The 144,179-nt window shown below is 35.9% G+C and overlaps 1 protein-coding gene, 1 non-coding gene and 2 pseudogenes across 6 annotated transcripts; 1 reads left to right on the forward strand and 3 right to left on the reverse strand.

Moving 5' to 3' along the window:
* Nucleotides 1-1,970: 1,970 nt before the first annotated feature.
* LOC118978757 (small nucleolar RNA SNORD115) lies at nucleotides 1,971-2,049 on the reverse strand. The gene has a single exon (XR_005064785.1). It is a non-coding gene; the product is annotated as a small nucleolar RNA SNORD115 (small nucleolar RNA).
* Nucleotides 2,050-5,428: 3,379 nt separating this feature from the next.
* Nucleotides 5,429-121,146, reverse strand: SENP6 (SUMO specific peptidase 6). Of its 5 annotated transcripts, none has more exons than XM_037034358.1 (24): nucleotides 120,534-121,146; nucleotides 86,570-86,663; nucleotides 84,563-84,623; nucleotides 73,643-73,788; nucleotides 72,555-72,659; nucleotides 66,021-66,041; nucleotides 55,322-55,392; nucleotides 54,732-54,874; nucleotides 49,869-50,160; nucleotides 43,864-44,090; nucleotides 40,521-40,691; nucleotides 34,319-34,352; nucleotides 33,740-33,922; nucleotides 32,457-32,683; nucleotides 30,780-30,889; nucleotides 30,551-30,667; nucleotides 21,830-21,952; nucleotides 20,495-20,587; nucleotides 16,469-16,899; nucleotides 12,729-12,835; nucleotides 10,719-10,807; nucleotides 7,920-7,988; nucleotides 7,670-7,820; nucleotides 5,429-5,950 (listed from the first exon to the last, which is right to left on the reverse strand). In XM_037034358.1, the coding sequence occupies exons 1-24, from the start codon at nucleotides 120,583-120,585 to the stop codon at nucleotides 5,741-5,743; spliced, it is 3,327 nt and encodes a 1,108-aa protein (XP_036890253.1). In that variant the 5' UTR covers nucleotides 120,586-121,146; the 3' UTR covers nucleotides 5,429-5,740. The 5 variants fall into 5 exon arrangements, with proteins under 5 accessions (XP_036890253.1, XP_036890252.1, XP_036890251.1 ...); XM_037034357.1 differs by having other exon boundaries at nucleotides 33,728-33,922; nucleotides 66,021-66,038; nucleotides 120,534-121,145; XM_037034356.1 differs by having other exon boundaries at nucleotides 33,728-33,922; nucleotides 120,534-121,145.
* On the reverse strand, nucleotides 59,419-59,518 carry LOC118978756 (uncharacterized; annotated as a pseudogene).
* On the forward strand, nucleotides 100,722-101,448 carry LOC118978739 (40S ribosomal protein S8-like; annotated as a pseudogene).
* Nucleotides 121,147-144,179: the final 23,033 nt, after the last annotated feature.

Here is a 144,179-nt window from a genome sequence, read left to right on the forward strand (position 1 = left end):
CTGGAGAAACAATTTCTTTGGACTTCAGTCTCTCCTTCTGTAAATAGGGAGTAATAACACATATCTCACATTGTCATTGTGAAGAATAAATTAATGCATACACTGAAAAAGCTTAGAACAGTGTTTGACATCTAGTACATAGTTGTAAGTGAAGCCAGGATCATTTAGCAAAAGTTATACATCTTCCTACCTCAGGGCCTTTGTACAAGCTACACACACAATTTTTCTCTTGTTCTCTCACACTTTGTTCAGTTTATGTCTACCAATAGTTTAAATGTCACATTTTCCAGGAAGATTTCCCCAACCTTCTCAGATTAGGCTGTATTTTCTGAATATACATTATGCTTTTCCTCATGGCAGTTATTTGATATTATTAATTTGTGAGGCTGATTAACAGATGTCTTTCCCATTATACCATAAGGAAGCTCCATGAGGGGAAAACATGGTATCTGTTTGGCTGTTTTGTTTATTTATTAAATTTATTGAGGTGGCATTGGTTAAAAAGATTATATAGGTTTGGCTGTTTCAAATATCCAATACTTAATGCAAAGTGGATACTCAAAACATTTATTCAATATTTAAGGATCAATTTCTTTTCATCTAATTTGTTTTGGATTAAATCTCCTCCTGTCAACATGTATGTAGCTAATTACGATAAAATGTGTTTAATAGGCTTAAACAACTTGTTTTCAGTGATTTAAAGGACTAAAAGTATTGGAAATATATTTAGGTTAATAGTGATTTTTTGTGCAGCTTTATTCAGAAGAAAAATAAACACTTCTAGGTATAAAGTTTGTTTATTGCAGTTTAATTCTAAAATAGAGGATGATGGTGTGGAAGTTGCAAGAGGTGTAAACTAACAGTTAAGCCTCCTGATAAGTCTTCAATTCACACTCATATTTTTGCACAATTTGTACTTGTGAAGAGTTTAGGGGGTTTGATGACAAAAACTTTAGTGTCATCCTGGCTGGTGTGGCTCAGTGGATTGAGCGCTGGCCTGTGAACCAAAGCATTGCAAGCTCAATTCCCAGTCAGGGCACATGCCTGGGTTGCAGGCCAGGTCCCAGGTAGGAGGGGTATGAGAAGCAACCACACATTGATGCTTCTCTCCCTCTCTTTCTCCCTCCCTCCCTTGCCCTCTCTCCAAAAATAAAATAAATAAAATCTTCAAAAAAAGTTTTGTGACATTAAATCTGTCTTTTTTTCTAGAAGAACCCACTTATATATATAAATTAGATTTGTAATTTTTTCATTACAATGGTTATAGAAAAATGTTTTACATAAAAATTTTCCCAACATACTAGTCACTTATTTTCAAGTTTCCAAATCACATACCCAACTATTAGTGAAATAAAATGTAAATAACCAACCTCAGATAAGTTTCAAAAGCATCTTTTCTTAAAGTTCAGTTCACAAACACACCCCAAGTAGTTTACTCTTCCTTCTGATCCAGAGCATTTATAAGGCAGTTTAGAGAAACAATGCAGAAGAGAAAGAAGGTATGTCCAAATTCTCTATCTAGCACGCTGTGTTCTGTTTTCTTCATTAAATTATTCTGCACATTAGCATATTCAATACTAAAAACTCCAAGAAACCTGCTTAACTTGGTTTAAAATTTTTAGAAACTTATTCGACCACAAAACTTATAAATATCCCTCGAGACTAGGGCTATCAAACACACTTTGAGAATTGCTAGTTTGGCTGCATTCAAGATTGACTAGTCCAGAATGCTATTAAAAAATTTTTAAAAACCTTGATTATAGTGGTTCCATAACTCCTTAGTAACTTTCAAGAGTTTAAAAATCATTCATTTATATAATTCACTTTACTTTAGAATTTATCTACTTGATGTGCTTTATAATTTGCACAATCTTCTTTCCTTTTGAAAAGCAAGATTGATTTGCCCATCTCTAACCTTTGAGTACCTTAATGATTTTCTTTGTAATAGCAACTTAATAACCTCTTCTATTATGTTTTTTTTTTTTCAATTGAGCATGATTTTTAAGTCATCCTCTCCTTCAGGACAATAGGAGTTCTCATCATTGACCTTCTATCATGTTCTTAATGAGAACTTGGGGGAACGGGAGTAAAGTGGTACCTAAAGCATTTGAAAGAAAATGCAAACAAGCTTTATTACCTTTGGGAGGTGAAATTTTATTTTATTTTAATTTTTTTTAATTATTATTTTTTAAATATAATTTGGGAGGTGAAATTTTAAAGCTGTCAGGAACATACACTGATCCTTTCAAATCAGTAGCCTGACACAAAAGATGCATGCCAGAATGTTGTGAGGAATTACTTGAAAATGCATGGCACCACTGGAGTTAAGACCTGAGTTATGTGTATTTTTAAAAGTTCGCAAGGTGATTTTGATTTATATTTCTAGATAAAAACCCTTGCTTTGGATAAGATATTCTTCACTGTAATAATTTAACAATAAGGACAATTTAGCTATTATTTGCAATAAAGATAATAAAGAACTGTAAGCTTTTCTTTTATTTCTTTTTTTTTTTCAGGCCATGGGCCTATGGTATTTTCCTGAGTGCACTGCATTGTGATTTCTTTAATAGTAGTTTAGGGTGCCCTACCATTATTCCTTGACATGGCTTGTCAGAATTAAGATAGTAGGACTACTTTCCCTCAAGGCACACATTTCTTCAACTTGATCAACCGATTCTTCATCTGCAGTTAAATTTAAGTTTCGAAAGAGCAGTTTTCACAACCCTTTTTCTTCTTCCTAAGAGTAGAAAAACAGCAAAGGTACCAAAAGTCCTGCTGGAGTATTTCAGCACATTCTTTAGTAGATTACATTTCCCATTACAGTCCAGTTTTGCCTGTGTGTTACGCTGTGTTACTGGCAAACTATACATTTACATTCATGTGGCCAGTCTGTAGTATGCCCCCACAATAACCTCCTCTCTCTCTTTTGTCCTCAAAATAATCTCTAGAGCAACCTTGTTATCTGTATCTCTTCTAAATATATGGCACTACACCACCTCGTTTCTTAAAGGTTCTGTTTCTTCTAAGTTATTTTTTCTACCATATTCCAATAGCTTTACTCCACCAACTCTTGATCATATATATTTATATATTAAAATATATTCTTTATTATTCTGTTCAGTGAATTGTCTGTGACTTTAAGTACAATCTGTGATATCTGGGAAATTAAAGCTTTTTTTTAGCATCTTAAAATCTTCAAATACCAGTTTTTTAAAGAAAACAAATACTGAATTTATTTTGGTGACTTAAAACAAGATATAATCTAAATAATAAAACCTCCTACATATAGCTAATATTTTAAGCACAGGTTACTATGCTTAAATGATTGAGATTTATGTGTGCTTGGAATAATAACATTAAGTTTCAGCTGTCTTAGCAATACCAAAGGGAAAGAACTAGTTAAATGTCTACTTTGCTCCTAAACTACCAAGAGGTAAGACACATACAAATTTTATGGCAAGTAATCTAAAACTCCTCTAAAAATGATTAACTGTTATTCTATCCAACAAGAAAACAAATACAACAGATCTATCTAATGAGGTAAGACACCAGATACTCATCATGCAGTTTCAGTGTCTAGCAACAAACCACTAAACTTTAAAATTCTGTTTCACAACTTCTAATAACATATTCTAAGGGGTTGATAGCCACTTTAAAGTATATATAAAACTATTACAGCACACAATCCTCAAGTAAATGTGCATATATACCAAAGATTCTCAAATGTAGCTTTGGAGTTCAACCTAGCAGTCTCCAAAGTTGTGTGTGTGTGTGTGTGTGTGTGTGTGTGTGTGTGTGTGTGTGTGTGTGTGTGTGTGTGTAAACAAAGTCATTAGCATAACTTTCCATTAACAGAATTTTACACGGAGTGGGAGAAATATCAAATATATGAATACTGTACCTCTTAGAAAGCTGATGGCATCAATCTGTATTTTTCATGTCAAAATGTGACTGACTTGAGATGGCCCAAAGAACAAGTTATATTTTTCTCTTACCGAGAATTAAGAACGCAAAATATAACCATTAGAAATTAAAACAAAAACAAATAAGCATTTTAGAATAGTTTTTTCAGTACCTTCAAATTCTGACAAAATACAATACATTAAAAACTTAAATATATCAATTTTGTTTACTGCTACCAAGCATTTTTAAAAACAATTTCCATTTTTTGTCCATATTCAGTAAATAACAAATTTGAACTCTTTATTTTTTCATGTCTGAGCTAATAGCTCTAGGACATTCCTAAAAAAAGAAATAATGTAACCAGAAATTTAAAAATGTTAAGATAGCTCAAAGTAACAAAATATAATTGACAGTACTAATGATGACCTTCTTTAAGCTTACACTTTAAAGGACTCTCTTCATGAGTGTGTCTCAATAGATTTTTTTGTTGTTAACAATGCCCCATTTACTCCAAATACACACAGCCTTTATTAAAAATAGCCTAAAATGTTGGTCACAATGCCAGAGATAGCCAGATTAAAAATAAAGTTAATGATAATAAAAATGGCCTTCCTTTTGTTATTTTTGTTGTTTGTGCATTTTAAAATTCATTCTTTGACAAAAAAGTTTTAAAATATATATATGTCAAGTCCCAGAGTTAATTAAAAAATGAATAACATTTCATCTGAAAATAATAGCTTCAGCTGGTAATGCAAGATTCCTCTGAGTTGTGAATCTGTCGTCAGAACTATCACATTTTTAAGAATTTAAAAGGGGAATTCAAGGTAGGAGATTTTTTTTCCTGCATTAAGCAACTGATTAAAGATAGTACTTTTTTACATGTAAAAATAATTTACACTAAAAATCTCATGCACAAAGTCTGATACTTTATCAAAATAACAAGAGTAAAATGAGCAATGAAAAAATAGCAAAAGCCATTATAAAAAATAGTAAATTCCTATTTAAATTACTGTGTTCACAGATTAAAAATGTTTATCAATTAACTATATCACAGATTGTAGAGTATTTTAAGCTATAGTATAGAAAGGTAACATGGGATATTTAAAATTGGAGCTGCACTTACCAAAATAGTTTTAACCTGAGTCTTAGACGTCTTCAGAAATGTAGCTGACAATAATATATGATATAATTATTCTTTAGTAGTATAATTCAAGGTTACTGTTCTTTGAGTTACTGTTTCTTCTTAAATATTTATGTAAAATTATAAATATTTATTCCATTTTGGAGCTTCTGGACACAAGGGAATATATGAATTTAAAAAGCTGTTATTTTTTCCTGCTATACAAGCACATAAAGCTGTCTTTCTTGTTCAAAATGCCTTAGAGTTCATCTTATTTTCATATTTCAAGTTATTTAGGACAAATGCAAAAGGTCAAAAAATTTATCATAGATACTTGAATATTCCCATGAAACATCACACCCACTGAAGACTTTAATACAAATTCACTAAAGAATAGCAAATTAATCATTTCTTCCTATAAATATTTTTATTTATTTTCTGTTTAGAAGTTGCAGTTTTAATTACTATTAACAGAAAATACATAACAAAAGCTTCCTAATAAGTGAAAAAAATAATTATAAATGCTGGAAAAATTGGCCTCATTAACATATTTACAGACTTAATACATACTCCATTGGAAATTAATTACATGACATTTATACAAGCATTAACATTTCCAAATCACTCTGAGTAGTGAGCACTTCAGTTCTTTACTGTCTATTCCCAAAGGTGACAGTCACTGAGTTTCAAGACAACACTGACAAGCATCAAAAATGGTCAATCTGAGATACTGCTGACACATTGTTCTGTTCCTTCACCTAAAGATGTCTCTGTTGAGTAAGTGTCCTTATGCTTCTTTTTCTCTTTGCTCTGATCTTCCTGCAGCTTTAGAATTATGTTTCGGATTTCTTCTCTTTTTGTTTTCATTCTTGGGGGAGGAAACCAGTTGGCCAAATTCACAGGTAATTCAAAATTAAGAATTGGATTCTGAAAATAGAAATGTTAAATGCACATTAGAAAACTATAAGAAATAATAGTTTAGGTTAAAAAACAAAAGCATTCCAGAGTTAAAAATGAAAAATCAGTAATTTGTTTAGTACATGTTTACTTATTATCTATCATATGCCAGGCATTTTGGCAGGACTGGACATATAAGATAGTTTCTGCCTACAGATCTTAAAGTCTAGATCAGGGGTTAACCACCCGTGGCTAGTGGGCCAAATTCTGCCTACTGCCTGTTTTTGTAAATGAAGCCTTGCTGGAACACAGCCATGTTAACTCATTTACATGTTGTCTGTAGATGCTTTCTTGCCACAACATGAGAACTGAGAAGGAACAGAGACTGTATAGCTGCAAAGCTTAAAATACTACTTAGTATCTGGCCCTTTATAAAAAAGTTTGTTGACCCCAGTCTAGACAGACAGATAACAGTCAAACAACAACTATGACAAGTACTATGAAAGGAGAAGCAGTGAATCCTACGAAAATACGTATCTGGGGGCTTAACACAATTCCAAAAAGTGATGTTTAAGCTAAGACCTAAAGTTAAGTACAAATTAGCCAAGTAAGAAATGACAGAAGCAGCCCTGGCTGGCGTAGCTCAGTGGTTTGAGCACAGGCCTTCGAACCAAAGGATCATGGTTCGATTCTCAGTCAGGGCACGTGCCTGGGTTGCAGGCCAGTTCCCACAGGGGACGCATGAGAGGCAACCATACATTGATATTTCTCTCCTTCCCTTCCCCTCTAAAGATAAATAAATGAAATCTTTAAAAAAAAAAGAAATGACAGAAGCAACAGGAAAGTATTCAGGGTAAAGAATTATGTATCAAGGTCTAGAGATGAGAAAGAACACAATACAATATAAGAAAATGACATTCAGGTGGTTGGTTTATAGACTGCTAGAGTGAGAATGGTAGAAAGTAAGGCTAAGAGCTCAGAGAGAAGTTGGATCATTCAGGCCACATGAATTTTTCTTTAACCCATGAGGAATAGGAAGACATTATAAAATTTAAAGAAACATGATTAGATGTGGGTTTTTGGAAAACAGCTGTGAAAAACAGAAGGTAGGAGGCAATAGTTTATAATAGTGATGCTAGTATACTGAACTTCAAAAGTGGCATCAGGAATAAAGAATTGAACATATCTTACATGAAATGGTAAAATTCACAGGACTTAGTGGTAAACTGGATGGTGAATAAAGAAAGGAGTTGAGATAATTGTAAAGAATATCCAGGAGAAGTATGTGTGGTATTGTACCTCTCAAGTCAAAGGAAGAGAGTGTTATAACAAAGAAATGGTCAGTGTTAAATGGTGCTGTGAGGTCAAAAACAATTTGAATATAAGAATGAGAATAAAGTCATATTATAGATTTGAGAAGTAGAATTTGTGGAAATAAAGACAGTGAATATGAACACATCTCCAGAAATATATCTGAGAGAGAACAAAAGAGAGTGGAAAGACCTAATGGAGGGAGGAGTTGATCGGTGATGAGAAATGAGGTCACAAGTGCTGGATTTTATGAAATATGCAACCTTTCTATGCCTCAAAACTTCTCCAATTTGGAAGTTTTTTGCTCTCTGGAATAACTTTTGAAATGATAGTTTTTCAAACCTTTCAAAATATTTACTTACTGTTTTTTATATTAACATAAGATCTAATACAGTATTTTTTAATTTATTATATCATATCCAATAAATTGAAACGTACCTCAAAAAAGCTCTCTACATACTGCAATACATATACACCACAATCACTAAAGTTATTTTGCTGGGGTACTTTTGGATTAGAGCCTTTCATAACATCTTTGGAAAAACTTCTTTTGCTTCCTTTTTTAACTTCCCATTCCACTTCTAAATACCTGTAATAATGAATATATCATAAGAATATACACATATACCTATATACAATCCTTTAGTTCCACCAGAATACAAAGTACAAGGTACAGCTTTGAACTTACTCTCTTAGAATCTTTACAACATTTGATCGAGACGGGCCTCTGAGTGAGTCCATCAGTAGGATACAAGGTCTGCAGGGTAGAAATGACCAAATGTTAACACTTTATAACGTTAAAAGTGCATAAAGAGATGTACATTAACAATAAAATATTCCTTTTGCATTCCTCAGTAAAACTTGATGGGGGGGAGGATACAAAATAAAACTACAGAAATACATAACCTAATAACAAAGATCCACAGTTATGTTAAATACCAAATAACAGAATATTAATCTAATTATATCTTAGTTATCAATATATTTCACTGAAGTTCCATAGCTGGTTTCTAAAAATACTTCAAAATTTAGCAGGATGGAGTTCTGGCCAAGATGAAGGGGTAGGTAGAAACCCTTCACTTCCCTGCACAACCAAAAGGAAGATAACAATCAATCTAAAAACAATAAACAAGCAGAAATGCCAGAAAAATCAAACTGCGTGGAACTCGGACAACCAAGGAATTAAAGATACAATCAACCAGACCAACCAGACCAGTAAGATGGGCAGACAGAGAACCTGTGGAGAAGTGGGCAGGGCTGCCTGAACAGAAAACTGAGACTCAGAGCTGACTATGGACTAAGGCAGGGGTTGCCACGGTGGAAGAAACTCCCAGTCTCACATGAGAGTTTGTTGGAAAGTTTGCTAGAGATGAGCAGATAGATGAGCTTCACTGTTCCCTCTCTGACCCCTCCCCCCCAGATAGCACCACAGTGCAGCAAGGAGGATTGCCCCACCCTGGCAAATACCGAAGGTCCTGACCCCTTACAACATAATGTGGGCCAAAACAAAGAAATATGGCTGAAATACAGCACAAAATTCCAGTGAAAGACCTAAGAGAAGAGGAGCTAGCCAATCTATCTGATCAGAGAGTTCAAAACCCTGGTAATCAAGATGCTCACAGAACTGACTGAGCTTGGTCGAAAAATGAAAGCTACTCAAAGTGAAATAAAGCAAAATAGTCAGGGAACCAACAATGACAGGAAGGAAACCAGGACTCAAATCAATGATTTGGAACAAAAGGAAGAAATAAAAACCCAACTGGAACAGAATGAAGAAACAAGAATTCAAAAAAATGAGGAGAAACTTTTGAACCTCTGGGACAACTTAAAACATTCCAATATCTGAATTATAGGGGTGCCAGAAGGAGAAGAACAGCAAGAAACTGAAAACATATTTGAACAAATAATGAAGGAAAACTTCCCCAATCTGGTGAAGGAAAGAGACTTCCAGGAAGCCCAGAGAGTTCCAAAGAAGTTGGAACCAAAGAAGAAAACATCAAGGCACATCATCATTAAGTTACCCAAGATTAAAGATAAAGAGACTCTTAAAAACAGCAAGAGGAAAGGAGAAAGTTACCTACAAAGGAATGCACATAAGACTATCAGTTAATTTCTCAAAAGAAACCTTACAAGCAAGAAAGGGCTGGAAAGAAGTATTTGAAGTCATGAAAGCCCAGGACCTACATCCAAGATTACTCTATTCAGCAAAGCTATCATTTACATTAGAAGGGAAGATAAAGTGCTTCCCAGATACGGTCAAGTTAAAGGAATTCATCATCACCAAGCCATCATTATATGTTAAAGGGACTTATCTAAGAAATTGAAGATCAAAAATATGAACAGTAAAACGACAACAAACTCACAATTATCAACAACTGAACTTCTAAAAGAAAAATACTAAGCAAACAACTAGAACAGGAATAGAGAAATGGACATCACATGTAGGGTTTTCAGCAGGTAAGGGGAGGAGAAGCACAGGGGAGAAAAGGTATAGGGAAGAAGAAGCATAATTGGTAGGCATAAAATAGACAGGGAGCAATAAAAAATGGTATAGGAAACAGAAGTCAAAGAACTTATATGTACAATCCATGGATGTGAACTAAGGGATATAAACTGAGGGTTGGTGGGTGCAGAATGGAGGGGGATAAAGGAGGAAAAATTGGGAAAACTGTAATAGCATAATCAATAAAATTTACTTAAAGAAATTTAGCAGGATGTCAAAAACAATTTTGAAAATCTGAATACATTATATTCCAAATTTCCAAAAGCAAGGCCATGCAAAAGTAGATGAAAATAATCTCATTGTAATGAAAACCTATTACAGATAACAAAACAGGTAATCATCCCATACATGAATTCACTTGGAATCCAGTGATTTCTGCAAGATTCCACTTTAAACACTCAATACAAATCAAACTGAACCTTCAAAATTTTGTTACAAACACAAGCAAGGAAGTCTAATATAGTGCAAAAGGACCTGGAATGTTTAAAGGTCTAGGGTCCTTCTGGCTAAAATTTTATCGGATTTGGAGCAGATCTCTTAACTGTTCTAGGTCTCTGTATTTTTCTTTATAAATGTTTTCTTTTCAAAAGCTATTAGTGGAGTTTCAGCCAACATTTTCTACAAAAAGAAAAAATGAAAGATGAAGTCTACAGATAGGCAGTAAATTCACTATCTAAGAAGTTTCTAGAGACAGATTATATTACTCATGAAAACCAATACAGGTGCACTCTCATTTGGGACAGAAATCTCTGTGTGTGCACACATAGAAAATGAGCAAAAGGAGGATTCAAATGATTACTTTCTCCCCAGTTTGATCCTCAGACATTGGGCATGACCCAGTTTTCCTCTCTGAACTTGACAGCCATTATAACTTTTACTTAAGTACTTGTTTAGATAAAAACTATGTAGTCATGTTGTATTCTATGAAGGTACATAAATAAGTATTATCATGTACTTTGCAAGATATATATAGTTAATTCTTACTGTTTACAGATAGTAGGCTTTAAATGCCACTGTCCTACTTCTGAATTGCAAGTGTCATCAGCAAGGAATCCATCATCACTGCTATCATCCTAATAAAAAGAGAGCTTATTATTAGTATTGAAAATATACAACCTGAATAACTAATGACCTAACAAAACAGCACTACTGAGGATAAAAATCTTTATAACAAATACGTAAAAAAGTTTCTAGCCAGGCAATCAAACACTAGGAAATTTGTTATGTCACTCATTTCCAGTTATCTGCCACCACAGTGACATTTTAATGAAAAGAAACTACAAATCAGAGATCTCTGAAAAATTGTTACATCATTTACTCCATCTAGAATAAATCTCTAAACTCTGATATATTATGACTGATTTTTCTCCAATCAAATACTACTGTTCTGATTTTAGTTATTTCTAACAAAAACTTAGTTGGCTAAGACAATTGTTTTGCAATAGGATGTGAATGAATTTTATTTATTATTCTTTTACATAATTTTTTAAAAGCATAAATATTTCCAGGGTATTTGTAAATACTGTTTTCTTTAAAAAAACCCACTTGAGAGAAGAGAGCTTAATGATATCGTGTCTTATTCTATAAATTATCTTGAATATAAAATAAACAAGGCTTCTTTTGTTCTATGAAAAAGCATCTGGCAACCTTATGAATGAAATAACTGCTATGACTAAAGAAGCATAAGTGCTCACTACACACCTTAAATGCAATCTGAATGTGCCTGTATGTGTTGGAGAGAAAAACTGTATTTCACAGTCATACATTGTTCACCTTTTAAACATCACAAAACATGGCTTTTGTTCACAAGAGGATTAAATAAGAAAAAGAAACAGTGCAGTACAAAGCTATCTTCACTACTAGATAAATTCATTTTGTCCTAACTAAGGAAACAGAGAATTAAAGAAACTGTATGCTGTAGAACTCTTAGAAACTTTTCTCTCAATAGAAAGTCCTCTTTAACTGATGTTATGTATTTTCAATAATATACTTTATTCTGTGTGTTGTAAAGTTTATTAGAGCAAGTGAGACATTAAGTAAATATTAGAGTCAACCTATGTTAGTCTTAACTGAATATTACCTGTTACTGCCAAATATATTAAATTAGACAAAAGAAGAAGAATCACTGGGAAAGAGAAAAAAGTAATATAATTCTGCTGTGCTCATGTACCAGATAATCAAAAATTTAATCATCTACCTTTTGAATTTCAAGTCAGACTAAAGGTTGGGTATGGCCCATAAATGATTTAAAAAAGGAAGAGAAAGGGGCAACTATCAGGTTGGCCAAAAAGTTCGTTTAGTTTTTTCTGTGACGTAGCTCTAGTAATGCTTGGTTGTGTTTTACTTCATTTGAAACCATGTTTTGTTAGATTGTATTGTGACTGCTGTCATATCAGTGTGCATTTTAAAAAAACATCAAAATTGGTGAATTTTTGTGCAGCCATTTTAATATTGAAGATGAAAGAAACTACGCAACATTTTCGGCATAGTATACTTTATTATTTCAAATGCAACTGATGCAAAAGATTTGTGTAGTGTATGGAGAAGGTGCTGACTGATGGAACGTGTCAAAAGTGGTTTGCGAAATTTCTTGGTACTATTGACATTTTAGCCAAGTAATTCTTTGCTGCCGGGCTGTCCTATGCACTGGAAGATGTTTAGCAGCACCCTGGCATCTAGCCACTGGAAGCCAATAGCAGGAGGCAGCTGACGTGCTCAAAATATCCCAATCAATAAAGCTATTCATGAAAATGAAAAATGTGTCTTTTATTTTATGGAAAAAACGAAAAAGACTTTTTGGCCAACCCAATAAAACCAAACAGCCCTAATACATTCATCCTAGTAACTTTCTAACTGAATACTTAATTTTTGTTTTGAGATTAAATCCATATCCCAATGCAGGAGTTAGTGGCTGAAGAAACTGCCTACAGGACTCCAAAGAAAAACATTTAATTAGATAAAAAATGAGAACTGTTTGCCAAAAGCCAGTTTCACCTGGTTATCCTGATCTTCTGAGAAGTCAATGAGTTCATCTTCAAGCATTTTACTAGTAGCTTCAGGTGATTCATCACTATAGTTTAGTCTGATTTTGCTCACACCATCTGTATTAATAAGAAACATTAGGTAATGAAAAAGGACACGCATATAACTTATAGTACACAGGCTATAAGATGACAGGCTACTAATCAATAAAGTGATACAGTGATCCTAGGATACAGTAATTTAGGATACAAAGTCTGTCTCAGCATGTAATATCTAAATATAAAATAAATTACTTTTTAAAAACTCTGGGTTGACATGTCGATTACAGAGTTGCTTCTACTATTCACACACTATAATTCATTAAAACTTAAAAACTAGGTAACAATCATGATTAAATATATATGTACATTTAAATACATATATCTATGTACATATGTATATAAAAATAAATCTTTTTGTGCTAGGTATGCCAAATATCTTTAATAACAAAAGCTACAATAGTCAGAAAATAACCTAAATGTCTAGTAATAATACAGCTAGCATACTATAGAACATAAAATGAAATACTGTACATTTTAAAAATAAAAACTCAAAATATGAAAATTATACAATACAGGTAAAAAGAAAACATGATTAAAATTAAGTAAAACACGCTTGTTTTTGGACAAATAATTTAAAAAATACAAAAAATGAAAATAACCTTCATGTTAGGATAGTAGTTATGGACAAGTTCCTCAACTCCATATTTTTCCTTCATGCATGGTTATATCCACAGACTATTCAATAAAACCACACAAGTCTAATGGTACACCTTAATGACTCATTAAGAAAGATTTGAAATAAGTACTTTTAAAGGTCCATTTCAAGAATCTAAATTCTTAAAAATCAAATATTTTGCTGAAATAAATTAATGACACAGAATGTTTCCAAGGAATGTAAATTTACATGAAAACTAAGTCAGGCACTTTAATACCAAATACACCAATATCATTTATTATAGAGCATACCACTTCCAAGTTTTAAAAACCATAATTTTAAGATAGGATAAAATGTATTTTGGCATAGGCTTTTAAAAGGGAATTAAAAAGACTACTATGAGTATGATGGAATGAGAAAACAGAAATAAAATGTGTTCCTAAAAAGACATATATAATAATCTAAATGTCATGAATGAAAACATGCTACTTAAAATAATAAAGTGCTATGGTAAATAGTTATGCAAAGAACAACTTTTTCAATTTATAGTTCTTAAAAAGTCTGTATGTTTGAAGCTAAAACAACTATATCTGTATAAAATTTCTTCAAATCCTCAAGAAATTCAGAATTAGTCAATTACATCAACTTATTTTAGCAGCAAGTTATGTCTATCTACAAAGCTATCATATAAACATGAAGCTTATATGAAATTAAACTATACGCACATTTTAAAAAATGGATAAAGTAATTTAAGCAGTGTTCTCAACTCCTTCAATTATTTCATTCAGTAAACAAGTGCCCTGATATAAATTTTGAGGTGCTAATTCCATTAGCTATTCTCTTAGATTGGTCTCTGTTCCTGACAGCTTCTAATAGTGAGATCACTTGAAGATGCTGAGTGTGTCTAGAGTTCAAACATACACATTTTTCATGTTCCATACAAAACAACTATTTCATGTACAGCCCAAGTGAAAAAACAAGAAATGCAAGTTAGTGATATAGTGATCCTACACATTATTATTTTCCTACATTTGACCTTAAAAAAAAAAAAACACACCACCCTAATTTCTGTGGTAAGATACAATTCCACTTATTTACTACAGCATGTTATCTGACATCAGTAGACAACACATTAATAACTATGTATTTGATGGTTAAAATTATATTAAAACTCAAAAATGCTTCAGTAAGTTCTGTCAACTATAGTCCTAGCCGAAACAGAAATCAATTACTGAGATACTAATCAAATCACAAAAATTTTTGCAAGCTTTTCATATCCTAAGTTTTAGTAAAGTCATCATTTTACATAATAGACTGCTTAACCATCCTCTCTGAGGTAGTAAAGTCACGTCTAGAGAATAGTCTTATTTAATGTACTAGGTGTATGATACCTTGGAAACATGTGATAAAAGCTATGGGACCTCATTCCTGAAAAATGAACAGACCCACTGTAGAGCACTACGTTCAAACTGTGGGACACTATCATTAACGGATTAATTCATACATTAAAGAGAATAAAAAATATCAGTGTATCACACACACAATAGAGGTAAATTAATTTCCTTTAACGAAGACATAGTTGATAGCATTACACATATACTAAAAACAAAACCCCAAATGCACAAACTGTAATAAAAATAGAATACCTAGAATAAACAAACATTAAAAAGCAAACTACATAAAACAGATTATTCCTGACTGGTCTCCACTAGCATTTGTGAGATTTTTTTCTTACTCAGCTTTAACAGGCTATTACTGCAACTTTACAGACTAGAACATTAATTTGTAGTAGAAGGCCACTAGGAATTTCTGGGGTTTGTGTATATTAAACTCTAGATTTTGTCCCATTACTTTGTTTTAAATTCATGTACTTTAATTCAGTTTTAATTTGAATTCATATTAAATTACATGAGATTACTGATCCAAGAGGAACTTAAAAAATAGTTCAATTGAGATATAATTCATGTAACACTCCCTCCTTTCTGCCTTTATCTCCCAAAGGACACAAAGATCATCACTCTAGTGCTATTACTAGCTTTATAATAGCTCATTAAAAAGCTAAGTATGTCAACTTAGTATGTCAAACTGCAGCTTAGTGTGTCAAAGTATATAAAATATAAAAAATATTTTTATAAGAGCTCAGCAACAGCTTTCTGACTTACTTAAAATAAGCTGGCAGAAATACCAAAAGTATGTTCAGCATTCACATCTTTCTAATTTACATACTTTCTTCTACGCCTTACTGACTTTTTTTTGTCCAAAGAAAATATATTAGGATCTAGTCACAGTTTAATAAGTTTGCGAGGTACATACTATAGCACATCATGGGTTTTATGGAGCAGACTATTTCACTTTGGGGTTGGAAAGAAAATAATACAACTGATTTCATACAAAGTATGAAAGTATTTATGTACTGGAACAGAAACCTCAGACTTCCATAAGAAGTGCTAGAAATATGGAAGTAATTTTAAAAATTATTAAAACTGAAGGGAAATAGAGAGAGGCTGGACCAGTGGCATCTTTCCCACTGAAAACAATGAAGGAGAATGAAGAATAAGAAAGTAACCTTTAATTTCAATGTCAACAACTATTTTGGAGGAGAAAACTTTAATTTCTGCTTCTGGCCACTTGATCTCCATTTGCCCATCTGTAAATTGAGAAGAATGAACTAATTCACCTCACAGATCTAAGACTGGTAATCATGAATACAGTGAATTTCCTATGAAATAAAAATAAATCCAAGATTCTATCAATAAAAAATATTTTAAAAGTTCACTCTCTGTAGAGGTGAAGGGAGGAGACTGCACAAGGAAATTTTATTTGGAGCAATGGCAATGTTCTAAATCTCTACTGTTGTGTTGATTACATGATTATATACATTTATCAAAGCTCACTAAACTATACTTATAATAAAATGACTAAATGTTACTGTAAGTAAATTATATTTCAATAAATCTGACTTTTAAAAAAAGTGTGCCCTAAAATCTTAATCCTGTTTATTAAAAATCCAATTTACTTTGAATTCCTTGATTCTTTCAAAACATTTAGAAACATACCTGTATGGTGCATAGAACTTAAATATTCATTCTGTAGGCCATTCTCACTTTTAGTCCTATCAACAACTTTCTGGCATGCAGATTCTCCTTTATTTGATTCTTCATTTTCACTTGCAGTATGATCTATTTTTTTCAGATTACATTTCACACTGCATATGTTTCTCCGATAACGAGGGTCACTTTCTTCCTGTTCAGCACTTGAATCAATTACAGCTATGCAATGCTTTTTGTTTAGCATCTTCTTAATTACAGGCTTGGCAGAAGAGTTTTGTGAACAACTGTCCATTTCACTGGCTGAAGGAGAAGAAATACAACTGTCCTCTACAGGTGAACATTTTTGCATGGCTGTATTTTCATGGTAATGAGGATTAGGTTCATACTTTGGTTTTTCCAAACCAGGGAAACAAACAACAGCCAAAAACCAGTGTGCACTGTAAAAAACAAATGAAACTACTGAATATATTATTAGAAAAAATTTATTATATTTGGCAATAAATATCAATTGAAATGTTTTTCTAAAGCTTTTGTGAAGAAATTTATTAAGGATGCCCAATTTCTTCAATTCTCAAATTAATCCACTGTTGGTATGATCATTGATTCATTAACAGAATACAATGTCCAGTCAAAAAAATAACCTAAGTTTTGTTAGAATTTTGTAGCCTGTATTCATTTTTTTCAAACAATACTTTAAACCTTTTCTTGTTTGTGGAATAAAAAAATTTTTTTTCAGGTAATTTAACAAAAGGTAAATTATATCACTGCAATTCAAAATCCCCATTGACCTTCCCTTTGCCTTATTTACCATACTTTGGGGACTATAAGACACACTCCCCAAATTTGGGGGGGAAATGGGGGTGCATCTTCTAGTCCGAATGTAGCTTTATATTTACATTGGTGAAATGTTATTTATGCTATTAAATATTTTACCACATTTTTTGCTTCAAAAATTTTTTCCCTATTTTCTTCCTCTAAAACCTGGGTTCGTCTTACAGTCTGAAAAATGTGGTATGTCAAAAGATAGAAAACTATCTAGTTTTAGGATTAAAATGTCTTCAGAAATATAATTAGACTATTAATTTTAAACATTTTCTTAATATTGTATACATATAACTTTTTAAAAGCTTTAACCATGTCTGTTTTTATCTAACTAATAAGGTAAGAATGGCTTAATGTTAAAAGTATCAAATAATCCTGTCTCATGCTATACTGAAATGTAAGTTCACAATAATGAAATACCATTATCTAATCTAATCATTATAACAGAACTTGAAGTACTAGTAGTGTTCCAGCTATCAAGTGAATGCTAATGATATAGCTGAATTCAGGTAGGATATAAGCAATGAGTAAGAAGCTATGCAGCTAATAACGCCTAATAGTCATTAATCTAATGAAGAATTTTATTACTAACTGCTAGGGCAGTGTTATGTGCTGTGATAAAATGAACAGGCTGTAGATGTCAGAAGCCTTATTAGATGAGCACAATATTTGTCATATAGTAAGATGTTCAGTAGCTATATTCTGAATGAAAAAAAATTAATATATTGACATGGATAAAATTTATACTACATTCTGATTTCTGCAAAATGTTAAATTATCTCAGGATTATCAACATAATCCTGAGAAACAACACTGTCTCTTCGCTGGACAGCATAAGCAGAAAGATCAGAGAGGCTGGCTTCATCCTCAATACTTAAAGGACAGATGGAGGAATGTTTCAAATTATTAACCCTCTGTATCCTATGGACACAGGTCAGGCTAGGGTAGTAGAAATAAGCAGCACACCAACTTCCTCACTTCAACTCTAAGATACAGCTGATTCTAGGTCACATCTCAATTTCAGAAGTGTTAAAATGTGTTTTAAATTTGATTAGAATACAATACATTGATTTTCAACCTACAGCTGTAACCAAAGGCTATCACAGTGTATAACATTTCTTAGTTATGACAATATGGACATAAACTATAAATTTTCTAATGTCTCACTTAAAAGCCAAGTGAAAGGAGAAAGTTCAATGAGATACAATGAGATCACTTTCAACCTCTAAGAGCCAGGGTTTTGCTTTTATGATCCTTTTAATAGCAACTACATTGAGCTTAAATCACCAGTGGGAGATAAGGCCAAACAGGTAATTTTCACTTAATCTGGAGATGGATTAGGTCCAAATATCAAATTTCTGCTCCTTGTCAGTTACTGTGAGAATTTTTAACAAGTAGCCTTTAACTTAAAAACATTACCACTAAAAAATTGAAAATAACACAGATTATAAATATATGGTAGTCTATGTAATATAATCAGTGTATACAAATACTTGTGGCTTTACCTCTTCAAAAAAACAAAAACAAAATGAGCCCTTATGATTTGGAAGCTATTCTCCCATCCACAAATAGTATAGTACTCTTTCAGAATACTTTTGACTCCACATCTTTATTCCTTCTCTACTTTTCACCAAGATTACTGAAAGTACAACCATAGTTTCCATCCATATCAGATGGGGTGTCTAAGAGGGATATACCTCTGCTGTTAAACTGTGTGTCTCTCAAATTATATTTCTATTTAGATTTTTAATATTCACTTCCAAAAAATGGCTTCCCATGTGTATTTTCCATTTCACATAGTAGGCAAACCTTATTTTGAGAAGAATGAAGAAACTAAAGGTTAGTTTTATTATAGCTTTGAAAAGTTGGGCTTTCTCTCCATAACCTGTGTTTTAACCTTGCCTACCTATCTTGGGCTGAGCTAATTAAAGAGCATAGATCTTATAATTAAAGCAGAATTTTAAATATAGCTCAATTATACTATACAGTGAATTTGTTTTTCATAGTGAGAAAAAAAATTCAGAAGCTAGCAGCTAGTCTGGCACAGCTGGGCTTATTAGACATAAACAATCTCACTCAATGCCAACTTCAGACAACATTATTCTGCAACCATAATAAAATAAGACAAAGCAAGGCCATTTCAAAATTTGTCTAAGCAGAGACAGACAAGGTCACAATACAACTTAAAAAATATCAAAATACCCTTTTCTGATAAATGAGTGGTTGCTACTTCTTTATCCAAGAAAACTACTACTTCCTTATATCTTCCCCTCATATCACCAAACCAAAGCCAAAATTCTGTTACAGGCTCTTTCAAACACACTCGCACTGAGCAGCATCATGGACGCCCACAGTATGTGTTTCCCTTTGATACAAGTAATGAGCCCAAAGTTATCCAACTACAGGTATACTCCTGGGGGTCTTTGGCTGAAGGGCATAGGAAAACAACAACAAAAAAGAAATATGAACATCAGTGGATTGAGCACGGGCCTGCGAACTGAAGGGTTGCAGTTCGATTCCCAAGCAAGGCACATGCCTGGGTTACAGGCCAGTTCCAGCAGGGGACGCACGAGAGGCAGCCATACATTGATATTTATCTTCCTCTCTCCTTCCCTTCCCCTCTAAAGATATATAAATAAATAGTTAAAAAAAAAGAAATATGAACACACTCAAGTCTAAATTGTATAATAATACTATGCTACACATCAATGCCTCTCTAGCCATGGGGGTGAAAAATAACACAATTTTTTAACCACCCCCTTTTAGTTACAAAATAGTTTTTTGAGTAATAAGCGTGACTTTCAACTTGAGACAATAACATCAATCTAGCCATCTTTTCTTTTTCTTGGTTAATAACTTAAGCGTCTTAAGCTAAAAATTCAGATTCTTCCATGGGAACTAATTATCTTCCTGTATAAAGCAGCTTTTTCCATAGAACATTTGCTAGACCACAAGCACCACTTTGTAAAAATGACATTATTGCACACAGACCAAGAAAACAAAATTAGAAAGATCTCTTGTCTATTGTTTGTGAAATTTAATACCTTACATGATTTACTGGAAAACTACATGCATTTTCATAAAATAAGCAGTATAAGTATAGATATAATAGCAAATTTCAAGAAGTTTAAAAATGAATGGATTCTTCACATCCTAAACACATTTTCTAAAAACTGCCACCACATTTACAGAAAGGGAATTTTTACTCACGCTTCATTAAGTGGTACAAAAATAAAATCCTTCTCAAAGATATCTACATGCCGGGTCCATGTTTTTACTCTCCCATGGCGCTTTTGCTGTATTCTGTAAGACAAGAGATACACTTCTGAAATGTTCCTAGTGCTTCAGCATATATGCAACAATTTATAAATTATGAATATTAATATGTTTATAAACCAAACAGTTATATAAGATGATTCAACAAGGAAGGAAAACAGACATCTGAGATAGAGCTATCAAGGCATGCAACTGCCCACTACTGAATATGGAAGAATGAAACTTAATTCCTGTTACTGCATACCAGGATAAACCAAGCTAGTATTGTTTATTATTGCAAAACTGGCATGAGCAACCATATTGAGAAGCAAATCAGACCATAACCTATGGTAAGTGAGGAGAAGAGAGCAGAAAAGTATTATCTTATAGTAGATGAAAAAGGACAGCTCTGACCATTGGTCAAAACCAATCAATGTCACACAGGCTGGTGTGGTTCAGTTGGTTGAAGCATCATGCCCTAAAACAAAAAGTCGTGGGTTCAACTCCCAGTCAGGGCACATGCCTAGGTTGTGGGTTTGGTCCCTGGTCGAGTCATGTATGAGAGGCAACAAATCGATGTTTCTGTTTCTCTCCCTCTCTCTCCATCCCCTCCCCTCTGAAGTCAATAGCCATGCCAATGTCATCAACTCTAAGATGCAAAATTAGGAATCACTGAACTAGTGGATGACACTATTTATATTATGCACAGCAGCCATCAAGTCAAGATATTTAACAGCACTCATGATAAAATGTACCACCCCTGTGTCTATCTTCTGACCAATTACCAGCAAGTACTAGAACTGGGTGTGAACAGTATATGGAGAGGAATTATAAGCAAAAGTACTCAGGTCTAATATGTAGAATATTATTTCCTTAACTTATTTGAGGAGAATCATCCAAGGAACTATTAACAGTATAGATTCACAGGTTCCTCTCTTAGATAGTATGGGTAGAATGTCTAAGTAAAACAGAGCAACCTGTATTTAATAAGTATCCAAGTTATTTTTTTTAAACCACCAGGCTTATTGGGGAAATAATGAGCTAAACATTATACCTAAAACTTCTATTAAATCCAAGTATTCTTAAGGCTTGAGAATATTATGGATATTAAAATTTTTTAAAGATTATGGATATTGATCCACATTTATATTGGATTCAACCCAATGTTATGATTTTCCTAACAGATAACAAATTGTGTTGCCTCAATACATATAAGTGATTTTTTAATACATGAAATTTGAGTGATTTGTTACACATATCTGTTAAATATTTTCCAAGGGCTTGACTTACGATAAATTAGTTGTTTCATGAAGATTTCTCCTCTCTCTCTGATTAAGGCGTTTATAGAAAAAAGAACTGAATATATGAATTCGGTCAGCGTCTTCTTTCTTCAGTTTTTCAAGCACCAAATATCTATTTCATAAAAAAAATAATTCCAATAAGAATAGTCAGGCAGTGATTAAATTATTTAGTCACCATCAATCACTATTTTGCACAACTGAAAGAACCAAAGTTTACTTCATATTCTAGACAATAACTTCAGAATAATTCTCAAGTAATGAAAAGTGTATTTCTGAGTAAAACTGTGATTTCAAAGATCTAATATTCTTAAACAAGGGCATTTTCACAAACATTCATAGCAACATTATTTATAATAGCCACGAAGTGGAAATGCCAGGAATGTTCATCAATTAATGAATCGAAAAATAAAATGTGATATACTGACACAATAAAACATATTCATCAACAAAAAGAAATGAAGTACTGATATATGCTGTAATAGAAGAACCTTGAAAACATTTTACTAAGTGAAAGAAGCCAGTCACAAGGAGCACAAGTTGTATAATTTCAAGTATATGAAATATTCAGAATATGCAAATCCATAAGACAAAAAAGACTGGTGATTGCCTAGAGCTGGCACTGAGGTTAGAGGAAAATGAAGGGTCACTGCTAAATGGGTACTGGGGTTCTTTGAGGGGATTAAATATTGTAATATTGACTGTGGTGATGACTGCACAACCATCTGGATATACTAAAACCACAGAACCATACGATTAAAATCAGTGAATGGCATGGCATGTGCATTATATCCCAATAGAGCTATTATTTTTATATGCTACTTACTTGATATTTCATTTATTTTTCAATTACAGTTGACATACAATGTTATATTAGTTTCAGGTGCACAACATACTGTGTTCTGCTTATCTTAAAAACCTCAGTTAATAAACCATGAAGACCCAGCCATATTTTATAAAAACAGTAAAGAATAGAAAGAACTTATATAGTAGGGAGGTTGTAACAATGGCCTCATTAAAGTGATCTTATATTTGTTCTAACTTTTGCTTGCCTTAGATAATTTTTCTTTAAGTTGACATCAAAACAAATAGCAATAGTTCCTTTACATCATAAAGGGAAATTATGATATATTAAATTTGCTTATGCTTCAAACTCCCTTAAAGGAGCTATGCAAACTCAAGCTCATGATTATATTTATTTTATTAAAATGAGGATAATCTGAAAACCTTATGAAATCTTACACAAAAACAGCCAATATCAAAGAGGGAAAACTTTGAGACATACCATTTCTAACACAGTATTTGAAAATTCCAAAGCTCAAGTTCAGATCAAAAAGACCTAACTGCAGAATTTCTTGCTTTAGGGCAAGTCTGTGTGCCCCCACAACCGAAATTATGAGACAGTGAATCAGCTCATGACATAGTTTAAAATCATTCACCTCTGCAATAATATATTCAAAACCAGAGTATGCAGTAAACTACATTTGAATCCAGGGGCTATAACATAATTGGTGAACCATGCAGCTTTCACCAGCCCAAACTACAATGGATACTTGTAAAACTGAATCAAATACACAAAGGGATAATTCAACTTCAAAAAGGAAAGTTATTTGTGATTTAAGAAAACTGACTCTCAACTTCATACATAAACAAAACCATACCTTCTAAACTAGTCTGTCTTTCTGATCTGATATATATCCACAAGTATTTCTGTGACTATATAGTTGTCATTCCAATGTACTTATGTTAGAACTATTAACTTTAGTTAGAAAGGCCACACCTCTTATTTTAGAATTAAAGTGAAAATTCAAGTTTCTTACAAAAATCTTGTAGAAAATTCTTGCATTTGGGTGCATTTTTTGTATAAATCATTTAAATACTGAATGTCATGGTGAAGCTGTTCACTTTGTATTTCATAAAGTGGACAATCTAACAATCAAATCATGACTTCTTTAATCATAAGATGAAGCTAGGTGGTTTTAAGGTTCCTCTAAAACTCTAGTGACTTTGAATGTAATTTTTCTTAAAGTAATTCTTTTCTTCTCTGCATTTTATTAACATCCTCTAGGTGCCCTTCTACTTCTTATAATATTGGTAAATTTTGTTTAAAAGTTTGTTTCTAACCTGTAGAGTTAGAAATAGAAAAGAATGAGTAGCTCTGGTAGCAGCCAAATAACTGATTTTTAAAAAGATTTTATTGTATTTATTTTTAGAGAGAAGGTTAGGGAGGGAGAAAAAAAGAGGTACATCAATGTGTGGTTGCGTCTCACATGCCCCACAATGGGGCCCTGCCTACAACCTAGGCATGTGCCCTGAGTGAAAATTGAACCAGCAGCCCTTTGTTTCACAGGCTGGTGCTGAATCCACTAAGCCACAATGGCTAGGGCCAAATAACTAATTTTAATAGTGAAGTTTGAACAAATTTTCTTTTAAAATTCACTTCTAAGAATGTCACGAGACAAATACAGATTTTTTTAATCATGAATTTTGTTAGATTTTCTTTTTTTATTTGGAATACTGACTTGCATCGGAAAAGATAGAACTTGCAGTTAATTAAGTTTATTGTACGAAATTTGTTTTAAACCGTAACTATAAAATGTTAAGGGATCTCCTGAAAATATAAAGAATTTCAAAGTATAAACAAATAACTATAAAATGTCTACTGCAATGTAAAAATTATCTACTATTTCAGTGTGCAATGGAATAAACTAAAACATAAACAAAATATGAGTTCAACTTAGTTTCTAGATCTACCTATAAGATTTCAAAAGACAAATTATTTTATTTTTTTAATGTTTTATTGATTATGCCATTACAGTTGTCCCATTTCCCCCCCCATTCCCCTCCACCCTGCACACCCAGTCCCCCCTCCCCCCCTTTATTTCATGTCCATGTGTCACAAGTTCTTTAGATTCTGTATTTCCCATAGTATTCCTGTCCTCCCCTGTCTATTTTCTACCTACCATCTATGCCACTTAGTCTCTTACCTTCTCCCCCCACCCTCTTCCTCCCACTCCCCTGTTGCTAACCCTCCATGTGATCTCCATTTCTATGGTTCTGCTGTTTCTGCTCTTGATCTAGCTGTCTTAGTTTGCTTTTGTTTTACGTGTGGTTGTTAATAACTGTGAGTTTGCTGTCCTTTCACTGTTCATATTTTTTATCTTCTTTTTCTTAGATAAGTCTCTTTAACATTTCACATAATAAGGGCTTGGTGATGATGACTCCTTCAACTTGACCTTATCTGAGAAGCACTTTTCTGCTCTTCCATTCTAAATGAAAGCTTTGCTGGATAGAGCAATCTTGGATGTAGGTCTTTGGATTTCATGACTTGGAATACTTCTTTCCGGCCCCTTCTTGCCTGTAAGGTCTCTTTTCAGAAATGAGCTGACAGTCTGATGGGAACTTCTTTGTAGGTTACTGTATCCTTATCTTTTGCTGCTTCTAGGATTCTCTCCTTCATTTTTATCTTGGCTAATGTAATTATGATGTGCCTTGGTGTATTCCTCTCTGGGTACAACTTCTTTGGGACTCTCTGAGCTTCCTGGATTTCCTGGAAGTCTATTCCCTTTGCCAGATTGGGGAAGTTCTCCTTTATTATTTGTTCAAATAAGTTTTCCACTTGTTGCTCTTCCTCTTCCCCTTCTGGTACCCCTATAATTCGGATGTTGGAACGTTTAAAGATGTCCTGCAGGTTCCTAAGCCTCTCCTCGTGTTTTTGAATTCTTGTTTCTTCATTCTTTTCTGTTTGGTCATTTTTTTCTTCTTTCTATTCCACTTGATTGATTTTAGTCCCAGTTTCCTTCCCATCACTGTTGATTCCCTGTGCATTTTGTTTCATTTCACTTAGTGAAGCCTTCATTTTTTCATCTAATTTGTGACTAAAATCCACCAGTTCTGTGAGCATCCTGATCACCAGTATTTTGAACTGTGCATCTGATAGGCTGGCTATCTCTTGGCCGCTTATAAGTGTTGGCACTGGGGCTTTAGAGCTGTTCTTCTGCTTGGGCCATAATGTTTTGGTCTGTTTGCACCTATTATGTATGAGGAGTGGAGCCTTAGGTGTTCACCAGGGTGGGGCAACCCAGGTCACTTGGTTGTGATGTTGTATGTGGGGTCAGGGTCGGAGAGGGGCAATGGCGTTTTTTTCCTGCTCTCTCTTGGATTTTGGTCCCCTCTGCTGCTTCCCACAAGCAAATCAGGCCCTTTTGGTGCTAGTTCCTGGGCTTGTGAACCCTCCAAAACTCTGTGGGTCTCTCCAATGAACTATCTGTGAGCCCAGGAGCCTCTCCCGGCATCTCGACCCCCGAAAGTTTTTCCAATTGGTGATTTTACGCTTTATTTCCTGTTGCTTGGGCCCTGAGTTACACATTCCATCTCACTGCTCACTCCTTTGCCTGGTTTATCTGAGCACGAATGTGTGACTGCGGTCAGCTAGCCGCCTTGTGCCCTCACTGGGTCTGCCCACTGCCACCCCACACCTGGTATCTGCCAACCACTGCCTGAGAGCCTGGGTCAGTCCAGCTGCTTTTTCCTGTGTGACTCCTCTCTGCCAGCTGCTGACTCCACCCCTCTTACTGGTCTGGATGAATGGTTCGTTGTTGTCTGACTTCGGTACAGTTCAATTTTCTCTGTCTTTTGGTTGAGTTCTGGTTTTTAAATATTTGTTGTTCATAAATTTGGTTGTGCGAGGAGGTACAGTGTTTCCACCTACACCTCCATCTTGGCCAGAAGTCAAGACAAAGTATTTTAACTAAAAAGACTTAAATAGGTTAAAAGCAAAGAAGTAAAGGAATACATACCATGCAAACATAAACCGAAAGAAAGTGAGAATAGCTATATTGATTTGGAACAAAATGGGCTTAAGAGCAAGGAAGATTTTCAAGAATAAAGAGGGACATTGCATTAATAAAGGGGTCATTTCTCTAAAAAGGCATAAAAGTGTATGTGCCTAATGACAGCCTCAAAATACATAGGATAAAAACTCACAGACCAAAAATTAGAAATAGACAAATTCATAGAGTTGGAGATCAACCTTCTCAATAATTGATAGAATAAGTATGTAGAAATCAGTTAAAGACAAAGATGAGTTGAATACACTGCCAAATAACTTGACCTAATTAACATTCACAGACTACTTCATCCAACAACAGCAGTGTTGTTCTTATTCACTTGAAACTTTTCAATAACTTGGTTCATTAAGTATATAGTAGGATTAAGAGATAACATTTTTAATTATAAAAAATACATAAAATTTGCAATCTTAACCATTTTTAAGTGTACAGTTCAGTAGTGTTAAGTATATTCCCAATCTCCAGACCTTTTTTAACTTGCAAACCTGAAACCCTACATCCATTAAATAATAATTCCCTGGCCCTGGTAACCATTATTTACTTTCATTTTCTATGAATTTGACTACTTCAATTACCTAAGTGTAACTTACACAGTATTTGTATTTTTGTACTGGCTTACTTCACTTTACACAATATTTTCCAGATTCAGTCATGTTGTAGCATGTGACAGATTTCCTTCTTTTTAAAGGAATAATAATATTGCACGGTATGTATATAACACATTTCATTTACCTACCCACCTATCAATGGACAGTTTGGGTTGCTTCTATATTGACTATTATGAGTAAGTGCTATTATGAACATGGGTGCGCAAATATCTCTTTGAAACCCTCCTTTCAATTCTTTTAGACATATACCCAGACATGGAGTTGTTATATCATACAGTGCTAGTTTATTTTTAATTTTTGAGAAACCACCATACCATTTTCAGTATTGGCTGTACCATTTTATACTCCTACCAGCAGTACAAAGGTTGCCATTTGTCCACATTCATTTTGGTTTTGACTTATATTTCTCTGATGATTAACAATGTTGAGGATCTTTTCATATCCTTGTTGGTGGTTTGTAAGAAGTAACATCTTTTGATTTAGGTATTAAGAACTTTGAACTTATCATTAAATGTCAGGTCTCAAATGGATCTACATCTGCAAAATTAGGCATTTAAAATCTAAAGTAGTTTCTCTTGCCCGGCAATTCTATGACACATTTATAACTTAATGCAACATAATCCATTACCATCAACTCCTCAAAAGGAAAAATAGTGTCTTTGAAAGGGGGTATAGTTAACACAAATAGGAATACAGTATCACTCTTTGATGTTAGGTAAATCCTGTTGGTTGATGGTGTTCACATTCTTTTATGTATCATTGTTGATTTTTTTTTAGTTGTTCTATCAATTGTTGAGAGAGGGGAATTAAAGTCTCCAGCTATATTTGTGAATTTTTCTGTTTCTTATCTTCTTACCCTTAGATCTATCCATTTTTGCTTCACATATTTTGTAGCACTGTTGTATGCCACATATCCAATAAGGACTTCTAAGTCTTCTGGATGGATTCACTGATGTATTACTATATAATGTCCCTCTTTATCCCTGGTAATTAATTGTCTTTGTTCTGAAGTTTATTTTATCTGATATTAATATAGTAACTCCCGCTTTCTTTTAATACTTGCATGCTGTATCTTTTTCCACCCTTTTCCTTTCAACTTACTTGTATTATTATCTACTAAGTGTGGTTTTTAATAGATAGGACAAAGTTGGGCTGTGTTGCTTAATCCACTCTGCCAACAAGTTTCATGAGTTCATAATTGTTCATAAATAATTTTTATGATGGATGGTTTCTAATCTTTGTCAGATAATTCTAATACCTATGCTATCTCAGTGTTGACTATCTATTGGTTGTCTTTTCTCATTCAGTTTGAAATCTCTGTGGTTCTTGGTAAAAAAAAAAAAATTTTAAATTAAAATCTGAACATTCTAAGTATTATAAGACTCTGAATCTCATTTAATTTTTGTGTTTAACCAGGCTTTTCCTGGCACACACTCCATTGTCTGAAGTGGGCACCACTTCATTACTGCCAGGTTGGGGGTGGAGGTTCAGGTTCTGTACAAGGCTATCATTAACCTGGAAGGGCTCCATGTTACTGATGGATAGGCATGGAAGACTTTCCACTAGGCCTCCACTAGTACCCTCCACCAGATGGAGATGGGGAAGAATATCTCATTATCCTCATGGACCAGGGTGAAGTCTGGCTCTACATTGGATGCCATTTAAGCTTAGGGTCACTGTAACCATAGTTACTTAGCATTTACTGCCTTGACCTCTGCTGTACTGATACCACTAAATGTATTCTCCTTTAAAGCTTTCACCTGCCTTCAATTTTATCATCAGTCTCTCTGGATTTTTTCTTCTTACCTCTCAAATACCTTCAGAATTTATTCATGGGAGCCACTTTCCTCCCTGTTTATCTAAATCTACTCTCCAGGTTCTGTCTTTATAGCTTTTTCTCTCATTTTATATCTCTACCTAATTTGATTGATTCTCATAATTAAACTACTACTTGCAAAGTAAAGCCTCCTAACTATATGTCTCCAAGCCAGAACTCAACTGACATCCAGATCCATATAGTCAACTGTTTATTGACACTGTCCCTTTTATTGTATCAGACACCTAAACAGAGTATCTCCTCTCCCCTACGAAAACCTACTCCACTTCTGCACTCCTTCCTTCAGTGTGTGGCAAAATCACTGTGTAGCAGGTCTCCTTAGTTAGAAAACTAGAGTTATTTGGCACCCATTTCTATCCTTCTTAACATTCATTCATTCAGGCCTGGGGTCCTGCTAAACAGCTCTACCTCTTAAAACATTTCATTATTTCCTCTTCATTCAAACTAAAATGATTAATTAGGCTTATATCACCTCAATTAAATTCTTAAATCATTTCCCATCTAGATGTCCACAATAAAAATACTTGTCAAAATGATCTTAAGGAAACCCAATTACAATATCACTTCTCTGATCAAAACTATCACTCTTTATAACAATGTTTTCTTTCCTGGAACAATAGACTGCAACCACTAATAAGCTATAAAATCATTCAGCAGCTTTCAACAATCAAGAATTTTTTTTAATTGTTTTGTTCTATGAAATACATTTGAATAAACAAAGCATTGGAGAGCACCAGGCACACGGATACTTGTTTTGTTTCATATGTACACCATTTTATATCACAAACCAATAAACACATACAAATTTATACATGTATAAACACACTGCACATACATGTATATGCATGTGTATACAGGGTCATGATGTAAACTCTTCCCGGAAAGCTTCTTGGTCTCTCATATTTCCCAACCTCAAAAAAGAATGAAGAATTCTTTTTCTACTGTGTCTTCTATCAATGCTTTAATCCCATTATTTGTGTTCCCCACAATACTATAAACTTCTAACACAGTACTTGGTACATAGCTGGTACTTGGTGAATGTTTATTGAAGTAAGTAAGTACAAATCAGAATTTTGTGCTTGCTCAAGAAATATCTGCCTAACCTAGGATAGTAGTTTTTAAAGGCTTAAAATCTGTAAAAATAACAATAAGCTATTATTTAAGAACACTTCCCATGTGCCAGAGATTTCTCCTAATGCTTAACATGTATTGTCTTATTTAAGCCTTATAACCCTTTCAGATATCTTTATTCTCCTCATTTTTAAAATGAAGAAGCACAGGTAAAGACATTAAATAACTTTCCACACTAAGTGGCAGTGATGAAATTCAAATCCCAAACTGTTTTGACTCTAGAAAACAAAGATATATATTATAGGATGTTAAAGATTCACTAAAAGGTTAGTAGAAAATTAACTTACTTCAAATAAAAGTCTATAATAACATCATTTAAAAATTCTCCTTCACTTAGACAGTGCAGGTCCTCATTAGTAACGGAGATACCTCCCTTAGCTGGAGGTGGTGGATATACTATCAATCTGTAACAAAAATGTTTTTAAAAAGCAGATTATCAAATATATATGTATATATAATTACAATGTAATAAAACAGAAAAGAAATTTAAAAGTGTTGCAAATGTAATTCTCTCACTTTTCTACAGGGCCCATGAAGATGGTGTGACTTTCTCCAGTTTCTTCTTCATCATCAAAAAACTGGAATTCTTGTTTGCTTTTAAGTTGTGTTTTAGATTCCAGGGGTACCTGGAAAAGGAAATTAAATAACCAATTCACAAAGTCAGGGTTTTCTACAAAAATAGTAAGCACGAAGCAAGAATGCTTTTTTAAAAAAATTATTTATTTTTTCATTATTGTTCAAGTACAGTTATCCTTATTTTCCCCTCACTACTGTCCGTACCCTGTCCACCCGCCATATTCCACATTCAATCCATTCCCCACTCCATGGTCTTTGTCCAAGGGTCCTTTATACGTGCTCCTTGACTTGACCCTTCCCTTTATTTCCCTGATTATCTCCCTTCCCACTCCCCTCTGATCACTGTCAGTTTGTCCTTTATTTCCATGTCTCAAGTATATTTTGCTCACTTGTTTGTTTTGTTAATGATTAGGTTCCACTTATAGGTGAGATCATATGGTATTTGCCTTTTATCACCTAGCTTATTTCAATTACAACATGATGGAAAAAGAATACTTTATTTTTTTAAGTTAAAATAATAAACAGGAAAAACTAGGGTCTAGTTTTTTTTTTTTTAAATCTGTACCTTCTGGTTCAATAATATTCTTCCAATTATTGTAACAATTATTTTTGGTATCGTCTCTCTCTAAAATCTCTACCACCCATAATAAATTAGATTATATTAAAAAATCCAAAGAATAGAAACAGTATTTTTTTCTTCTAGCAGTGGAGGCCAACCTAAGTTCAGTGGCTGGGCAATTCATACTGTATGAGCACAGAGGCTGAGGGAACCAACCTAAGTTAAATGAGCTTCGGTCCCAAATGAAGGAAGAGCTCTTTTTTCCTCTGAAATTATCTCCTACAGAGAATTCTGCAGAAGCAGGAGAATGACTCCCCTTCCTTCTTCTCATTTCCTCAACCTACTAACTATATGAAGAGCTCCTCTCTGATGAGGCCAGGTTGAAACACTTTAAGTGTTCCTAATAACTTAAGTCAGCAAAATTTAGCTGCTGTGGTAGGGGACAAATTTATAGAGTATTTAAGTTATATTTGTATTATTTAACATTATACTACATATTATAATAGTACTGTAGCCTCTGGTTCAGGTGGCTTCAGAGTTACCTACTATATTGCTTATTCTAAAATTAGCTACTTTGGTGACAGTCAGTAAGGGAAGTATTCTTCACATCCCAAGTTTTCAACCATGTATGCATATGTTACATATAAATACATCAGGGACCAAAAGTCCTTTGTTTGTACTGAAGCCAATGGCATCACTGGGAACTACCAGCAAATTTAAGAAAGAGGGTAATAAAAGACTGGAATGTAGTAGTGTATGTAAAGGTAAGCTGAAAATGAGAGAAAAAGAGATGAAAAGTGAAGACAAAATAGAGTGTGGAAAGAAACTAAAAATGTTTCTGAGACCTGTGTCAAGTACTATTTGTGTCTTAAGTCACCTATTCACTGTTATATTTTGACACAAGACAATTTACAAATTGCATATAAAAGCAACTAATTCTGAAATGGGAATAAAGAGAATCTAACTCTGAAATGAGTAGTACTACAATAAAACATATTTCCCTTTAAAGCTACACATTACTTAAGGTTGTATTTTAAAAAATTAAAAGACATAATTACATTTTTCATTTTGTTTTCTTTTTGCACACAACTTCCTTTGATGTTTTCTTCATAGGTTCTTGTACAGGCAACAAGCCTGCTATTGGCTTCTTCAAAGGGAATTTTTGCAAAAAAATTGGACAAATTATTCTTTTTACCAATTGCCGCAATGATACTTTCAAATGCCGCATTTGTTTGATGATCAAGGCCATTTTGAAAAATTAAAATTATATATTGTCCTTCCAAATCTGTAAAGAAATTAGTACAAATTCAGAAGAAAAAATAAGTAAATAGGAAGCTATTAGAAAAGTAGTAACAACTAGTTATTCCAATAACATCACCAGAAATCCTGGTATCAATGTTCAAAACAATGTTTGGCATACAGTGGATTTACAATAAATATGAAATAAAGACCAGTGGCAGTGTTACCTATCATCTAAATTATGAAGAGAAAGGAACCAGAACATATTACTCTAGCAGTAGCTGAAGAGCACATCCATTCATGGGTATAACTAATTTACTTCACCTAATAGTACCCTAAATATATTTCTAGTTTTAAACATATATCAATTACCATTTTTGTCAAACACAAATAAGAAATTTCCAAGTGAACTGATAGTATCTCTAGAGAATTTGACTGTAAACACTGCTATTAAGTAATGTAGCAACTCTAGCAGCTTTACTACAAGCTATCATCTATTCACCATTAAGCTGAAGCAGCAATTAGTGCTGAAAACAATTTATTTTATAACTGGTCATGCTATGCCATAAATGATAGAGGTGAATAGAAACAATCTGGAGAACCATATCATTTATTATAACAAGTGAAGAAAAATTCTACAAACTTGTAAACTTCCTATTCAAACTAAGTTTCAAGGATTCCCAATATATATGACTGATTAATACTTAGCACCTATCAGTGCATTAAAAATAATCACTTTATCTAACCCCTATGCTGTACACCTGAACCAATACAAAATAATACTGAAAGTAAACTAATTAAAAAAAATTTAATCATTGTAGTCAGATAATACAAATGTTAAAAAGTGCAGACTTTCTGAGTTTTAACTATTCTGAAAACTTGCTGAATGGGTAAACCTGTGTTTTATCATCAGACCTTCCACTTTATGGGCTTTCCTCAGCTGTAAAATGGGAAAAGTAGTATCTATCTTAGTAAGTCCCTATAAGGATTATAACATAATATAATATATATCTAAGAGATCTAGCAAAGTATACTCACATTTTGCTATTCAATGAATTATATGTATTACAATCCATTCTATATAACTTACTTGTAAACTTACTTATTCCTTTGCAATCATTCCAAACTTTATCCTCCATATTCATTTGTAGTTGCATGCTCAGTTTTTGGTAAACTGTTGGTACTGTCTGAAGAAACACTACTGGTAATTTTCGGACATTACAGCATTCACATTTAGTTAGATCAGAGGTATATAAAATAAACCCTACAGGATCATTTTCTGGTTCTGGAGGAAAACAAATAGAATTGGAAAACAAATCCATTCTTAAAATGGGAAAATCATAAATAAAGTATAAGAAAATACAAGTTCAAACTTAAACACATTTATTATGCTCTGTAAATAGTAATTTATAATGGGAAATGAAAAATCTTTATAACTATCTTAAAGAAGCTTCTACATTTTTCCCAAATGAAAAGAGGTTTCCAATGAAGTATACTTGCAAAATTAAAAAAAGGTTTATGATGTTACAGAATGAAATTACACTATGAAGACATGCCTTTTGCTAAGAAAATGTGATAACTAATCATCTTCATGAATTCTATGAATGTAATGTGATCTTTTATTCCTATAAAGTGCTTTAGTATAAACAAAGCTTAAGTAAGGAGACATATAATAGCTTACCTTCTAGCTGTATCTTGATAAAATCTAAACAAAACTAAAAAAAATAAGACAAATTAGTGCCAATCTAGATTTATGAAGACTTTTCTACAAACACCCCCTAAATGACATCCTATTTGGTACTCAGACTACAGAGGGCAGAACTGAATTTTCTGCCATGTGCTTAAATATAAAATATCTTCCTCACTCCTAAATTATCTCAGAAAGGTACAGAATGGTAGGATTCATCTTTATTTTTTTAAGACCTCACCTGAAGACATGCTTATTGATTTCAGAGGGGAAGAGAGGGAGTGAAAGAGGGAAAGAAACATTGATAGGTTGCTTCTCATATATGTCCCGAAAGGGGACCAAACCTGCAACACAGGCACATGCTCCGACCAGAAATCAAACCTGCAACCTTTCAGTTTATGGGAAGACGACCCTCCAACCAACTGAACCATATTGGCCAGAGATAGGCTTCATCTTTTTTATTCAAGTACTGAGAACATTCTTATACTGTTGGTTTATTTCTCTTAACTTCAAAAAAAGTTGACAGAATATTAAATACCTGAATGCCATTACCTAGATTCACTGTTAATATCTTGCAACATATACTCATTTTATCTATGTATATAGTCATCTCCTTTTTGCCGAACCAGCATAAAGGCAGAGGTTCATTACAACATCTAAGAAAATCAAAATTAACTTCATTCAACATACAGTTCAGTTCATACTCAAACTTCTCCAACCGCTCAAAGTTGTCCTTTAACTGCTGCCTCAACTCTTCTCCAGTTGATGTTTCTTTCAAGGTAGCCTCTTTGTCTACTCTTGTCTGGACCAGAAAGAAATCTCCCTCTGTTCTTCATGACACAGCCTTCGAAAAATCTAGGCTTGGTTCTGCAAACTGTACAACATCCTAGACTGCATCATACTGGACATGATGCCAGACAGCCACACTGCTGGTACAAGCTTAATCACTTGAAAACAGTGTGCCAAGTCTTTCCACTGTAAAGATATAGTTTTCCCTTTGTAATTAAATGATAATCAGTGGAGAGACACTTAAATATCCTGTTTCTTAATAACCTTTCACCCAATGATTTTAACATATAAGAAACATCTTGCCTAAATCAGTTATTATTGGTTGTTATGTCATAAAAAGATAATCTGCTAACTGTTTTAATGTGAAGGAGACAAATAAGCCTGATACACCCTGAATGAATAATCATTTTGCATGTTTACATAAGTTAAAAGAATCAAAGGAGGCAAGAAATTCAAAATGCATTAAAAAAAAGATGACCCAATACACAGAGGGATGAACAGATACATGAAAAATAAAACTGGGGCTTCTGGTCAAGATAGAGGCATAGGTGGACATGCTTCACCTCATCACACAACCATAAGACAGAACAAAACTAACTTAAAATTGAAAAACTCCCGGAAGTGTCAGAAAAACACCGAGAACTGTATGGAACTCTGACAACCAAGGATTTAAAGATGCTGTATCCAACCGGGGGGCAGAGGGGGGAGGGAAATGTGGGATTAGGAAAGAGAAGAAGTGGTGTGGTGGCTGCAAGAGCAGAGGCAGCGAAGCAAGGTGGTGGCCAGCTGAACAGATGGGCCCACATTCATATGAGGTGGATAAAAATCATGGAGACACAAGAGCCACCCCAGGCCAGACCACACAGCCCAGCATTTCAGCATCAGGAAAAAATAGGGCCTCATAACTTCTGGCTATAAATCCAACGGAGGCTGGGGCAGCAGACAAAACTCACAGTTTCTCAAGAGAGCCCAGAATGTATGCAAACCCACCAACACTGAGAATCCAACCAGGATAACAGCTGGAGGGGTGCCAGTCACATACAGGAAGTGAGTGAAGTGACTGGAAATGGGCAAGTACCAGGCAAGCACCCAGAAGTTAGCCAACAGCGGCACTGGCCCCTTTTGATTCCTCTTCCCCTGCCCACATAGCCATAAAGAAGGGTGCCCCACCTCAGCGAATAGCTAAGGCTCTGCCCCATACAACTTAACAGGTGCTTTAAGACAGGAAATCAAAGAGGCTCTACCTAGTACACAGACACAGGGAGGCCTCCAAAATCAGCAAAGATATATGGCCCAAATGAAGGAATAGAATAGAACCACAGAAAAAGAACTCAGCAGTTCAGAGAAAGCCAACCTACCAGAGTTCAAAACACAGGTGGATCAAAATGCTCAAAGATCTCACTGAATGCAGCAAAAGCATAAGGGAAGAAATGAAAGCTATACTAAGAGAAATAAAGAAAAGTCCACAGGAAACCAACAGTGAAGGGAAGGAAGCTGGAATTCAAATTAACAATTTGGAATATAAGGAAGAAATAAACATTCAACCACAACAAAATGAAGAAATAGAATTAAAAAAATGAAAGCGAAGAGAGTTTAAGAAAACTGCGACATCTCCAAAAGTGCCAACACATGAATCATAGGGATGGCAGAAAGAGAAGAGGAAGAGCAAGAAACTGAAAACTTATTTGAAAAAATAATGAAAAAAAAAACTTTTCCTAATTTGGTGAAGAAAACAGACATACAAGTCCAGGAAGCACAGATAGTCCCAAACAAGTAGGATCCAAAGAGGCCCACACCAAGACAACATCATAATTAAAATGCCACAGGTTAGGGGTAAGGAGAGAATGTTAAAAGCAGCAAGAAAAAGGCAGAGTTACCTGCAAAGGCACTCCCATGAGACTATCAACTGATTTCTCAAAAAAAAATAAAAAACCTCTGCAGGAAAGAAGGGACTAGCAAGAAGTATACAAAGTGATGAAAAGCGAGGACCTACAACCAAGATCACTCTAACCAGCAAAGCTACCATTTAGAATGGAAAGACAGATAAAGTGCTTCCCAGGCAGGGTAAAGCTAAAGGATTTCATCATCATAAGCGCCTATGATATGAAATGTTAAAGAGTCTTATTTAAGAAATAGAAGAAGATAAAAACTATGGACATTAAAATGACAACAAACTCACAACTATCACGAACTGAGTCTTACAAAACAAAAAACAAACTAAGAAAATAACTAGAAGAGGAATAGAATCATAGATATGGAGATCATCAAGAGGGTTATCTATCATCTGGGAGGGGGAAGGGGTAGAATGGGGAAAAAGGAATAAGTATTTAGAAGCATAATTGGGTAGGTACAAAATAGACAAAGGGATTATAAGCACAGTACAAACAATGGAGAAGACACAGAACTTACATGCACAATTCATGGACCTGAACTAAGAGGGTGGGGGTCACTGGAGGGAAGGGGAATACCAGGCAGAGGGGCAACAAAGGAGGAAAAATTGGGACAACTATTAACAGCATAATCAATAAATATACTTTCAAAAAATAGCAAATTTAGTAAAATGCTAATGACAGAATCTAGTTGGAAGTTTTATGAATGTTTACTGTAAAATTCAACTCTTCTGTTTGAAAATTTTCACAATACAAAAAAAAGAAGCAAGAAAACACAAAATAAATTTATAATTATAACAACTGCAAATTCTAGAATTTCGCCAAATAGATATTCTAAATATCATATTTAAAAGTAATACATTAATTGGTTTCACTGGAAAGCAACATGTTAATTAGAGATACAGAAACTAAAGTTATAGCTCTAGAAAAGTATGTTAGATGACTCAAAAAACAGCAATGAGATATAAACACTAAAGTAGGAGCATTTGAATACAATTGTTGCATGAGACATTTCCCATTTAAAAATGTATGTAACTAAATTATATAAGTATTAATTATTACATGGTATTTTTAGTAATTCATTTTCTGGTTAAATAAAAGATTTGCTTTTAAATAAAACTGGTACTTCTAAGATGGTGCCAACTGTAACACTAAGTCAATTTAAAATAATTTACCTAATAATAAATGGCTACAAAATCTGATAAAACATTTGAAACAAAAAATATTTAAAATCTGTTTCTCACATTAACAATGACATGGCAGATAAATTGTTTCACTGCAAAACAAAGCAAATTATGTTCAAAAAGAAAATGTCAAATCAACTTTTAAAATACAGTATCAGAAGAAATTACAGATCCACTATACCTTATCAAAAATGTTCTCTGGGAAAATGCCGTGGTACAAGGAAGGTTAATAACAGATTGCAAACTTCCACATATATGCACAACTATTTGTTGGATAAATTATTTCACTTAGTATTTTAATTTTAAAAAGAAACCTGCATTGCCCTGGCTGGTGCAACTCAGTGGATTGACTGCGGGCCTGCGAACCAAGGGACCGCGGTTTGATTCCCAGGCAGGGTACATGCCTGGGTTGCGGGCCAGTTCCCAGCCAGGAATGCTTGAGAGGCAAACATATATCGATGTTTCTCTCCCTCTCTCCTTTCCTTCCCTCCCCCCTCTAAAGATGAATGAATAAAAATCTTAAAGATTTTAAAAAAATAAAAAATAAAAAGAAACCTGTATTAACACATTTTGTATTACACACACTCCCTTTTATTTCTTCTGTTTTGTTAAACTTTATTTATTTATTGAAAAAGGGGGCAGAAGGGAGAGAGGGAAAGAAACATGGACAAGGGATAGAAACATGGACATGAGAAACATCAATCCTTGTTCCGCTGCCTCTTGTAGCCCCAGCCGGGACCAAACCCACAAACGCACAGCGAACCTTCGATTTGTGGGATGATGCCCAACCAACTAACTGAGCCACACTAGTCAGGGCCTACCTTTTATTTCTTATAGTAAATTCACAGTTAGTTTTTCTTCACCAGATCATTTATGTACTAATCTGTAACTTTCATGTAAAAAAACTCATTCCAATTTTCATGTAGTTCTTCCCGGATAGACTTGAGACTATGCAACTTTCAACTAAATGTCTAAATTATCACAGTTAATTATCATACCAAGGAGTTCTGAATAATGATGGTCTAAATAATATGTGGAAAGAAACATAAAACTTCCATGGTTTCCCTGGAAATTTCAGAAGTATAGAGACACAGAAAAATATTTCATCACCTGACAGTACCTGTAAAGATAACCTGTAGCATGGAAGCTTAAAACAAAACAGAGCTTCCGAAATCCCTGAAAACCTTGATACGTAACAATGTTATTGAGCAATAATGAATAATCTACACATAATTTGCTTTAACTCTCTGGAGTACTTAATATTCTTGTTTTGAAATTGTGAGAAACTACAGTTTTTTGATGAAGAAGAAAATGCTTATTTCCCATACAGTTTTTCTCTCATAAGAAATCAGGTCCACATTTCATTTTGCACTATAAACTAACCTACAAAGTTTTTTGGCCCTTTTTGATTATATTTATCCTAGAATCATAAATCCTAGAAAATAAATAGCTATTTACCATAACTTAAATAACAGAGTTATCATTTAACTTTCCTGATATGATACAAAGTTTTCTCATTGGTACTGCTTTATATATAAAGAACAATACTAGAAGACAGAATTTGAAAGGTTAGAAAAGAATAGTCAGGCAGACCAAATTAAGAAATTATAAAGTAACTTTTACAAAATAACTGTAATGCTAAACAAAGATTAATTTCCTAACAATGCATCGAACACATTAGAAAGAAGATAGATGATGACTAGAAGGTTAGTTAAGAAGATTACATTAAATTTGAAAGAGTAAATTCACATCTGAATTGGACTGGAAGCAGTAAAAGAATTAAGAAAACAAGTATGACAGCTAACAGTAAGAGAAATATACAGTCATTTGTGTTTTTTGGACAGTGAACTAATCTAGTGCCTTCTGGGTGGCCACTGTATTCCAGTAATCTATTTCTAGGAGTCTTAGTGCTGCTATAAGACATATTTCTGTGGACTCTAAACTTTTGGACTCTTTTTTCTGTCCTTATGTTCTTTAAAATACCCTTTTCATGCATTGAGCAGGCATAAGAATAAAAGATTAACATATCTTTTAATAAAAGATTAACATTTTGGAGTTTTCTAACTCAATGAAAATACTAAGTATCTTCCTACAATGAATATGTCACTATGGTGAACACTGAATTGTGATACATTTTTTTACTCACTGATTTTTAAGGTGAGGAACTATTTATAATTGGTTATATACACAAATAAATATAAAATCTTTAAATAATTTTAATATTCTATTAAATTTAATACTTAACTTACAGATTTTAAAGTACTACATATTAGCCTTAGTCAGAGAATTTTTAATCTTATATTTAGTACAATGAGTGCTTAAAGATGTACTTACAATTACAGGCTCTACTAATAGCCGAAAGAGTGTTCCTACTCGTATACTTCGACAGCTTAAAATGACACTGTCAAAGGAACTTGGGCAGCCTAAAGATACAGGATCAACTAAAGTTTCTTGAGAAATCACTTTGCGACGCTTTAGAGGTGTGCTGACAATAGAATTACCAAACTGAAAAAGAAAAAATAATTCTCACTTAATAAGTTACTAAAACGAGGCTGCAAACTAAGTACTATATATATGCAAAGAAGACCCAATATGAGAAATGTAATGATCTAAACATAATAATTACATTACCCCAGCCGTGTTAGATGAAGTAGAAACATGTTGATTTTATATAATATTAAACACTTCTTTTTATATAGTTATATTTTTGCTAGTTATTACTTAAAATTCAGAATACAGCAGTGAGAAATGGTACTCTGGGAATCAGACTGCTTGGCTTCAAATCACAGCTATACCATCTTTTAATGATCTGATTTTGCAAACTTAATAGCAATTCCATAAGTTTTAGTTTTATAAACTGTAAAATATGAAGAGTAAGAGTATCTACTCAAATGAGCTAGCCTATAAGCATCTTAGCACAGTGCTTCATGCACAGTAAAATACTAGATAAAAGTTAGCTAGTAATACGGGTGGTGGCTATCATACTTGATTAAATGAACAATTCTTTAGAGAAAATGGGTAATTTAGAGAAGTGGTTATTTACATTACAAAAGGATTCCTCTTTAAATACTGAAAATTTTAAACTACTTGATTTTATATTTCAGTCAAATCCAAATGTAAATTAATCATAATACAAAATATTTTATATAAGTATACAGTTTAAATTAAAAGTAATTAATGTTATGTTAAAACTCCATTATTATCATCATCAAGAGAATAAAGTATCACCTTGACAAAAAAAAAAAAAAAAGAAAGACATGCAATGCAGAGACAGGCCTAATCTCATTACACCTATAGAGACATTTCCATGATCTGTTTCACAGAAAAAAATATTAAAACAACAACACATTTATACCTGTAAACTGCTCTTTTCAGGCTTATTAATAGATTTATCATCAGTATTTTCTTAGATATTAACAGAAACCTATCAGAGCAGTTAAGAACATTTTTTAGCTTTAGAATTCTTTCTTCAAATTAGATGTTATTTAGCTCAATAATAAAATAGATCATTTAAGAGCTTCTCCAGCTGAATCCACCGTAGAGAGACAGACTAGAAATGGGGTCATCCACAACCTCCCAAGGAGCCTCTGAAAAATCTCTCAGGAACCCTAACTGTTCAGTGTGCCAGGTTGAAAACTGTTCACCCACAATAACTACCATATAGGAAATCCATCATTTATTAACTGCACTCTCCTATGCCGACATCTGAGTTCTTTCTGACTTTTTCCCATAACACACTATTCTCCAAGAAGCATTTTTGCTGCTAAATCCTGGTATATAATTACTGCCAAATTGCCCTCCAGCATAGTTATTATACTAATTTACACCTCCAACATTCCATTTCTCCAAACCGTAACCAAGATGAGATACTATTGTACTTTAAAAGTTTTCATCATTTCATTTTCAATAATACCTTTTGGAACTCCATTCATTTTCTTCTTTTTATTATTATTTATTTTTTTATTTAATTCTTATTCAAGTACAGTTTTCTGTTTTATATTCCCAGCCCTGTCCCCCCAGTGCTCCCCATCCATTCATTTTCATTACTTCTTTTTCTTTTTTTTTTATTGAAACATTTTTTTTTAAATTCTTGTTCAAGCACAGTTTTCTGTCTTGTATTCCCAGCCCTGCCCCCGCCAGTGCTCCCCACCTCCCTCCCATTTCCGCCCTTCACCGTAGTTATTGTCCATGTGTCCTTTATACTTGTTCATGTTCATTACTTATTTTTCTAAAGCTGGCTTCTATTTCTTGATTTTTAAGAAATTAAAAATATATAAAGGACCAACTCACATTCTGTCACATATTTCACTATTTTTTCTTTATTTGCATTTACCTATCAAATTATGTTTATGATGTTTGATATACTGTTCTGTATCTTCTTTTGATCTAATATGTTCATCTCTTCATTTTACTACTGCTTGTGCTGAGATGTTTGGAAAGGTATCCTTCAAGATTATATTAAAACTATCAATCCATTTTTTTATCCACCTTATTGCTTATCATTTTTAATTTGTTATGCTTCCCTTCTTAACAACTAAGTATGTAAATTTCCTATTTTTATCTATATTCCTGTAATCCTGGAATTACAGGAATATATATGTAAACCATATATAATTATTACAGGTTTCTTAGTTTTAAAAAAGTTTTTACAAAAATAATATGCACATATTTCTGCATCTTGGTATTCACACTCAACAGTACCATGTAGAAATCCTAAATTACTGCTATAGCTCTAATTTTTATTGTCAGTGGCTGCATAACAGTCCATGACAGTCCATGGCTGTATCATAATTTCTTTATCAATTTCCATATTATTGAACAATGATTTAATACACAGCTGTATGCCAACAACCATGTTTATACATAAGTTTCTCTTACATACTGTGGAAGGAGGATTCCTTTGAAATTGACTCCAGGGAATTCATTAGTTGGTCACCCGGTACACATTTGAAATATTTCAATAGGTATGTTTACACTGCTTTCCCCAAAGATCAAGACAACTTTCTTTTCCATCAGCAAATTACAAAAGTGCTCTTCTCCTCAGATTCTTGCCAGCAGTATATATCAATTGATTTTGTATTAATTTTGAAAGCCTGTTTAGAATATGCTTATATTTCACTTTCCTTAATTTGTATTGCATTACTAATTTGTACTTTTCATGTGGTAGTTTATTATCTGTCTTTGACTACTTTTTTCATTTTTTTTCCTTCAACTTTGAAAAGTTCTTAATCCATTACATATGTTAACCCAGTGTATGTCATCTGCATTACAAATATTCCTTTCTAGCACTATAGTTTGTCTACTGAGATAATTTTTATCTTTTCTACCTGAACATTTTGAAAATTTTATATAGTAAAATATAATACAGTAGAACGATATATTTAAACACACCCAAGTTAAAAGGACTTCTCCCTGTCCCCAAATTATACAAGTATACTTGTTTATACTTACATTTTGATATAAGGTTCATACTGACTCTTCCTGCTGAACATTTTACACTTTAAACATCAATTTAATCGAATGTTCTTCCAAATAATCTTCCAAGTGGTAATTTAAGCCTTGCTTAATGAATTAATTTATCTTTTTCGATTAACATTGTCAAATTACCCTCTAAACTAATATTTGCATCCCAAAGGGGAGACATAATCTGAATAAATGCCAATAAAGGTGAAAGTACCTGATCTTTCATTCTTGCTTTTCTTGGCAACAGAACTCTATTTAACTCTGAATCTGCTGGCCTGCTTCTTAGTTCATGCTCTACTCTGCAGGTATTTTCATTTAGTGCTGCTTCCACTTTTCCAGTGGATGGTGCTGGGGAAGAACATGCTGAATCGGCAGGTTGAGGAGACACACTCTCTCTTCTGTTAGTCTTGTCATCGTCATCATCATCACTGGACAAGATGACTATAAAAAATAATACTTCATGTAGTTCATTTCTGGCATTATATACATTTATATTAAAAATGCAAACATATTACCAAAGTAGAGAATATACCAAATTTGGCATGAATCTCTTTCAGATCTGAGATTAATAAAAACAAATGAAGATACAAACCACACTATCTGATGAAAAGTTAAATTTAGAAAATAATTAGAAATAAAGAAAGCATATGATCTGGCATCTAGTTTTTTTAACATAGAGATACAAAATTGATTCTATAGTCCATTATTACCACACACAAAGAAGCATACACAAGTTAAATGTTTAATCAAAAGGTCTATCTCAAAGTTCCAAAAAAGCAAAAGTATAACCATAATCTGAATACAAACTGTTCACAAAATTGCATGCATTTTAAATGTATGTAAAGCTTCACATGATCACATACTTTTAATGATATAAAATTATGTGGTCATGTGACCACACTAGGAAACATTCCACATTTTTAGGAATCACTAAAATCATAACTGCTCCTTAGGAGAACTTGGACTAGCATCTAAGCTCAATCTTACTGAAAAATAAGCATGGACAAGAAAAGGCATTATGAAGGTAACTTACTCTTTACCTTTGTACTTACCAAATCTTATCAAACCCATCTCTATACCATGATTCCCCAGAGCCACCCACACTGCACATAAGTCAAATCCTAACTCTTTACTCTTCATTTAGTTTATAAATGTCCATAATCTGGCCCTTGCCTACTTCTCCAACTTTCTTATACTACTATATTTTTCCTCCTTTATACTCCAAACAAACTAGTCATTTATTCTATTACTCAAATACTTCAAGCTTGTTCCTGTCTGGATTGCAATTTCCCTAACTCCTTCTACCTTTGTCATCAAGTATTAGCTCAAATATCCCTTTTTGATTGACTACCTAATTTAAAGCAAGCACACGGGCACTTGATTATTCACATCAAGCGATTCAAAATTTGTTTTTGCCCTGCATGTTAACTTGCTCATTTGTTTCTCCCCACTACACATTAACTATGCCTTGTCCACTGCTACACAAGTCTAAAACAGTACCCGCCTGGCACAAGAAAACAAAACACAAAAATCGTCTGTTGAAAAATGCATAAATTTCTAGGAGCAATTTTCTTTTTTAGTAATCTACACATAAATGCTTAGTTAATATTTTGGGGGTAGTATATGTGTCCCTAATTGGTATCATCCCCAGCATCTTTTTCACTGTCTTTTTTATTCTGCTGTACAGTCTCAGAAGCAAATGCTTAAGGACTTAAAATGGATCTTTTTCAGAACTGGTATTTTATTGACAGAATACATAACAGTCCAGATTAGATGGTCTAAGCAGATTTACAAACATTTGTTAAATTAGGGTTTTGTTGGCCACATTCTCGCTATGTGCCTCATCTTTTCCTCTCTAAAACTGAGGAGAACGATGGTATCTATTTCAAAGGACTGTCGCAAGAACATAAGAGTATGTAAAAGGCTTTGCACACTGCCTAGTGTTCTGTCTACAATTATTTTTATGATGCTTCAGGTTCTGTATCTACTGTATTAAAAATTTATTTTTGAAGCCCCAATGCTGCAACAGGTAGACCTGTACTACTAGTTCTTGTTAACTTATTAATCTTAAATGATTGAGAGTTATGCTCAATGTCACCATATTTGCAAAGCAAATACAGAGTGTATGGTGGTATAAAGTTAAATGGTAATATAAAGTTAAAAAGTTGTTCATAGCTCCTTTAATTCTACATAAAATATAAAATATACTCTTATATTTAAAATTCTTCATCAGGGTCTGTTACAAACTGAACTGTGTCCCCTCAGAATTCTATGTTGAAGCCTTAAATCCCCAATGTGACTATATTTGGGAATGGAGCCTATCAGGAAGTAATAAAAAAGTTAAATGAGGTCAAAAGGTGAAGCCTGAATCTGATAGGACTGGTGACCTTATAAAAAGAGGAGATACTAGAGGTCTCTCTCCACACATGCACAAAAGAAAAGAAGAAAGGCCATGTGAGGACAAAGAAGAAAGGCAGCCCTCTTACAAGCCGAGAAGAGAGGCCTCAACAGACATACCAACCCAGGACACCCTGATCTTTAACTTCCAATCTCCAGAACTGTGAGAAAATAACTTTATGTTGTTTGAGCCACTCAGTCTGTGGTACTGTTATGGCAACCCAAGTACACTAATACAGGGTCTTTGTACTTATTATGCCAAACTTGTTCCATAAATATCAACACATCATCCTCTTTCCTTTTGGACTCTGCTCCAAAGTTGCTTTATCAAAGGTGCCTATTCTACCACCTATCTAAAATAGCACCCTTTCTGACATCTTATAATTATCAATCTGTATTTCCTGGACCTGCTTAATTTTTCTACACAGAATTTATGATACCTGAGACACTGAATATTTTATTATTTGACAACCCACAACACAAACTTCATAATAAACTATTTTAATAGAAATACAAACTTAAGAATGATTAAGAATATAAAGAAAACAGACTTTGGAACCAGAAAAAAACTTTTTCAGTAAGCTTTTATTTTTATTTACTGATTTTAGAGAAAGAGAGAGAGAAGGGGGTTAGAGACAGGCAGACATACAAACAGACATCGATTTGTTGTCCCACTTATTTATACATTCACTGGATGATTCTGGTATGTGCTCTAAACAGGGATCGAACCCACAACCTTGGCATATCAGGATGATGCTCTGCCCAACTACCAAGGCAGTGCTGAAAAAATGCTTTTAAAATCTACACTCCAACAGTCCACATGTATGTATTATTTATTCAATCTCCAAAAGCCAGGACTGCCTTAGTTATAAAATGGAATATATTAGCACCTACCTCACATGACTAAAAATTAAATAAACTAGTGTACAAAACTTTATCACAAAGCAGGGAATATAAGCACGCAATAAATGACAGCTTTTATTTTTTAAGGTTTTATTTATTTATTTGTAGAGAAAGGAGAAGGGAGGGAGAAGAGAAACATTGATATGTGAGAGAAACACCAACTGACTGCCTCTCACACACCCCCAACCACATACCTGGCCTGAAACCCAGGCATGTGCCCTAAGTGGGAATCAAACCAGCCACGGTTCGGTTTTTAGGATGACAGACAATCTACTGAGTCAAATCAGTCAGAGCTGATAACTTTTATTATTAATATGACAAATTCTTAAAATAGAACATATTTTTCTTATACTTACATGGGAAGTACTTAAGTTTTTAATTTTTTTGAGCACAAGGGAATAAATTTATGTTCTATGGTTTTAATTCATGGTTGATATGAATTAACTTTTCATAGTTAAGCTATGAAAAGTAAACTGCTTAATACACCTAAGGACCACATGAAGTTATTTCCTTGTATTATCAGCATACACGGTTGATGTAGACATGGTATTTACTTGATTCGTTACTTATCAACTTAGCCTTATTAACTTCTAGTTTCTAGCATAATGGTAACTTCCTCAGAATGTTACATTTCCTGTATGAAGTTTGGCTCTGAAACAGTAACTGCCTAGTAAGTGAGGGTTTTTTTTCTCCTACCTTACCATTAATAAAAACCTCACAATTAGAAAAGATCCAAATGATATTAATATTTAATACTGCACTGGTATAAAATATATCATAAAATACTCATCAAACAGCAACATTATCATAACATCATAATAGAGGTATAAGCTGCACAACCATTACAAAGCATCTCTTTTCAACTGTGTTTTAAGAACTAAGCTAATGTACTAGCATGGGCTAAGGTTTTTATATGAAACTGAATTAAAATAGAACTTGACAGTTCTGAGGTTTAAAAAAAAAGCTTAATTTTTATCCCCTTTATTTACCAGTTTTCAGAGTAATGACTAGGAACCTTAAGCAATTTCCAAAAGTAACCAATGGAGTGTTTCTTTTGGGCAAAATTAAGGGATATCATTATAAACTGATTGATTATAACATATTTGATATATTTCAAAAAATAGTAGTTAGGACTCTTTGTGACCCAAGTATTCCCATCATTAGTCAATGGGAGCTCTCTCATTTTAACTCCTGTGTCTTTCTGGCAGCTTCCATGCTTCCTAATATAACTAGATGATCTAGTTATATTGATCTATATTGATAGATATAGATGATAGATAGATATATTGATAGATATGAATGTGTTTATTCACACATTCATGCTCCAGACCTTGAGTTAGCAACTTCTGTGAAGAGCTCTGGATATTTTTAGTGGGACGTGATATTCAAAAATACAAATAGGGGAACTAGAGTTGTTTCTATACAAGTAAGGGGTGCTTACTGTTTCTAGGCATTTTCTGTGGGAAGAGCTAGGAAACATATTTTCTATCTAAGAGAGAATATACAATAAGTTCATATTAGCTATGATTTAAATGTAAAGTTGTAAGATATTGATCTCTTTCATTTTACTTTCATATCCTCCTTCTATAACATTGAAAATCTTGGTTTCTGGAGATAATAATGTAATCACTTATTTATCAATGTATTTAAAAATCCCAAAACCAGTGTTAATAACAATATCACTGAATATACTTAGGATTTCTTTGCAGTTCCATTTGACCTTAAAATATCTCATATGAGGATGCACAGCCACAATCTTGTTTTAATTTACATCCATTTGAAATAATTTTTCTGTGTGTTCAAGATACCGACTAGATATATAATGATGTTCACTTATTTCATTTCAATTTTGATTTTGTTTCTAAAAAGTTGCAATTTAGTTACCTGTTCAGGTAACTAAACAGTTGTTCTCAGTTGGTTAGAACATCATCCTGATATGCCAAGGCTGCAGGTTCAATCTCTGGTCAGGGCACATACAACAAATGCATAAATAAGTAGAAAAACAAACTGACGTTTCTCTTTTTAAAATAAATCAATAATTTTTTTAAAAAAACTAAAAATAAATCAAACTAAAAACTTGTAATTTAATTTTCTTTTATAATCATATGAAACATTTGTATGGTTCTAAAGTCTGATCTATAAAACACGTGTATTTGGAGACAGCTAGCCTCTATCTCTAATTCTCATACTGTTCTCCCTCGTTCCAACCATTTTTAAAATCAGTTTCTGATATATCTTTCCACTAAAAAAAACCCCCTAGATTCTTCTCTCGCCTTTCATAAAGGGTAGCATAATATACACTGATATTCATTTGGTTAACAGATCTTGGAAATCACTTAAACAATACTAAATCATAACTTTCTCTTCTTTTACAACTACATGTACTATAGTTTATTCAACCAGTCCCTATTTCCAATCTTTTGCTACTTATTATAATAGGACTGCGTTCCATATACACACACACACTTGTGTCTAAAGATAGGAAAAAAGATTTAAGGGAAAAACAACATGGTAATAAGTAAATTAATTTTTAGAGTCCTTTCTACCTGTAAAATATTTTATTGGGCTATGCTAGACACTTTATATGTTATTTTATTTACTGTTTCAAAAATACTGTCAATGAGAAAACAAATCCTTATTTACAGATCAGAGAGATTAAATTAACCAGATTAAATTTACGAAGTTGGGCATAACGGGACATGACCTAGGACTGGGGCCATGTTCTGTGCTTTTGTTGTTTATGAAAGAAAGGGTGAGAATACAGACAGTTTTAATCATCTATCCAAAAAATGTTACAGAACTGACACAAGTAGATAGAAATCAAAATTGCACTTCTCAAACATATTCATGCTCACTTCAAAATATATGTGAAAAATACTGGACTCACATTAAGTAATACCAAAGGAGTAAACCACTTACTTGGATCATTTAGTTCTGACAGGCTTGTTTTCTTTTCTTTCAGGTTTGTGATTTTGGCTCCTTTTGCCTTAGGTAAAACAACTTTCCCATTAGTCTGTAAGTAATTCTGTCTACTATCATCACAGTTCACAATAATATCAATTGGGACCTTTCCCGCACTGTTTCCATAAAACTTCTTGACTGTTATGTTTTGTGATTTCTGTCCTCCAGAATTTTGACGATTTGACATTTTTAATAATGGTCCAGTTGATTCATTCAAAGTTACAGCTTGTCTGCAATTTCTTTGCAAATCCTTAGGAAAAAGAATACCACAACTTTGTCATTTGGTCTGAATGTCTTTTACTTTTCTACATTTTGGACAACATTTACACTGTTCGGAAAGCTTAAGTTCCAAAAAAATAAAAGACTTTGGCATTTTATTTCAACATCAAATAACAAACAAATACAAAAATCTCAAAATTAACTCTTTCCCTCCCCATCATCATCACCATGACTACCCACAAAAAAATCTGGAAAATGTCATATCAGTTAGGATTTAGTATCAGAATTCTGAAGAAATTTTGAGATCTTCTAGTGCAACAGTCTCTATACAACTCAAGGGCTACCTAAAGATTTTCAAAAGCATACATTGAATAAATAATCTTAAAGGAATCAGTATCTACACTCTTAGTTTCTACATATAACCTTCCCAAAAGCCAATATGATTAAGCGTCTGATGTCAGGGCATCTCCTGCCACAACCACTCTTCTTCACCTGAAAGAAAGCACGAAAGCAAGCAAGAAAGAAAAGAACTCTGCCCTTCTAGCGTGGTTCAGTTGGTTGGAGCATCGTCCCACACACCAAAAGGTTGTGGGTTTGAAAACTGGTTGAGACACATACAGGAAGCAACCACTGTTTTCCTTTCATATCAGTATCTGTATCTGTCTGTCTCTCTACCTCTGTCTCTGTCTCTCTCTCACATCCATAAACATCCTTGGGTGAGGATTAAAAACAAAGAAAGAGCCCTGCCCAGTGTGAGTCAGTTGGTTGGGCACCATATCACAAAGCAAAAGGTCACTGGTTCAATTCCAGTGACCTTTCAGGGCACATGCCTGGTTTGTGGGTTCCGTCCCCAGCAAGTATTTGATGTTTCTCTCTCACATGGGTGTTTCTCTCCCTCTCTTTCTCCCTCCCTTTCCCTCTCTCTAAAATAGCAAATAAGTAAAATCTTTATTTTTTTCAAATATTTTTAGATTTTATTTATTTTTAGAGAGAGCGGAAGGTAGAGAAACATCCATGTGTGAGAGATACATAGATCAGTTGCCTCTCACACGCCCCCAACCAGGGACCCAGCCCATAACACAGATATGTGCCCTGATTGGGAATCAACAGGTGACCCCACTGTTTGCAGGCTGGCACTCAATTCACTGAGCCACACTAGCCAGAGCAGTAAGTAAAATCTTAAAAAAAAACACACTAAAGGATAATTTTAAATGTTGAAAAAATGTTTAATGTTGAAAAAAAAGAATGAATTAATTGTAAGTTTTGGTTAACAAAAACTCTGCAAGACACCTGCTGGAATTCTAACACAGTGCTTCCAAAATATTCTAATAAAGGCCTAATCTACGTTACAGTTTTGAGATTAAAAAATGGTTTTTTTGACAGTAGAGTATCATGCAATTTGGGGCATATAATTTAGAAAAAGTTCAAGGAATTAAGTGACAACTACTATAATATAATTCTTTCCATGGTCATGTATTTATTTATGTGAACAAGATTCCTCAGCATTTTTTTCTAGAAGAAGAAATGTAGGAATAGATGTTGAGTCTCAGTATATAACATATTTATCCATAGACACATGAAATAATTAAGAATAAGTCAATATCTCTAATTAAAAGATGCATTTCAAATAACTTTATGTCAAGTAATTACTTATCAAACTCTGCAACAATATAGTTTTAATCTATTAATAATTATTGTTGTATGTTATATATTATATAGTGTATTCCTTTTTAAAACTCAAGTATAACTGATATACAATATTATATTAGTTTTGGGTGTACAATATAGTGATTCGACACTTAGATACCTTACAGTGCAATCACCACACTAAGTCTAGTAATCATCTGTTACTGTGCAATCACAGTATTATTGATTATATTCCCCTTCACCTTTTTCACCCATCTCTTGTTCCCCTCCCCCCCACTCTGGTAACTATCTGTTTAATCTGTTTCTAAGAATCTGCTTTTCTTTTTAATAAATAAAATAATCTAAAATAAAAATTTTAATACTTCAAGCTTCATATCACAGAAAATTAAGTGAATAAATATTTGTTGTGACAATGCAAATGACAGAATGACATGGTAATTATTAAGGCTTATTGTATTTGGATTCTACCAGATACACACATGAGAAGGGAGATCTAACCATTTTATTTTAAAGTTACTTCTTTCACTGTGTTAGCTATTACTTCCTGTGAGACCATTTAAACTTTAGGTGAAAAATGTTCAAAGTAAACTTAAAAATTCATAAGAATACATAGTTGTTTAAAATTCTTTTAAATCTGTTGACAGGAGTTTTCAAGTATTTGCAAGAGTACTAAATGGGGATAGCTATAAAATATTACATCTCTATATATAAATATCAAAATTCTTTTAACTGAATGTTTAAGTTCTAATACATTTTTCTACGTGAATTTATAATTCAAAAGTATATGCAAAGCACACAAGCAAAAAAGTCTAAGGACCACTGTTCTAGTCTGGTCCCCTTTTTTAAGTGTGAAAAAACGACAAAAAAATTGTTTACCTTGTCTAACATGACCAATACAAAGCTCTTCTCTTATACCATGTTACCTATTCCAGGATCTACCCTAGATAACAAAACAATGAAAACCTAGTTGCAAACACACAAAAAAAGAACTTAGTAAAACACCAACTCATTGTCACAGCATATTTAGGTTATTAAAAAAAAAAGATATCTCTTTCTCTGACAGTACACAGGAGAACTCTTCTTATGCTATTTGTGAAATATAGGTATAAGGAAATTAATCTTATAATATCACATTCAATAGCATCCTATGTATTTTGAATGCACAGATAACAGCTAAACTAAGCAAACAACTGGTTCGACACAAATAGGGTACAAATGGTCTCACTCTCATATTTAGCCTTTTGCCAAAAGAAAGAGAGAACATTATATTTAAATGAAATACAACAATGCAAATTCATAACCATTTTATGTTAAGCATAATTTCTTCTGGAAAACAAAGATCCATGAAAGACTTATAAAATACATCCAAATTATATATCACATACTATTTACCAGTCTCTAAGCATAAATACGAGGTGTCTGTTCAGAAAAAGTCCAGCCACTGTTAACAATGCCAGAATGGTTTGCACCACTTCACTGTACTAGTCAGTGGGGGTGACAGCCACTGTTGAGTAAGCATGTGTATTGTGTGGCCATCACATTCAAAATGACTGAATGAGTAGAGCCAACAACTCTATCCAATTTTGCATTAAGCTTGAACATTCTTCGGTGAGAACTATTCAGATGATTCAGAAGGCCACAGCTATGGGCACTGATGGTTGGCAGCTTCATCACAACATGCCTGCTCACGCATCACATCTCATGCAGAGGTTTTGAGGAAACATCAAATCACCCAGGTGACTCAGCCCCCCCCCCTACAGCCCAGATTTGGTGCCCTGTGACTTCTGCCTTTTCCCCAAACTAAAATCACCTTTGAAAGGAAAGAGCTTTCAGACTTGTTGATGAGATTCAAGAAAATGTGATGGGGCAGCTGATGACAACTGGGAGAACTGTGTGAGGTCCCAAAGTGTCTACTTTGAAGGGGACTGAGGCATCATTCTTTCATCTTGTATATTCTTCAATAAATATCTGTTTTTCCTATTATATGGCTGGATATCTCCTGGACAGACCTTGTATTAACCAAGGTAAAAGTATCAGTAATGTGAAAAATCAACATTGCATGCCTCTTGACATAATATAATAGTAAGATTATAGAAACACAGCTGAGGATTCTTGAAAAATGTATAAATCATTAAGAAACATGAGACAAACCCAGCTCGAGGTTCAAAGTAAGTGATCTATACTCCTCACAAATACTTAATATTCTCACACATACTTCTCACAAATATCAAGGTTATGAAAGACAAGAAAAGACTAATGATCATGGCAATTAAATGTAACATCTAATCCTAAACAGGATCCTGCATTAATAAAGAACATCAGGTAATACCTGAATGGACTGCATGAATTATATGGCAATTTTGAATCATTGTTAATTTTTAAATTTTGACAGTTGTAATCTGGTTACATAGAAAAATGTCCTTTTACAGTTTTCATTTTTTTAAAGAAAAAGCACACTAAAATATTAGCTGTAAATAAGCTAATATTTACTAGCTTCATGGTAGGAAACACCATGCCCGTTTCTTATACTCAAATGGTGCAGAACAATACACAGACATGTATGTAGCAAGAGAGAAGAAAAGAAGGCAGAGAGAGAGAGAACAACAAAGCAAATGTGCAAAACTGAGGAATCAAATAAAAGGATATGCGAATACCCTTTCTGTTTTGTTCTGTTGGTTTGTTTTTTAGTTTACTGTAAATCGAAAATTACTTCAAGAAAATTTTGGTTGACAGTAGTTATTTGCAATACGTTGCGAGAGAGGCACTAAAATATACATTCCTTTTAGAAAAAGACATATTCTAGATCTTGAATAGTTAAAAATGGCCTAGTGAAGGCAGAACAGCTTGCCTAAATAGTCAGGTTCTCTTCGAGTCTTATGAGAAAAGGTCACTTAAAATTCAGTAAGTACTAAAAATACCACCTGGCTGACAATAAAAAATAATTTCTCTACCCACCTCTAAATTGGTTAAACATTTTTTTGAGGCAGGAGACAGAGGAGATGTAGACTGATATGTACTGTGACGTTTCTGTGATACTTTCCTCTTAATTTCAGACTCCGAGTATGAGTGAGACTCTTCTGTTTTCTTCATTATACGATCTAAAGGAAGAAGACAAAAACAAAAGTACTAAAATTAAATTTGATACATTCCTCATGATCCTTGTTATGAAAAAATACTAATTTATATCATCAAATTTTTTTAGTTACATTAATGTTTCAACACGTACAATAAAGAATAACCAGAACTTTTAAGTCAAGACAATTGCATGATACAATATTACAACATAGTTTAACAAAACATAATTATGAAGCTATAACCCCAGTTAATATTTGGATCTTGAATTTAACTAAAGTGCTAATATAATAATTTCAAACTGTAATCAACGGAATGTGTAACCATTTCAGGATGATTTCATTCACAATAAATTCTAAATATTTCTATTATACATAGGAATATTCTAAAGCCAGTGTCATACCTTTATTTCTACCTATCATACAACTACTCAAAATCCTTTACAAATGTAACAGATAAAACTACACACTTACCAACACCTTGGGGCCGACCTAACCTTACAGGATTACTTTCAAATTTTTGGACATGAGGTGGGTATTCTTTCCTATAAAAGGAAATTTATACAGCTTTATTCTAACAGAAAAAAATATTATTCAAAATGAAAAAAATTAGAAGCAGAGCATAACGTCTTTGCTATATAAAAATGACACTATAAAATAATAAAACTATATTACACAAATATACTAAAACTTATTAAAACATTGTAAGAATCCTAAAGACAGTGACTATTTTTTACCTAGACTGTCAATCTATCAGAGCCCATAGAAGGCATCCAAATAGGTCTCTTTTCAAAGTAGTCACTTTAGAAAGTTACACATTTATTCCCCAAATGCACAAAACATAAAAATTTTTCTTTTGGAATTTCCTTCATAATCGGTTTATAAAAACAGTATTACAAAATAACTTGTAATACTTAACTGATACACATTTGTTGGGTAAAAATATCTCTGTACTCAATAATACTCAATTTTTCTAGTTTTGTTGTACATACTTCTAGTTGACTAAAAGCAAATGAATAAATAAAAGAATACACGGTGAATAAAATATTGGCCTTGAGGAGAATTCCAAATTCATTACAAACGGTGTTATGTATAAAACCAGCAATCATAAAGCCCTGGCTGGTGTAGCTCAGTGGATTGAACACGGGCCTGCGAACCAGATGATCGCGGTTCCATTCCCAGTCAGGGCACATGCCTGGGTTGCAGGCCAGTTCCCAGGAAGGGACACATGAAAGGCAACCATACATTGATATTTCTCTCCCTCTCTCCTTCCCCTCTAAAAATAAATGAATAAAAAATAAATAAATAAATAAATAATTTTTAAAGAGCCAGCAATCATGAAGCAAGTATTTTTGTCTTGTAATATTACTATATTGGGAATATATTATATTTTAATATAGTAATTACATTATCAGGCTTCATATATAATTGATTTTCAGAAATTTGAACACAATCTTTAGTAAATATGGGTCCTAAAATTAACCATTTAAGTCCAAATATACACTAATTTGAGGGGAAAGCAAAAAACCTATAGCTAATTGTGGGATAGAAGCACTAAAGGAGATTTGCAAAATGCAATAGACTAGAAAGCTATAGTAGCTAGATACTATCTGTCCTACAGAAAAGCTTCTAAAAACATTCCAATTTTATTTAACCAGGGAATTAAAAATACAAAGTTATTTTATTATTTGTAAATCCATTCACACTTGTGATTGATACCAAATTAATTAAACAAAAACTCTAAAGGAAGTTTCCTATAAAGATTTAACACTGAATTTTAAAGGTCAAACCATCCAAATTGAGAATAAAATAGGAAAATGGCACAAGAAAGAAAATAGGAAAAGTAGTGATAGTGAATTTGTAATAGCAGTTAGCAATTAGTGAGCGTCATGTGCCAGGTACTGTTCTAAGTGCTTTCCTTCCATTAACTGTCTTAATTCTCACAATAATCTTATCAAGCATGTACTATTACTTGCACTTTATAAATGAGGCAACTGAGGCACAATAAGGTTGATTAACTTGCCCAAGATCACACAACTACTAAATAACAATGCCAGAATTTGAATCCTGCTCTACTGCATTAATATTGATAAGTAATGGTGTTTTCATCGTTACAGAACATCATTTGATACAACTGGGCAATTTCCACCCTGCCAAAATTTTAATATGAGTGAGAATATGAGATATGAAGATGAGAAAATACATTAGAGATAATAGTACTACTAGTGCTGTGATAAAGGTAGGTTTTTCAGCTCCTAACTACAATTTAGCTAAAAATAAAACGTATTATTTTTATATTCTATACACTTTCACACTAAAGAGAAGATAATATCCTCTAAATCATGTAACTAACTTTTTATCTCTAATTTTCATAACTGTACACTCTGGAAAAGTAAAGATACCAAATTTAAAATGCAACAGAAGCAGTAATTCTGAAGTAGAGTATGATGATACTATTACAGTTAACTCCAAAATCTCTACGCATTGTATATTTTTTAAAATAGTGGACAATGTAAACAGATATTCTTAAATACCAAGGATTATCAACAATGTAAGTTAGAGTGACCGAAGGAAAAAAACCTGAAAATACAGATATGCTGCAGAATGCTGTAAGCACAGCTTTGTTCAGTAGCAACTGACATAAATGATCTGAGACAATAAATCATAAATGTGCATGGATTGATGAAAATGCTGCATTAATACACTGTGTTCTTCGCAATTTGATCAAGTGCACTGAGTCCTGCATAGGAAAACGAAGAATACACTAAATACATCATGTAATATCCATGACCTTATCATGTACTATAATTTATTGTTAATAAACTATTATTTATATTTGCTAACATACCAGACATTATGGCCACTCTATATCCAATATTTGCTTCATGTTACCCTATACAAAGAGGACAAATTAAGTTTTGTTTTAAAAAAATGTAATATAATAAATAAATTACAGAAATAAAAGCATGCCTTAGGTTTAATACAAAAATATAAGAATTTCAGGATAAAAGCATTAGCTTTAAAAAAGAATTTTAAAATCTTTCTAGTATTAGTAACTTGTATTCTTTAAAATTTAGTTTAGTTTTAAAAAGATTTTTGCTAGGTAAAAAAAATCAAATTTTATGTTAGTTTCTTGGTTTAAGGGTTTCATCACTCTACAGATACTAAAATTTCAAACTCCAAACTGAAACAAAGCTCAAGCCTAGAGTTTAAATTCCCAGTGGATAGTTCTTTTCCACCTCAAACCAAGTGGAAGCAAAGAAGCTTCCCTGCCATGCCATTCGTGGCAGGAGGTTTTTAGGGCTTCTGAGGGTTTATGTTTTACAAAGAAGTTTTGGAGGAAAACCTCACCTTGGGGGCCCAACATTTACAAGCTGCAGAAAATGAACTGGCACAACTATTTTTTCCTTCTTTGCAGAATTGTTTAAATTAACATTAGAATGCTCTGTTTATTAAAGGTTAGGCCTCAGCCCTAAAAGTTTTTAAAATAAACTTAATTTTAGCCCTGGCTGGTGTAGCTCAGTGGATTAAGCACAGGCCTGTGGGACCAAGGGTCGCCAGTGTGGTTCCTGGTCAAGGAGCATACCCAGGTTGCAGGCCAGGTCCCCAGTGTGGGGTGCATGAGAGGCAACCACACGTTGATGTTCCTCTCCCTCTCTTTAAAAACAAAAAAATTATAAACTTAATTTTAGAATAATTTTAGATTTGCAGAAAAGCTTGAAAGACCCTTCACAATTCCCTTACATCCCACACTGAGTTTTCCCTAATGTTAACACCTTCATTACCATCATACATGTCAAAAAACTACTGTTAACTACTGTTAACTAAACCCTAACAGTACCCTAACAGTAGTTAACACTACTGTTAACTAAACCCCAGACTTTATTCAGATTTCACCAGCTATTCCACTAATATCTTTTTCATTCCAGAATCTAATCCAGAATCCACTGCATTTAGTTTCCCATCACCCTGACACTAGAAAAGAACTAATCAGCTGTTTTGTAGAATGTACCTCAACCTGGGTCTATCTGACTGTTTTTCTCATGATTAGGCTGAGTTGTGAGTTTGGGGTAAGAGTATCACAGAGGTGAAGTGCCCTTCTCATCACATATCAAGAGGTACATGATATCAATATGATTTATCACTGGTGATCATTTGGCTATAGTAGAGTGTTTGCCAGGTTTCTCCACTCAGAAGTTACTATTTTTCCTCTGAACACTATTTGGAAGCAAGTCAGTCTCCAACCATAAAAGGAGTGAGTACAGTTAAGCTCCACTGCCTGAAGAGGGGACTATGTATACATATATTTTGGAATTCTTTAGTAAACAGCTGTCCATTCCCCAATTCATTTTGTGCAGCTTGTAAAATCCTAGGATAGTTCAATAAATAAACTTATTCAATCATTTACACCAGTATCACTCATAAACATTTTTTGTATTTTAGATTATAATCGAATCGTTTCAGTTTTGGCCCTTGGAGCTTTTTCAGTTGGCTCTTGTGCCCTTTTGCTATGACCTCATTCCTTTGTTTTGTTTTTTACTCTGGTAAAATACAGATAACATAAAATTTACAAAAATATAAAACACTTCAGTAATCTGCATATCCTTGTACAGTGGCCATGAAAATATACTTTGTATTATTCCAATTTTAGTATATATGCTATTGAAGCAAGTACCCTTTTGTTTTTTTGAGTACTTGCTTGGTTTCTGATCCTTGGTTTCTGAAGATGCACCATTCATTCTGTGTTTTTCCTTAACCCATCTCTAGAATCAGCCATTTCTCCATATTCCTTTTATTATATAGAGTGGTATTAGAAACCAGGATCCAGGTGCTGGTGCTTTTCGGGGGTGCTTAGTTTCAGTGATAGCTCATTTTTAATCCATCTTCCCAGTGCTCTAACTGATCTGAAAAATGTAAATTTCTGCCCTGGCTGGTGTGGCTCAGTGGACTGAGCAAAGCACAGGCCTGTGAAGCAAAGGGTTCCTAGTTCGATTCCCAGTCAAGGGCACATGCCTGGATTGCAGGCCAGGTCCCCAGTGAGGAACACATGAGGGGCAACCACACACTGATGTTTCTCTCCCAGTCTTTCTCCTTCCCTTTCCCTCTCTCTAAAAAAAAATAAATAAATATTTTTTAAAAATGTAAATTTCTGTGACATAAATCACTGTATTCATTTTACAGTTAAAATATTTTATTCCAAACTCATGTTAAACTTGTCTAATTTTCAAAAACATGTATTAAAATCTCCCACAGTTGTATTCTAAACAAGAAATTCTTGCTTATTTTATTTTAGGGGTGTACATTTACTTTTAGGTTTTTTTAAAGCTTTTATTTATTTATTTTTAGAAAGAGGGGAAGGGAGGAAGAGAGGGAGAGAAACTGCAGTGGGTAAGAGATACATTGATCGGTTGCCTTTCACATTCCCCCAACTGGAGATCTGACCCACAAGATCTGACCCAGGCATGTGCCCTGACTGAGAGTCAAACCAGCGACCTTTTGGCTTATAGGCCCACACTCAGTCCACTGAGCCAAACCAGCCAGGGCTATATTTAGTTTTATGACACTTAGTTGTTATAACTCTTATAGACTGTGTCCTTCATAAAATGTGCTCCTTCATCCTATTTAATGCTTCTAGTTCTTAATACATCTCATTGTTATTAAAATTTGACTCATGCTTTCTTTTTGTTTATATCTTTTGTGACTTTAAACACTCTTTCACTTACAGATTGTTATTTTATGACTCATTCTTCTACACAACATAATATAGTTGGATTTAACCTGGTCACAATTATTATAACAGTTAATAGGCTTCATGTTCTCCTTTCTTGTTACTTTATTAGTTGTTAATTTTTATATTTGTATTTGTTTCCTCTTTCCCACCATTTATACTGGTTTAGACAATTGCTATCCATTGCACATTTCAACCATTAATTAACAAATGAATAGTCTGGAATAATTCCAAACTATTTGGACCATTATTCCAATTGCATACTCCTATTCATGAATGTTATCAAGATTTCAATTTTCAAGCAAGATGTTCTACTGCATCCCTAATAGGATGAGATCTTGAAAATTATTTTACTTGCACCCCACCCCTCACAATCCACTTGCCAAGAAAAGACCTTTAAGAATCCTTTTACTTCTGCCTTTCCATCTCCCCAACAACTAGATTTTGCAAGAATAGTATAATTGTGTCAAATTATAAATATAGATAAAATGTTTTAATCAAAAAAACTTAATCTAACTTTTAATCTAATTTTTAATCAGGTAATAATACTTCCCTGCCTAAAATACCCCAAAGGCTCACACTCTTCGGATTATCTGAATAAAGCTTTTTAAAATATGCATCCTAGCTGACCCCACTAAGACTCACCTCATAACATTTCCACTTTGCTAATAAAGTTCCAGACGCATTGGCTCTTCTTTCTGTTCTCTGGACATGCCACACTCATTCCTGCATTAATTTTTTAGTACCACCTCTTTTCTACCTGGAAAAACCATCTCTATGATCATGGCTTAACAGACTCCTCATTTAGTCCTTGGATAAATGTTAGTTTCATTGTAAACAGTTCATCAAAAATTCAGTCCATACTATCATTATCTACCACATCATCTAATTACACTTCTCTGAAGAGAACTTACTATGTCATGTTTTCCTTATTCATTATTAGTTTGTGCCCATCAAAATTAAACTGTGGGAGAGCAATGATTTTGCCTGTTTTTTTCCATCTGTATTCTTTGCCTAGAACATAGCCTGCTTATGGATAAATAGTAAGAATTAAAAAATGTGTATATCTGCCCTGGCTGGTGTGGCTCAGTAAACTGAATGCTAGGCTGAGAATCCAAAGGTTGCTGGTTTGATTCCCAGTCAGGGCACATGCCTGGGTTGTGGGCCAGGTCCCAGTTGGGACATGTGAGAGGTAATCAATCGATCAGTGTCTCTCTCAAACATCACTATTTCTCTCCTTCTCTTTCTCCCTCCCTTACCTTCTCTAAAATAAATAAAATCATTTTAAAAAATTTTAAATGTGTATATCTAAAAGGCAGAATGTATTTAGAAATGTATTTGAGGTCAAATATTTGAATAAACACTGCTACACAAGGATAATAATGTTTTTAAAATTGAACCACTGGCCACCATGCTGAGCCATTATATACTAATTCAAAATATTAATCTGTCAGTTAATGTACAAATACTGTAATTCGGACTCTGAAAGGCACTCTAAACATGCTTATATTTATTGATTGTAAAGGCTGTTTAGAAATTAAATATGCCTAGATTCTCTAGTCTCTTTACTTACTTCCTAGTTTATTTCTACTATTTTCACATTCAATTACTGTTTTCTTCACAATATCTTTCATTATGTGGCAAGACAAGTCATTCTTCTCTTCCCCCACTTAATGTTCTTTAAAAAGAATAAATCTGTTGCTCTTCTCAAATATTTGTTCTTCTAAATAAGCCTCAGAATTTTTCAAATTTTTTAGTAAAGTCACTGAAATTTTGACTAAAACTTCATTAAATGTACTTGAAGGATTTTATAATATATAAATAAGTAATACATATCATTATTTATGTTATTATAAAGTAAACAAATATAAACTTACTTTATATTTATTTACAATATTTAGAGTCATATCAAATAACCATCCAAGAATATACACCTCAGATTATGTTCTTTACATACATTTATAAAGAAGTTACATATCATTAATTTTTTTACTGGATATTTAATTTTAGTTGCTACTGTGAATGAAATCTTAGTCTGTTCAATATATACTCCAATTGATCAGAAGTGAATAAAATACTTATTAACAACTATTAGTCTTGTGGTCTATCATAATGGTTAACTCTTATTGAAGTTTCAGATGACTCATAATTACAAGAAAGACAGTATCATCTGAAATATAATTTTATTCTCAAATACCCTGAGACAACAATTTAAAATGCTATTACATACTGGTATTACCTCCCTGCAAAACAATTAGCAGTACTTACCAAAAACATTAAAAACGTTTGTAATACAGCCCAAAAAATGCACTTAAGAAATTTATATATAAATCTGTTAATCACTGTGTCATATATGTAACAGTAAGAAAAACCAGAAATGGCCTAATAGGTAAATAAATTATGTATCTTCAGGACAAGCTATTATGAAGTCATTAGTATTTAGAAGCCAACTTAATGGCAAGGAAAAATGCTAGAGCATACTGTTAGGTGAAAATTCAGAATACACATTTTTATTATGACTCTACATGTGTAAGGTATATTAAAAAGTTATTAAGAAAAAATGACTAGAAAGAAATATATCAATATCCTAATAACGTCTTGGATGACGTAGCTCATAGGGTTGGGCCTCTTCCCGCAAATGGAAAGGCCCCTGATTTGATTCCCGGTCAAGGCACATCCCTGGGTTGCAGGACAGGTCCCCAGTTGGGGCGTGCGAGAGTCACATCTATGATTCCCTTTCTTTCTCCCTCCATTTCCCTGTTGCTAAAAATAGATAAAATCTTTTTTAAAAAGCTTCTAACAATGTGATTTTTAAAAAATTTATAAAATCTCTAATTATAACACTTATCTTTTCAAATACACCCTTTAAGTAAACATTTCTAGTATTTCATATTTATTCTTTCATTGTATTTTTTTCATTTTTGTACCTTTCTGTTGTTTCAAATTTCTCTAAAATATGCACATATTCTTTATAATAAAAAATAAAATTTTAAAACTTTAATTTAAAAATCACTATGTGCTTCAATTTCTTAAGGGTCAACAGGTTACTTTAATAAGGGACAAGAAAAAAAGAAACAGTTCTAACACCAGATTAAATATTCTAAATTCCTGGCACTGTCACACACACTATATTCACAACCCATCTATGAGTCAGAAATTTGAGTCATTCAAGTTGTCAAAGTCACCCACTAGCAATAATTTTTTTGTTTGTAGGCTCTGGATCTTAATACTGTTATTTATTTATTATTTATTTTAGTTCAGTTTTACACTTATTACATACCTCACTGTGGTATGTAATACCATGGAAAAGATTGCCTTCCACAAGTACCTAACTTTTGCTTATTAGATAAACCATTCTCTTACACAAATAAATCACTTAGTTACAACACTGATTGTCCCTCATGTGTTAAGGGACTTTATTACTCTAAAAAACATCAGAAAAAAAGATAAAGATGTGGCTTAGTGTTCACTGAGGGAAAAAGCTTATGTGAAAAAATATAAAAAGTGAAATCTACTGACACAAAAATTGTTCTCAGATTATCTCTGACAAAGCTAAACAAAATAATTTTAGGCAAGGATACAAAGGATTAAATGGCCTAAACTCAACCTAATAATAACTAAGCCACCAAATAAATCACTCAGGTATATTTATTACAAAGTATTTAGAAAAAGCTGCTGCTGCACATCTAGCCCCTAGCATTAATCTTAGTACAAAAGACAGAAAGCATTTCAGTACCTATTAGTATCACAGAAATTTCAAATTTTACATTGTATAAGTCAGTTTTAAATAATTATTTCATCAGCTTCTCACAAACCTTTTAAGTTCAGCAAATATTACCATATTCATTTTAGAGTAAGCCATGTACCTACTGATGCTGGTTACTTATTTCTACATCTCTGACTTTTCCCCAGTACTATCCCAACAAGAATGTAAGCAAGCTTCAAGAGGGTAGGAATTTCTGTCTGCTCCCAGAAGAGCACCTGGCACAGAGTCTTTAAAATATGTACTAAATGTACAAGTGAATAAATTTCTCTACAGAAATATGCATAAGAAGCCAAAACAGTCAGAGAAAAAATTAGTATAAATCCTCCAAGACTACATTTTTTATTATAAATAAAAAATAACGTAAAATCTTTACATCATTCTGATAATACAGCAGTAAGTACATTTTATCTATAGTATAGTATACAAAAAAGAATTTATTTGTTTAAAACAAGTCTGTTTAAACATGATCACATCAAGAGTGATTTTATATATATTCTCTGGCAATTTTATTTAAAACATCTAATTAATAGCCTTCTAAAACATATAGTCACCTATGAGTTAAAAACTTAACATATGTAAAATGAGTCATCTTTATCTGACAATAATAATGATTTACTCAAGAACAAAAATAGGTACCATGGGAATATAATTTTTCTTTCCTAGAAGACAGGTAGCAAAATTTTGCATAACCCATTCATTTAAAGCAAGAAATATTTGTGAAGTATTTCAGAATTTAAAAATATGCCTAAATCTTCTGCTGACAGGATCATCTTTAAAACTGTGTATTAGAAACTTGGGTGTTCATACATTTTATAAAATTTTGCAAGTTGTATACTTTGCCTTCTCCATACATTTAAACAAAATTAGAGTTAAAATTATGTCAATAAAATCACAGGATGTCCCTTCTTTTGACCTCCACCAATTACATGAAAGTACTTGTTTAATACAAGGGCTATTAACCCATTTTGGGAGAGAAGACTCATAAAATGCTTTTGAAACGCACAGGACAGCAAGAAAAAATATGCAGACACAGAAAATATTTTACATACATACGTTGAGCAGAGAAGCCACTCATGTGGACATTTGCCTTAGTAGAATCACAACCATTTCGCTATTCAAGAAATGTATATTCTCATGAATTTGTTTCCATGTTATTTACATTAAGCAACATTTCTGCTAAAGAATGTGTATGGCATTACTGTCACAAGGGAACAACCAGTAATCATAAAGTTCTGTTATAAATTTTTGGATCAGAATATGAATACATTTATTGTTAAGAATTTTACCTCCAAGCTTCAGGTATTCTAATTCCATTTCCCCCCTTTACTGAAGTGTAACATATAACAAGAAAGATTTTAATAATGGAACTGAAATCAACTTTACTACTAAGGCACTTACTTAAACATTCTACCTTTAAAAGGAAAGTAGTCACACACCAGTATAAATATATAATAACCACTCATGGAAAAATGTGTATTAAGAATTATGATGAAATGCTACCCACATAAATCAAGTTGTGATTTAATAATATCATGTTGTGATATTAATATGTCTCCTTTCATTAAAATAATTACTAAGTTTTAATGATGACTCTAATCTATGGATATTTTTCAAAGCATATAAATCATCTGATATTTACTGTTATACCCATGCTCTAATTTCATCAATATTAAGCTTACCTTTCCTTTTGGTCCAGACTGCTTAAAACATGAAAAAGAAAAAAAATGTAAGAGGCAAGACCTCATTTATGATATATTATTGTAGGCTTAGTAACTGTAGTCAATAAGGCAAAAAGTTAACGTGATTAATGTTTTAAACACATTATATATGTTACATACTACGTTCTGAATCTTGTCAGATAAATTTTTTAAATTTTTATCAACACAAACAGTTCATATCTAAACATTTAAGGCAGAAAAAAGAATGTACAAAGATATGAAAAATTACTGAAAGTTTTATTTAACCATCAAACATTTGAGGATGTTATAGTAGTTATATAAATAGTCTTCAAGGAACAATATAATTTCCTAAAAGGTATAGAATTTTTAATGGTTCCAATATGAGTTGTGATTATTTGCTTCTGAGTAAGAAAAAAATTTTTTAAGGTTGAAACTTTTGCACCAAAGCCTTAGTATATGGTTTGGGACATAAGGAAAGACCTACAATTTACAATCATGGACTCTAATCACATGCCCAATGTATAAAAGGTGCACCTTCTCCACAGTCATAGATCATCTAAAAAGCTATCAACATCAATTACTTAAGAGTAAAATTATAAAAAATACTCAATTACAGTATGATTAAATTCTAGAAATATTCTTTTTTACTGTAAAAGTAACAAAGTATTTGGAACTCAAAGCAAAACATAGTTTACAAAATCCTCAAGTGCCCATTATGAACCCTTGTATTCTTATCATGTGGAATATATAAGTATCAATTTAATCCTAACAAAAAAAGAAATACAGTAACTTACAAAAACAACACTGAAAATAAACATTTATTTTTAAAAATATTTAAGAAAAAGAATTATTATGAATTACACGATGCCATATTTCAGATTTTACCTTTGCTATTTAAAAAAATGGAATAACATGAAGCTCTGGCCAAGATGGAGGTGTAGGTAGATATGCTTTGCTTCCTCACACAACCAAATGAAAGATAATAACCAGTCTAAAAACAAAAACAACCAGAACTGCCAGAAAATCAAACTGTATGGAAGTCCGACAACCAAGGAGTTAAAGAAGAAACATTCATCCAAACTGGTAGGAGGGGTGGAGACAGGAAGCCTGGGCAGAGAAGGCGTATAACAAGGTGGCAAATGGCAGTCCAGGGCAAGGGAGGCAGTGGCCAGCAGACCAAAATACCCTACATTCCAGTGTGGATAAGCCCGGAAGAACAACTGGGGGGTAAGACCTTGCAACCAAGAGTACCAGCATGAGAAACAAAAGCCTCAACACCTCTGACCACAAAAACCTGTAGGGGTTGCAGTGGTAGGAGGAACTCCCAGTTTCACAAGAGAGTCTGTTAAAGAGGTCCACAGGATCCTAGAGCACACACAAGCCCACCCTTCCAGGGAAACAGCACCTGAAAGGGCACAATCTGTGGGGAGTGAAGGAAGTGATGAAAAGTGGGATGAGAGGCGAGTAAGCTACCAAGCAGTATTACTCCCTCTCTGACCCCTCCCTCACATACAGTACTACAACCTCACCCTAGCAAATACCTTAGGTTCTCCCCCTTACAATGTAACAGGTACAACAGTTACATTATATTTATATTTAAAAATAAATATAAACCAAATGAAAGAACAGATCAAAACTCTAGAAAAAAGTGCTACACTATAAGGACATAGACAATCTATCAGATGCCGAGTTTAAAACACTGGTGATGATGATACTCACAGAAATGGTTGAGTACAGTTGCAAAATAGAGGAAGAAGTAAAGGCTATGCCAAGTGAGATAAAGAAAAATAGACAGGGAACCAACAGTGAAAGAAAGGAAACTGGGACTCACATCAAAGATTTGGAACAGAAGGAAAACAAACATCCATTCAGAACAGAGTGAACAAACAAGAATTCAAAAAAAAATGAGGAGAGACTTAGGAACCTCTGGAACAACTTTAAATGTTCCAACATCTGAATCATAGGGATGCCAGGAAGAGAAGATGAAGAGGAAGAAATTGAAAACTTATTTGAAAAAATAATAAGGGAGAATTTCCCCAATCTGACGAAGAAACTAGACATGCAAGTCCAGGATGTTCAGAGAGCCCCAAAGAAGCTGGATCCAAGAAGAAACACAGCAAAGCACATCATAATTACATTACCCAAGATTAAAGATAAGGAGAGAATCTTAAAAGCAGCAAGAGAAAAGAAGACAGTTATCTACAAAGGACTTCCTATCAGACTGTCAGCTGATTTCTCAAAAGAGACCTTGCAGGCAAGAAGGGGCTGGAAAGAAGTATTCCAAGGCATGAAAGGTAAGGACTTACATCCAAGATTACTCTACCCAGCAAAGCTTTCATTTAGAATGGAAGGGCAGATAAAATGCTTCCCAGAAAAGATCAAGTTAAAGGAGTTCATCATCACCAAGCCCTTAATATATGAAATGTTAAAGGGACTTATATAAGAAAAAGAAGATCAAAACTATTAACAGTAAAATGAAAACACACAACTATCAACGACTGAACTTAAAAAAAAAGAAAAGTTAACCAAACAACTAGAACAGGAACAGAATCACAGAAACAGAGATTACATGGAGGGTTTTCAGTGGGGAGAGGAAGGGGAAGAATGAGGGAAAAACATACAGGGAATAAGAAACATAATTGCTAGGCACAAAATAGACAGGAGGAGTTAAGAATAGTATAGGAAATGTGCCCTGGCTGGTGTAGTTCAGCACTGGCCTGGCAACCAAAAGACTGCTGGTTCAATTCCCAGTCAGGGCACATGCCTGCAGGCCAGCCCCCTAGTGAGGGCATATGAGAGCATCACGCTGATGTTTCTCTCTCTTCTCCTTCCCCTCTGTCTAAAAGTTAATAAATAAAATCTTTAAAGGAATAAAAAATCATGAAATGTTTACACACACACATATATATGTATGTGTGTGTATGCATGCATGTGTCTATATATATATATATAGACAGATAGATATTAAAAGTATAGAAAATGAGGCCAAAGAACTTATATGTACAACCCATGAACACGAAATAAGGTGGGGGGGGGAATGTGTATGGGAAAGGGTATGCAGGGTGCAAGGGGATAGAGGGGAGAAAAAAACTGGACAACTGTAATGGCATAAACAATAAAATATACTTAAAAAGAAATCTACAAAATAGAAATAAAAGTGGCAGTATTTGTCATAATAAAAATATGGGATAACCTGTATAAGTTTATGTTGCATAAATGACAGAAAAATAAGGAAGTATTATCTTTACACCTCTATTAAAATGAAGCAAAATATAAACATAAAAGTTTAAATATTTACTTACGTATGTGTATTTTTTTCTTATGGAATTATATTTATAGGAACAGGAAAATGAATACCAAAAGTTACATATTAATACCTAATCTATCCATTTCCAACTCTACACTTATGCCCAAGAGTTTATTACGCTCTTGTTTTATTTTATTTTATTTTTTTTTGTTTAAACTCACCTGTATGGAGTAAAAGAAAGAGGTAGAGAGGTAGTAGCAATAGAAGAAAAAGGTTTGGTTCTTTCAATAAACCAAGGGAATTAGAAAGAAAACAAAAACAACGTATGTATACTCATGCTCATTTATTATGATATACCTAATTTATAATTCATGGTACTTCTATGAGATTCCTTAGTGTGTACGTATTATCCAGCCCTGCCCTCAAGGAGCTTATATTATTTAAAAATAAAAAGTGCTTTAAAAAATAGAGAGTGAAGCCTGATTAGTAATGTAGGACTTTGTAAACACGTCAATATACATTCTCCCTCCACTATTTCATTCTTGAACTAGTGGTATACTAGTGCTCTCAAAGTTAAGAAAGAAAGAAAGGGAGGGAGCAAGCAAGGAAGGGCTGATTGAGTCTATTATCCATGACTTGATTTAGACTTCAAAAAAGTAATTTCAAAGTACTGTTTTTACTAATAATTAAATCTTGCTAATTCCAGGAGCCCATTTTCCCATTTGTGCATATACTTTTGTGGATATTCCTTTCCCCATGGGCTTACGAGGGTTTTTTTACCTATATTTAATAAAAAGCGAAAATGAAAAAAAGTGAAATGTAAACAAAACATAAATCAGTAAATGTGCTCTTGTAGCAAGAGCTTTTGATTAAAGTTAGGAGTGAAAATGGTATCGGGTTACATATAGTTTTTAATTTTTACATTGCTTTTTTCTATAGCAAATACTATCATCTTCCTCCATCACTATTAGTGTATAAACAATAATTCTTTTAATATGAATTAACATTTGAAATAGCAGTAAGAAAACAGGCTAGAACTGTAATGTGATCTGATACATTAATAATCTTCATCTATCGGTTTTAGATTAAAAGGTGTGACATACTTGTTCCCATTTCTTACTAAGATCTGTAAATTATTCAAAATGCAGGTCTGATTTACTGAGGAGACAAGTTATAGCACTAACCCCAAGAAGAATAGACTGCATGTATGAATTACCAACTGGTGGCATTTTCTTTAATTTCAAATCAAGAATTGAGAAAATAATAAAAATTAGAAGCTATAAAAGCCAATGTGCTCACCCTCATCTGAGACCTGCACTAATGAAAACCCATGTAGAAACCATCCTTTCTTTATGACTTTGAAGATGTGGTTCCTACTGCATGCAATGTTCTTGTTTAACTAGTGCACTCAAAAGCTACGTTAATAATACTCTGTACATCTCTACTATTGCATTTACTATGTAATCATCTGTTCACTTGTCTTTCTGACCTCTACCTTAATCAAACTTGAGCTTCAAGGCATGGACTTTGACATATTCATCTATGACTACACTGTGCCTCTCTATGCCTGCTATGTAGTATGAAATGAATGTTTTTGATAGAAGAAAACTGGAAAATTTTTCAATGGTTTGTCTGAATTTCAAAATCTTTTTACTGTCAGTCACAGAGCAACAAGAGGAGTAAGAAATGCTTATTCTGTAAGTAAGAAAGGTAGAATCTGTCCTGCTGACATAACTCCTCAGGTTTTCCTTATTGTCCCTAGTTGTTCTTGTCAAGTATTTTCACTAAGGACCATTTCTTTAAATACAAATTAACCCAGTTTTGTTTTGTTTTGTTTTTAAAGAAACAATACTTTACAAGCTAATACCATTTCTTTTTAAGAGAATCTAATCTTTCATGCACATAAGGAATGGTACACATGCAAGGCAGACTGTGTGCTGAGACTTAGAATAAAACAAAACAAACTAATTTCCAGATTAAAGTCAGTTTTTTAACACTGCCAATGAGGAAAGAAGGGATGGAGAGAACAGGTCACAGTGCAAATAAATCCAAATAACAGATAACTTCAAAAGCATTATTTTTGGTTGTAGAATATATCACTTGATTACAAATTAGTATTTCAACGTTGAGCACATTTTCATAATATCAAGTACACAGACATTTATCAGTGATGGATTCCATTAATGAGATCAGTGTATGAGAAACTATACCCCTCTCCTTTAATTATTTATTTTTCTTGTTTCTGCCACATATAGGCCAGAGAGCTTGATTTGTGTACTTTATAGTAAAGCAAGCTTATTTATGTTATGTGCAGTAATTTCTCTTTTTAGTTGAATTTCTCAAATATTTTACATTTTGTACTCTGAAAACAATGATAAAAATAATATGTTTAAACAAAAAAAAGGTTTTCTCACTATCCTAATATGAGAAACATTTAAGGTTTTTAAGTCAAAAATGTATGTTATAGCAAATCTATGTACATAGTAAACATAGCAATGGTTTCTAAAAGTCAAGACACTGCTTCTGAATAAGTAGCAGTCTCACTTAGTATTTTTAAATAATGAAGAATGGCATCTAGCATGCATACCAAATCTTTAAATTTTACTGCTTATAAAAATTTTTATGCAGCAATTCAATGCAAGAAATAAACACATTATTTGTTAGAGCCTAAGAATTTCTTAGTCAAATAATATTGAATGAGAACTGAAATTTCATAACCATTTTTTGATAGTTATGAAAAACCTCAAAAGCATTTAAAACACTTTCCCCACTGTTATTCTCATTAGTTCAAGGTTCAAAGTAGTACTCTCAAAACCAGTGAGAAAATCCAAATCTGTTAAAACTACTAAAACACAAAATTTTTCTTAAATATTTAAAAATAATAACATGATTTATTTTGATACCATAAAATCCTATAAACCTTATAAGAAAACTATACTGTAGTTTTAACTAGTTTTATTCATCAGAGGTAAACTTCCAACTGAAGATTTCTGTCAGGTGCTTTAAGTTCAATGTTGTAAAGAAATTAGGGTAATTTAACTAGAATATAATGCAACTGAGTGGCTTTTATTTAAAAAGTCTCTATTTACAAAATGTAGTTTATTCAAAAGTTGCTATAAAATAATAAAATTCTAGGACATAAATTATTTCAAAGACATGAACATATCTTTATAAACATAGACACAGTAAAATTTCACAAGTAAAAATTGGTTTTAAAAAAGTAGTGAAATAACTCTTATTAAGGGGGATGGTATGGATATATTAAACAAAGGCAACAGAATCCTTACCTTTGAGCTGCTGTTTTTACTAATGGTATCTGTGAATTAGCATGATGAAAACATCTACCATCAATGACAGTTCCAGAACATAATGATGCATTTGATGTATTTTCACTGCAAATTCAAGAAACAAAGTAAAAAAAAATTACATACACATGTGCAAAATAAATCCTTTAAAATCTGAGCACATAAACAAAATCACTTAAAAAATTTATAGATAAACCCAACTGGCCATGTTAAATTGTCCATTAGGAGTTCTCCACTTTCTGAATTTGTCTCTGAATGTTTCCAATAGTTCATGAAAGAAGATAAAGAGTAAAATAGTAAAACAGAAATCAGGAATTCTAAAAGAATGCTTTGTACTGTAAGATTTCTGATAAATTAATTCAAATATATTTTCTTTTTCTATTTAGAGGCTATTTATAAAAAGTTTTTAACTATAAATACTAGTTTTCTTACATGCCAAAATAAAAATGTTAATTATAAAAAAATAATAATGAGTCCTAAATTCTACTTCTGACTCCCCCACTGACTCAAAAGTTACTTAGCCTTTATAAAGCTCAACTGTCTGTCTGTAAATTGACAAAGCAGAAAACGAAATAGTGATTTTCAGCTGTATTTCTGGGAGATGCCCCATCATGTCAGTAATAGTGATTCACTATGACAACTACTAAGAAAGACTGAGTTGTATCTAAAAGAGAAATAAAAAATCTTTTAAAGTAAAAAAAAAAAAAAAAAACCCTTACTGAGATATTCCAGACAAGACTCCCCTAAATGAGACAGGACAATCTACCCAACAATGACTTCTACTTCTATTATCATAACCGAGATTTTACAAACTACATAAAAGCAAGTTCATCTTATAAATCTTAGTCTACTGAAAATTTTCTTGCAATATATTTATTTATAACCAAGAAATCACTGTAAATAACTCCATTCCTAAGAATCAAAATCCATACACTGGGACAACTCTACTTCGTGGCCCTACTAACAAGAAGTGAAAAGAAAAGTATAGGTTGGGCCAGTTGGCCACAAAGATAGTTTTAGTGTCAAAGCCTTTATATTTTCTATAGGAATGTGTGGTGAAGTGCCTATACCTCAGTTTCTTTTTGTTGCTCAACATGTTAAGTCCAATTGGGTTGCCTTTTAAAGGTTTTAGATTTTCAGTCTTGTTTCGCCTTGCATATGTCTTCCAGGAATCACCAGAACCAGTAGCAGCAATTTCAGACTGACGATTTTTTAACTGGAAAAAAATCCATAGGTGTTATAGAAACAACAAATACTATAATATGATAATTTATCAACAGCTACTTTAAAATCCATTTATGAACAGGGTAGTAAAAAGTACCAGCTATTAAGGAGGAGTGGGAAGGATGGCAGCGGCATAAATCCAAGAGTAACTAAATTGCAATACTTTTTTCCTAAGTACGACACAAATACGTAGGAGGATGGGTACTTATGACATTATCTTCTTTTCATTTAAATATCTCTAAAGATATCTGAGAAAATGAAAAGACAAAAACACAAGGGATGCCCTGGCTGGTATGGCTCAGTGGATTGAGTGCTAGCCTGCGAACCAATGGGTCACTGCTTCGATTCCCAATCTAGGGCACATGCCTGCGTTGCAGGCCAGGTCCTCAGTGGGGGGTGTGCAAGAGGCAACCATATGGATGTTTCTCTCCCTTTCTTCCTTCCTCCCTTCCTCTCTCTAAAAATAAATAAAAGATCTTAAAAGAAAAACATAAGGGATGAAGGTACATGATCTTAGGATAGCTCTTTACCAAGAGTAAAAAATAAACATCTCCCCTGCCTAACAGGCCTTGCTGCTATCTCTAGGGCAGTACAGCCAAATATAGTGTAAGTTATCATTTCAACTACAATGACTTTGGTCTTAGCATAGAACTTTCTATATGAACACAGAAACCATGATGCCCTCTTCATACTTTCAACATTGCAAATGATAATATAAATGTATCAATAACAATCACTTTAGGTAGATCACAGTATGACAACAGAATGGCCCATTACTTGGGAAGCTCTTCAAAAAGAAACCTACTTTTATCACATTCATTGCACAAAAAATTTAAAAGCTGCTTTCAGACTCAGGACAAAGGACCTCGGTTCTTAGTGATAATTTACCCAACACAAGATTTTAAAAATCATTCTTATATCCTTTAATTATATTTTTGAAACAACAGTGTAATATTTTATTTTCTTTTTTACTCTTTTGTAAGAAAATATAGTCATAAGATAGCAACTTGTCTCCCTTTCCCCTCCCCCTTATCTCATCTCTATAGAAACCTAATAGTTGCCACAAAAAAAGTCCTAAAAAGAAAGCTCACTGTGCCAGAACCATCTTTGTTTTTAGGTATATCTACATTACAAAATTCCAAAAGACCTATTTTTGACATGCTCCTTATCAAGTTCTGCTTCTTGAGACATGTCTTTACTTCGTAATCTTTTAGAGCCATGTACTTCAGACTCCTTCACTTTGGTAATTACTGGCATATTAGGTAATGCAGATCAATCTTCCCTCTAGTCCCTGAAAACAACTAGAAAAGCTGGACAAACTACAAATTTTAAAAAAAATGGGTGTCAGGTATCTGAGGGCTACCAAGGGAGTCAAGTATTAAGAAAACTCAGAAATCTGAGCCCAGAGTCATACTTTTCCAAAGGCACCTTTTGATCCCAAAGATACAGCTGAAAAGCTGAGAAACTATACTGAACTTCCAACAGATTCAGAGAGCTAAGGAGGCAAAAAGTGGAGTTCAAGACCTATCAAATATGAAGGACCGTGTAACCAACTCAAAATCTGGATTAGGACTACAGTCCATGAATAAGAGTAAATTAGAGTGAAATATATATTTCACTCTAATTATTAGAAATATATATTAGAGTGAAATTATATATTAGAGTGAAATATGTATTTCTCAGAGTGAAATCCAGTTTACAATTATCTCAACCTCCATTTCAATTAAGAGTAAATCAAAATAAGCTGGTTCAAATTTTGAGTAAATCAGAGTAACCTGGGTGGTTTGTTAAAACAAACTGCAGTGTCTGACCTTTACAGTATATTCTGAATGACCAGGTCTGGGATGGCCCTGAGAACTTGCATTTCTAACAAGGGCACAAGTGATACTGATATTGCTGACAAGAAGACATTTGGAGAAACATTGGATTAAGGTACTCTGAGACTGCTACTAGTCCTAGTTATTAGCCAGAAGTAAACATATATCCCCCCTAGACAAAGATAATACTGTCCTGCGCCTCAACTTATCTCTGATTTTTCATATGCAATAGCTACCATTCATAAGCAGGCCCATCAATCCAAGGGAAAAAACTAAAAATAGGAACAGAACAATGGGAGATAAAAATAATGGGATTATCATACTCTTTCATTTCCACTAGTAAAGAATACAACCACTTCTGCATTTTTTCAGAGGAAATATAGTGTTATTGTGGGAAGGTAATGATTTAGAAATGAAATAGGCTTGTTGTCTCCTTCCAGCCACTCAACTTTCCTTGTAACCATGGGGTTATTTCATGTTTACCAAAAGATGTAACACATATACAAATGGTCTATTTCTGGAATGGACAGATAGAATTTCAGTAACAGTCTTGCTCAATTAGAAACACATATATCTTCAATTAGAAAGCCCATAAATTATTTTATCATAAACAGTTGGTCATTAAGCTTCATTGAGCCACGAAAAATTAGGCCTATCCAGTCATTTTGATGTTGGCCTCTTCCCTCATTACTTTTTTTTTAATGACTTAAGTAAATGTTTCTTAAAGTGTGGTTGCTAGATAAGCAACATCTACATCACCTGGGAACACTTTAAAATACAAATGATCAGGACCCACTCCAGACTTCCAAAATCAGAAACTGGGGACAGTGAGGTATTTGTTGCTATAACCTCCCAGGTGATTCTGATATACACTAATGTTGAAGAGCCATGGCTCTAGGTGATGTTGATATACAAGGCTTCTCTGGAAAAAGTCCAGCTGTTGTTAATATGACAAGAATGATTTGTGTGAATCAATGTAACCTGGCAGCCAAAGAGAGTGGGCTGGAATGAGCATGTGTGAATAATGACAACTTCAATGTACTAGTCAGTGGGGATAGTAGATGCCATTGAGTGAGCATGGGTACTGTGTGGCCATCACATTCAAAATGACAGTGAGTACAGCAACAAATCTGCATCAAATTTGCATTAAGCTCGAACATTCCTCTGCAGAAACTACTCATGATTCAGAAGGCGGCAGCTATGGGCAACTGGTGATTGGCAGCTTCATCAAAACAATGCACCTACATCATGTCTAATGCAGTTTTTTGGTGAAACATTGTATCAACCAGGTGACTTAGCCCAGCCACATCCCAGATTTAGTGACCTGCGATTCTGGCTTTTCCTAAAACTAAAATCACCAAAAGGGTAGAGATTTCAAACCCTCCATGAGATTCAGGAAAATATGACAAGGCAACCGATAGTGACTGGGAGAACTGCGTGAGGTCCCAAGGTACCTACTCTGAAGGGGACAAAGGCATCATTGTCCTATGTGAAATGTTTCTTGTATCTTTTTCAATGTCTTTATTTTTCTAATTACATGGCTGGATACCTTCTGGACAGACCTCATATATCATGATATCATATATATCATGTTAAACACCTTGGAAGCAAAAAATTTCCATTACAAACTGACCATATATCATATTTTGCCATGTATAATGTGCACCGATGTTTATGTATGTTATAAACAAGATTATTATGCCCATTTTTATACCCATGGCATGTAGTCATTATACCAATGCATAACATGCATCCTTACGTTACCCTAAAAAATTTGAGCAAAAAGTGCATATTATACATGGCAAAATATGCTAATTTCATTCCTGTATATAGTTATCACAACTACTATTCATTGAGTGCTTGCTATGAATAGGCATTATGCTAATTATCTTATAATCAATATCATTTAATCTCCATATTTATACATTTCAGTAGTTCTTTAGAATGGGATTCAACAATTATACCTTGAACATCAGATCAACTGCTTGACACTACTGAATGACAAGATTAATACACCCAAATTTCCCACTTCAGTTTCTGTTTTTTTCTCAACAAAATCTACCACATGTCATTTAAACTTTACTGAAGCCCTATCCCTATGTTATGAAGAGTGAACTTAAAAAGCAAGGAAACTTCTCCAAACTAGTTAAATGGATTGGAACTAAGACTGATTTTACTCCTGTAAAATACACATAGGGAACATAGTCAATAATATTGCAGTAACTATCTATGATGTCAAATGGGTACTGGAAATATCAGGGGGAACACTCTGTAAGGTACATGATTGTCTAACTACTGTGCTGTACACCTGAAACTAATACAAATACTGAATGTAAACTGTAATTGAAAAATAAAATTTAAATTTAAAAAATGACTGATCTAACTCCAAATGCTATGATTTCTCATGTAACACTGCATGAATTTTTATAGTGTTGTGTGTAGAAATATAAATGTTGATTGTTAAGTAGAGGCAAAAATAAGCAATGTTATTTTAAAAATGACTCAAGATAACTAGAATTCAGAACATCTCAAAAATCAAAAGAACTATACTAAAAATCCCTTAATAAAAATGTAGAAAGGTAATCCTCTTAAGAATTGTTTAAACTAAAATTATCTCATTCAATATACGAGTATAAGCATATAACTCAGCTAATTCAACCATCTTACTGATTAAGTGCTTATACATTTTCAATATTTTCTTTTTGAGAAAGCATTTTGGTATAGCAACAGACAATCTAAAGCCCATCATTAAAGCAATTAGATCTATATAAGCTAAATTCTTAAATTTCTCAATTCTGTGCCTAGAAGTTGGTTACTATCAAAAGCTATATCCACTTCAGTCAGCAACAACCAGTACTTCTAGCTTTGTCAGATAGCTGTATCTCATGAAAAACATTTATTATATTGTCAAATTTCCTTAGAAAACATTCCCTACCATCTGTTATACTTAGAAGGTGGCTCCAAGGGGGGGAAAAAAACACTCCATAGGAGAATCACAAGATGTAAATCTTTGTAAAAGATTCTCTTCAGACAAACAGAGCTAACTGTTGAATTAAATTACAACAAAAATTGCATTAGATGCCTGGCACATCTACTTCCTTCTGCCTAATTAATAATTTTTATTTTTCTTATTTTATTTGTGATCTTAGTTATCCATATCAAATTCTGGGGCAAATAAGGTATAAAATAAGTTAAAATTGAGCCATTTATGGTTGACTATGTCACAAATTAGAGCACTACAACTACGAAAGTCAAGATAGTATTTTCTCTGGAGGTTTCCCTATTCTTTGTCCCCTCACTAGTGGCCTAAGACAATTTTCTAGCTAATGCAAACACATTATCAGGAGAACTACTACAGACAGACGGATTAACACAAAATCATCACATGGTTACAAAACTAACTATATCATGGGTCTTACTGACATCAGGTTAAGCAACTATAAACACATCATAATTTACACAGAAATACAGTTTACGCAGGTTGATTAACACTGCATTTGATAATGATAATATAGTAAATTCATGGAGGACTTCCTGGTGCCACGTGCTATGTGGATTATATAGTCTCATAACTCTCACAACCATCTTAAAAAGTGAACAGTTTTAGCTGGCAAAGAGTCTGATATTCTGTCTGTTTACTCTATATACCCCTATCCAAAAAAGCTATGTTTCTCTAATATCACTCTATATACAACACATTTGCACGGTATAAACAACAGTATAGGGAACTGGCAAACTGTTCTTCTAGAGTCAGATAACAAATATGTTAGGCTTTAGGGCCATACAGGTTCTGTCAAAACTACTCAACTCCAAAGGATATAAGGGGGATAAATGGTAATGGAGCCCAGGTTGAAGTGGCTCAGTGGATTAAGTGTTGGCCTGAAAACCAAAAGACTGACGGTTTGGTTCTCCATGAGGGCACAGGCCTGGGTTATATAGGCCTGAGTTATATAGGCCAGGTCCCAGCTGGGGGCATGTGAGAGGCAACCAGTCAAGTTTCCCTCCCACATCAATGTTTCTCTCTGTCTTACTCTCCCTCCCTTCCCTTCTCTCCAAAAATAAATAAATGAAAATCTTTTTTTTAAGGTAATGGAAAAGATACCACTTAAAAAAACTATTCGACTCTGTCCAAATAATTCAAATCTGTTCTTGTGGCACAAAAGCAGTCGAAGACAATACATAAACAAATGAGCATAGCTGTTTTCCAACAAAACTTTATTTAAGGACACAACTCTGAATATGTTTCATATGTCATGAAATAGTATTCTTTTGATTTAGCCATTTAAAAAAATGTGAAAACTATTCTAGTTCACAGACTATAGGCAAAAGGCTGGATTTGGTCTGTGGGGCTTGTTTTGCCAACCCCTGTATTAAAACGTTAATTATTAAGTAAGTAAAGATCACAGCCAGTTACTAGAATATAAACTCCACAGGAACAAGAAACACATCTGTTTTCCTCCCTAGTATTTAAAACTTTGCTCAATATATATTTGCTGCATAAGTAAATACTCATTGGGGCAGCTACATGTGCATAAATTACTGGGTTGGACAAAAAGTCTGTTCGGTTTTTTTCTACAAAAAAATATACATATTTCTTTTTCAATAACTACTTTATTGATTTGGATATTTTGAGTATGTCAGCTGTCTCCCACTATTGGCTTCTAGTGCGTAGAGGACAGGGGTGCTGCTAAACATCTTCCAATGCATAAAACAGCCCCAGAGAAAACTATTTGGCCAAAATGTCAATAATATCAAGAAACTTCACAAACCACTTTTGACATCTTCCTGGCAAACTGTTCCTCTAGGGTCATGTTCCATCAGTCATAGCACTTTCTCCATATACTGCACAAATCTTTTTTCGCTTTTAAGCTGCATTTTTACCTTTCTTGAAATAATAAAGCATAATACACTGAAAATATTCTGTATGTTCTTCCATTCAGTATTAAAATGGCTACACAAAAACTCACTAATTTTGATGTTTTTTAAAATGCACAATGATATGACAATTATCAATACACTCTTAACAAAATTGTTTCAAATGAAGTTCAGGACAATTAAGCACCACTAAAGTCATTGTATGGGAAAAACTAAATCATTTTTTTGGCCAACCCGGTATCAGTATGTGGTATCTTCCAACACCAAACATCATGTAGTCAGTTTAACTAAAAACCAAATATTCAATAATTTAACAACTAAGAACTTCAAATAAGATAACCTAAAATAATAAACTAAATCATTAGAGACATTAAAAATGCATATTAAAGGCATTTAAATTCTTAAAACAAAAAGGGAAACAGTACAGAAAGAATTGTTTTTGGAAAATACAGAAAATTTTGAAAGAATCAATAGAAGTTCTACAAAAAATATCATTGAAATGTTTTTAAATATATAAATGGACAGATTAAACTTCAGGTTAGATAATGCTGAAGATAAAAGTTACTGAGTTAGAAGATACATCTGAGGAAATTAGTTAAGAATGTTGTATCAGGATCTGTTGTTATCCTTTCTTTTTTCTTTTATATATAAAATACAGGTTTTGAAAAGAAAAATGATGGCCTTAATATGCTGGATAAAAGTTCTAGGAAGAATAATGTGGAAAAGAAACATCCACAAAGATAATGGCCGATGAAAGAGATAGATTCTAAAGGGGCACAATGAGAGTTCTGGTCAAGATGGAGGCATAGGTAGAAACCCCTCACTTCCTTGCACAACCAAATGGAGGACAACAATTGATCTAAAATCAAACAATCAGAAGTGCCAGAAAATCAAACTACATGGAACAACGACAACCAACGAATTAAAGAAAAAGTCAATCAGAACCAGACCAGTAAGGCAAGGCGGCGGACAGCCAAGGAACCTACAGGTGGAGATGGCTGAGAACCTGCAAGCGGAGCTGCCATGCCACTCAGAACAGCAGCTGACCCCATGGGCGGGGCTGGTTGCCCTGAGGCAGTTGGTGCTAACTGAACAGAAAAACTTAGACTCAGCTAACTGTGGACTACAGTGGCCTTGGTAGAAGAAACTCCCAGTCTCACACAAGAGTTAGTTGGAAAGTGCACTAGAGCCCAGCAGGTGAGCTGCACTGTTCCCTCTCTGACCCCACTGCCACAGGCAGCACCACGGCACAGCCAGGAAGGTTGCCGTGCCCTGGTGAATACCTAAGGCCCTGACTCCTTACAACTTAACAGGTGCCCCAAGACAAAGAAATAGGGCCCAAATGAAAGAACAGATCAAAACTTCAGAAAGAGAGCTAAGCAATGAGAAGATAGCCAACCAATCTGATGCAGAATTTAAAGCCCTGGTAATCAATATGCTTACAGAACTGATTGAGCTTGGTGGAAAAATGAAAGAACTAAGAAACCTGAAGCACCAATCCAAAACAACCTATGCACCCCGATGTTCATAGCAGCACAATTTATGATAGCCAAGAGTTGGAAGCAACCTAGATGCCCATCGGTAAATGACTGGATCAAAAAACTATGGTACATTTACACAATGGAATTCTATGCTGTAGAAAGGAAGAAGGAGCTCCTACCCTTTGCAACATCATGGATGGAACTGGAAAGCATTATGCTGAGCGAAATGAGCCAGGCGGTGAAAGACAAATACCATATGATATCACTGTTAACGGGAATCTAAACAACAAAACAAACAAGCAAGCAAAATATGACCAAAGACACTCAAATATGGAACAGGCTGACAGGGATCAAAGGGGAGAGGGGGGAGAATCACAGGGGAAAAGGGGAAGGACTCACATGAACAAATATAAGGACACAGGGACAATAACTAAGGTGGGGGGCGGAAATGGGAGGGAGGTGGGGAGCACTGGGGGGGCAGAGCTGGGAATGTAAGACAGAAAACTGTATTTGAACAAGAATTAAATTTTTTTAAAAAAAGATACCCAAAATGAAATAAAGCAAAACATTCAGGGAATAACAGCGATTTTCCTTCCTTTAGGGAAAAAAATCAGGACTCAAAGCAACGATTTGGAACAAAAGGAAGAAATAAATATCCAATTAGAATAGAATGAAGAAAGAAGAGTTCAAAAAAATGTGGAGAAACTTTTGAACCTCTGGGAAAACTTGAAACATCCCAATATCTGAATTATAGGGGTGCCAGAAGGAGAAGAACAACAGCGAAAAACTGAAAACTTATTTGAACAAATAATGAAGGAAAACTTCCCCAATCTGGCGAAGGAAACAGACTTCCAGGAAGCCCAAGGAGTCCCAAAGACGTTAGACCCAAAGAGGAACACACCAAGCACATCATCATTAAGTTACTCAAGATTAAAGACAAAGAGACAATCGTAAAAGCTACAAGAGGAAAGGAGACAGTTACCTACAAAGGAGTGCTCATAAGGCTATCAGCTGATTTCTCAAAAGAAACCTTACAGACAAGAAGGAGCTGGAAAGAAGTATTTGAAGTCATGAAAGGCAAGGACCTACATCCAAGATTACTCTATCCAGCAAAGCTTTCATTTACAATGGAAGGGCAGATAAAGTGCCTCCCAGATAAGTTTAAGTTAAAGGAGTTCACCATCACCAAGCCATATGTTAAGGGGACTTATCTCAGAAATTGAAGAAGATATAAAAAATGAACAGTAAAATGACAAAACTCACAACTATCAACAAATAAATCTAAAAAAAATAAAAGAAAAACAAAAAACTAAGCAAACAATAGAATAGGAACAGAATCAGAGATGGACATCATATGAAGGGTTTTCAGTGGGGAGGTTGAAGGGAGGAATGGGGGGGGAGGTGCAGGGAAGAAGAAGCATAATTAGTAGGCATTAATAGATGGGGAGAGGTCAGAAATGATATAGGAAACAGAGAACTCAAAGAACTTGTATGTATGAGCCATGGACATGAACTAAGGCAAGGGATGGGGAATGCTGGAGGGTTGGGGAGTGCAGGGTAGAGGAGGGATAAAGGGGGAAAAATTGGGAAAACTGTAATAGCCTAATCAATAAAATATACCTAAAAGAAAATATTAGCAACTAGCATCAAAGCAACAAGCCAATGTCTCCAAAAAAAAAAACCCAGTATTTCATCAAACCTAAGAAATTGTTATAAATGAATTCATCATTATTGTATGTACTAATATGTAAAATTTTTTAAACTAAACCATGTCATGAAATTATAATATGCATCTAGAGTTCAATGGTTACAAATGAGAAAAAATGTGTATCTCAGACTCAGTATGAACAGAATTCCTATGAATTAATACTATTTTAAAGACCAAATAGAAAAATCAGCAAAATATATTAACTGACAGTTATCAAAAAGAAATGAATTACACACATATGAAATGTGTTCAACCTCACTCATAATAAAAGAAATGCACAATAAGACTACATTGAGATACTATTTTTCATTGTAACCAAAGCTTAAGGAAATGGGCACTCTCTGACATTGATGATAACTGTCCATCAAGTGTAACAAAATGAGAAATGGATCTGTACTGATACAGCAGCTTTACTTCTATATTCATCCCACAGATACACCTGTATGTGTGCAAAATAACCCATAAAGAGGGCTAATTTACTTAACATTATTTTAGGGGGAGATAATTGATAACATCATAAATTAGGGGGTATTGGATAATAATTATACATCATAAAATGAAATATCCATTGAAAAAAACGAGAGTACTCTTAATAAACTCTCATGGATGATCTCCAGATATATTAATTTTTAGAAAATTAGAAAAAGTGGGAACATTACCAAATGTTTAAGTATAAGGGGTTAAGACAGTATATATATTTTTGTTTTAACATATAAAATATTTGATGGGATAAACAAGAAACTGGGAACACTGTTTGCCTCTGGGATAGGAAAGAGAGTGGCTGGGACTTACCATTTAAAAATGTTAACATTTTCTTTTGATATATTCATTTTTAAGTACATAACCTAAAAACATTTTTAAAATTAAAAAAAAAACAACACTTGCCTTTTTTCCTTTTGATGTTTCAGAATCTTCATCTTCATCTACACGGAGTAGATTTGCCTCACTACATAAAAAATAAGGGGGAAAAATAACCTTAAGTAGCAATTATAACCCATACATTACATTCGGAGGTTTTAACCTCTTTGCTCACCTAATACAATAATTCAGGGATCAGCAAACTTTTTTGTAAAGGAAATATTTTAGCCTTTGTATGCCATACAGTCTCTGTAACAACTACTCATCTTTGCCATTGTAGTATAATATCTGCCATAGATTACATGTATGGCTGTAGTCTATTAAAACGATTAACAAAAATCCAGTAGTGGGCCAGAGGAGGCCCATGGGTCATCATTTGTTGATCCCTGCTATAAATGAAGACAATATTTATTTTCTTATACATGAATTTCATATGGTCACTCATTTTTACTTTCTGTCTTGTATTTACAATTAGTGGGGAAGGACAGAGAAACAAGGAGAGATGAAACAAACTGGTAAGAAAATTTTAGCTAATGAAAAGAAAGTAATTTCAATAGTACTACCACAGTAAAACAGTTATACATCTACCACTTTGAAGGAATTACCAATCCTTTACTGAGAATCACTGGCCTGAGATTCTCAAAGACTAAACTGATACATCTATTAATAAAAAGTTCATTTTAACCTCAACATGTTCAAAAGCCAAAGCCCCTAAGTATTCAATTATAAATAATGAACCAGATTATGATTCATACAGCATACAGGGCAGGTAGCACCTTAAAACACAACTTTTTTTACATGCCCATAACAAATCTTCTGACAAAGAAACTTAAAAAATACACCCTTCTGAAAACAACTCTACCAAGCTATTTTTAGTAAAATCCTATTTATGATAAAAATATAAAATGTTTGTTTCATTACTGTTTATATATATTAGTTTTTATGCTAAAAATTCTCCTTCCAAATATTTTACAAAAAATGTTTAAAAGGGGGTATACTTTCTATTCATCTTAATTTCAGATTTAATTCCAATTTTTCTAAACTTCATAGGTACTTAATGTAACAAAAAATTATTTTAAATTAAAAAGATAGGAAATAAAAGACCATATTATACCAATTTTAAGTGAGAAACTTCCCAGCTCCAAGCTCTCTGTTAAACAGAAACTTACTTCAGTTCAATATCTCATAGGTAAAGGCACATAAAGCAGTAATGATAAATGGAGCTGCTGCCCAGACAGAGGTGAAGCACCTACAATATTCAGCCAGTATACGCTGGGTGACTTCTTGTGTAAAATTTCTAAAACATACTTACAGTTTTGGTAGAACCAAGTGTATATATTTGTGTTTCTCTAAATTTGCTATTTGTTCTGGTTAGGGGAAAAGCCAGATCAATAAACCAAGAAACTAATAGCAATGCTGAATTTCTAATACAAACCCTGAACAATGTTAAAGGTTCTATTATATCCATTATTTAAGATTTTTCACAAAAGTAATTCCTAGTACACTAACAAATGTAATGAACACTTTGTTTAACTTCTGTCAAGGTCAACACCTGTGTTTATCATTTATAGTGCTTCTGCCTTCCCTGGTAGTAATCTGATCTTAAAATGGATGTGGTGGTGGGGTCAGTGCACAGTTGGGAAGAAAGTTATTCCAGGACTTGAACTTCGTATGAAATTCTGAGGTCTTAATATGGGTTTACTTACTGATAAATGGTGGCTCTGCAAATCACTGTGTTTATTTTTTTATTAAAGAACAATTTGTTTAGTTGGAAATCTGTAGTGTGGTTGATATTCAATCATAAGGTTACTTGTATTACATGCACATATTTATACATTTCAAAAGATGAAGAAATATAACAGCAAAATTATTTATCAATAAGTAATTGCTTTTTCTTTCCTTAATGCTACTGTAAAAGAGCTCAGTATTTTCCTAAGAATACCATACTCTTAAAAATATTGCCATGGAATATAAACTGCTTTTCTAACAAGAAGTTTCATTCTTATAAAGTATCCGAAGGGCAAAAAATCTTACTCTTTTTCTGTATCTCCTTCACTTTCTTCTCCATGATGAAAGCTCCAATTATTTTTAAAACCTCCATCTCTTTTAGATTCTGATCTAGTCAAAGCTGAAATAGAAACAAACTGAGGTAAGTATTCATTAGAAGAGCTATTAAATATAAAATAAAATTGAGCATTCCCCTTGCTCTTTGCTTAGTCTAGATTTTGCTCCCCTTTATTTCTTATAAGCACCTTATTTCCTCTAAAGACAAAAAGAACACATTAAAATCTGTTTCTGCTAATTTACAGTCATGCATATGCATGAATATGCTAAAGAAAGAAGTTCAAATCAGTACAATATAATAAAAATGGGGGACATATGGATATGTATAAAATATTTTTTTAAATCAACCCTGTATCTCTATGATTCATCCCTGATTCTAGAAATTAGTTCCTGTAAGCTTGCTTGCCTTATTTATGAGAACCATACCCATATCACTAACCTTTTCTTTACCTCCACCTCTGCCTTTTAATAGAAGAGAAACAAATCAAAGATTTCTGTGTTGGCATTATGATGAACTTGATTTGTTAACAACAAAACTAAAACTCTATTACAGAACACCAAACATGTCCATTATAAGTTTTAAAAATTTTATCAGTGCATGGCTGAAATTCCACGAAACTGTTAATTGGAAAGTGGGTATCAAAAAAGTTCTGAAGTTGTCATTTGAAGCCATGTGACAAATGACATAAAATTGTAAAGTTGTCATCTGAAGCTATGTGACAAACACCTGATGGCCTAGAGCCTAGTTTTGTTTTGTATTATTTTTTCATTGCTGTTCTATTACAGTTAGAACCTCGTTTTTAAGATTAAGTTTGGGGTCACAGCAAGACGAGAGGTCAGACTGAAGACCAGAATTCCTGAAGGGCAACACTCCGATTGAGTGAACTGGGGGGGGGGGGGAAAGAAACTCACTTAAGAAATCAATCATGGGAATAATAATGATGCCTTGCTCTTGGCTCTGGATTTTTGGATTGAACCAAAGACAAAGTATATCCGCATCATGGTTAGGGAATTCTCAACTATAAGCTCACAATTACTTAGTTTGGGGACCAGAAGTTTCATAACTTACATGGCCCAGAAAAGCCCATTTTTAAGTCTCACAAGAAAAGATGCTCAATATCACTAGAAATAAAGGAAATGCAGATCAAAACTATAATGAGACTAGTTCACACCCATCAGGATAGCTATTTTAAAAAACAAAATAATAACTATTGACAAGGATGTGGAGAAAGGAAACTCTCATGCACTGCTGGTGGAAATGTAAAATGCTGTAGCTACTGTGGAAAAAGTCTGGCAGTTCTTCAAAAAGCTATATATCAAATTACCCTATGACCCATCAAATCCAACTTCAAGGTATATACCCAAAATAACTGAGAGCATGAACTCTGATATTTACTTGTACACCAATGCTACAGAAGCATTATTCACAAAGCCAAAAGGTGGAAAAAACCCAAACATCAACAAATGAATCGATCAACAAAACGTGCTCTGTATACACACACACACACACAATCCAGCCATAAAGGAATAAAATTCTGATACATGTTACAACATGGATAAACCTTGAAAACATTATGCTAAGTAAAATAATCCAGCACAGAAAGTCAAATATTGTTATGATTCCACTCATATAAGGTACTTATAATAGGCAAATTCACAGAAACACAAAGTAGAATAGAATAGCAGCAGCTAGAGGGAGAATAAAATGGAGAGTTATGTTTTAATGGGTTCAGTTCTGTTGGGAATGATGAAAAAGTTCTGGAAAAGGATAGTGAAGATGACTGCACAACATTATAAACACAATGACAATCCACAACTGTACACCTAAAAATGGTTAATATGGTAAATTCAATGTTATGCATATTTTACCAAAATAAGAAAATGTTTATAAATGCAAAAAAAGACTAATACAGATACAAATCTTTTCTTATCAAATACAAAATTTCAATGAAAGCCTCAAAAAAAATTCAAATAGTGTGAATTCACAACCAAAGATATCATTAAAAGAGAAATTAAATCATCAAAGAGAAAATCAAACTGGGGTTAGACAAATAAGCAAGTAAGATAATGGGAGCAAGGTTTCTCCCTGTCAAAAAAAGAAATTACAAATAAGGAAGAGAGAAAATCTAGAAAAAATAGAGTTCATCAGAATAAGAGATATCACTAGGAGCTCATATTCATTAATTATATGCAAATAAATAAACACAAACAAATATAGATATGTATTATATCATAGTAGTATATACAGAGCTAAGACTCTGTCCTCTGAGGTCTAGCAGCAGCAACAACCAAGTAGCAACAAGTACACCTATAACCAAATCTTGCTTTCTATACCATTCTCCAATGTAAGGAATCAGGGCTCCCAAGAGAAATGACTGACTCTAGGGAGGAGGCAGGAAAAATACAAGACAAGCCTGGAGAATTTTGTAGTACCAGAAAGCAAGGAGGTGCTTTTGTTTGTTTTTTTAAATTGAGAGAGAGAAACATCATTTAGTTGTTCCACTTATTCACGCATTCAATGGCTGATTCTTGTATGTGCCTCACAGAATACTGAATCCACAACCCTGGTTTATCAGAGATGATGCTGTAGCCAACTGAGCTATCTGACCAGGGCCAAAATGATGTATTTGCATAATACCTACACATAATCCTCCCATATACTTTAAATGATCTCTAGGTTATATATAATACCTCATATAATATAAATACTACCTATGTAAGTAGTTGTTACACTGTGTTGCTTAGGAAATAATGACAAGAAAAATTTGTGCATGTTCAGACACAACCATGGTAGGTCTATCTAACCACATAGTACACATCAACAAGAACGCAACGTTTTCCCCCGAATATTTTCAATCCATGGTGGTTGAAATCATGGATGCAGAACCTGCAGATATGGAGGGCCAATCATATATGCATTCTGAAAAAGGCAAAACTATGGAGACAGGAAAAACAGCAATTACCAGGGGTGAGATGGAGGTAGGGAGGAGCTGAAGGATGAATAGGTAGAGCGCAGATGTTTATGGCAGTGAAAATACTCTGTATAATACCAGAATGATACATGTCAGCATTCATTTGTCCAAATCCAAAGACTCTAGAACACTAAGCATGAACCATAATGGAAACTAAGGACTTTGGGTGATTATGATGTATCAATGTAGGTTTATCACTTATAACAAATGAACCACTCTGGCAGGGATTGTGACATGGGTGGAGGCTATGCACATGTAAGGATAGGGGGTATGTGGGAACTCTCTATACCAGGGGTGTCCAACCTGCAGTCTACAGGCCACATGTGGCCCAGAATGGCTGCGAATGCGGCCCAATGCAAAATTGTAAATTTACTTAAAACACTGAGATTTTTTTTGTGATTACATGTCACAATGTCACGTAAAATAAATGTGCATTTGCTCTATTTGTACACATGCATGGCTTCAGTTTTACAGACGTGTGAGGCTTCCAATATGTTATCTTCCAAGCACAAAGAGTAGATTGACACCATCAAGACATTACATGTACTTGTGACAACTTAGTAAGGTAGCAATTATCAATAATATTTCAACCTATCATCACAACATTAAGCCTTTAATGTTATTTAGAAAACAGGTAAGCACACTTATTTGATTATTAAAGGTTGATTATTTGATTATCACACCTCAGCAGCTCCTCACATACCTCCCACCAAGCAATCTGCCTTCTGCTTCACCCATCATTGGTGGCCAAGAAGGCTACTTTCTATTTTCCTGTTAATTAATTTTAATAATAAAATAAATAAAATCCTGTACTTATTATTTTTTTAAATCCCAGCATGGCTTCTACATTTCAAATAAAAAAGAAAAATTATGGATGAAAGATTGTTCAATAAAAAGAATACTACTTTTTTGTCAAGTAAATACTAAGGCACTATGCTTAATTTGTAGGAAATTTGTGCAAGTTTTCAAAGACTATATAATTTGAAAGGTAATATATGCAAAAACATGCTGCCAAATTCAATGCATATGAAGACTGTGTGATAAGGACAAAATAGTGGGACTCATAAAAGTCTGTCTTCTCAACAAAAATTTTTTTGAATTTTTTATTTATTTATCTTTAGAGGGGAAGGGAAGGAGAGAGGGAGATAAATGTCAATGTATGGTAGCCTCTCGTGCGTCCCCTGCTGGGAACTGGCCTGCAACCTCAGTCCTCTGGTTCGCAGGGTCGCGCTCAATCCACTGAGCTACACCAGCCAGGGCTCAACAAAAATTTTTTCAAAAAGTTACAACCCTGGCAGATCCCATTGTAAAAGCTAGTTATGTGGTAGCTTATTTAATAACAAAAAAATCAAAACCATTTACTAATGGTGAATTTATTAAGCCATGTATAGAAAGCACAACAGGTATAATTTGCCCTGAAAAAAGGGGGATATTTCTAAAATCAGTTTACTCACCAGCTAGGCAAACTGAAGAAATTGGTAAATCTATCGAAAGAAGTTTGGAGAATAAAGCTATTAATTTTAAATTTTATGCTTTGGCAATGGATGATAGATAGCACTGATGCTACAGATACGACTCAACTTGCCATTTTTATTAGAGGTATTGATGATGAATATAATATCACTGAAGACATGGTTTCTTTAGTGCCATTAAAAGATAACTAACCAAGAGATTTATATGAAGCAGTGAAAAGTATGTTAAAGCGATTTTCTTTGTCCATTGTCAACGTATCTGGTATAGTTACTGATGGTTCCCTGGTGGTGATCGGTGAATGACAGGGACTTGTAAAATTAATAGAAGACAATGCAATTGAGGCCCAAAACTCATGTTTGATGAAGTATCATTGCATAGTACATCAAGAAAATTTATGCACAAAAGCTTCAAAAATGGATAACATCATGCAAATAATCATCAAGACTGAATTTCGTAAGAGCCAAGGGACTGAATCATCACCAGTTCCAGAAATTCCTTAAAAGTACTAATGCGGACTATGGTGACATCATTTACTTTTCAGAAATAACATGGCTAAATCAAGTCCAAATGTTGAAAAGATTTTATGATTTGCAACATGTTATCAAGTTATTTATGGTGTCAAAAACCCAAATTGCTGCAGAACTTGATGATGAAAGTTCTTACAGATTGATGGCTTACAGATTTAGCATTTTTAGTGGATTTAATCGCTTCAAGGTGAAAACCAACTTATCAATACCACGTTTCAAACTGTAACAGTGTTCCAAACAAAACTGAAATTATGGCAAGCTCAAATTAAGGCAAACAATTTTACGTATTTTGACATGTTGTCGAAACAGAGTCCTGTGAACAGTGAAAAACATGAAGCCCTGCTTTCATTCTGATACAATAATTTGAAAAGATTTCAAGATTTCTGGAAAATAATCAATATTTTGCTACATTTGTGACTCCATTTTCAGTCTACATAAATATGTTACCTGCCAATTTTCAAACGGAATGCATTAGAGCTGCAATCTGACATTCAATTTAAAAGAAAATTTTGATGTCTCTTTACTAGACTTTTATAAGTCTTATCTTCCCAGAAACAAATATCCCTTGCTTTATAATCATGCCTTATTCATGTTATTGCTACACCTACATTTGTGAGCAACTATTTTCAAGAATGAAACACATTTAGAGTAAAATCAGAACCAAAATATCTGATGAACTCCTCGAGAACTCACTGAGAATCGCAACTACTTCTATCAAACCTGATATTGACGCACTAGTTTCTCAAACGATATCAAACATTTCACTAGTTTTTCGTTGCCTTCTTTTCTTTCACTTTTACATTAAAAAATTCATAATAAAAAATTTTAATGATATTTTATTACTTAGATGAGCACATTTTCCGTATTAGTGATATTGACTTGGGCCCTGCTCATCAATTTTAAAAGACTATCAAAATGGCCGCTGCATAATTAGGGTTATTATGTGAGGGCATTTTTGCTTATCTGTGTTGGCGGATATCATGCAAATTATGCACAGACCTTTTTTTTAATCATAAGTTTTCGTTACTGTTTGTGTATTTAATGTGTGGCTCAACAGACACCAAAAGGTTGGACACTCCTGCTCTACAGCTCCCTCTTTACTTTGCTGTAAACCTAAAACCACTCTTTAAAACAAAGTCTTTAAAGAAATAAGGAGCAAGAAGGGGCTGCAAAAAAGTATTCCAAGTCATGAAAGGCAAGGACTTACATCCAAGATTACTCTATCCAGCAAAGCTTTCATTCAGAATGGAAGGGCAGATAAAGTGCTTCTCAGATAAGGTCAAGTTAAATGAGTTCATCATCACCAAGCCCTTATTATATGAAATGTTAAAGGGACTTATCTAAGAAAAAGAAGATCAAAAATATGAACAGTAAAAAGACAGCAAACTCACAATTATTAACAACCACACCTAAAACAAAAACCAATTAAGCAAACAACTAGAACAAGAACAGAATCCCAGAAATGGAGATCACATGGAGGGTTATCAGAAAGAGAGTGGAAGGGGGAGATAGGGGGAAAAGGAACTAAAAATAAATAGCATAAATGGTAGGCAGAAAATAGGGGGAGGTCAAGAATAGCATAGGAAATGTAGAAGCCCAAGAACTTATATGTATGACCCATGGACATGAACTAAAGGGGGGGAATGTGGACGGGAGTGGGTGTGCAGGACCAAGGGGAAGAAAGTGGGAAAATGGGACAACTGTAATAGCATAATCAATAAAATATATATAAAAAAGAAGTAAACCTTTTGCATGGTTAGAACAAAAATGGTAGCCCTTTTTACAGTTTTATTGACATGTAACTGCCATTCAGCACTGTTTAAATTCAAAATGTTCAGCACAGTAACTTGAGTTACATATAAAGAAGAGGGCAAAAGTACACTTACAGTTGTGACTACACGAAACAGTTTATTCTTGTATTATTATTAGTTATTGCATTATTTTCCACACAAACTGTCAACCTACTTTTGCACACCCTGTACTGTGAAATGATTACAAGTTCAATTGACATCCATTGTTTTATACAGATACACAAAAAGAAAGAAAAAAAATGTGGTTTTTCCCTTGTGATAAAATCTCTTAGGATACTATCTTAACAACTTTGAAATATACTATATAGGAGAGTTAACTACAGTGAATATTTTGTACATTATATCCCCAGTACTTACTTATTAACAGAAAGTTTGTATCCTTTTACCACCTTCATCCAAACCCACCACCCTCAACCCTCTAACCACTGTCCCTGGTAACCACAAATCCAATCTTTTTCTATGAGTTTTTTTTTTTTTTTACGGTTCTACAAGCAAGTTAAATCATACAATATTTCTTTTTCTCTGACTTACTTCATTTAACGTAATGCCCTCAAGGTCCATTGATGGTGCAAAGGCAGCATTTCCTTCCCTTTTATGGCTAAAAAATATTCCATTGTATGTACGGATGTATATATGCTACATTTTTATACATTCATTAGCTGATGGACTCAGGTTGTTTCCATGCCTTGGTTATTATAAATAATGCTGCTATAAACATGGGGGTACAGATATCTCTTTGACATAGTGTTTTTATTTCTTCCAGATATATTTCCAGAAATGGAATTGCTGGATCACATGTTAGGTCTATTTTAACTTTTTAAAGATTTTATTTATTTACTTTTAGAGAAAGGGGATGAGAAGGAGAAAGGAACATAAATGCAAGAAACATCAATCAGTTGCTTCTTGTACACGCCCCAACGGGGATCAACCCACAACCTGGACAAGAAATCGAACTAATGACCTTTTGCTTTGTATGACGCTATCCAACCAATAGGGCCATACCAGTCAGGGCCATTTTTAATTTCCTCAGGAATCTCCATACTGTCTTCCATAGTAGTTGTACCAGTCTGCAATCCCACCAACAGTACAGTGTTCCCTTTCTCCACAAACCTCCAGTATTTGTTATCTCTATCTTTTTGATGATAGCCATCCAACAGGCCTGAGGTGACATCTCATTGTGGTTTTCATTCGTATTTTCCTAACAATCAGTGATACTGAGAACTTTGTAGTGTATCTATTGACCATCTGTATGTCTTCTTTGGAAAAATGTGTATTTAGGTCATTTGCCCATTTTTTAGTTGGGTTGTTTGATTTTTGTGTTGAGTTATAAGAGTTCTTTATATAGTATGGAAATTAGCTTCATATTAGATATATGGTTTGCAAATATTGAATAAATTCTTTAAAATATTTTTTAAGATTAAGAAAATATAAGGCATACACTACAAAAAGATGTTCAAATTCTGTTACCAAAGACTATATAGCTGACTGGCACTCGCCTGCTGTCATAAAAATTAAAGAAATGCTGAGCCCCCAGAAGCAGTGGCCCTGCACCCTAAAGCCTGGCCTTAAAAGGCCCAGAGCCAAGTCCTGCCTGCAACAACCAGGACCCCCTCAGTGTCAGGGCCCAACAGGAGACATACCATAAAGAGGTGACGTTTGAGCTGAGGTACAATGAAAAAACTATGAGGTGAAAATCAAAAGTATGAACATTAAAATGATAATCTCACAACTATCAACAATTGAATCTAAACAAAAACAGAAACAAGCTAAGCAAACAACCAGAACAGGAGCATAAATAATCATAGCTATGGGGATCATGTGGAGGGTTACCAGCTGGGAGTGGGTAGGGGAAGACAGGGGGGAAATGGTGCCGGGCTTAAGAAGCATCATTGGCAAGAACAAAATAGACAGGAGGATGTTAAGAACAGTATAGGAAAGGGAGAAGCCAAAGAACTTACATGCATGACCCATGGACCTGAACTAAGGGGTCGCATTGCTGGAGGGAAAGTGGACACTGGGGTGGGGGGGATAAAGGGAAAAAAGCAATATTTTATTGATTATGCTGATATATTTAGGACAATTTTAACAGCATAATCAATAAGATGTACTTAAAAACCATAAAAAAAATAAATAGTAATAAAACAAAAAATAAAGTTATAATACAAAGGACCAATAACAGCAAACATTTCTCATCTCACAAAAAGACATTAAGAAGACAAATGACTATATTAAAAAATAATGCTCAGCCCTGGCTGGTATAGCTCAGTGGATTGAGCGCAGGGCCTGTGAACCAAAGGATAGCAGTTCGATTCCCAGTCAGGGCACATGCCTGGGTTGCACGCCAGTTCCCAGCAGGGGACGCATGAGAGGCAACCATACATTGATATTTCCTCTCCCTTTCTCTCCCTTTCTCCTTCCCTTCTAAAGATAAATAAATAAAATTTTAGGGGAAAAAATAATTCTCAGAAAACTATTATTTTAAAAAAAGGTAATAATTTCAAAAGTTATATGGTCTACCCATATAATTCGATCAAGATTTATTATCCAGAGTATATGAAGAACCCCAACATTCCAACAGAAAAACAAAATTGGCAGAAGACAGGAATGAGCAATTGAGAACAGAGGAAACACACACAAAAACACAAAGACTTATTGGGTATTTTGTTTAGTTTATGCATGTATGCCAAGCACATAGAGTACAAATTAACTCTAGGTTGGCACTAAATATTTTTGAATATTAAATGACAAACATTTCTGCCCTTGCTGATATGGCTCAGGGGACTGAGTGCCAGCCATCCTGCAGACCGAAGGGTTGTCTATTGACTTCCAGTCAGGGCACATGCCTGAGTTGCAAGCCATGTTCCCAGTTGGGGGCACGCAAGAGGCAACTGATCTATGTTTCTCTCACACACAGATGTTTCTCTCCCTCTCTTTCTCCCTTCCTCCCCCTCTTTCTAAAAATAAATAAATAAATAAATAAAAGAAAAGGGCAGAAGGTGCAATATAAATAAGGAAAAATATTTTCAAATGTAGCAATAAAAATACAGTTAGTCCTCACTTAACATCATTGATATACATGTTCTGTGACTAAGTAAAATAACATATAACAAAATCATGACGTAATTTTGCCACAGGCTAATTGAAATAATAAGAGTTAACTTCCTATGGCATCTCAACATAATAACAAAATGACAGTGAACGGAAGATGTTTTTTAGAGGACCTTCTATACAGTCACTCGTCAACTTACAATGGTGTTATGTTCCAATAAAGCCATCGTAAGCTGAAAATACTGTAAGTCAAAAATGCATCTAACCTACTGAACATCAGAGCTTAGCCTCGCCTTAAACGTGCTCAGAAAACATATTAACCGACAGTTGGGCATAAGCATCTAATGATGAATACACTGTGGTCTCAGTTGTTTACTCTTGTGACTGCATGCCTGACAGGGGGCTGTGCTCACTGTTGCTGTCCAGCACCATCAGAAAGTATCAAACAGCATATCATGAGCCCAGAAACTGATCAAAATTCAAAGTTCAAAGCATTTCTACTGAATGCATATCACTTTCACGCCATCATAAAGTCAAAAAATTTTTATTTGAATAATCGTAAATTGGGGACCATCTGTATTCCCCCTCACTATAACCCAGAGAATTACAAAAATTCAAAGAATCACCTAAAGGAGAGGAAGATGGTGGTGAAGTAGGAGGGAGCAGATTCCACTTCCCCCTACACATGGGAGAGAAACCTGGCCAATCTATGGAGGAACAGAGCAAAACAGCCAACAGTATCACAGCATATATGAAACTAAGGAGACCAAAAATTGTAGGGGACATTGAAAAACCAGACAGTAAGGAGAGTACCTCAGGACAATGAGAGCATAGGGATCAGCTCAGGGACTAGGGAGGCTGCAGACCCAGGCCCAGTGCCTACCAGGTCTGCCACAGGGCTCTTGGGAGAGAGCCGGGTCAACTGCTCCTTCCCCAGCCAAACAAGGCTTGAGCAGCACCAGGAGAGACCTGGTTGCTTGAAGTTGCAGAGAGGGAAATAAGGAGTAAGTGGCAAACATACAAGAGCTGTGAGCACCCACAAATAGCCCTGAGAAGAGTGGGCGCCCGAACCAGAGCTACCAGAGACAGCCTGGCCAAGCCCGCATGCCTGCAACCTGGGTAGAGTGTGCTTTGTGGAGGGTCCAGAGCCCACAGCCATAAACCTGAGGAGAGTGAACTCTGAGGAAGGCCCAGATCCCACACCCAAGGCTCTTCGGAGAGGCGCCAGACTAGCTCTGGGGAGAGTGCACAGCTAGCCCTGGGGAGGGAGGGTACACAGGAGGCTGACAGAGTGCTGAACAGGAAGGGAGAAAAGCTATACCAATTGCCCCTCACCCTGCTGCAACCACCAAGACCAGAAAAATTGGTTTGTCCAGTTTGAAACAAGCAGGAGGTTTTTTTGCTTTTTTTAAAGTAATTTTTTATTTTTTGTTTTTAAATTTTTTTAATCTCTAAATTCCTTTTGCTTCTCTTTTCTTCTTTCTTGTTTTATTCCTTCTTTCTCTTTCCAAGTTTATCTATTCTTCATTCCTTCTGCTTTTTAAAAATTTTTTTTATTTTAAATACCCACAAGTGAGACAAAAAACCCTGGAACTATGAAAACACTAGAGTTGGACCAAAAAAGGGGGCATCCGAACAGCTCAGAAAGTGAGACAAATTTCACTTTGCTGTTACAGAGAACTTGCAAGTTATTGCATATTTGTATTATTATTTTTCATTATTCTTACATCTTTTATTTTAACAGTATTTTTGTAGTCTTCTTCTTTCAGTTTGGTCTTCTTCGCTTAGCTGGTTATATTGTATCATTCGACAGGTTTCCCCTGTTCTCTCATAGTATATTGCTAATATACTGTCACTCACTTCATTGTGTTCCCTTAACACACTACCCAAGGTCCTATACTCCCTACTCTTGTTATCTAGATCTCACAGACAGTATCATGACTGTTCCTCTAATATTATTGTAAATAATAGCTATTCCATGCAATTGCAAATACTTTACAACACCCCTCCCAGATCTTAGCCCACTTCACAGTTTCCTGAACTCTATTACTATAGTGGTTGGCTCCATTCTCTCCCACACTACACCTACTTACTATCCTTTACCCTCATCTTACCTCAAAATCTGACCTCTCACAACCTCACTAGATCCAACTTTCTAGATCCAACTCACAATCCATCCCTTCCAAACAAGAGTCTTCTTTCCATCCTTTCTAAAAAGTGGCTAGTTGGGTGGAAGATCATGGTTAACACTATACATAGCCAAAAGATCTCTGATCTCGGACTTCCGCCAAGATGGACGCATAGGTGAAAATACTGTGCCTTTCCCCCACAACCAAGTTTGAATACAACAAAGGTTTGGAGAACAAAGACACAGCCAAAGAACAAAAAATTGAATTATACGGAAGTCTGACAACAACGAACCATTCAACCAGGACCAGTAAGAGGGGCAGAGCCAACAGCGGAGCAGGGTCAGGCAGGAAAGATCCCCCGACCCAGGCACACAGGCAACCCGCCAAGTCAGGGTTTGGGGCAGACTAACCACGGTCGCACATTCCCGCACAGTGACATCGACCACGCAAGCCCCAGCGGGCAAACCCAGTGGCAGAGGGCTGGCGGCGGTGGCACGTTAACCCACAGTGGGACGAAACACTCGGGCCCCGGTGACGGTGACAGCTGCAGTCGCAGCAGCGGGAGGAGGCAGAGGGGACTGCCATTGATTTCCTTTGACCTCGCCCCCACATATAGTGTCACAACCCAGCAACTGAGTTGCTCCGCCCTGGTGAACACCTAGGGCTCCGCTCCTCATACATAACAGGCATGAACAGTCCAAAATATGGTTCAAGAAGAACTCAAAGCCCCAGAGCCGATAACTCTAAGCAACCAAGAAATAGTGAACCTCTCAGATGCACAGTTCAAAACACTGGTCATCAGGATGCTCACAGACCTGGTTGATTACAGTCACAAATTAGAGGAACATATGAAAGCTAAACTAAGTGAAATGAAGGGAAATGCACAGGAAACCAATAGTGATGGAAAGGAAACTGGGACTCAAATCAAGGGAGTGGACCAGAAGGAAGAACGAAACATCCAACCAGAAAAGAATGAAGAAACAAGAATTCAAAAAAAATGAGGAGAGGCTTAGGAACCTCCAGGACATCTTTAAACGTTCCAACAACCAAATTATAGGGGTGCCAGAAGGGGAAAAAAAGCAGCCACGAGTGGAAAACATATTTGAACAAATAATAAAGGAGAACTTCCCCAGTCTGGCAAAGGAAACAGACTTCCAGGAAATCCAGGAAGCTCAGAGAGTCCCAAAGAAGTTGGACCCAAGAAGGAACTCACCAAGGCACATCATAATTACATTAGCCAAGATTAAAATGAAGGAGAGAATCCTAGAAGCAGCAAGAGATAAGGGGACAGTCACCTACAAAGGAGTACCCATCAGACTGTCAGCGGATTTCTCAAAAGAGACCTTACAGGCAAGAAGGGGCTGGAAAGAAGTAGTCCAAATCATGAAATCCAAAGACCTACATTCAAGATTGCTCTATCCAGCAAAGCTTTCATTTAGAATGGAAGGACAGATAAAGTGCTTCTCAGATAAGATCAAATTCAAGGAGTTCATCATCACCAAGCCTTTATTATATGAAATGTTAAAGGGACTTATATAAAAAAAAGAAGATGAAAAATATGAACAGTGAAAGGACAGCAAACTCACAGTTATTAACAACCACACCTAAAACAAAAGCAAACCAAGAGGACAGCTAGATCAGGAGTGGAACCATAGAAATGAAGAACACATGGAGGGTTAGAAACAGGGGGGTGGGAGGGGGAGAAGGGGGGAGAAGGCACAGAAAATAGCATAGATGGTAGGTAGAAAATAGATAGGGGGGAGGGCAAGAATAGTGGGGGGAATATAGAATCTAAAGAACCTGAGACACGTGGTTATAAACTAAGGGGGGGAGAATGGTGGGGGAGGGGGTGTGCGGGTGGAGGGGAATGTAGAGGGGGGAATAGAACAACTGTAATGGTATAATCAATAAAATATATTAAAAAAATAATAAATAAGTAAAAACAATGAAAGAAAGAAATTCATGTTGTATGATATTTATAAGAAAATTAAAACTTCAGAGTCTAAAAAGTTTTACTGGCACACAACCACTCCTTTGTTTATGTATTACCTATGACTGTTTTCTTGCTAAAATGGCACCACTCAGGTGAAATATTGTGACATAGGCTATGTGGACTGCAAAATATAAGATATTTACTATCTGGCCTTTTAAGGAAAAGTTTGCTGAATTCTGCCCTAGAGAAACACAAACATGTACAGGAAATGCTCTTTTCAAAAAAGTTAATCGGCTCTCTTTTCCAGCCAGCACCAAACCATGGGAATCTCTCCGGACAAGTGGCACAAGCACCACAAGACTCCGGGCAAGAGGAAGCCCTACCACAAGAAGTGAAAACACGAGCAGAGGTACTTTGCTGCCAACAGTGAGACTGGTCCCCAATGCATCACACAGTTTGTGTGCGAGGAGGCAACAAGAAGCACTGAGCCTTGAAGCTGGACATGGGCAATTTCTCCTGGGGCTCAGAGTGTTGTATGCACAAAACAAGGATTATTGATGCTGTGTACAATGCATTCAACAATGAAGTGGTCTGAACCAAGACCTAGTAAAGAACTGCATCATGCTCACTGACAGTACACCATACCAACAGTGGTATGAATTCCACTATGTACTGCCCCTGGGCCATAAGAAGGGGACCAAGCTGACTCCTGAAGAGGAAGAAATTTTAAACAGAAAACGATGAAAGAAAATTCGGAAGAAATACAATGAAAGGAAGCAGAATGCCAAAATCGCAGTCTTCTGGAGGAGCAGTTCCAGCAGAGCAGACTTCTTGCATGTATTGGTTCAAGACTGGGCCAGTGTGGCCAAGCAGATGGCTATGTGCCAGAAGGCAAGGAGCTGGAGTTCTATCTGAGGAAAATTAAGGCCCGTAAAGGCAAATAAATCCTCTTCTTTCTTTCTTTCATGTTAAAAAAAACTAGACTCCTGTAATAAAGATATTCATTCTAAGGGGGGAAAAAAGTTAATAGTAGCAATAAGATATACAAAGATATTTATAGTAACAATGTACATAATAGTAAAAAGTTGAATACAACCTAAATTTCCACAAACTAAACAAAGTGTAGTATATTCATACTATGAAACAGTAAAGGATAATGAAAATGAAAGCACTAGAATGATTCTTATCAACATTATTTAAACTCTCAAACCATGCTGTAAGAATGAAAAGTATAACATTATAAAATATACTAAAATATGCAAAATAATTTATACACACTAATAATGCATGTTCAGAGACACATGCATAATAAGTTAAGTACAAAGAAATGAATAGGAATGAAAACTACCAAAGCAAGGATGGTATTTACCCCTAGAGAGGAGGTTGGAGGATGCCAAAAGAAAAGGGTTTACCCCAGCTTCAACTGTATTGATGATGTTTTCTTTAGTCTAGGAAATAGAACATGAATTATTGTTGTATTATTCTTTCTACTTCACATAAATGTGAAATACTTTCTAAAATTTTTAAGCTGTCATTGATAAGACTTTATAATAATGAAAAAAGGACAACATTTTTTAAAAGGATCACTGAGACAGAAGTTAACTTCTGCAATGTAGAAATAGAAAAGCAGTGCAAGAAAACATGCAGAATTAAATGCAAATGTCAGAAAATTTCAGTAAAGCAATTTTAGATGGTTCTGTAGTGCTATAGACCCACTCTTTCTCAAGAACCTGTCAAGATTCTCCACAGGTTGTTTATTAGAGCCTTGACCCACAATGTTACAGGTTTGAGTACCCTGATATAGAACCACATAAAGAGGCCTTCAGGCTGTAACTTCCCATACCTTTCAGAGGCCAGATATTTGAATAAAGCCATCTTAGAACCTTGAGACCAGTCAAGCTACCACCAAATAACTCTCAAATGCTGTATAAAACAGGGGGTGGGGGGGAATCATCTAGCTGAGCTGTTTTTTTCTCCAATTACTAATTTACAAAACCTTCATCCTCTGGTACAGAAGACAGATTGTCCAATACTACCTCATGATGAAATCTGAATATATTATATTCTTGGAAAGAATAAATTAGGTTCCTCTGTGAGTCACCAAAACCACAGTATTCTTTGCCTAAGGATCCAGCAATTTAAACCTTCTGGCAGGATGCCAACATGCAGTTAGTTCTATCCAAGGCCAACATCAGGCAGCAGTTTGTTGCTGTTGGTATTGCTGTATCTTCGATGGAACATAAATATCAAGTGGTGTTACCCCAAAGTAATGTAGTCAGCTCTATCTCTATACAGAACACTCAGTTTCTTAAAACACAGTTATCCCATGCTGATGCACATAAAGTTCCAATGCAAACTTGTGAAGAGAATGCTGATGAAGATTCTCAGATTTAATTGCTACTGTGACAAAATTAAATCATTCTTTGCTATTTCCTGATAATACAAAATGGAGACCAAAGTAGACTGAAGAAAAAAGATTACATGTCAAACATTTAAAACCCATTCCATCCAAAATGTGGCCATTGGAGTTACAGAGGCAGAGAAGATATTGATTTCCATGGAGGCAAAGTTAACCAAGGTCATGATGGTGAAGTGGCAGTATCTTCAGCACATCTCCAAGATTTAGGGTCAGATTTATACATTCAAGGTTGAGGGGGCAGAAAGTTTACAGATTCTTGAATGGAGGAAAGACAAGGTTATTCTATAGTCTACAACCAAATCTCAGGGAATTTCTAGATCTTCATGCCCTAAAAAATGGCCTCAATCTTTGCAAAAAATGAAAAAACTGAAATTGTATTAAACATTGAATATCAGCACTGTTTTCCTACCTGCTGTTTCAAAGATTATAATACAATTAATATGAGAAGAAAAATAATATTCAAAACCAAGCATGAAATGTTATTTGAAATAGTGCACGCACACACACAGACAAACCCAACTCCAAGGACAAGATGAGAATATGGTTTGCTTTTTCACTACTTGAGTGTAGAGTTTCAGATGGCCTCAAGGTAGTTGTTACCTTGGGATAAAGCAGAATATCTAAATGTTCCAGTTTGCCTAAGACTGTTCCAAATTTTAGCATTGGAAGTCTATATTCTCAGGAGTCAAGATGTCCTAATTTTTGGTGACAGATGCAAAAGATTCTGGAGTACAAAACCCTAAGGCAGCCCCCCAAATAGGGGTTGAAAGCAACACCACTTTAGTGTCAAATGAATATTGCACAGATTATCTCTACATCCTTACTCGGTTTTTTTTAGCTGATGATGGCAACTTGCAAATGACAATGGATCATCCATTGTTTCATCACTCCAAATAATGTGACTTAAGTAAACAATTTAAGTGGGTGGTAACTGTTACCATTAACAGTCTGACTTTGACTTTGTGGATTTGACTTTGACTTTAACTTTGTGTTTTAACTGATTTTAACTACACTGATAGTGTAGGATTTTTTTAACTTCTAAATTTTTTAACTTTTAAAATTTATCTTTTAATATTTGTCTTGTCTCTATTTTTCTTCTCCTCTGAGCAATCTGCTTCAGTGCCTGCAGCCTACAGGCGCAGGTCTTTCTTTTTTTTAAATTACAATGGTATCTTGGCACTCGCCGGCCTCAGAACTCATCAAACATTGTACTCATCTCATTTTGACAAGAAAAAAGATTTCAGCCCTGGCTGGCGTAGCTCAGTGGACTGAGCGCAGGCCTGCGAACCAGACGATCGCAGTTCAATTCCCAGTCAGGGCACATGCCTGGGTTGCAGGCCAGTTCCTGGCGGGGGCCAGTTCCCAGCAGGGGATGCAGGAGAAGCAACCATACATTGATGTTTCTCTTTCTCTCTCCTTTCCTTCCCCTCTAAAGATAAATAAAATAAAATAAATTAAAAAAAAGAAAAAGAAAAAAGATTTCAGCATTTGGCACTTGCTCACCATTTGTCACACTTGCTAGGACTTGATAAGTCATGACACCACTCCACAAGAGAAAATGCTTCATCAATCGTTGCTTGCTCACCACTCATCAGAACTAATGAATGATGGGTACCAAGGTACAACTATACTTTTTTCTTTCAATTACAGTTGACATTCATTATATTCATTTCAGCTATACAGCACAATAGTTAGACATTTATATGACTTACAAAGTGATCCCCCCAATAAGTTAGCACTCCCCAGCATCTCAGTTATTACAATATTATTGACTACATTCCCTGTGCTGTATTTCACATCCCCATGACTACTCTGTAACTGCCAATTTGTACTTCTTAAGCCAAGCCCTTAACCTGTTTCACCCCTAACCCTTTCCCATCTGGCAACCATCAAAATGTTTTCTGGCCCCAACCAGTGTGGCTTAGTTGGTTGGGCATGGTCCTGCAAAGCAAAGGGTCGCTGGTTCAGTGAGGGAACATGCCAGGGTTGTGGGTTTGGTCCCTTGTCAGGGAGCATATGACAGGCAACCACTAATGTTTCTCACTTCAATGTTCCTCTCCCTTCCCCTCTCTCTAAAAATAAATAAATAAATAATTTTAAAAATGTTCTCTGACTCTACGAGTTTATTTGTTCATTTATTTCACTGTTCAGATTTCCTGTAAGTGAAATTATATGGTATTTGTCTTTCTATGACTGATTTCACTTAGCATAATACCCTCTAGAAGCTAGAGTCTAGCTCAATCCATATTGTTGCAAGTGGTATGATTTCATTCTTTTACGACCAAGTAGTATTGCCTTGTATAAATGTACATAGTTTTTTTACCTGTTCATACAGTGATGGACACTTGTCCTGCTTCCAAATCTTGGCTATTGAAAATAATGCTGCAATCAGAGACTTCCGCCAAGATGGAGGTGTAGGTGGAAACACTGTGCCTTCTCCCACAACCAAGTTTGAATACAACAAAGGTTTAGTAAACAAAGTCGTGGCCAAAGAACAAAAAACTGAAATATACATACGGAAGTCCAACAACAACAAACCCAACCAGGACCAGTAAGAGGGGCAGAGCCAGCAGCGGAGCAGGGTCGGGCAGGAAGGATCCCCCCAACCCAGGCGACCCAGGCACCCAGGCAGCTGGGGTATCATCGCGGACCCAGTGAGGGTGTAGGGAAGGCTGACCGCGGTTACACACTTGTGCACAGATAAACCAGCAGAGGTGTGAGCAGTGAGACAAACCCCCACAGGCCCCAGCGGAGGACTGCGCAGGCCCCAGTGTCGAACTTCGCAGGCCCCAGCGGGGAACCCAGTGAGGGTGTGGGGCAGGCTGACCATGGTCGCACATTCGCACATGCAGATAAACCAGCAAAGGAGTGCGCAGTGAGACTGACCACGTGGCCCAGCGGCGGGAGGAGGCAGAGGGAACTGCCATTGATTTCTTTTGACCCCGCCCCCATATAGTGCCACAACCCAGCAACTGAGTTGCTCCGCCCTGGTGAACACCTAGGGCTCCGCTCCTCATACATAACAGGCATGAACAGTCCACAATATGGTTCAAGAAAAACTCAAAGCCCCAGAGCCGATAACTCTAAGCAACCAAGAAATAGCGAACCTCTCAGATGCACAGTGCAAAACACTGGTCATCAGGATGCTCACAGAACTGGTTGATTACAGTCACAAATTAGAGGAACATATGAAGGCTAAACTGATTGAAATGAAGGGAAATGCACAGGAAACCAATAGTGATGGAAAGGAAACTGGGACTCAAATCAAGGGAGTGGACCAGAAGGAAGAACGAAACATCCAACCAGAAAAGAATGAAGAAACAAGAATTCAAAAAAAATGAGGAGAGGCTTAGGAACCTCTAGGACATCTTTAAATGTTCCAACATCCGAATTATAGGGATACCAGAAGGGGAAGAGGAACAGCCACAAGTGGAAAACTTATTTGAATAAATAATAAAGGAGAACTTCCCCAATCTGGCAAAGGAAACAGACTTCCAGGAAATCCAGGAAGCTCAGAGAGTCCCAAAGAAGTTGGACCCAAGAAGGAACACACCAAGGCACATCATAATGACATTAGCCAAGATTAAAATGAAGCAGAGAATCCTAGAAGCAGCAAGAGATAAGGGGACAGTCACCTACAAAGGAGTACCCATCAGATTGTCAGCGGATTTCCCAAAAGAGGCCTTCCAGGCAAGAAGGGGCTGGAAAGAAGTATTCCAAATCATGAAATCCAAAGACCTACATTCAAGATTGCTCTATCCAGCAAAGCTTTCATTTAGAATGGAAGGACAGATAAAGTGCTTCTCAGATAAGATCAAATGCAAGGAGTTCATCATCACCAAGCCTTTATTATATGAAATGTTAAAGGGACTTCTATAAAAAAAAGAAGATGAAAAATATGAACAGTGAAAGGACAGCAAACTCACAGTTATTAACAACCACACCTAAAACAAAAGCAAACCTAGAGGACAGCTAGATCAGGAGTGGAACCATAGAAATGAAGAACGCATGGAGGGTTAGTGACAGGGGAGTGGGAGGAGGAGAAGGGGGGAGAAGGTACAGAAAATAGCATAGAAAGTAGGCAGAAAATAGATAGGGGGGAGGGCAAGAAAAGTAGGGGAAATATAGAATCTAATGACCTTGAGACATGTGGACATAAACTAAAGGGGGGGAGTGGTGGGGGATGGGGTGTGCAGGGTGGAGGAGAATGAAGGGGGGAATAGAACAACAACTGTAACGGTATAATCAATAAAATATATTTAAAAAAGAAAATAATACTGCAATCAATATAGGGTTGCAATCAACATATATTCTTTTGAATTTGTGTTTTGCGTTTCATTGGGTATATTTTCAGAAGTAGAATTTGCTGGGTCATAAGGCAGTCCCATTTTCAATTTTTTGAATGAACTCCATACTCCTTTCCACAGTGGCTGCATCAGTCTGCATTTCTAACAACAGTGCCACAAGTTCCCTTTTCTCCACATCCTCACCAACACTTGTTTATTGATTTACTAATGATAGCCATTCTCACAAATGTGAGATAATAACTGTGGTTTTTATTTGCATCTCTCTGATGATTAGTGATGTTGAGCACCTTTTCATGTGTCTATTGGCCATCAGTATGCCCTCAAGAGAAATGTCTGATACAGTGCTAGTTTAATTTCTAATGTTTAAATGGTAACCATGTTTTCTAAGAGTTAATGTTATGAAAATAAAAAAGATTACAATAACAACTCCATCATGATCCAGACATCAATAAATGAAAGAAAAAAAAGAAAAAGTTTCTAACTTCCTTCATCTTGTCTTCTTATAATACTTCCCTGGTTTCAGAAATTCTTGCATCAGTCCCTGATCGAAGATAAGTCAAAAATAATGACTGTTTATGTTGTTATTTAAACCTTTGAAACAAGTTATAAATTGTTCTTACTAGTTTCCTAAACTGTCCAGATATTAGAAACTTTTGCATCTGATAACAATTGTCATTTTCAAATTTAAGACATACTATGACCTTGTTGAATTTAAAAAAAAATACCAAATAGTTATCAGAGAGGAAAGATGATTGCATAGATTAAAGACAGCAACAAACTCTTTGCCACTGTTCCCCTTCAATGGTGGATCCAATTCCCCTCCTATAGGGAACTGGTCCACATGGCAATGGCAAATGTAGCTCAGCCCTGGTTGGAGAAATGTTCAGGCACAAGGCTATACACAGGAGCCAGGCCCACAGATCGGCTTTCCCATGGGGAACCATGCCTGCATTATATCTAGGCTGCTCTGAGGCTTGCTTTTGCTAAAACTCCCTCACTTTGAGTTAAGACTGTAAATGTTTAATGCATATCTTTGAAGTACCTTCCTAAAGTCTGTGCTAAACCTCCCAAGGACAGAGTATAACCACTTTTTCTCTTGCCATTTGCAACAGCCTTTTCTTTGTCATCTGTAAAAGGTAATCACCTAAAGCAAACCTGTGCATAATGAATGAAGACCTTCCTTGATGTAATGCTCCCAGAAAAGCAGTAAAAGCTTGTCCAGGAAAGGGTCGGGGTGCTCTCTCACTCAAAGCGGCCATACTGTCCTTTTTTCCACAGAACTTCTGCAGTCCGTGTGAATTTATTTGTGGCACCCACAACACCACAGACACCGCTGGTCGGAGTCTGCATTATCTGGCACCCAAAACAGGGACCCAGGGCTGTGAGTCACAGTTGTGGACAACACTCCACCTTGGCTTGAGTGAGTGCATCAAGCTCAGATAAGGGCAGATGACACCGAGTGCTTTTAGGTAAGATCATACAGTGTGTTTGATTTCAGAGAAAAAGGGATTTCTTCAGAAGTCGCCCTCTCTTGCAGCCATTTTGCATCTGCACTCTCTTTAGTAAGCAGGAGACTTGCTCTCTCCCAAGCATTTGTCATACTTCACAGGCATAGGTTGAGGACTTAAAAGCCACTAGGGCACTTGCTGCTAAAAGACACCTGTAAAAGGATAACTTGGAACACAGAACACTAGGTTTCACACCAGCCGCAAGCAAAAAGTCCACTCAACAAGAGGCACAGCATAAAAACACAAACCCAACCCTGCAGCATACTCCCCAACTAGGTGTAAGCTTGGAAAAAAGAGCAAAGACTTTCCCTTTGATCAGTTTTAAAAACAGCAACTAGTTACAGGGTTATTTACAAGTATCTCAGCAGATTCTTTTAGGCTGCCTCTTGCAGTCCTTTCAATTTTGCCTTTTCCCTCCATCCACATAAGGAAAGGTGGATAGTGAATGAGTGCTTCGGTCTCTACCAGACTCTGAAGATCACTTCCCAGAAGAAATTAGTGTTAGTCACAGGTTTTGTATGAGAGCATTTGGCATCTGCCAAGCTCTGAAGACAAAAGGCACTTCCTCCCCTCAGCTCATGAAATCAGGTGCTCTCATGTGGGTTGGAACCTTGTTAGGGTGTCTGGGATCAATTCCTGAGACATGCCGGGGCCTTATAGGGACCTCCAACACTGCCTAATCTAACTTCTGGTTCGTCTGGGAATGCCCAATATAAAGGTTGGTCCCCTAGCACTTTTGAGTTCCCCCTTCACAATCTCAGACGCTTAGGGGAGGACCAGAGACCCATAAGTGGGGTTTGGGTACCCGGAACATACAGTACCCCTCCCTGTCTTCCACCAACAGCACATTTTGACCCACTACATTCTTTTCACTAGCAAGAAGTAGGATTTAAAGGTGCAGAGTGAAAGTGAAACTGAAATTGGTTTTATAATTGCTGCACTTGCAGCAGAAGGAATTTCAAAAAAGGTTCTTTTATTTGTTAAGAAATTTCTTTAAAGGTTTCTATGGGGAGCAGGCTCTCTAAGAAACAGGAGCAATGTTTTAGCCTAATTCAGCAGCTTTTTAAGGCTGCTAGATATCTCTCAGATAAGGGAACTTTAGATTTAGAAATATGGGGAAAAGGAGGACAGGGAAGCCCTCATAATCAGGAAAGCTTAGACAAACAGAGAAGGGACCTACGGGCACCAGCCGGGCCCTTCCCATGGGCTGCCCCAGCTGCGGCGGGTGTCGAGGCCACTCCTGGTGAGCATGGCTGAGGTGCCAGTGCATGCACACTCGCAACGTGGCAGGCCGGGTCTCTCTGCCAAGGATGGTCAGTGGCAGAGGGGGGGTTAATCTCCCTCACCTCCCCGTCTCTTCATGGACGTGGAAGCAACCATTCTCCACACCCAGTGTGGGGTGCAGACCCGACCCACGGGGTCCACCCCTGGGGCCATGGTTCCCAGAAGTGCCTAGCAGCAGATTTAGAATTGATGCAGACAGCACGTCACAAGAGGCATTCTAGCCAGGTCATCCCTGAGGTAAGGGACAGCAGCCCCCATGCTTTGGGAAACTGCCAGTGTGCTTACTTTTGAAAAAGGGATTTCTATTCTGTTTACATTTCTATAACTGGAAGAGGGAGCATTTCTCAACCCCGAAAAGGTGTGTAGTCTCAAATGTTTTGGTCTAGATGGGCAAATTGGATGAATTCAACCTTATGTCCTTCCTGCCCCACTTAATATCTGGGACAAGGACCTCCTTACTCAGTGGGGAAAATTGCCCTACTCTCAGCATTAACCCCAGAGGGTTGCAACCTCAAATGATCTGGCAAATAGATGTTAATTCTAGACCTAGGAACTACCAGGTCCTGAGAACAACAGAGTAATTAACTCACTGCTCAAACTCAGTGCAGCTTGCAGAAACACCAGGGGGGTGTCTTTCCAAGTAGACACTTACTCAGATGCTCCACAGGCCCCTCCCCTCACTGAGGAATCAGCAAAGAATGTTAGAGCTCCAGGCTTTCAGACACTTAGGCTGTCCACAACAAATCAAGACTAATAATGGCCCGGGATATACTGCACAAACCACTCAGGCTTTCTTAGAAAAATGGGGAATTCAGCATAAAACAGGTATTCCCTATAATCCTACAGGTCAAGCAATTGTTGTAAGAGCTCACCAAACTTTTAAAACATTATTAAATAAACAAAAAAGGGGGACTCAGGAAACATCCTCCAGGAATTTAACCATGCTAACAATATACATACACACAATTTTTTGAATTGTGATGATAATCTAAAGTCACCCACAAGCAAACACCCTGGCAAAACAGTCCTGCAAGCCCACACTCCTTGGTCTTATACAAAGACCCATTAGGGGAAGGAAGATGGGAAGGTCCAGTTGAACTATTAACTTGGGGAAGAGGGTATGCTTGTGTTTCCACTCCAGAAGGACCTCTGGAGGTGTGAGTGAAGAGGGTGAAGCTGTAGCACAGAAAAGGCTTCCCCGGACGTGACCCACTTCCACTCCATTGGACATTTCCAATCCAGACTTCTCTAACCTGTGTGGAATTCCAGCCAACATTCCTGGGCAGATATTCATCATTGCCTGCAGGGCACATTCCCTACCAATCTTTGAGGACAAATTGATCAGCTCTAGCTTGAGCTCCACCAACTGCTCAGTGACATCAAACACCTTACTGAACCGAAAATGTTCCACACCTTCCATGATAATTTTGATGACTAAACCCAAAAAACTGGTTTGATGGACTTAACCTGAGAGTGTGGATCCTTAGAGCCACCAGTTGCTTACTGATTCTAATAATGCTTTGTGTACTTCGATGCATTTACAAATTACTTTCCCAGGGTCATATAAAAGACCAGCAAGTAGCAAGCAGTGTGGGTCTCACCACAGTAGCAGTCCTAACTAAAAACAAGGGGGGAATTATAGGGAACCGGTCCACAACTGAATATAACTCAGGCCTGGTTGGGGAAACCTACAGGTGCAAGGCTACACACAGGACCCAGGCCCACAGATTGGCCTTCCCATGGGGAACCATGCCTGCATTGTATCTAGGCTGCTCTGAGGCTTGCTTTTGCTAAAACTCCCTTACCCTGAGTTAAGACAGAAAATGTTTAATGCATATCTTTGAAGTACCTTCCTAAAGTCTGTGCTAAACCTCCCAAGGACAGAGTGTAACCAGCTCAACCACTTTTTCCCTTGCATTTGCAACATCCTTTTGTCATCTGTAAAAGGTAATCACCTAAAGCAAACTTATGCATAACAAGTGAGGCCCTTCCTTGATGTAATGTTCCCAGAAAAGCAATAAAAGCCTGCCCAGGCAGGGGTCAGCACACTCTACTCAGAGAGTGGCCATGCCATTCCTTTTCTCCATAGAACTTCTACAGTCCATGTGAATTTGTTTGTCACATCCACAACACCTCAGACACCATGCCCACAGTACACATCACCCTCCCTTGAACCTGGGCTGGCTCTGTCACCTTCTAGCCAAGAGAACGTAATGTGGCAGACGTAACGCTGTGTAATTTCTTAGGGCCTTAGATCTGTGGCTTCCACTTTCACCTTCTTAGAGTTCTGTTTCATCAATAAATGATAACCCCCCCCCCAAATTCTGTTATTTTTTCTTCTCTTGTCCAACCTACTTCCAAAAGGTAAAGTAGATAAGAGGAAGAATGCAGAAGCAAAGGGATAAAGAAGGCAGGGAGGAAGAAAATACTGAAGGACATTGAGGCTGTAATTTAGGTCTCAAGCTCCAGTTCTGATTTCCCCAGTTATTTGCTATGGGTCACATAATTGAACAATCAGCTAACACCTAGAAAAAGAAATAAGTGAAAGAAGAACAATAAAAACAAGAATTCAAATAAAATAGAAGGCAAGACAGAAGAGAAGCAAAATAAGGAAGTTCTTTTCTCTACCCAGGAAAATAAATATAGTAACACCAACTAACACATAGTTTTTTTAATTATATGTCTAGTATTGTTCTAAAATTTAATATTATATACAGTAACACATCCAATCTTTATAGCAACCTTATGAGATAACTACAATTAGTATCTTTGGTTTACACATATGAAAACAGATTAAATAATCTATCATACAACTAGTAAGTAGTAGAGCTAGATGCTGAATTCCAGCATTCCGGCTTCTGAGTTCATTTTCTCAATGAATTTCTAATCAAAATCACTTCCATTCCAAGTGAGTTTCTACTCTACTGTTCCATGTGAGTACATGAAATCAAGTGATAAGTAGAATTTATGAATCCAGTTCTGGGATGAAACCAGGAAATACACACACTTTCATAAGGAATAAACAAGGAACCCATGCTGTAGTTTCTAAAAGTAGTGCAATCAAAAAAAAGAGGAGCAGGCAAAATGGAGAACTTTGTGGTGTGTTTCCCCAAGCAGGTTGCACATATTCATGGAATGCTGGTCATTTAGAAGAAAGTGTGCTTCAGTTAAGAGGTTATTGTGAAGTATTTACTGTCCCTAGCAAAAGTGACAAACTAACTGGGTTAAACTACATTTATATGCATTTATAACAAGTATGGCTAAGTATGGCTTAGGGGAAATGAGAGACACTTCTCATCTGCAGATACAAGAAACTCTGTTGATATACAAGAAACACTGCAGTCTTTTTAGCCTACAGGGCAAAGTCCAAAGGGAGAAGGGCTCAGAATAAAAAGAAAAACAAAGGGGTGTGTCTGGGTGTGTGTACATGTGTGGGTGGGTATGCATAAAAGGGAAGGCAGGAAAAAATGGAAGAAAATATTGGTGTGGCAATTATTTGGTAAAAGAAAAAAGGCAAAAGGAAAGAAAGCTAGATATGAACAACTGCAGCATTAAAAAAAGAAAGAAACAATGTGCAAGGAAGTAAATTTGTTAGAGTTTCCACAGAGGAAAGAAGGGGAAAAATACCAAAAGAAAGGTTACAAAAACAAGCTAGCTAACATCACTTCTGCCCTATACTGCAATAGTTTCCTAACTGGTCTCACTGATAATCTTTTGTTCCTCTCTAAAGCTTTGTCTATATGGTAGCCAGTGATCTTTTTTGAAACAAATCTGATAATGGTACCTCCAATCTCATCTTGTACAACTCTCCTTGCTAGCACCACACTGTTCTCCTTTTACCTCCCTAAACATGCCATGCTCACTTAATTTTATTCCCTCTCCCTGGAAACCACCATCTCTCTACATTTTCTTCTTTTATTCACCCTTCAAACTCTTCTGATTAGATCAAATTCTCATTACTGTGAATAATCCCAGTTGGCTGCATTTGACAGTTACAATTTTACATTTACAAGTGTGATTATTTGATCACTGACTTTCCCCACTGGACTAAAACTCCATGAAGAAACCATTTACCCCTGGTCATCATTATGCCTTTCAGCACTGTAACTACCACATGACAGTTGCTCAATAGGTATCTGTCCGATGGGTGAACAAAATGAAACCTGCCAAACTATCACAAGTGAAAGGGGGTATAGAAATGTTAAATGAATAGAAGAGAAAGAAACGAGTCAAAAAGAAAAAAAATGTAATACAAGTTGTGGCCTAATTAAATTCACACAATTTTAGTGTGATACTATACAAACAAAATAAAGTACGAAGGTAGCCTGTAGCCTCCTTTTCCCCGATAAAACCAGAAAAGGAATTGGTTGGTAAGAGCATATATACTTAGTGGTTATAAGAATGTAAAACAGCCCTGGCTGGTATAGCTCAGTAGATTGAGTACCAGCCTGCAAACCAAAGAGTCACCAGTTTGATTCCCAGTCAGGTCACATGCCTTGGTTGCAGGCCAGGTCTCAGTTGGGGGTGTACAAAAGGCAACCACACACCTATGTTTCTCTCCCTGTCTTTCTCCCTCCCTTCACCTCTCTCTAAAAAATAATTAGACTTCCGCCAAGATGGAGGCATAGGTGGAAACACTGTGCCTTCTCCCACAACCAAGTTTGAATACAACAAAGGTTTAGAGAACAAAGACCCAGCCAAAGAACAGAAAATTGAACTATACAGAAGTCCAACAACAACGAACCATTCAACCGGACCAGTAAGAGGGGCGGAGCCAGCAGCGGAGCAGGGTCAGGCAGGAGAGATCCCCTGACCCCAGGCAGCCAGGCAGCCGGGGTAGCAGCGCAGACCCAGTGAGGGTGCAGGGCACGCTGACCGAGGTCACACATTCTCGAGCAGACAAAGCAGCAGAGGAGTGAGCAGTGAGACAGACCATGCAGGCCCCAGCAGGCGAACCCAGTGAGTGCACAAGGTGACAAGCTGACCGTGGTCGCACATTCGCACAAAGTGGGACAGACCGTGCGGCCCTGACGACAGGAGGAGGCAGAGGGGACTGCCATTGATTTCCTTTGACCCCGCCCCCACATATAGTGTCACAACCCAGCAACTGAGTTGCTCCGCCCTGGTGAACACCTAGGGCTCCGCTCCTCATACATAACAGGCATGAACAGTCCAAAATATGGTTCAAGAAGAACTCAAAGCCCCAGAGCCGATAACTCTAAGCAACCAAGAAATAGCGAACCTCTCAGATGCACAGTGCAAAACACTGGTCATCAGGATGCTCACAGACCTGGTTGATTATAGTCACAAATTAGAGGAACATATGAAGGCTAAACTAATTGAAATGAAGGGAGATGCACAGGAAACCAATAGTGATGGAAAGGAAACTGGGACTCAAATCAAGGGAGTGGACCAGAAGGAAGAATGAAACATCCAACCAGAAAAGAATGAAGAAACAAGAATTCAAAAAAAATGAGGAGAGGCTTAGGAACCTTCAGCACATCTTTAAACATTCCAACATCCAAATTATAGGGGTACCAGAAGGAGAAAAGGAACAGCCACAAGTGGAAAACTTATTTGAACAAATAATAAAGGAGAACTTCCCCAGTCTGGCAAAGGAAACAGACTTCCAGGAAATCCAGGAAGCTCAGAGAGTCCCAAAGAAGTTGGACCCAAGAAGGAACACACCAAGGCACATCATAATTACATTAGCCAAGACCAAAATGAAGGAGAGAATCCTAGAAGCAGCAAGAGATAAGGGGACAGTCACCTACAAAGGAGTTCCCATCAGACTGTCAGCGGATTTCTCAAAAGAGACCTTACAGGCAAGAAGGGGCTGGAAAGAAGTATTCCAAGTCATGAAATCCAAAGACCTACATTCAAGATTGCTTTATCCAGCAAAGTTTTCATTTATAATGGAAGGACAGATAAAGTGCTTCTCAGATAAGGTCAAGATCAAGAAGTTCATCATCACCAACCCCTTATTATATAAAATGTTACAGGGACTTATCTAAGAAAAAGATAAAAAACAAGTATACTAAAATGACAGCAAACTCACAATTCTTAACAACCACACCTATAAATAAAACAAAAACAAACTAAGCAAACAACTAGAACAGCAACAGAACCACAGAAATGGAGATCACATGAAGGGTTAGCAACAGGGGAGTGGGAGGAGGAGAGAGGGGAAAAAGATACAGAGAGTAAGTAGCATAGATGGTAGGTAGAAAATAAACAAGGGAAGGGTAAGAATACTATGGGAAATGCAAAAGCTAAAGAACTTATAAGTATGACACATGGACATGAACTAAAGGGGAAGAATGTGGGTAGGAATGGGCATGCAGGATGGAGGGGAGTGAAGGTGGGAGAAATGGGACCATTGTAATACCATAATCAATAAAATATATTTTTAAAAAGCATGCAAAACAATTTAAAACAAAGGCACTTCAAACTCAATTTGACCAAAGCATAACTATTTAACTTATTTCTTGATGCTCTACTGCCTGCTCCATCTCAGAAAATGAAATTACCCTCCAACATCTCAAATAAAGACCCTGGGAGTCATCTTTGATCCCTCCTTTACTCTGATCCTCAATTTTACAATTCTTTATATTTTATTAGCTCTACATCCAAATATATCTTGATATATCTATCCACTCCTCTTCCCTAATTTCCAATGTTACTCCTATCCTAAAACTGTATTTTTAACTCCTATAAAATTCTAACTCATGCTCTTCTCTAGTTCATTCCACACTGAGCAGTGATTTTTTTAAAGATAAAATAAAGTGATTAAAGCTACCTCTTTGCCCCAAACTCAATGACTTCCCACTTCTCAAAATGAAATAAAAATTCATGACCTTGTATGATAAATCTGCTGCTTCTCTTTCATATCACCCTCTCCTTTGCTTGCTATATTTCACCCATAATGACTTTAACAAATGGAATCATGTATTATTATCATCTCAGAACTTCATATGCATCATCCTCTCTGCAGTGCTCCATAGTTAAGGTGTTACCTTAACTCAGGTGTCACCTCCTCAGAAGGCCTTTCCTGGCTTTAAACCCATGTAAAATCGCTTTCTCATTTTTTTCACTGTTCTGTATGTATATTTCTTCCACAGCTTTAATCATATGACTGCCATCTTTTTTATTTAATTAACAACTACGTTCCAGATACAAGAAATATGACGGTGAAAAAACAAAGTTCATTGCCTTCATGCAGCTTATTTTTGGTAGGACTGAAAAACATGAAAATATAAATTCATCATGTGATAAATGCTATATGAAAAATAAAACAGTAAAAGGGAATACCATGTGGTTTGTATGTGTATGTGGCAGTGTGACACTTCAAGCAGGTTGTCAGGTCTGAGCAGACCTGAATAAAGAAGGAAACTATGTGAAAACTTTGGGTCACATTATTCTACATGGACTGATTTTTAGCTATTATGAGTCCTTCCCACTAAAATAAATATAAGTTCTATGAAGGCAAGGGCCTTAACTATCTTATGCACTGCTAGAATCACCTTGATACAGGGTCTAAGCAGGGTGCTATAAATATTTCATGAGTGAATGAAAACCATGTACCAGTTTTTCAAATAGTCTACTGGAGCTTAAGGAAAGTATACTATGCAGATATTTGGCCTATGAAGAAATACTTTGAATATGTTTAAACATGGTAATACAAAATGTATGGCAAGTTACAATGGAGCATTTTCTCATTACATGTAAAAAACCAAAGAATTAAACATAAAAATATAAAATTAGTAATTACTGCATTTATTTTTTTAAATTCAGTAAAATATGTGAAAATCATTTTCTCATAAATGAAATCCTTGCATTCCGGAAGGACAGATAAAGTGCTTCTCAGATAAGGTCAAGTTCAAGGAGTTCATCATCACCAAGCCTTTATTATATGAAATGTTAAAGGGACTTATATAAGAAAAAAAAGATGAAAAATATGAACAGTGAAAGGACAGCAAACTCACAGTTATTAACAACCACACCTAAAACAAAAGCAAACCTAGAGGACAGCTAGATCAGGAGTGGAACCATAGAAATGAAGAACGCATGGAGGGTTAGCAACAGGGGAGTGGGAGGAGGAGGAGGGAGGAGAAGGAACAGAAAATAGCATAGACAGTAGGTAGAAAATAGATAGGGGGAGGGCAAGAATAGTGGGGGAAATATAGAATCTAAAGAAGTTGAGACACGTGGTTATAAACTAAGGGGGGAGAATGGTGGGGGAGGGAGTGTGCGGGTGGAGGGGAATGAAGGGGGGGAATAGAACAACTGTAATGGTATAATCAATAAAATATATTTTTAAAAAATTAAAAATAAAAAATAAAAAAAAAGAAATCCTTGCATTCCCTCATGCTCATATTCTAAACTGTTGGGAACCACCCTGCCTGGTTTCAGAAGCTGTAACCTCCCTCACCCCCCCACCCCACCCCACCCCCCGCCCCGATCCATGGCTAAGGCTGAATAAAGAGACCTTGGGACCATAAGTCACTTAACTCCCTGGTGGTGTCACCACCTGTGCCCCCTTTACTTCACCCTGCTTGGTCCCAGGTGGATTACTGGTTAGCCAATGACAGGTAAGATTCCTCAAGGGAGGGATGGCCTAAGACAGGCATGGTCACAAACGGGCCTTCAGGGAAGGACTTGAGGGGCTACAGAAAAAGGGGGGTGATGGACCCTCGGCCCTCAGCTTTGACATAGCCTAAGTCCTCATAGCCTAAGTCCTCATTCTGTCTGTAAGAAGTCTCCTAATCTCTTGGCTGCCAGCATCCCCCACCTCAATTAAGGCTGAAACAATGCAGGAGGGTGGTAAAGCCCAGGGCAGGAACGGGCAGTTCCCTGGGGCTAACAGGCCTAAGAAAGAATACATAAAACCCTCTGAAACCTGCTGTACTAAGAATGCTATCAATTAAATGATAAGGGTCTGAGCAGGAAATGAGTTTGTTTCCCAAAGTTTTATAGCCCTTTAGCTAACTGACCCTGATTCAGAATAAGCCTTCACAGTTCTTTGCATGTTGTTTATTGTTTGATCTTACTGCCTGACAATGATTAATGAGCTTTACCTGTATTCCTGTGAAAATTGAACCCAATAAAAGCCCGTGGAGGAGAAAGCTCCTGGCCCTTCTCCTTTGAGAGCTTGGCCACCTTTCCTCCCCAAGCAGATCATGTCTTGGTAGACTTACCCTAATCCGTGGCAGACAGAGGGGCTCTGCAGACAAAGCTCCCCACACTAAACAACTTACCATTTGCTTTCTTTATGAGAATGATGGAGACGTAAACAAATTCATCACACCTGGACATTCACAGATGCTTAAATTAGAATAAACCAAAGTAACAGCTTGAAATTCACATCAGTCCTATGTCTGTTAGCTTTATTTGTGCTCTTTCTATCCTATGTTCATCTACTCAAAATTTAAACGGAATTAGAAGTATAGGAAGAAGCCCTAACCTGGTAGTTCAGCTGGTTAGAGCATTACCCAGATAAACCAAGGTTGTGGGGTTCAAGTCCGGTCAAGAAACATACAAGAATCAATCAATGAATGCATAAAGTAAGTGGAACAACAAATTGCTCTTTCTCTGTTAATTTTCTTAAAGCCTATGGAAGCCTGAAACTTACCACAATACAAAAGCAGAATCATCTGCTTAGGGAATATAATAAGTATCAGTAAGCTGTCTTTTGAGGTTTCAATACCTAAACAAAAAATGACGCACCTAGCACCACCTATAACACAAGCTGTACGATATTGTTACCCACTACCACCATCCCCAACAATAATCAAGATAGAGTTTTTCTTAAGACTAGCTATGTTTAATTTGCCCTCACAAGTGAACAAAAATGCAACCATCCAAACTTTGTCTGTTGGCTTTGGTGACTGTCCCAAAATTGAATTCGTTAATCGCATTCTTTTTTCTGATAAATTATTTTATATAATAAGCTTAGCAAAACACATTTTGTAAGACTATCAGACAAGGCAGGCCTAATGTGAACGATGACTGTAAAAGGAAGCCGGCAGCTTTGCGAAAGAGAAGAACCAGGAGGTATAAAACTGACTCAGTAGAAGTAGCTCTTCCATCCTGCTTAGACTGGCCCCCAATGTCACCCAATTGTAGCAATTTGAAACTCCCCATGAACACCCAACAAGACCCGAAGGCAATTGCTCCCATCCTTAAGCCACCACCAAAAAAAAAAAAAAAAAAAAATCCCAAAATGTTGCATTTACGCATGCACTCCCACAGGACGCCCACCTAACCCGGTTCGCAGCCCAGTCGGGGCGTTCCCTGTCGCCGCCCCGGTCCGGACCAGGACCCTCGCACCCACGGACTCGAACCCAGCGCTCTCACAGCACGTTCCCTCCCCGCCATAGCCCGGGCAGCCCCCGCCCCCTTGCACCTCCACCGCCCCCGGACCTACTCAGTGCTAATAACCGAATATCCGGGTATTGGGAGGTGGGGGGGCACATTTTCCTGTATTTCCCTACGCACCCCGGCATGGGAAGATATAGAAGTACCTTCCAGAAAAGTAATTTCCCCTTTGCTGCCGCCGCTCTTGCCAGCCGCCATCTTCCTCCTCCCACGCCGCCTCCTCCTCAATCCATGGCCTACACAGCCACCGTGCTCGCCGGGAAGAGGGGCCGGGCCGCAGAAGAATAACCGCCTCAGGGTTGCGGGCCTAGGACTCAGCCGACAGGCGGGCGGCGCTCCCACGACCAGACAGGCCTACACAAAGAAGGCCAGACGCTCCAGGCCTATCGGCGGCGGGATTCTCCTCAGGCCCCTCCGGGGCAATGAGAGCGGCGGCGGCGGCGGCGCTTTCCAGGCCCAGTTCCTCTCGGCCCACGACTCCCCATCCACCGCCCACCCAGGCCGCCTGAGAAACTCCCCCAGCCACAGGCTCCCGGGAAGAGAGGTTTAAGGCAGGCGGCGCGCAAACACGCCTCCCTTCGTCCCTGGCCCTAAAAATGGCCGCACCCGCCAAGCTGGGGCTTCTACTTGGCTTCCTCCGGCCCCTCTCTGCTTCTGCAGTCACCGCCGCCGCTACGGGTGTCTGCCCACCCCGCCCAGGGGCGAATGCATCAGCGGAGGCCTTTGCGACTGTCCAAGTGGACAGGGGTGGGTCTCGGCCACCGCCTCGCGTCCGTCTCCGCAGCAGCTCCAGCCGCCGCCGCTCCTCCCCCACGGAGCTGCCGGCTCCCGCCCCCGCCCTGACGCCGCAGCCCCCGGCCCGCTTTCCCCCAGGAACCCGGGCTCGGCTCGCGCGCCCCGAGCTGGCTGCGGCACCCGGGTCACCGACTCGGGGAGCCCGGCGCCCGGGCTCTCGGTAGGGCTGGCCCTCCGGCCTCGGCTCGGCCTAGACAAGTTTCGCCCCAAATGGCCACCGCCGAGGGCCGGGGGCCGACCCGGTGCGGGCGCGCTTCCTTCCCGTCCAGGCCGGTAACGGAATGGAGATTCTGTGGCACCAGGATTACCCTTCAGGAAGATGTTAAAAGTTCACTTGTCTGAGGAGGCCTTAGAATTTGAACCATAACCAACTTAAGAGGAAAAGTGGAGTGAGGCAGTGCAGTCAGCAATTTCGAAATGATTTGTGGTCTTCATGTTTAAAGAAGTTTTCAAAAAAATTATCAGGGGAGATTCTATGTGTGCTTCACGTGACAGTGTAAAATAATGGCCTGTAATTTATGTCCTAGAGACTCAAAAACGACTTCACAAGTCAGGCCTATAATTCATTGCAAGTGACTATATCATGCTCATTTTTCCCCTTTTTTCTTTCATTTTTTATCATTATAAAAATAAGACATGTTCGATAGTGAAAATTTGAAAAACTCAGAAAAGTTAAAAGTAGTAATGCATAGTCCCACCGCTGGAACTGAACTCCTTTAATTAGTAATTCAATTAGAAGACTAATTGAATATTTTCCTTAAATTTCTCACTATTCATCTTTTAAATATATATATATATGCTATGTATCAGTGAGAATTATAATGATGCAGAAAAATGTGATTAAGTGCTGTCTTATAGTAAACGAACTGTTCTAACTAGTTGAATTGGCCTGTGAACCAAGGTATAAGCAGAAAAATCTTTTTATTCAAAACTTCTTTTAAAATCTTGTCCTAAAATGAAAAATAGTCTTTCCCAATTTAGTCAAATGATATAATAAGTATAATTTACTGTAATTTGTTATTTTGTTGCTTGAGGAGATTGGATGATCCGTTTGTATGACTGGCATTGGCTCTATGACATAGTCTGCACTGACAACAATGTAATAGTGAAGTGTGTCGGTAATAAGCAGAGGTGGTGACTGGACTCATTAGTAAAGACTTCAAAATTTAGTTTCAAAAAATAATCACTAATTTTAAAATACATACATGCTGGCTTTGAAAATGGAGGAAGATGCCAGGAGTCAAGGAATGTGGAAGAGGCAAGGAAATGCTTCTTTCCTAGAGCTTTCAAAAAGCAAAGATGACACCTTGAATTAGCCCAGGAGACAGATGTTGGACTTCTGACCTTTCAGAACTGTAAGATAATAAGTTTTTATTAAGTTGCTAAGTTAGTAATTTGTTAATTACTAATTTCTGTAACCACAGAAAAGGTAAACACATGGATTGGGAAACAAGGTGAAATTATATAAAAGATGTCTTTTAAGCAGGTAAATTAGTGTCTTTCAGACAAAGTCATTGTTTTATTTTTGTGTTGATAATTTCACCTAATCTCTGTGGATTTCCATCATTTTAAGTTTTAAAGAGAAGTATAGATTAAACCAATGGTCCTCAACCTTTAGCATGCAACTGAATCACCTGTAATGGCTTGTTAAAACTTTTAAAATTGCAATCCTGGGCCAGTCTGAAACTGAAATCAGTTTAGGTAGGTATTAAGTTTCAGTGGAGCTTACCACAAGTGACCCCATTTTGGGTCACTCATTGTTCATTTCATCTGACACAAATGCACATAGCCCTTGAAAAAGTATCAGCCAGACATAACTTAGAGAAACCACTATGGTCTTCTGAAATTTGCATTTAGTCAAGGTCTACCTATAGGCTGCTTCTAAGTGTAGTGTTTAAAAGAAAATTATTAATAACTATGTTTTCCACAAAAAAGTATATTAAAACTGGGTTACTGTTTTATTAATAACTCCTAAACTCTGCCAGAATAAAAGGAATATGTTTACTCAAGCAGTTTTATATTTTTTTTATTTTTATTGATTGATTTTACAGAGAGAGAGGAAAGGAGAGAGAAATATCAATTTATTGTTCCACTTATTTATTCATTCAGTGATTGCTTCTTAAAATGCCCTCAGCAGGAATCAAACCTTCAACCTTGATGCATCAGGATGATGCTCTAACCAACTGAGCCACAGGACGGGGCCTATACAGTATTTTAAATCTGGCTAAAATAAAGGAAACCACTGTGATATAAAGGAAAAGTTTGTAGCCATATGCAGAGGAAAGTTTGTTATTATGTATCTGTTACCATTTCAAGATTTCCTTCTGACCTGAAAACAGGTCAAATTGTTTCACTATTGTAGTCTTCAAAGCCAAGCCTTATGTTCGCCCCTGGACTGCTGATCCTTTTTAGGGTATCTTTCCTAGGTTCCTACCACAGTTACTTTAAGCAAAGACCTTTTTTGGACCCCTCAGAAGATTGTATTAGACACTTTCTAAGGAGTGTGGGTTCTAGAATTCTGTGATTTTGAATTTTCCTTGGGAAAGTTATTTTAAATATTTGTATTCATTTATTTATTCATTCAGCAAACAAAAAAAAATGTTTTTGTCTGGAGTAAGACTCTAGACAAAAAGTGCATTGCTGATGGAGGATAAAACATGTTCAAAGGCTCTAAAGAAGAAATAAGATGAAGCATTTGAGGAACTGAAAGAAATACAAAGTGGTTGGAGGTTAATTAAGGTGAAAATGCCGCAAAATGAGGCTAGCGAAGTAAGTAGGGAGGGCCCTGATACAAGTTTGCAGTTTTGATTCCTGTCAGGGCACATACAAGACACAACCAAGGAATGCGTAAATAAGTAGAACAATAAACCTAACTCTCTCCAAATATCTATTTCTCTCTCTCTCTCTCTCCTCTCCCCCCCCTTCCCCCATCCCCTCCTTTCTCTAGAGAAAATCCATTAAATAAAAATTTTTTTTTGCCCTGGCTGGCGTAGCTCAGTGGATTGAGCACAGGCCTGTGAAGCAAAGGGTCCCTGGTTCGATTCCCAGTCAGGGCACATGCCTGGGTTGCAGGCCAGGTCCCAAGTAGGAGACACACAAGAGCACATTGATGTTTCTCTCCCACTCTTTCTCCTTCCCTTCCCCTCTCTCTAAAAATAAATAAATAAAGTGCTTAAAATTTAAAAAAAATAAATATATATTTGTATTGCTGAGAAATGACAGTGGCCAAAGCTAGGTTGGGATCATTGGGATTGAAAAAAATGAATAGATTCAAGATGTATTCAGAAAGTTTTAATTTAAAAAGAGAACCAAGAGCAATTCCTAGTTTTCCGGTTAGTGAAATAGTGTTGAAACTATTCATTGAGAAAAGAGTCACAGGAGAGAAGTAGTTTTGGGAAGGATCTCATGCTCATCCTATTCATTGTTTCAGTCCTGTTTCCTTTGAATTCTGCTTGCATGGGATGATTGTGTAGTCTTAATATTGTTAGTTCTTTGGTCATCACCAGTGATCATCCTTTCTTATAGGACCCAGACTGCACAAAAAACTGAGGATTCTTAATATAGGGCCTTCTGAACACATGTTTCTGGTACAATTTAAATAGGCTACAGCTATGCTGGTGTGTTGCCTGCTCTCAAATGTATGGTATGGTCAAAACATCCTAAAAAGTATAAAGAGTAGAATTACTACTTTCTTTTGCAAAAAAAAGACTAATTCTAGTGGACTGAGGATGGTGGGGATCATGAAGGTACTGGGGTATAGAACTCAGAATATGTGAGGAAACTGAGTTAAAGAAGGATGGACTCTCCCCCATTTTAACAGTAAGAAATAATAAATAGAATGGAATAAATATTATTCTAAATAATACATATTATTTCTAAATAAATAGAAATAATAAATGAGAACAGACACAGGTAGTTTGGGTAAACAAAGGGAATATTTTTCCTCTGTGCTGTATTTCTCTTTGAAGTAGGAAATAAGGAATTCTCCTGAAAGCGATAGTAAAAGAGTTGGAGAAGTTTGAAATAGTTTTGGTAGATAGACAGCTGGAGAACATGTTGATTAGATAACCTGGTAGAAAGGCTGGTAATATAAAAGTTCCCTGAGAGGAGGTTATAGTGGAACCAAACTTCTCCCTTGGGTGACTTTCTTCAGGAATGCTAACCCTCCTATGACCCAACAGGGAAGGTGGGACCAGGGTTTACTCAGGATGAAGCTTTTAGGGGAAGGTAGCAGGAACAGGGCAGAAAAGCAAGGTAGTGGAGCATATAATTAGGAAAGAATAAATGAGCCCTGGCTGGTGTAGCTCAGTGGGTTGAGCGTGGGCCTGTGAACCAGAGTATCGCGGTTTGATTCCCAGTCAGGGCACATGCCTGGGTTGCAGGCCAGTTCCCAGCAGGGGACTCACGAGAGGCAACCATACATTGATATTTCTCTCCCTCTCTCCTTCCCTTCCCCTCTAAAGATAAACAAATAAAATCTTTTAAAAAAAGGAAGAATAAATGAAATAATGTATCATGGAATCTAAACTAGATGAGAAGAGAACTAGAGATAGAGAGGAAACAGAGAAGTCAAGGTTTAGGGATTACAGTCAGACTGAAAATAGTCATAGTGGGTATGGTTGGAGATGGGATATTTGAATTACTGAGCCTGCAAGAGAAGTAAGTCTAGGGTTCAACCTTGGGAACAGAGTAAGGAGAAAGATAGAAGAATTTGGGTTGTTAGTCCCCTGCTTTGTTTGTTTTTTTCCAAATTTTCTTTAATAAGGTAACTAGAAAAATAAAGTAGCTTATTGTATCCAGTGTGATTACCCATTCATTTGAATTTCAAGTTAACTTTTCTCTATTATATTACTTTTTTATCCCAGAATTGTCTAATATGGCAACTAAAAGCTGATATCTGAATACAATTTGCTAAATTTAAACAATAAAGACATCCTAGACTTTTAATAAAATTAAACATATATCTCAGAGAACTGATTTTGTAATTAGTCGTATTTCTAAAAATCAAGGACATTTTCAGTAACATTCCTGAGCTACAAAATGTATGGATAAAGAAGGGCTACTGAATATTTGTAAATATACTAAATATATATTTGATATGCAAGGTTTTTCTGGAAAAAGTCATTCAGCCATTGTTAATGTAACAAAAATGGTTTGTGCAACATTGATGTAACTTGGCAGCCGAGGGGAGTGGACTGGAATGTGCATGAGTGAACAATGATGACTTCACTGTGCTAGTCAGTGAGGGTGGTAGCCACCGTTGAGTGAACATGTGTATTGTGTGGCCATTGCATTCAAAATGACCAAATGAGTAGAGCAATGAAGCTGCATCAAATTTTTGCATTAAGCTTAAACATCCCTCTGCAGATGATTCAGAAGTCTGCAGCTACCAACAACTGGTGATTGGCAGCTTCATCAGAACAATACGCTTGCTCACATATCACATCTCATGCATTTTTTTGGTGAAACATCAAGCCACCCAGGTGACTTACCCACCTAACAGCCCAGATTTGGCACCCCACAACTTCTGGCTTTTCTCAAAACTAAAATCACCCTTGAAAGGGAAGACTTTTCAGGCCATCAAGATTCAGGAAAATATGATGGAGCATCTGATTGTCATTGTGAGAACTGTGTGAGGTTACAAGATGACTACTTTAAAGGGGACTGAGGTGCCACTGTCCTATGTTCAATGTTTCTTGTATCTTGTATCTTCAGTATATGTCTCTATTTTTCATATTACATGGCTGAACACCTTCTGGACATCTAAGTTTTAGGTACATATCCTCAAGTGAAAGTTTTCTAGGCCTGAATCCTGCTTAAAAAGATACATGATGCTATCATTCTTAGTTGATCATATTCATATAAAAGAAAGTAATTTCTGAAAATATCTTTAATCTTGTACCTGAATATGAAAAATGATCATTTCACTTGTAATTGCAAACTCATAAAATAATCATTGAACTGGAAAGAGATTCAAGGATTGTTTAATCTAATGTTTTTCATAGTTTGCTCCCATGATCAGCAAGCAGCTTTTGGATCAACTGGGAACTCGTTAAAAATGTGAATACTCAGGCCCACTCCCGGCCCACTGAATCAGAAACTCTACGAGTGGGGTAAAGCAATCTCAATCAATCTGGAATCTCTTGGTCAGCACTAGTGAGGTAACCTGCCTGATAAAACCCATTGCTTTTCCTGAAAGGGACTGCCCCATTTCTTCCATTTTGTGCAGCTCCTCATAACACCCTTTTATGTTATTTTATTTTTTTAGAGGGCACTGTTTTAATTATTAGATGAGATGCTACCTAATTCATGAAGTCTTCAATAATGCCAATTAGATCTTGAAATTTACTAGGCTGAATTTTTGTTCTTCAGCAAGTATTACATGAGAATAATGTATGTTTCTGTTGTAAGTATATAAGTTTCTGTTTTAACATAATTTCTACACTATAATATTTCAGTTCCCTTTCAACTTCTTGATTACCTAATTTTTTTGCTCCTGTTTAATATTGCCATGGTTTATGCTCTTTAAAAAAAATTTCTCATTCTTTTAGTCCATGCTTCCTGTCCCAAACTAATTTTTATTTTTTTTATTTTTTTATTTTTTTAATATATTTTATTGATTATACCATTACAGTTGTTCTATTCCCCCCCTTCAATCCCCTCCCTTCCCCCCGCACCCTCCCTCCCCCACCATTCTCCCCCCCTTAGTTTATAACCACGTGTCTCAAGTTCTTTGGATTCTATATTTCCCCCACTATTCTCGCTCTCCCCCGTATCTATTTTCTACCTACCAACTATGCTATTTTCTGTGCCTTCTCCCCCCTTCTCCCCCTCCCACCCCCCTGTTTCTAACCCTCCATGTGTTCTTCATTTCTATGGTTCCACTCCTGATCTAGCTGTCCTCTTATATTGCTTTTGTTTTAGGTGTGGTTGTTAATAATTGTGTGTTTGCTGTCCTTTCACTGTTAATATTTTTCATCTTCTTTTTCTTATATAAGTCCCTTTAGCATTTCATATAATAAGGGCTTGGTGATCTCATTCTTTTAGTCCATGCTTCCTGTCCCAAACTAATTTTTATTTTTTTTATTTTTTTATTTTTTTAATATATTTTATTGATTATACCATTACAGTTGTTCTATTCCCCCCCTTCAATCCCCTCCCTTCCCCCCGCACCCTCCCTCCCCCACCATTCTCCCCCCCTTAGTTTATAACCACGTGTCTCAAGTTCTTTGGATTCTATATTTCCCCCACTATTCTCGCTCTCCCCCGTATCTATTTTCTACCTACCAACTATGCTATTTTCTGTGCCTTCTCCCCCCTTCTCCCCCTCCCACCCCCCTGTTTCTAACCCTCCATGTGTTCTTCATTTCTATGGTTCCACTCCTGATCTAGCTGTCCTCTTATATTGCTNTAAGTCGCTGGGTTGTGACGTTGTATGTGGGGGCGGGGTCAAAGAGGGACTATGGCTTCCTGTCCACCACCTGCCGCCACAGCCCTCACCGGTGCTGCAGTTGCTGCCGTCACCGGGCCCACGCGTTTCGTCCCACTGCACGCGAGTGTGCCACCGCCATCAGCCCTCGCCCCCTGGGGCCTGCGTGGTCTGTCTCACTGTGCGCGAATATGCGCCCGCGGTCTGCCCCACACCCCAACTGGTTCCCGTCTGCCTGCGCGTCTGGGTCGGGGGCCCTGTCCTGGCCGACCCTGCTCGCTGCTGGCTCCGCCCCTCTTACCATCCCATTGAACAGTTAGATGTAGTCGGACTTCCATATAATTCAATTTTCTGTTCTTTGGTTGTGTCTTTGTTTCTCCAAACCTTTGTTGTATTCAAACTTGGTTGTGGGAGAAGGCACAATGTTTCCACCTATGCCTCCATCTTGGCGGAAGTCCCAAACTAATTTTTAAATATTCTAAATGAATATATCCTCATAATAACACATTTCTTATAATAATCAGTTCCTACCAGGCGCCTCCAGTGTCAACATTTAGTTTACAGTCAAGTTTTCAGGTAATTAGGGCTAAATTATGACTGCCCTGTGCCCTAGGCATTTTTGCTGTCACGGCGCCCTTCCTTCACAAGAAATACATTAAACTACTTTTAAGCCGAAGTTAGAGTGCTATATATAAAACTATACCTTTAATTTTTACCTTAGTTAATTTTAAAGCTGCTTTAGTATAAAGATACAGTCCAGGCTGGATTCATTATTACATATTTATTATTATCATTATGTTAATTTTATCTTTGGATTTTTTAAGAAGTAACATTAACACATTTTTTATAAGACTTTGAAAGTATCATGGGCCCGTGGCACTGTGCCTCCTATGCATAATGAGTATGTTAGCCTTGTGAGTGACCTCTGGATCCTTTTGTAATCATTCATGGAAATGCTCACTCAAGAATCATGTGAGGCAGAACTCTGAAGCGGTGGTTCTCAAACTTTAACATGCATAAAAATCGAGTGGAGAGCGTACAAAACAAATTCCTGGGCTCCCTCTCATGCCATCTAATTCAGTACTAAGGTAGGGCCTGTCCATTTGAATTTATAATCTCAAAAAGCAATGCCAATGCTATTGCCAACATAAGGATATCCAAACTTAAAAAGAATTGTATGAGTTTATTTGAGCCAAACTGACAGTTGCCAGGGAGCAAGACTCAGACTCTCTGGGGAATGACAGTTTTGCAGTTTCTTTTGTGCATTTGAAGTAAGAAGGGAACATGAAGGTGGGAGAGAGCAACATCGGAATTAGATTACAGGATAGTTAACAAAATTAGGTTCTCTCTAAAGGCTGGTATTTGCAAAGGTGTATTAACCTATTTAGAGGTTCTGAGCTAGTTACCCGAAAATGTGCTTCTGGGGTATGTGGATTGTTTTGAGCTAAGAGCATCTTTGTTGTGGGCTCAGGAGAAAATTCTGCTGAATTAGGGACCTTACCTATTTGAGAGGTTATCAAAGATAACCTATTTAACTCAACATTTGCTCTTCCTATTCTGCTACGACCCTTTGAAGCCTTCAAGGCATTTATTTGACCATATCCTTAGCTCAGAATGTTTTAACCCTCAAAGCATAAAAAAGTATGGGCTAACATGCACTGACAGTCTTGGACTTGAAACACCTTCACCTTATGAGGTTAAAAGTCTCACTGTGTAACTAGCTTTCTCATCCATTCTTCTTAATATTACATCGTTATAAATATTATGAATGGAAAAGGAGCCATGTACTAAACCTGACAAACTCAAAAGAGGCCTGCATAATGGGCTTACAAACTCAGAGACCTAAAGTAACCACGTAGGATCGTCTGAAATTAAAACTTTTAAACTAAAAGCAAGTCATGGCAGATACTGGCCTGTCCTAGGCCAGTATCTTTCTTCACAAAGGTCATTCTTTACCTTACCCGAACCTGTCTATTGCCTTTTTGCATCTAAGATAACATATCTTTGGAATGTCAGAATAATCTCCCTTTTCCCAGACTCCGAGGGCACAATCTCCCTCCAGAGCACAGACCACTCATTGTTATCTTGTTGCCCAAATGCCATCTGTATGTGCTGTAAATGTCAATTAACTATCCTGTACATACCAATGTAGGAGTATTTGTCTCTTCATTTTACTCTTAATTTTTTTTTACTTTAGAGAGAGAAAGAAAAGAGGGAGAGAGAGAGAAAAAACATAAATAAGTTGTTCCATTTATTTATGCATTTATTGGCTACTTCCTGTGTGTGACCTGACCAGGGAGCAAAGCCACAACCCGTGAATCAGAACAATACTCTAACCAACTGAACTACTTGGCCAGGACTTCATTTAACTCCTTATCCAGTCTCTGATATTTTCCCCCTTTGTTTTCTCTGCCTCCCTAATCAACCCCCAATGAATTTCATGTAACCTTCCTTATGTCTTCTCCTTTGATTATAATGTATAAAATAAACTGTAAAATTGCCATTCTACAGAGCATTTTCTCAATCCATTGAGATTTTGATTCCCAGTAATTGTCATTGGTTTGGCTCAAATAAACTTATAAAAATTCTCTACAGGATTGGATGTTTCTTACATCGACAATATAAACACATGAGAGAATCACCTCTTTCTCCATCTATGTGTGTGTGTGTATATATGTGTGTTTCTTCCAGCTTTTCTTTCTTTCTTTCATTTATATTAGACTATGTTCCACAAACATAGTCTAATATAAATGTAGGTTCTTTTCTAAGTTGTGTTTTTCAGGAAGATTCTTTAATGACCTCAAAATTAACCAAACCTTACCCCACAACCTTGTGTAAAGGGGCCACAGTGTTTTCACTAATCATACAGACATAATGAAATACATTTTAAAAAAGGAATATCACAGGAGTAGATAAGTGATCAAATACATTATGTAGCACCCATTTGGTGAAATGCTTTGCAGCTATTAAAGGCAGTGAAGCAGATCTATATACTGACTAGGAGAGTATCTGTGATTAAGGCAAATTACAAACCAGTTTGACTTCATTTTTCTAAAAACAAATTACTAAGTATATCTAGCTAATCTGCTTAGCACATGCTATTTCAGAGGAAAGAAATTAGAGAGTCTTCTCTTTATGGAATTTTAAATAGTTTATGGGTTATAGGTAAGACGCTTTTTTCCTAGTTTTTATTAGTATTTTTTCATAATTTAAAGCTAGCAAATAAAGCTATGTTTTTTATAAATATTTTCCTTGAAACTCCAAAGTTTAACACTATTATCTTACCATTTTCTTTTTTAAAAATTCATTTGTTTCTTGAAATAAAAATATGGTCATTATGGACCCTCCCAGTTTGTACATATATTTTCTAACTTTTCAGGCCTTGCCCATAATTAATAGCTTAAGATTTTAAGTGTGAAAAACCATGTAAATTTGATAATCCTGGATGTGGAAAAATAATTTTTATATATATTGCTCAGAATTAAATTCTAGATTATTGCAGTTGATTCCTCTATTTCTCTATTATGATTTTTATTAGGTTATATACATTATTATCAAAACCATCATATCATTAAGTAGAATCAAATTAAATTACTGTTTTTATAGGTAAAAAATAGTCATGCATTAGTATTTCATATGGCTCTGCCTAATAATCAATAGCTCTCTTGAATTGTCATGTAATAACTTACCTAGAAAATAATTGTGGAAGGTGTAGATTTATCTTAATATTGTATTATATGTACATGAAAGTACAATATTGGAAACTTGGCTTATGAAAGGCATAGAACTTACATGACAACTACTAAGCCCACAACATGGGCATGTGCTACAGCCTTGGTCTCATTGTATTATTAAAGCAAAGATTATTGGCTCTGGCTGGGTAGCTCAGTTAGTAGAGCATTTTGCCAATACCCCACGATTGCGGGCTCAATTCTAGTCAGGCACATAAAAGAATCAACCAATGAATGCATAAATAAGTGAAACAACAAATTAATGGAACCTCAAATCAATACAAAAAATTAAAAACAAACTATTATAAATATTAAAAATAGAGCCTTGGCTGGTGTAGCTCAGTGGATTGAGCACTGGCCTGTGAACTAAAGGGTCTCTCCAGTTTGATTCCCCGTCAGGGCACAATCTTGGGTTGCAGGCCAGGTTCCTAATAAGGGGCACGTAAGAGGTAACCACATATTGATGTTTCTCTTTCTCTCTTTCTCTCTCCTTTCCCCTCTCTCAATAAATAAATAAATAGATAAATAAATCTTTTTGAAGTGACAAATTGGAGACATAGGTTTTTATAAAATTGTCTCATTTGGATAGATAAAAGGGAAGATATGTCAGGTCTTTAATAAGGAATTAGTTTAAAAATATTTTTGATTATATTCTCCTGAGAAAAAGTCAGAATGTAGTTTGAAATGCTTTGGATTAGAATGTATTATATAGTGACTTAGAGAACATTTCTACTGGCCAAGCACCTCATGACCATGAAAGTATTTTATTTTCTACACATTACTTGAACTTTGTCTTTCTTTTTTTTTTTTTTGCTGTATATAATGTACACTTTTTTTACCACAGCTTTTTTTAATTTAATTATTTTTCAAGTACAGTTTTCTGTCTATTAGTCCCATCCCATCCCACCCCCCATCCTCCCCCCTCCCTCCCATTTCCACCCTTCTCAGTTGTTGTCCATGTATCCTTTATATAGGTTCCTCTCCCTTATTTCCCCTGAAATTCCCTCCCGTCTCCCCTCTGGTCATTGTCATCCTGTTCTCTATTTCAGCGTCTTTGGTTATATTTTGCTTGCTTGTTTGTTTTGTTGTTTAGCTTCCTGTTAAAGGTGAGATCATCTGGTATTTGTCCTTCAACACCTGGCTTATTTCACTCAGCATAATGCTTTCCAGTTCCATCCATGATGTTGCAAAAGGTAGGAGCTCCTTCTTTCTTTCTGCAGCATAAAATCCCATTGTGTATATGTACCATAGTTTTTTGATCCATTCATTTACTGACGGGCACCTAGGTTGCTTCCAACTCTTGGCTATTGTAAATTGTGCTGCTATGAACATTGGGGTGCATAGGTTCTTTGGGATTGGTGTTTTAGGGTTCTTAGGATACAATCCCAGCAGTGGAATTGCTGGGTCAAAAGGCAAGTCCAATTTTAGTTTTCTGAGAAAATTCCATACTGTTTTCCATAATGGTTGTACCAGTCTACAATCCCACCAACAGTGGACCAGAGTCCCCTTTCCTCCACACCCTCTCCAACATTTGTTGTTTATTGCTTTGTTTATGATAGCCATTCTCACCGGTGTAAAGTGGTATCTCATTGTAGTTTTAATTTGCATCTCTCTGATAGCTAGTGATATTGAGCATCTTTTCATGTGTCTCTGGATCCTCTGTATGTCCTCCTTGCAGAAGTGTCTGTTCAAGTCCTTTCCCCATTTTTTAATTGGGTTAGTTGTCTTCTTAGAGTGAAGTCGTGTGAGTTCTTTGTATATTTTGGAGATTAAACCTTTGTCTGAGGTATCATTGGCAAATATGTTTTCCCATACAGTTGGTTGTCTTTTTATTTTAATGCTGTTTTCTTTAGCTGCGCAGAAGCTTTTTATTTTGATGAGATCCCATTTGTTTATTCTTTCCTTTATAGTCCTTGCTCTAGGGGACATATCAGTAAAAATGTTGCTGCGTGAAATATCTGAGATTTTCCTGCCAATGTTCTCCTCTAGGACTTTAATGGTGTCATGGCTTATATTTAAGTCTTTTATCCACCTTGAATTTATTTTGGTGTATGATGTAAGTTGGTGCTCGAGTTTCATTTTTTTGCATGTAGCTGTCCAGTTCTCCCAACACCATTTGTTGAAGAGGCTATCTTTACCCCATTTTATGATACTGCCCCCTTTGTCGAATATTAATTGACTGTAGAGATTTGGGTTTATTTCTGGGCTCTCTATTCTGTTCCATTGGTCTATGTGCCTGTTTTTATGCCAGTACCAGGCTGTTTTGATTACAGTGGCCTTGTAATACAGTTTGATATCAGGTATTGTGATCCCTCCTACTTTGTTCTTCTTTCTTAACATTGCAGCTGCTATTCGGGGTCTTTTATGGTTCCAGATAAATTTTTGAAGTGTTTGTTCTATGTCTGTGAAATATGCCATTGGTACTTTAATAGGTATTGCATTGAATCTGTAAATTGCTTTGGGTAGTATGGACATTTTGATGATGTTAATTCTTCCAATCCATGAACACGGTATACGTCTCCATTTGTTTGTGTCTTCCTTGATTTCTGTCTTCAGTGTTGTGTAATTTTCTGCATACAGGTCTTTAACCTCCTTGGTTAGATTTATTCCCAGATATTTTATTTTTCTTTTTGCTATATCAAATGGGATTTTTTTCTTGATTTCTGCTTCTGCTGATTCATTGTTAGTATACAGAAATGCCTTTGATTTCTGGATATTGACTTTGTATCCCGCTGTTTTGCCAAATTCATTTATTAGTTCCAGCAGTTTTTTGGTAGAGTCTATAGGATTTTCCATGTACACTATCATGTCATCTGCAAACAGTGACAGTTTTGTTTCCTCCTTTCCGATTTGGATGCCTTTTATTTCCTTTTCTTGTCTGATTGCTGTGGCTAGAACTTCCAATACTATATTAAATAGAAGTGGTGAAAGTGGACAACCTTGTCTTGTTCCTGATCTTAGTGGAAAAGCTTTCAGTTTTTGCCCATTCAGTATGATGTTGGCTGTAGGTCTTTCATATATGGCCTTTATTATATTGAGGAATGCTCCCTCTATTCCCACTTTGCTGAGTACCTTTATCATAAATGGGTGTTGTACCTTATCAAAAGCTTTTTCCGCGTCTATTGATATGACCATGTGGTTTTTGTCCTTGCTTTTGTTTATGTGGTGTATTACATTTACTGATTTGCGGATATTGAACCATCCTTGCATCCCTGGGATGAATCCCACTTGGTCATGGTGTATGATCTTTTTGATGTATTGTTGGATGCGATTTGCCAATATTTTGTTGAGGATTTTAGCATCTATGTTCATCAGTGATATTGGCCTAAAGTTTTCTTTCTTTGTTGTGTCTCTATCTGGTTTTGGAATTAGGATAATGCTCGCTTCATAAAAAGAGTTTGGGAGTTTCCCATCATTTTGGATTTTTTGGAATAGTCTGTGAAGAATAGGGGTTAGCTCTTCCTTAAACGCTTTGTAGAATTCTCCTGTGAAACCATCTGGTCCGGGGCTTTTGTGTGATGGGAGTTTTTTGATTACTGCTTCAATTTCATTTGCTGTTATTGGTCTGTTCAGGCTTTCTACTTCTTCTTCATTGAGTTTTGGAAGATTATATTTTTCTAGAAATTTGTCCATTTCACCTAGGTTTTCAAATTTCTTGGCATACAGTTCTTCATAGTAATTCCTTACAATCCCTTCTATTTCTGTGGTATCAGTTGTAATCTCTCCTCTTTCATTTCTGATTGTGTTTATTTGTGTCCTCTCTCTTCTTTTCTTAATGAGCCTACTTAAAGGCTTGTCTATTTTGTTTATCTTTTCAAAAAACCAACTCTTGGATTCATTGATCCTTATAATTGTGCTTTTGGTCTCTATGTCATTTAATTCTGCTCTGATCTTGGTTATTTCCTTCCTTGTACTTGCTCTGGGCTGTCTTTGTTGTTGTTCTTCGAGTTCTTGCAGGCGTCGGGTTAGGTTGTTTGTTTGAAATGTTTCTATTTTCTTTAGGTAAGCCTGTATTGCTATGAACTTCCCTCTCAGGACTGCCTTGGCCGTGTCCCATAAGTTTTGGGTTGTTGTGAGTTCATTTTCATTTGTTTCCAGAAACTTTTTGATTTCTTCCCTAATTTCAATCTTGACCCATTCGTTGTTTAATAGCATACCATTCAGTCTCCATGATTTTGGATGTTTGGGGTTTTTTCCTGTGGGGTTGGTTTCTAATTTCAGTCCCTTGTGGTCAGAGAAAATGCTTGGTATGATTTCAATTTTCTTGAATTTGTTGAGGTTCATTTTGTGTCCTACCATGTGGTCTATCTTTGAAAATGTTCCATGTGCATTTGAAAAGAATGTGTATTTAGCTTCTTTGGGATGAAGCGCTCTATATATATCAGTCAAGTCCATTTCTTCTAGAGTGTCGTTTAATGCTGCTATATCTTTGTTGATATTTTGTTTGGAAGATCTGTCCATTTTTGACAGTGGGGTGTTAAAATCCCCTACTATAATTGTGTTGCTGTCAATATCTTTCTTGAAGTCTTCTAGGATTTTTCTTATATATTTGGGTGCTCCTATGTTGGGTGCATATATATTTATGATGTTAATGTCTTCGTGCTGGATTCTTCCCTTGAGCAATATGAAGTGACCTTCTGGGTCTCTCTTTATGGCCCTTTTTTTGAAGTCTATTTTGTCTGATATTAGAATTGCTACCCCGGCTTTTTTTTCTTGTCCATTTGCTTGGAAAATTTGTTTCCAGCCTTTCACTTTTAGTCTGTGATGGTCTTTTGTCCTGAGGTGGGTCTCCTGTAGGCAGCATATGTGTGGGTCATGCTTTCTTATCCATTCAGCTATTCTATGTCTTTTGATTGGAGCATTTAATCCATTTACATTTAAGGTTATTATTGATAGGGACTTATTCATTGCCATTTTTGTACCACAGTTCCTCTCTGTCTCTCTCTTTTCCTTCCTTTCCTTAAAGCAGCCCTTTTAGTATTTCTTGTAGAGGTGGTTTGGTGGAGGCATATTCTTTTAGACTTCTTTTGTCTTGGAAGCTCTTTATTTGGCCTTCTATCTTGATTGAGAGCCTTGCTGGGTAAAGTAGCCTTGGTTGTAGGCCTCTGGTTCTCATTACTTGAAATATTTCTTGCCATTCTCTTCTTGCTTGGAGTGTTTCCATTGAGAAGTCAGTAGCTAACCTTATTGGGGCTCCCTTGTATGTTACTTCCTTTTTCTCCCTTGCTGCCTTTAGGATTCTCTCTTTGTCTTGAAATTTTGCCATTTTAATGATGATGTGTCTTGAAGTGGGCCTCTTTGGGTTCCTCTTGAATGGGACTCTCTGTGATTCCTGGATTCGTGTAACTTTTTCTCTCATCAAATTAGGAAAATTTTCCATCATTACTCTTTCAAATAGGTTTTCTATCCCTTGTTCTTCTTCTTCTCCTTCTGGTATTCCTATTATTCGGATATTATTACGTTTCATATTATCTTGCATTTCTCTTAGTCCATCTTCATTCTTTTTGAGCCTCTTTTCCCTTTCTTGCTCTTTCTGGGAGATTCTCTCTACTGTGTCCTCCAACTCACTGATCCAATCTTCTGTCTCATCGATCCTGCTTTTCATTCCTTCTACTGTGTTCTTCAGTTCCGAAATTATATTCTTCATTTCCTCTTGTCCTTTGGTGATAGTTTCTATTTCCTTTTTCATGTTGATATAGTTTGCGGAGAGCTCATTGTAGCTCCCCTCTAGTTTCTGGTAGCTCCCCTCTAGTTTCTGGTAGCTCATTGTGAGCTCTTTGAATTTCCTGATAACTAGTGCTTTGAATTCAATATCTGATAGCTGACTTGCCTCTCTTTCATCTGACATTATTTCTGAGACTTCCACCTTTTCTTTCATTTGGGCATTGTGTCTTTGTCTTCCCATTGCTTATGAGACTCTTCTTGTTAGCTTCAGCTTTGTATATTGATATGTTCTGACTCCCTAGGTTTATGGTGTGAACTTCTGTTCTAGAATTCCTGTGAAATTCAGTGGTGCAGTCTCCTGCAGGTATCTTGATGTTCTCTGCTTCCACCTACTCCTTTCTTTGTGTGTGTGTGATCAGCATCTCAGTGATGTTGGTCTTCCTCCCCGTCTTCCTTTTCATGGTGAATATGTACTGGGCCAGCACCACCCCCGCCACCAGGGCGCACATACTAGCGCTCGCTACCGCGACCACCTGCACCACGGCCGCTCAGTCCGTGAAGTGAGAGCCTCGTGCGCCTCCCAAGCAAAAAAGTGAACTTTGTCTTTCTAAGCAAGACCAAGCATTTAGGTATTCGTTTCTGAATGTGTCTCCACTCTGCAAAGGCCCTTGCCTGTTATGTAACAAACTTGGCAGAATAGAACAAGTGCCTGCTTCTGAAAGATAGAACAAACTAGGGAGCATTATGTAAAATCTGAACTATAGCTACAAACACTAGTGCCGAGACACTATCTTTTCTCTAGCCCTTTTCCTCAGACAGGACTAGGTGGATGACTTATGGACAAGGCAGGGTCCTGGAAGAGTCATTCAAACCTCAGTAGCTGGTCATATCTACCTTGAAAAGAAGAGAGTATGGACTGGGAGGGTAGTATACCCTGAGGCCAGTAATGAAAGACTAGGGTAACAGGATGTTGAGCTATTTGCTTCTTACTCATTGTTATCATGAAATCAGCATAATTGAAAAGAAGAGAAGTACCTGATTTAATTCTTTTAAATCATGTGCATAGGTTTGACTGCCTTTGGTGTCTTCAATAAGATTTAGAAGCTGTCTGGAATATGTGAGCTTATAAATGAACTAGCACTATGTGAGGTTATATACCTGAGAATGTTTATTTAAATATCACTGTAAGCCCTGGCTGGTGTAGCTCAGTGGACTGAGCACAGGCATGTGAACCAAAGGGTTCCGATTTGATTCCCAGTCAGGGCGCGTGCCGGGGGTGCAGGGCAGGTCCCTGGTAGGGGGCATGTGAGAAGCAACCACACACTGGTGTTTCCCTCTCTTTCTCCCTCCCTTCCCCCTGTCTAAAAATAAATTAAATAAGCTGTTAAAAAAATGAATATCACTGTAATCATGTAAAATGCTCTTCAATAATACCTTGAGAGAAAATGTTTTCTGGGCCACAGTTCAATGTGCTACTTGATAAAATAATTTCTCTAGTATTATTGAGATATTTGATTCATTTAAATAAAACAACATAGGAATCTCTAACTTCCCTCAAAACATACAATATATCTCTGGCAGAGAAGTCAACCCAAATGTAAAAATAAATTGATCCTTTTCCAATGTCTGGTATGGTGTTCAAGATTTAGAAAGTATTTAATAAATATTTCTTGAATTATCTTATAATTTAATTCTTTCTTTTTTTGGAGTATGGGCATATTATAGGTTTGGTTACCTGTAGCCAAGCTTACTGAATTCAAATTTCAGTAAGGGTCAATGGTGCACTGTAATGTAAAAGATAAATTCTCATGTAATAACAGGATCAATCCTTGATGGAATTGGGCTTTTCAGTGGCAGAACGTTGGACATACTCTGTGTTGAAAAAGAGAAGTGTAAGGAAACCCCTTTCACTCACTGATACCATTATACCTTGTTTAATCTTTTGCATTTCTTTTTGGTGCCTTATTAGTCACATAAAATGAAATCAACTTTAGTCCATCCAAATCATGAGCCCCGGCACTCTTCCAAGCTAAGTGGCTTTGTGGCCATACACAAAAACTAGTATTTTTCTGAAAACTTATTTTCTTAAGAGATTTCTTTAACTTACTAAGAAGTTGTAAAACACTAGATTGCAATACATAATTACTTTATATTAGCTAAATACACTTTTAGTAAGTCCACAGAAGACCTTTGCCTAATTCTATGTAACAAAACATACTTACTTTATTCTCACAGTCTTAGGCAAGTCATATATTTTGTTTTGGCTCTCTAAATTAAGAATCACATAAGTTATATCTCCTTCAAATTTGTGTCAATGTCAAAAATAGACTTTAAAGGACTTCTGGCCAAGATGGAGGCATAGGTAGACACACTGTGCCTCCTCACACAACCAAAAGAAGGACAACAACAAATTTAAAAACAAAAAACAACCAGAACTGACAGAAAATTGAACTGTATGGAAGTCCAACAACCAGCAGTTAAAGAAGAAACATTCATCCAGACCAGTAGGAGGGGCGGAGTCAGGCAGCCGGGCAGAGAGGACTTGTGGCAAGGAAGCAGCTGGAGGACCTAGTGAGGTGGAGGCTGGTGGAGTGGGTGGTCCCACATTTGTGTGCAGATACACCAGAAGGAACTAATGGGGAGCAAAACAGACTAATCAACCCAGAGTCCCAGGGGGGAAATAAAGCCTCAAAGCCTCTGACTGAAAACACCTGTAGGGGTTGAGGCGGTAGCAGGAGAAACTCCCAGCCTCACGGGAGAGTTTACTGGAGAGACCCACAGGGTCCTAGAATGTATATAGGCCCACCCCCCCAGGGAATCAACACCAGAAGGGCCCAATTGGCTTGTGGGTAGCAGGGGAAGTGACTGAAAAACACCAGAGAGTGGAACAAGCAGCATTGCTCCCTCCCAGTCCCCTCCCCCACATATAGTGCCACAACACAGGTATGAGGGTTGCCATGCCCTGGTGAACACCCAAGGCTCTGCCCCTCACTACAAAACCAAGGTGCACCAAGACCCACAAAATGGCCCAAATGAAAGAACAGATCAAAGCTCAAAAAATAGAACCAAACAATGAAGAGATAGCCAATCTATCCGATGCACAGTTCAAAACACTGGCAATCAGGATGCCCACAGAAATGGTTGAATATGGTCACAAATTAGAGGAAGAAATTAAGGCTGTGCTAACTGAAATAAAGGAGAATGTACAGGAAACCAACAGAGACAGGAAAGAAAACAGGACTCAAATCAATGGTGTAACCAGAATAAAAAAGGAAACATTCAACCAGAAAAGAATAAAAAAACAAGAATTCAAAAAAATGAGGAGAGGCTTAGGAACCTCCAGGATATCTTTAAATGTTCCAACATCTGAATCACAGAGGTTTCAGAAGGAGAAAATGAAGAGCAAGAAATTGAAAACTTATTTGAGCAAATAATGAAGGAAAACTTCCCCAATCTGGTGAAGGAAATAGACTTCCAGGAAGTCCAGGAAGTCCCAAAGAAGTTGGACCCAAGGAGGAACACACCAAGCTGCATCATAATTACATTACCCAAGATTAAAGATAAGGAGAGAATCTTAAAAGCAGCAAGAGAAAAGGAGACAGTTACCTACAAAGGAGTTCCCATAAGATTATCAACTGATTTCTCAAAAGAAACCTTATAGGCAAGAAGGGGCTAGAAAGAAGTATTCCAAGTCATGAAAGGCAAGGACCTACATCCAAGATTACTCTATGCAGCAGAGCTATCATTTAGAATGGAAGGGCAGATAAAGTGCTTCTCAGAGAAGATCAAGTTAAAGGAGTTCATCATCACCAAGCCCTTATTATATGAAATGTTAAAGGGACTTATCTAAGAAAAAGAAGTAAAAAAAATATGAACAATAAAATGACGACAAACTCACAATTATTAACAACCAAGCCTAACACAAAAACAAAAATGAAAACAAACTAAGCAAACAACTAGAACAGGAACGGAATCATGGTAATGGAGATCATATGGAGGGTTATTAGCAGGTCAGCGGTAAGGGGAGATAGGGGGAAAAGGTACAGAGAATAAGGAGCATAAATGGTAGGTAGAAAATAGGGGGCGGGGTTCAGAGTAGTATAGGAAATGTAGAAGCCAAAGAACTTATATGTATGACCCATGCACATGAACTAAAGCGGGGAGAATTCGGATGGGAGGGGGTTTGCAGGGCCGAGGGGAATAAAGGGAGGGGGATTGAACAACTGTAATAGCGTAATTAATGAAATATATTAAAAAATAGATTTTAGGCCCTGGGTGGTATAGCTCAGTGGATTGAGCACAGGCCTGCGAACCAGAGGATCTCGGTTTGATTCCCAGTCAGGGCATATGCTTGGGTTGCAGGCCAGTTCCCAGCAGGGGATGCATGAGAGGCAACCATACACTCATATTTCTTTCTCTCTCTTCTTCCCTTCCTGTCTAAAGATAAATAAATAAAATCTTTAAAAAGAAAAAAAAGACTTTAGGTGTCCCTAGCCCCTAAGGGTGACTCAAGAAGATCTATTTCCACATTGTCCCAGTATTTAGCCACCACAGCGACCTTAGCCCCAAGGTGTGCTTGATTTGTATAACTCAATCAGGTTATTCCTACTCACTCTGGTATAGTGACTGTCTTAGATGAACCAGTCTAGTCATGATAATACATGTTGATAAAAGTGGATTTTCTCCTGGCTGGTGTAGCTCAGTGAATTGAGCGTGGGCCTGCGAACCACACGATCTCGGTTCGATTCCCAGTCAGGGCATATGCCTGGCTTGCAGGCCAGTTCCTGGTTCCCGGTTCCCAGCAGCAGACGCATGAGAGGCAACCATACATTGATATTTCTCTCCCTCTCTCCTTCCCTTCCCCTCTAAAGACAAATAAATAAAATCTTTTTAAAAAAGTGGATTTTCTTTCATATTAAAGAAAGATGCCTAACCATTAACATCATCTTGAAAAATTGGCTAATTTTAGCAGTTTTATATTTATGTTCTCAAAAACTAAGTTTTAAGCTACAATAAAGACTAAAAAGTGATTATTTTAGCAAATGAAGTATTGCAATCCCAGACACAGATTCAGGTAGCAACCTAACGTGCTCCAAAGGGAAGAAAGAAAGGCGTGGTTTATCAAGGGCAAAATGTAAGAGCTGTACCCATTAAGGTCCTCCATGTAAATGAAGTATGTTGATTAGGTCAGTTGGGATTGGTTAGGCCAGTCATGTAAATAAAGGATACTGGTTGTCACAATAGGATTTTTTTTCAAGGTAAAGAATGCAGTTGGTCTGGTCACCGTGATTAGGAGTGTGTAAATTTTATAAATGTCCCTGTAGCAATCTTTGATCTGGTGTGTTTATTGTTTGGCTTTGAGCTAAGTTTCCCAGCAGGTCATCAGCTTAATAATAGTTCCAAGAAATAAGACATGAAATGTGCATTGGTCCCACTTTCTCAATAGCCTCTTGACTCCATTTTAAGTAATTCTCTTAGTAATGCTCATTCTATTTTACTTTCTCGATTATCAATTACATTAGCCTGTTTTTGAGTGTAAAGTTTGTAGCATAATCCTCTTTAGGATTATATGTTGAGTAAGTGTGTGGATTAAGGTTGGAGGCAACTGAAATGAAAATGCAGAAAGAGGAAAAAGTTTTGAAGAAGAAAGGTCACATAAAAGGTTGTTTAGCTGTAAGAAACTGGTAGCAGTCCTTTTCTTCTGAGAAGGGAACTAAGGTGGGAGATTTACTTTGTTCTTTATAACATTTTATATGTTACTTTGTTCTATATAGCATTTTATACTCCTTGGTTTTTGTATGTATAGTAAAAAATAATTTTGAATTGATAGTGTTACAGTCATCTGAAAAATTCTCTGAACACTTGCGTAGTTCTCACCTCTTTCTAAATTGATGCACTTCATACATGACAATAATGTCCCTGAGCCATTGCCCCTGTGGATTTATTTATTTCAATTGTCAGTCTGTAGTAATAGATCTGTAATGTTGCATGCACATTGCCTTTTCTTCTTGTGACTAACAATAAGTAAAACCATCACTGGTGTGGCTGTCTCTCTGTGAAGCATGTCCATGCCTTTCCCCACACCCTCTTTTCTCCAGGGTCTCTCTTTCTTTCCTAAGCTCTGAGCCTCCAAGGGCCCTTCTTTTGTTCTAACTTGTTTCCTGAGCCCATTC

This window comes from Sturnira hondurensis, unplaced genomic scaffold (assembly GCF_014824575.4).
Source record: "Sturnira hondurensis isolate 20B ecotype Veracruz unplaced genomic scaffold, ASM1482457v3 Scaffold0022136, whole genome shotgun sequence".
Lineage (NCBI taxonomy): Eukaryota > Metazoa > Chordata > Mammalia > Chiroptera > Phyllostomidae > Sturnira > Sturnira hondurensis.

Bases quoted from the DNA above. Each gene is read 5' to 3' on its own strand.
- SENP6 (XM_037034356.1), bottom strand. From the start codon at position 120,585: ATGGCGGCTGGCAAGAGCGGCGGCAGCAAAGGGGAAATTACTTTTCTG. The intron at 72,660-73,642 runs GTATAGGCACTT...TTGAATTTGCAG, and splicing joins AGCAACAAAAAGAAACTGAG to TGAAAATACATCAAATGCAT. The intron at 7,821-7,919 runs GTAAGTTCAAAG...TCATTATTACAG, and splicing joins GTTGTAAAGATTCTAAGAGA to GTATTTAGAAGTGGAATGGG.